This window comes from Melospiza melodia, chromosome Z (assembly GCF_035770615.1).
Source record: "Melospiza melodia melodia isolate bMelMel2 chromosome Z, bMelMel2.pri, whole genome shotgun sequence".
Lineage (NCBI taxonomy): Eukaryota > Metazoa > Chordata > Aves > Passeriformes > Passerellidae > Melospiza > Melospiza melodia.
In genome coordinates, this window is record NC_086226.1 from 1,772,172 (window position 1) to 1,916,350 (window position 144,179).

A 144,179-nucleotide genomic window follows, 5' to 3' on the forward strand; every position below is an offset into this window, starting at 1 on the left:
TCTGTTTATTTGATAAATTTTCACCTGAAAATGCCTGAAAACAGATTTTCTCCAGTCAGTTATGAATTTTTCAGAGTGTCCACTCCCACTGCACATAATTGACCCCCCAAACATGATACTGTAACTGGAGTCTGACTGGGTGCCTGCAAGACTAAAATTACATCAAGTAGTGAATGGCAAATAACAAACAGTGATTGCATTGATCTTTTTCTTTTTTTTCCTAATGCATGATTATTTGTCGCTGGAATTTATGATTCTTCTGAGATTTTGAGACTCATCAATCAACTGAGTGAAACGGGGAGAGAGACTTCCCCAATACCTTAGTATATGAGCTGTAAATGATTGTGAAGTGACTTCCCTGAACACTCCTGAAAATGCAGATAAATTGCTTTTGAATTATTCAGTTGCCAGAAATCAAGACCAGATAGCCACTTTTGGTGGGTCAACAGTGTCCCAGGGATGTGAAGATGAGTAAAGAAAGAGGGCCCCTACTCCTTCAGCAGCAGCAATCCCATGGAAATTCACATTTCCCACAGAAAGGGAAGAGTCATTGACAAACTCAACTGGCATTCCCACCCTTTAAAATCAAGGAATAGATACTTCCAAAAAGGGATTTCTGATGTTTTTTATAGCCTGACCTGGGCATTGCTTCAGTATAATTTAGTTCACATAGATTGGTCTCGCATTTATTTCTAATGCTCTCTGTCTAAAATTATCCCACGGCATTAATGTCCGTGGATGAGCACATGCAATGAGTAGCTGGGTTTTCACAGACTCTGGAAAAGCAGATGTCAAAGACCAGATGTATGGCTCGCTCCTCCTCAGGCAGATAAGTGAATTTATTAGGATGACTTGCAAAGTACTGCGATCCTTAATGTAAGCAATCGTGATGAGGTCACATTTACATTGAAAATGATCTCATAGCCCCTAGGGCTTGCCAGCCAGCACTGGGAAATAATCCTTGCCTCTTGCTGTGAGAAATGGGATTTTTGAGGCTGGAAAAGCCCCCTAAGATCATGGGCTCCAACTGTCCCCCAGCACTGCCAAGGCCAGCAGTGACCCATGTCCCCAAGTGCCACAGCTGGGGAAGCCACACCTGGGGAAGTCGCAATGGGTGCTGCCTTGGGAAGCTTCATGAGCAGCTGGAGTGGTGATTCTGCTCTGAAACAGAACCTCCACAGAGGTTTCAAGGGAAACCTCTTTCATCGGGCTTTCACTCTGGTGCAGACAAAAATTTGCCGAGGCCCAAGGCTGGCTGCAATTCCCTGTGGGAAACACCACCTCTGAGAAGTGCAATCAAGTGGAGGTTTGCCTACTGCAGACACAAATAGGAGCATGTGGGAATGCTTTCAGGATGCAATTAAGAGCATTTCCTTGGACTAGAGAGATCCCTTCACTCTGTTTCTTTGTGTCCTGTGTCATGTGCTGGCCCTCCTGTGCCAAGAGTTAAAACAAGGACAGCATTCTCAGTTACTTCAGTAAAACTATGGTCTAGCTCCTAAAACGATATATTTCAAATATAAAAAATGGAAGAAAAATAAAGATATGAGATCAGCAGTGGCTTCTCAAAACGTGGTCAGAGTGGGGAATTACAGCTTTCTTGCCTTGTGGAAGGAGATGAGACTTGAGGCTGAGGGTTGCAATAATGAAAATAAATATCATGCATTTGTTATAAATGCTATAAATGCAATTTTTGGCCAGACCCTCACAAGCAGCTACTTTGGTGCAGACTTGAAAGACTTTTTCATTGTTATCACTGCATCAAAAAATGTGCAATTGTTCATAGTTTGAGTTTCTCCAGTTCCAAGGATTTACCAACTGGCTGTGTTAGGGCTGGTTAGTGACAAATGTTATTTGCACCTGGACACCTCCAACCTCTGCATCTGTTCACAGCAATTCAGGTGATATGGTGGGTGTTTCAGGTGCACAAAACCAAGACACTTCATGCCACTTAAGTGATGGAAAGAATATGGAAAAATCTGATTTTTCCCTTGCCATTCCATTGGTTGAATCTACATGTCCCAGCACTCACAGCCACAGACAGTCAGCCTCATGAGGACTCCTGTAAAAGGAGTCCAAAACTTTATCGAATTCAGTGAGGACACAGACCAGGATTGATGAAGCTGATTTGACAGGCTGCACTATTGCCAGTCTACAAATGTTTAGCCACATCCATGGTGATTCAGTGGAATAAACCCCTTTCATAGGCAGAATTACAGAGTCTGGTTTTCACCTTTCCTGCCATGTGGCTCAGAAGATGCTCATCCCTCTGTGTGCATCTCCTTTTGGAGCTCCTTTCAGGGGGAATACCCTCAAAGCAACGTGGTACGGAAGGGAATGTCAGTCTGCTCTCTCAAGAACAAGAGGAAACAGTCTCAAGTTATGTGAGGAAAGGTTTAGATTGGATATCAGGAAAGATTTCTTCACTGAGAGGGTGGTTGGGTGATGGAACAGGCTGCCCAGGAAGTCCCCATCCCTGGAAGACTTAAAAGCCATGTGGATGTGGCACCTGGGGACATGGGTCAGTGGTAGCCTTTGCAGGGCTGGGGGAATGGCTGGACTTGATCTCAGAAGGCTTTTCCAGCCTAAATGATTCTGTGATTCTATGAAAAACTCTTTGGTTTGTGGGCTGATGGAGGAAACAAAATACTGTCTCATTGTCCTCATCTTTGCCCTTGTTTTACCTCCTCTCAGTCTGGCTCCCTGAACTCTAAAGGCATTTTTTTCCATGTGATGCTCATGAACAATCTGGGACATGTTTTCACCCAGCACTGACCCCTTGCCAGGACTGGCCAGACCACAGTGAGTCCAAATGAGATGCAGATCTGCAGATTGCATCTCTTGCTGGAGACCCTCATGCACATGGATCAGGCTGTCTCCTCAGGTGGGGATGAGCCCTGCTCACACAGAGTATTTAAGGAGTCAATGCCTAATGAAAACTTTGAAAGACAGTCTACCTTTAGAAACAGTTCTTCTTGTACCTCCAATGTATAACATTGCTCTTCATTTCTTCTCTATCACAGAGGACATTTGCATAAAAATAGGATTGTTGTTTTAAAACATTCATCTGTTCTTACTGATTGTTGATTGTTTGGAAACTTAATGCTAATGGAGTCCCAGGCCAGTTGTTATATGGGAAATAAATGGGTCAGGGGTGGGAAGAGGAGGCCTGGAGGAATGTAGTGGTTGAGTTTTTATTTTGTTGCCAGATTGTTCATGTAGCTTGTACTGAGGGAACATGTCAGAAGGAGACAAGGAAAGAGTCCAGCAAGTTTGGATCTTTTCCCTTCATTGGGTGCCTACACACAGGCATGATAACACCTTCATTGGGTGCCTACACACAAAATCTCTGCTGGTCCCAAAACCTTTCTCCAGTGGTGGCCGGAACCAAACCAATAAGGGAGGATATAAGAGAAAGATAGGCATGTTGAGCTACTTATCCTGCATTTTTTTGCAATACCTTTGTGGACTGAGGGAAACAGTCTGTATCAAGGAATTTCCCAGAGGAGTTTTGTGGGATGTTGGGAACCACAGTGCAGGGTTGGGCAGAGAAGACAGCTTTTTTCTTTAACCAGTCTTCTTCTCCAAGAAGGCTCTTTATTAAAGGTCAGACTTACCAAATACTGAAAGCAGACAAAAAGCCCAAAGACAATTCAAGTATCCAATGTTAAAAGAAGATTGAAGTTACTCTGGCCTTGGAAAGATTTGGCTTTGGTCTAAAAATCTAGCTCAAAATAAATTGAAACAGCAAAATCAAGTCACCCCTTGTGTCAGTTTTGTGTTTAAGCTTAGTGAAGGTTTTGAGCAAAAAAACTCATTGTGGATCTTACAGGACAGGTTTGCCTCAAGACATATAAAATCCTCACATTCTGACCCAAAGAGGAACAGTGAGCAGCAGCCAAGAGACCCTTGTGGTCAAGGAATATATGCAGAATTCCTTGGCAGTAAAGATGCAAGGGACACCAGCATTTAATTACAGAGTATAAGCTCTCATTCTAGTATAGGGAAAGCCAATTATGTGGAGGTCATTTAGAATTTCCCTGTGAAACATCAAATTTTTGGCTTGCAAACTGTGACATGACATGAGATGGCTTGGAGCTTTATTTATGACTCGCTGTTCACCTCAGTGCCTGCGTACACTTCAGGAAAGTATCTGCTGCAAAATGTTGAGTTCCTCCTCAGAAAGAGGACATTAGGCTTCAGAGTGAGCACTCATTTGAGATAACTGGTATGGGGGGTTGGAGAGGTGCAGTTTCCTCACTGCTTCATACATGTAGCTTCAGTTTTTTTAGGATTTTTTTCATGACCATGCACTCATCAGATGACTCATCCAGGAGTGAAGGAATCAGGATGAAAGTGTCCTGTCCACTCTCCCAGCTAGCTGTGATCCAAACTGGAGCCAGAGCTCATACAGGCACCAGGTCCAAATGTAATAATAATCAGAAGAACATTGCTTCAGTACAATATTATGTGTTATATTGCAGTTATGGGTAAGCCGAGGACAAACCAGTTTTGCATTTTTGATAGTCCATAAGGAAGGGGATGAGTAGGAACAGTGTGGATGATTAGGAAGTGTGTCCAGTTACACACCCAAAATTCTTCATCCTATCCAGGGCACTATCTAATGGTGCACCTGAATGGGTATAAACACTAATTAACTGATGAAATGCACTTACAACTTCCTTCAGTGAGTGTCTATGGCAAGCTTACTTTCCAGTCAGCTTTGTCAGGAAGAGAAATGAAAGACATTTGGTTTCATCACTGATTGCCTCAGCTGTCTCACCTGTAGTGCAGTGGTGACAAGCGTCCTTCCCACTGCCTGGCTGCATGTTGCACAGCTCACTTTTTTAAAGCTGTTTACCACAGAAAAATGTTTAAGTAGGATTCAGATATCCTTCGGCAAAGAGAAAGAGGAAAGGAAAAGATGAAGGAAAAAAAAAGGCCTTTCAAAATATAAAACAGGAGTTGCTGCAGGCAAAGATGCCTTTGAGCGGTCTCAAGCTAAGACTTTCCATTTCCATGTAAAAATGTTTGTCGAAAGGGCAAGCTACATTTACAATGAGCAAAGTTTTATAGCTTACACAGGCGTGAGCACCTGCTAGGAAGATGGGGAAAAGATTCAATTTACCTTTGGGTTGCAATGCTCAGATTCCCATTTAAAAGTCTAAGACCCCTGATTATTTATTGATGTCTTTCTCTTCATAGCTGTCTGCATCTTTACCAGCTTGCAAGATGCAACAGTGTGGCCTAAAGGATTTTTTTGAATTAAGTTCTTTCAAGTCATTTTTCCCCTTCAGGCATTTAGCCAATGATGTTGAAGTTTGAAAGGTCTCCTCTGTATTTGGAGGGGTGATATATTAATATATTTATTAGCCAACAGTCAAATTAACTGTGCCTGAGCTGTCCTTAAACACTAGGTTATGACCGGGTTACTGCATTTTCTGCTTTATTTCATTTACAGGACGAAGGGAAGGCAGCATCAGTGGGAGTGATGTTCTAAAGCAACCCACATTTTACAGTGAATATGCTCCAAGCTCCCATAAGGCACAGGAAGACAAAATTTAACAGCAAAATCTCTATCCACATTCCCTTCCCCTCTCAGAGAGCATAAAAGTGGCAGCTTGTACATTTTCTTTAACTTACAGGAGGCAAGGAGACTTTTACTGAAGACATCTAGAAAGACATTACAAGGCACCTCTGGCAATGAAATGAGTATTTTCTTATTTCAGCAAGAAGAATAGAAACTCTGGTTCTTCTTTTTTCATGATAATAAGAGTCATAGTAAAAGAAAAAAAAAAAAACAAACACGTATTGCAATTAATTTTGATGCTTGTAGCACCCTGGAAAATCAAACCACTTGTGCTGAGTAAAAACAGAGAAGCAAACACTGACTCAAGGGGGAGTTTATTTGCTTATTTTAGTTTTCTGAGGAAAAAGAAAGAGCAGTAGTAAAGGAAATCTTACACTGGTCAAAGAGCAAGCATGTCTGCTCCACCCTCCAGCATCTACTGTCAGTTAACAAAGGTGATATTAACAACCCTAAATTACTAGAAACAGGGGTGGACCAGAAAATTATACAGGTAAGCAAGACCCAACTCAGCAAGTTAACCCAGGGGGAGAATCATTAAGGGATTGCATTCACCAAACTAGGGATTTTATTAAGCAAGGGGCTAGAGGAGACAGTGGCATGGCCATGTCCAGCCATAAAACACGATCATCCTCCAAGGGCAGAGGAAGAGGCCCTGGTGGCTGCCAGGAGCTGCTGAGGGCCCGCACTCAGCTGGAGATGGATCCTCATCCCTTCACTCATCCCTTCACCACTGCCCTTTCCTGGCGTGCTGGGGACACACTGGGACCCTCCAGAGATCAGGGCCTTCAGTGACCTTCAGGAAAGGGAGGAAATCCTCAGCCACAAAGCCCCAAAGCTGAGTGGTGCTCGGGATCTGCACTTGCTGGGGCCTGGACGTGTCTGGCCCTCAGCAGCCAGCGCAGGACCAGGCCCGTCTCAAAATGAGGAATGGGCTGGCACTGTCAGCATTAATCACTGGGCTCAAAGGGCTTTTTATCCTGGAACTCACCTCACCTAAATTTCTCTGCCCTGGGCTGCCTTAAATGCCCTTTTAGTCAGTGGAAAGGGGACCTCAGGGCATGACTCTGACCTGTCCTGGACACCCTGAAGGAGTGAATCACTGCCGTGCCATGCCTGTCCTTCCCTGGACTAAAGATAATTTGTGGATAACAGCTCGGGCGTCTCCTGCTCCTGAAGTCACGGCAGGACAGCAGTGAGCCTCACCAGAGGTGAAAATGGGAATTTCTGGGAGGGGATTGGTTTTACAGAGTCATGGGACTCTGGGGATGGCACAAATGTAGGGCAGGAAATTTACCGTGGTGATCTTCTGGTCTGGAGAGGGCTGTGAGCCAGTGCCTTGCAGGTTCACCTTCCCCCTCGCTAAGGCAAAACCTCTTCAGCTCTGCTCCACGTAATCATTTTTTGGTAACAGCAAGCAGACCACAGGCGTTTTGATCAACATTTAATGGAGATGTGCCTGGGTTTTCCATATGCGAAGACATCTCTGGAGTTACAAGGCTTCAGATGAGTTCTCTAGGGGGGGAACCTTGCTCAGCTGTATAATCCAGCATGTCTGGGGCTTCCTGAATCACAGAATCCCAGGATGGCATGAGTTGGCAGGGACCTGAAGTTCATCTCATGCAACCCCTGCCACAGGCAGGGACACTTTCCACTAAACCAAGCTGCTCAGAGCACCATCCAGCCTGGCCTTGGACATGGACACTCCTGACAGTGATTGAATATCGCTGCCAAAGCTGACAAATAACACTCTGGGACAGGATATTTGCGATACAGATTGTGAAATTAAGTAACTGTCCAATCCATTTATCAGCACACTCACAATTACAAAATAAGAGAAGAAATAATAGTTATTGCAGTGAAATTGATTTTCACCATGCACACCATTGTGGTAAGTGACAAACCAGGAAAGGTGGCAGATTATTGTTGCAATTTGTTTATTGGTGAAACAAACTGGGAATTTCTGGGAGGAGATTGGTGTCTTACAGAGGGCTCATGGGGCTCTGGAGGTGGCACAAATGTAGGACAGGAAATTTACCCTGGTGATCTTCTGGTCTGCTCTCTGGACCATAGAGATCCAGACATGGAATTCTGGGCACATCCAAGGACTTTGGAGCAGCTGTCCCAGAGGCACTGGCAGAGGCAGATGTGCCACATGCTTGAATCTGTGTTGGCAGGAGTGATTTTCAAGGGAGGTTTCTACACACATGATGGACCCCAGACCTCTCCAATGCCATTGGCTCCTTTCTTCCCTGGATGGGAGTTAATAGGTATCTGCATTAATGTAATGACCTTTTTACTGGGTTTCATTTCACTTCTCTTTAACCACCACAAGAGCAAAACCCAGAAGAACTGTTCAGAGAAGAGTGACTACATTTAGAAAAGTGAAACAAATACCATTACATGGGGTGCACTAAACCCAGTTAATTAGTAAAATGATGTCATGGACACTAATATTAATAGCGCATACACAACTTAGGTTGTTCTCCTACAGATCATTTCAAAGAGGCGTTCACAATTTCACCTGAGCCCAAACGTCCTTCTAAGACATTTATATTGCAGATATGTCCGTATCTAAACACACATTTCACTTGAAAATAGGTCCCAGAGCCGACTGTAAAGACCTCATCTTTATGTATACATAAAAACCACATTAATGCATCTCAGTTATGAGAAGTTCATATCATAAAAGTGGGCTCTGAAAAAAAAATGAAGCCCCCATCTGATTTGAAGAATGCATATATGTCAGGGGCTTATGGAAGACATCCCCAGTGCATTTCTGAAGCACAGACTTAACTATTGACTGCATGAAATACTTTGTGGTTGGGGATATTTTTGGCAGGTATTTTTCCTGGATGAGTTCTTACTCCTTTTTAAAATCCACCTGTGCCAAGCAGGAGAAATGTGGAAAATCTGGTGTTAGAGAGTGTGTGATTCAGCTGGATTTTGGCTGCTTTGTTTTCTCTGAATGAAAGCACCAGGTTTATTCACCAGATTAAAACCCCTTAAACGGTTCCATTTTCCTGCCCTCGTGATCATTGCTATTGATTACTGTGTGTTCTTGAATCTATTTTGTACAGCCCTTGTTTAATATTTAAGAGACATAAGGAGCAGCATGTTGTAATATTTAAGAGGTTAACTTATTGCAGAGAGATAAAGAATAGGCATGGCTCCAAATGAGGTGGAAATTCGGTCCATTTTATTGATGTGCTGCAATATACATTTAGGGATATACACTGCACTGTAATATAGATCTTAAAAAAAAAAGGTAAAATATTGGTGATATCTGAGGCCTTTCATCTTTAGCAGAGGCAGTGCCAAGGTGCTCAGCACCTGCCTGAGAGTGTAGTGGCAATCACACCATATATGTCAGTCTGCGAGTGTTACAGACACATCTTGCTGCATTAAAGTACCACATTTTCCATGGTTACGTGTCTGACTCAGGGTCTGGGGTGAAAGATTAGCAGAAAGCTGTTTTCACAGCAAATAATGTGTCCTGCTTTGGTACTGGCTGTGCAACAGTTTGTTTTGCACCATCCTAACCTGCATCTGCAGGTAAGAAAACCACAACTGCTAGCAGGCACTTTTATTTCACATGGCTAAAAAAGCTTTGCATACCTTTAGGAGAGGTGCCAGAGCTGAAAGAATGATTTTGATGCTCAAAACAGCAGCATTTTTTCCATGTTGATTCAGGGTCCATAAATGTGATTCTTAGCAAGGCTTGGGCATAGAAACATAGAATCACAGAATGGTTTGAGTTGGAAGGGATCTTGTTCCTCCCCCCTGCCATGGAAAGCATTCCTATTACTCTAACACCATGAGTTTTGTTTTATTTAGAGATTGCTAAAGCAGAAGGCCTGAAACCTGCCCAAATGCTCTGCAGAGGAAGAGTGAGGTCCAGGTTTTTTAGGCCTTGGAACTTCTGACTTAAGGACAAGCAATTATGATTTCCAAGAGGAAATTTTAAAAATCCTACCCAGGGAAAAAAAGGAAGAAATAATACAGAATAATAACACAGAATAATCTACAAAGTCTATAGATTCTCCCACGTCCATAAGTTGTCACTGAATGATTTTTTGTTTGAAGGCCAGAATAATTTAAACTCATAAAATCACAGAATGGTTTGGGTTGGAAACGACACCTCCCACTGTCCCAGGCTGCTCCAAGCCCCATCCAGCCTGGCCTGGGGCACTGCCAGGGATCCAGGGGCAGCCACAGCTGCTCTGGGCACCCTGGGCCAGGGCCTGCCCACCCTCCCAGCCAGCAATTCCTAATTCCCAATGTGCCAGAATCTGTGCCTGCCCTCTGGCAGTGGGAGCCATTGCCTGGGTGCTGTCCCTGCCTGCCTTGTCCCCAGGGGCTGTGCAGCTCTCCTGGAGCCCCTGCAGGCCCTGGCAGGGGCTCTGAGGTGTCCCTGGAGCTTCTCTGGTGCAGCTGAACAGCCCCAGCTGGGCCAGGCTGGCTCCAGAGCAGAGGGGCTCCAGCCCTGGCAGCAGCTCCGTGGCCTCCTCTGCACTGGCTGCAGCAGCTCCAGCTCCTTGTGCTGCTGGAGCCGGGGCTGGGGCAGCTCTGCAGGTGGGCTCTCACCTGAGCCCAGGAGCACAGGGGCAGGATCCCCCTGCCCTGCTGCCCACGCTGGGGATCAGCCCAGGGCAGGGGGTTCAGGGAGCCAGAGACATGCTGAGCTTCTTTTCCAGATTCCTCAAGGCATGGTAGAAGCAAATTTGATGAATCAAAAGCATCTGTTTGTGTACAGAAATGTTCAGTACATTGGCAAATGGTACTTGACATTTTCAGCCTATTTTAGATGCAGTGGGGTTTAGCTGTCCCTCTGGTTCTTGCTGTTCTTGCCCTCCATCACTGGAGTGGGGGAGCTGGCTGATACATTTATTCACATTACTCCTTGGGACTTTAGGGAAAGTGATGACTGTTTTTGACAGAAAAGGAGCCAAGTAGCTTGAGGACAGATTTTAAATGGTATTTAAGAGACTTGCTTAGTTTTCCATTGAACTCAGAGGTAATTAGGCACCTCAGATTTAAGAAATCTGGTCCTTGGTGGCTTGAGTGAGGTCTGCTTTAATACTGGGAACTATACTTCTATTTCCCAAGGATAAAGCAGGTGCTTCAACCATGGGATGGGCTGTTCCATTCCTTGACTGCGTTGTGCAGGTATATATGACCGATTTTAATGAGATTTTGTCCCTTTTTGGGACTGGAGTATGTTAAACATCAGTAGAAATAAGCAGGTGTCCTGCTCCAGTGCCTGGTACTGGGCACCAGCTTTCACAACAGATTGATTAACTCTTTTTACCTCATATATTTCCTGGCAAAACATTGTAAGACTCACAGGTTGCTGTGGAGTGATGTCAGGTAATTAGTATGTGATTAAGGGTAATAAATGCCTAAATGTAGCCAAGTTTATAACATGACATTTTCTTGCTTAGGTTGAGAATTGTAAAATTATCAGGAATAGAAATAAAAAAGATGTGTAAATTTCTGGAGGCTGCAGTGAACCCAATATCTTCACAACAGCTATTGTACAGAAGGTCCTGTGGGTTGGTGTAAGGTTGTACACCATGGGGTGCATCAAATTCTGGGGAAAATGGCAGAGAAGAATAAATCTGTGTAGAGATTTTTCACCTAGGGGTCTGATCTGTGGGTGAGATTTGCAGCTGTGGTGGCAGCCAGCAGTGCCTGGTGCCTGCAGTGGGTGCTGGATGGAGCTGTTGGGTGCAGCTGAAGCAGGAGGCAGCCCTGGAGAGACCTCACCACGCCCCAGGTCACCATCCATCCTCACACACAGCTCCCAGGGATGTTGCACAATCCCAGGAAAGGAGTGGAAGGCGGGAAATCACTCTAACTTTTCTTTTCAAGCCCCCAGACCACCATCTCCTCTGTCAAATCACCACAGTCTGCTGGGTGAGCGGTGCGGTGGGTGCAGCCAGACTCCGTGTCATCCAGGGACAGCCGGTGTCCCACAGGAGCAGAAGAGAGTTGCAGTTCAGCTCGAGCAGTGCCTGGTGAGTTATAACCACTCCTTGTGGCTGCAGGATGACTGGTAAGACCAAAAGTCCATCTGATGAAATGCTGTAGTGCCACACCTTCCTTCCTTGGGTAACACCAGCCAGGACCACAACATCACCTTGTGGGGATGTGCTGATGTTTCCATGGTGTGTGTGGGTGGTTCTACAAATGCTCTCCTTGCTGGACTCAACCCACACAACCCAGGCCAGCACAGATTTCCAGACATTTCTCTCCAGCCAAGCCCCAGTATGGATTGTGCCATTCCCACTCCTAAGCAAGGGTAGGGGTAGGTTTGGTGACTCGAGTTGCTTCCTCCCTCTTCCACAGATGAAAAACAAAAACCTCTCGAGCACTTTAATGAAACAGTTTGTCCTTATTAAGTTGAAAATAGAAATGCACCTTTCCCCCATTGGAGACGTAACCGGAATGGCACAAGGCTGTGGAGTTTTATTATCTTGGTCTCAGCTTAAAATACTAAGAGGCGCTTCTTTAAGAAAGTTTAAGAGAAGTTCTATAAACCATGTCTATATATAATCCCTTTTGTAAGCATCTAGGAAACTGCAGGACGGAAAGGTTGCCTGCCAGACCTCAGAAAGCAAATACTAATTCAGCAGTCTAGTCACTCTGTCAAACATTTAGTGTATCAGGGTTGATTGTTCCCTGGTAGGTATAGCTCTGGTATATCCGCCAGGCCTTTTGTCATGTTAACTGCAACCGATCAATGGATTGAGGTCAGGACTTCTGATGTAGGTGCAAGCTTAGAGGGAAAAAAGTCTCAAAGATTCATTTTTTCTCGTCTGGTAGCACTCCGGTCACTTATTTTTTCTCAGTTAGCCTCTGCTGCTCTAAAGTGGATATTGATCAGTGCTTTAATGCAAACCTGTCAAATTAATTTTGCAGAGCTGGGATATGACTGGCCTAAAATTGCTTCTGCATCTGTTCTCTGCAGCAAGCCTATGAATTTTAATCATGACCAGAATGGGCTGTTGGCTTTTTTTGTTAGAAACTTGAATAGGAAAGGTTTAAACTGTAAATGCCATGAAATGATGCTGTTTTGTTCTTTTCAGAAACTCATGTGGCTGAGGTCAAAGAAATTATTATGTCTGTGCATTCTTGTCAGATGCTCGGGGAGCTGTGCAGGGTTTTCTTCTTTTGCAAAGCAAAGCAAAGGTATGTAGTGAGCTTGTTAAACATTCTCAGGCCAATGAGGGAACAGCAGGCTTGGTGTCTCCTGCAATGCCAGATACATTAGTATTAATGTACAATTTCCTCCCCAGCCCCCACTCTATGATCTGATTATTCCTGATAACTTTATCTCGCAGGATGGAGAGGGAGGCAAACTGGGAGAACAGCATCTATTTCTTTAGTACAAATTAAAAAAAAAATAAATTCAGAGCATCCCACACACTAGCACAAGGTGAGTGTGGCTGTCCCTGGAGTAGCAATTCTATGGACTGGGGGAAATGCAGATGGTTACAGAAGTTTTTCTTCATCATGCAGAACAGGAGATTCTTCTTCTCTTCATCAATCGAGACAGAGTGTACAGGGCTCTGTTGTGATGTCAACGCCATGCAAAGTAAATAATGAATTTTAAGCTTTGCTCTGCACAGGCGAGACTTGTTCATAGGGAAAAAAAAAAAGGCATGTCAAGTTTAATCTGCTCTAGAAAACCTGCAATCAGGCAGGACTCATCCTTCACAGTCCAAACAGTGACATTGACCATAACAGCTTGATTTTGTGCTGGCGCTTTCTCCAGGTTATTTGAAAGCATTCAGAGTATTAATTATTAAGTGCTGCTTGATCCCTGAGAGGTGGTGGAGAATTTGAAACTGATTTTGGCACTGGAAAAGCTGACACTAGAGGCGGGAGTTGGAGCAAGCCCTCTTCCTGTGGTGCTGGAGCAGCCTGGGAGCGCTCCCAAGGGCAGGCCCTGGGTCCGAGCTGGAGGAATAGCATCAGCTGGCTCGTGTCTGAGACCTTACACCTCTCCAGCTATTTCAGAAGACAATTTATAACTACTGCCAGCAGTGTCAGCCAACAGAAAGATCTATGCTTTTCCCTGGTGAAATAACTGGCAAAACCTGTATTAGCTACAGCGGTGCAGAACTGGAGGGAAAGGGCTGGTCTGTGAAACTCCTGGCTTCATCTCCTGCTCCATCCAGCTGCTCCCTGGCGTCCACCTGTACCTGAAACCTTGCAGCCTGCAAGGGTTTGATGGTGGCCAGGTCCTCCACTGATGCAGTTCTCAGGAAGGATGGCTGTATGAAAGCTTTCAGCTGTTGGGGCCAATGCTTCGGTTAATCCTGTGTCTTTATATTTTGTGTGAGAAAATCACCTTATACATCTAAGGTGTTTTATCTGCAGCTTGGCAACACTCCAGAGCTGCAGCCAGGCTCAAACAGGGATCTCTGAAGAACAAGGATGATGGTAGGAAAAGGGAAATACCTTTGGCATGTCCATCTGAAGGTATTTATGAACGGTCTGCAGGAGTGTGTCCTGGCATATGAGCACAGTGGGAAATGAACCAGCCACCAAAGCCACACCATTTTTGGTGTCCAGGAGATATTTCCTCATATCACCTGGCATGTCTCTGCAAATCTTTGCAGGTGGCCATGGGACATTCCTGGGTCCAAAGGTGGATGTTGTGACTAGCTGAGTCACAACTAGGTCTTGCGTCTAGAGATCTTCCTCCTCTCCTTCCTCTGTGTCACAGACAGGAAACCAAGACCTTTGCTGCTGTCCAACATGCTTGGAACCAAAATTGTAGGTGAGTTGGATGAGCAGGCTGTACCCCATGAGGTGGTCAGGAAGAACAAGTATAATTGTCCCCTTTGGCGTCATTAAAGGAATTAATAGTACCATTAATTCTGCAGAAGAGGATAGTCCATTTCAGACTAAATGCAATTAGGTTTGAGTGGTGCCTATTTTAACATTAACTCCACAAGAACAAAATAAGGAGTTTACATGCACTGATTTATAAAACAATTTTTTTCTTGCTATTTTTCATTGAGAGGATGTTGAGGCTCTGACACAGGTTCCCCAGAGCAGCTGTGGCTGTCCCTGGATCCCTGGGAGTATCCAAGGCCAGGTTGGATCAACCTGGGGCTTGGAGCAACCTGGGATAGTGGAAGATGTCCCTGCCATGGCAGGGGGATAAATGGGAAGGGCTTTAAGGTCCTTTCCAACACAAACCATCCTGTGGTTCTGTGATTCTCTGCTGGAACTTTAGCTGTGACAACCCCAGTGCTGCTTCTCAGCTATGTGACTCACATGGAACACCTAAATGTTGCCTAAGCTTTGACTTAAAGTCTAGTTTGGAGGTCTCCAGAGGTGAGCCCTCACTGAGCCACAGAGAGGAAAAGGTGACTGGGACATGCTGAGGGTCTCCTGCAACTCAGTCTCACTGGGTAGCCTGCAGGGAAAACCAACTGCTTTGAATGGTGCAAACAGCTTTTTGTACATCAAAGGCTGTGATGGTGTTCTGGCTCCTGCAATGTCGGTGGTAAATTTCCCACCAGCTTCCCAGGTGGTGAGATTTCGACCCCAGCCTGCAACCTGTTAAAACTAGAGACCGTGACTCACTCTCCATCTCACATCTTCCCTGTCTGTTTCACAAAATTTGAACAAATAATGGGCTTAGGGTTGTTGGCTGGTGCAAATGTCAGAGAAACTTCTGTTCAGGTCAAACCCAAGGAAATTTTTTCCTAAGTATTTTGGTTAAGTGTAAGACAATAAAAGTTTTAGGTCAAGACAAGAATATTTGAGTCAACTCAAAATGAGTTGTTTATTTCAGAAGATATTTAATGTCTATGAAGTCTTCAGGGTTTTCTTAAGAGACTAAAAATGTGGTTTTAGAATGAAAAATGAAAAATGAAATAGCTTTTCCAAATAGATTGTTTGGGCTATTTTTTATTTTGTCTCTACGTGTGGTGCAGTTTTTTCCTGACATCATGAATAATTTTGGACCTTTCAGTAAAATTATTTTTTGTCAGCTATGTCTACTCCAGTTATAGATTTGAGTTATTTCCAAGCAACAAAGGTTCATTTTTTCAGTCCTGGAAGATGAAACTTCGTTCTTCTGGCAGCTTCAGCAAGAGAAGACTTTAAAAAGGCAGTTGGTGGGAATTGCTTAACTTTTTTTGTTTGTTTGCTTGATCTCAAAGGAGTCTGTTGGGATTTACTCTAACAAAGGGTTCGACAGGCTATATTTCTTTTGGGAAACAAATTTGCAATTCTATAATACATGTTTTTTAAAGTTCTCTGCCCTTGACTTGTATCTTGATCTTCCACATTTGCACACCTCCATGAGCTTCTACTGCTGGGTTACACACTGAATCTTGGAAATTCCCTGTTTCTTGAGTCAAACATTACACATGCAGAGCCTGAGCACTTTGGTATTATCAGTGCTGCTATCAGAAGTCACAGAAACAAAGAGCTTTTCCCCAAGCTGACAGAGGCCAGAAGTGATTTAACCACCCAGAGGTGCCAGACTACTCCAGAGGAGAGAAGGGTTGTGTTGCAGAGAGAAATGGAGTGGATAGAAGATGTCACTGTGGGCCTTAAAAACTGATCTTAAACTACCAAAGAGTAGTCAAGGGAGTCACCAAAGACAACCTTATTTTTATGCTTAAAAGTAATTTTGCTGTAGGATGGGAAAGATGTTAGAGAAGCAGATGCTGCTTCCCAGTCAGATATAACTTTTGTGTAGCTGGAGGAGACTTTAAGAGAAACTGCAAATTATTTCTTCAGTAAGAGCCCTGCTCTGTTCTGTGGACAAAAAGAAAGATGTGTGAAGTTCTCTGCAAGCAAGCACAAAGTTACCCATTGCCCTTCAAACCCCAGTGATTCCACCGAGTCACAGCCCTCCAAAACGCAGCGGAGCCCAGGCGCAGTTCGCGCTGCTCCCTCGCTGGCGTGCCGCATCCACGGTGGCACTGATGGATTTGGCTTCTTTAGGGGGCCAGATCCAGCTATTAATTGGCATTGGGGTGGCATTGTAGGCTGTCAGCAGCCCCAGCCACCAGCTGGAAGCATATAATTGTATTGTAAACGCCAGGCGTGAGGGTGATGGATACGCGCGTCTCCGCGGTCTGACTGCTGCGATGTGCGGGGCAAGGCATCCTCTAATTCGCCACCAAGAGGGTCTCTTGCACTGAACAGCCTCTCTTAAATCAAAGTGTTCAATCCTGCTGAAGGTGGGTGCAGGGAGGGGAGAGCTGGAAGTAACAAAGTAAGGTGATAAAAAAAAAAATCAATAGCGCTTCCCTATAAAAGAGACCGAGCTTTGCAGAATTTGCTTCCACCTGATGGCAGAGGTGCCAATTTGGCAAATTCGTTTAAGGCCAGATTGAAAACTCAGCTGATAGTTGGGGTTTGGGGGCTGCAGCAGTGTCCATTTGTGGAGATTTGGTGACTATTGCATGCAGAGCACTTTGAAGCACGCGCACTGTGAGTGACACAAACGGTGGCTCGAGCTCCCACCTTGTGTCACAGTGCCTGGCACCCTCCTGCCATGTCCCCTCTGGTGCAGGGCACTGCTGGCCATGCCACGTACACAGCCATGCTCCTGCTGACCTTGATTTCTCCACACCCAAAGGCCTGTGCTGGCCCATGCTCTGCGACTCATCCCTTTGGAAAGAGGTGGGTGGTGCCACGCTGCCTCTCATGCCCAGGAGAAGCTCCTTGGGATGGTCTCTGTGCCCTTGGAGCTCCTGTAAGCCCTGCCCTGGTGGTGTTTTACCAAAAGAGGTCAGAGAGAGAGCTGTGGCCAGGTCATTGTGGGTTTTCAGTCATTAGCCCCCAATAACAGCCTTGTCTGCTGGGGAAGAGATGGATGTCTGGGGACACAGGGACCCGTCAATCCCACAGCACATTCAGGCTCTCTGCATTTTGTGTCCTCTAAAGCAAAGCTACTGAAGGTCTAAGGCCATGTGAGGTCAGATCTGTGGGCATGAACTTCCATTGCCCTGCACAGGGCAAAGGGTGTGTGAAAAGTTACCAAATCACTATGGTTTTTATTTCACTTGGGGAAACTGTTTGCAATGTACTGTTTTGCTACCAACAATTTTAACAAAAACATTTTTAAAAAATCCATTTTTTGTGTAAGTTTTACAGTGTTACTTGAACCAAAATTTTCATTCATGTGTATTTAAAGTTAGGGCTCTAGAAACCCTTTTCTGAATGAAAATGACCTGGTTAGCTCTTTTTGATCCTTGTGTGTCCCTTCTAACTCAACATATTCTGTGATTCTGACCCTTTCCTTTCAAGTAAAAAATTCCAGTCTTTTTCAGTATTCCCTCTAGTGCACAAGGCATCCTCTTTATTCAGCCATGAATTTGCAGCTTCAGGCTTTCCTACAAGACCTGATCTCCTCCAGTGGCACACCAGAGATGTGTGTCACCACCCCACACTGAGCTGTTAGTCCCTCTGTTTTCACAGCATTTGTATGAAAGATTATTCAGGTAGTTCATTAAATAATCAGAATCTTCCCGTTCTTTCTCTCTTCATACATGAAAAAAATTTAAAAAAAATACTAAAAATACTAATTACTAAGTCGAATAGGAAAAAGAGATTTCTTTGCTCTTTGAGTGTATCAGTCAGATGCCACAAGAAGAGGAGTTTCAGGATCATGCAGAGCCAGCAGCACAAGTCAGAGTTCAAAGCCACTGTGTGGATCCTGGTAGCAGCAGGTGCTTATTGTGGTCTGGTATCAGGTGCACTCACAGTCGTGGTATTAATGTGGTGCTGGTCTATGACCCATCATTATACAGCTAATGACCCTGCTGCAGAATGGGATTTGTTCTTTGTGACCTGGGGAAAATGAAGGAAAGTAGTGAGGAATTCCTAAGTATTTTTTTCTTCTAGGAAAATACAGCATTTTTAATAAAGCTTCTCCTTGCGGCCCTGCTGGGAAGAAGCTGAAGAGTTTTTAATCTCCGCAGAAGAAGAAGACAGAAGAATTTGCAGTATTCTCAGCTGTACTTTCCCACAGGATTATCAAATGCTGATCAAGAAACCCCAGAAATCTGATTATTGCTGCCAAAATAAGATTCAAATTTAAAAAAGGCGAGGATTTGGCTTTCATAGAACTTAGAACTTCATACAATTATTTTGGTTGAAAAAGACTTTTTAGACAGAGTCCAGCCACTCCCCCAGCACTGCCAAGGCCACCACGAGCCCCTGTCCCCAAGTGCCACATCCACATGGCTTCTAAAGTCCTCCAGGACTGCCCTGGGCAGCTGGGATCATGTTCAGATCACAAAAGTACTTTCCTGTCTAAGGAGAGAAATTCTTTGAAGGGTTTCACCTCTCAGGTTGTGTGTGTATAAAAAAAGAAACCAAGCCTCGAGCACAGATTGTTTATTTACAGTTCTCAAATGCAGTGGAAGTCCTTAAAAGTAGGAAACCCTTCCCTGACCAATGGGCTGTCTGCCCTAACCTGTATAGAGCACAGAAAAACACCAAAAGTGGTGTGGAGAGGAGTCTGCAAACCCCAGATCTCCAGCACAGTGTTAGAGGGAAGTTCTGTCTGGGACTTGATGGGGTTGGTATTTGTTAAGGTCTGGGACTATGACTGATGTTTGCCAACACAGTTTGGTATCTCCTCAAAATCCTCTTCCCTTTGCACAAGGGCTTTTAACTGCGGGGATGGAAGACTCAGCAGGAAGGCAAGAGACAGCTTAAATCGGCTCCTTGAAATCCTGAAATCACACAGAAAATCTCTTTTAGTCTTGAACACAAAGCCACCTTCCTCAGGATATTCACTGCAGAGACGGTATTTAACCAACTGCAGGTGGATAAAGCTTTGGATGTAAATATCCCTGAGACTGCAAAGGGGAGGCTGAGGGGTAAATTACCACCTTGGTAACAGGTAAAATCTCTGCCAGGCCTGGAAAGAGTTCACTTTGGCTCATGTGGCTTAGTTGCCTTGATGTTGAGACTGAATCTCAATTTGACCTCCTGAAATTGAATATTCACTTCAGCCTAGATTTGCAAAGCTGTTTGTTAATGCGCACATACAGGGCTGTTTTCTCCAGGGTTTTAAAGAAAAAACTCATTTCAATGTAAAATTCACAGGATCAAATTGAAATTTATTTTGGGAAGGTTAACATTACTGATTTTCAGGCTCAGACAATCACTTCCATGTCAGATTGTAATTACACTGTTTTGTGCATCAGCTGCATGCATGGTGTGGGGAAAAAAAAGTAAGATAATGCAGTTTCTTTCAGCTACAGAAAGGACCTTTGTACTGTCCTTCCCTTGAAATCCCCCACACTGAAAGGAAAAAAGTGATTTATTTCAATCAGTCTGACAGTATGAGCTAACACATTAATTGCATAAAGAGATTTCTCTTGCCCAAAGTTTAGTTTGATTTTTACTTGCAATTGTCTGCTAGGTGTCTGCATAGCATTTTCTTTTCCCTGCAGCAGTTTTCACTGCCATAAAAATCTTGCTTCTGTTAAATAGCAACATTAAAATATTGTAGTGCTGACCTTAATGGTTTACAACATTCAGCTAAGGAGCTTGAGTCTCTAAAATAAGAGTAAAGCACACAGTAAAAATTTATCTAAGGAGAATTAAAGCCTCAGAAGATTGAGAACCGTGGTGTAATTTCAACCCTTTTTTGTACCTCCATGGGTTCCACCACGGGTATGGGTGGGAGAATTGCAGGAGCCCAGCAATTCTGGAAGTGTGAGCTAATTTCAGGTGGAGCATCCCTGCCCTTGTATGCAGAGGTGGGCTCAAAACATCCCCAAATCAGGAAGGGGCAATTCTTCCTGCTTGCCTTGTCCCGGCCTACAAGGATATGTAAGATGAAAATGGAAAACTAAATATCATAGCTTTAATGTTATTTAATATTTTATTAGGTTAAATGGACACACATTGTGTACTTTGTAAAGTACTCAGCAGGACACTAGCTATTTTTGTATAGCATTTAAAAGATAGTACAGCAGGGCTTGTATCAAAATTTTGCTGCAAGACATTCCCAAAAATCAACACATTTGTTTCTTTTGAGGGTTTTTGTTTGTTTGTTTGTTTGTTCTTGTTTGGTTTTGGGTGGGGTTTTTTTGTTGTTTTTTTCAAGGAGCACCAGATATAGGAAGAGAAAACAGTTTGTCATTGAACTGTACTGTCATTTTTGTTTTAGAGAGCCCCAAAAGGATGCTCACCTTCCTGTTACACTAAAATCTGGCAGGAGAATCTGTTCAGCCACATGGAGCAATTTATGAAGCCTTGGAATGATCATCTAATCCAATCCCCCTGCCATGGGCAGGGACACCTTCCACCATCCCAGGTTGCTCCAAGCCCTTCCCACCCGGCCTTCCACCCTTCCAGGTATGGGACAGACACAGTTTTCAGAAGCGTTTGGGCAAATCATGGTAATATTTTCTGTAAATTCAAAAGGAGGGGATCCATAGTGCTGTGAATTATTCAATTTGGCCCAATTGTCATTGGGAATGCTTGCAGGAACCTGGAGGATCTTGGAAAAAGAAAAGCAGCAGTTAAAATATGATCCCTCTTCACAAGGCCTCGTTTTAATATTAGCACAGCAGGCTCAGGAGTCAACAAGAGCTAACTCTTCCCTCCAACAAAATAACCTTAAGAGCTGTAATTTTTATCAAGCAGCAGGGAATCATCATTGTCACACAGACAGATTCTGGTCCTTCAGGTTCTGCAGCAGCTGAGTATCAAAAAAGCCCAGCTAATCTTGATCCCAGGACAGATCAGCTAACAGGACTCTTTCTAGTGCACCCACAGTGCTTGAGCAAGGACATGCAATTATTACCTCAACCCAGCTCCCACTGAATATTACGGAAAAAAATGTTCTTTTCTCCTCCATGAAGTGTTTCACAGTATGGCAATGGTGACCAGTGCTGCTTCCCTTCTCTATAGCACCTTTAAAGAGCAGCCTGTAATTCATGATGAGAAAAAAACAATCATATTGCTTCACATAGAAAGATAAAAACCTTCCTTTGCAGCAATGAAACTCAGATGTCTTGAGCAATGTGTGTAGCTTAAGGGGTTTTTTTTGACAGTGCAATATTGTATATAATAACAATTACCAATGACCTCTATTAGGTTGTCCAGTCTCATTAAGGCCAATGTATTTGGTACCTGCCACTGCCAATTTGCCTCAACAGAGGTTTTATTCAGTGGATATGATAGAGCTGTAAAGCAATCTTTTTTCATTTAAATAGTTTAATTGAGGAATGCTATCAGATGTTTCAAAATTTAATGCATACAACAATTTGCTTCTCCTATCTCTTTTCAGAGTTTAGTTTGGAGAAAATGACATCTGATTCTTATAGAAAGAAGGCAATTACATTTTGGAGCCTGCCTGCCCGCATTGCATATGTTTTTAAACATAAAAAGAAATTCTTAATATGTAATTGTCAGGTAATAAAAAGGAAAATATTTTACTTTGCATTTATGAAGTAATTTTTCAAAAGCATAAGGGAATTGCATGTTAACGTTTTTCGTTTATTACCACACTCCTAATGCTGCACTGTTTTTACAAGTTTAGATTAAGATAAAAAAAGGCAGATCTGATACTTGTGTACTAGTATGGTAATACCCTATAAAGTAATTAGGACAGAGGAAACTGCAAAGGTTTGTCAGTTCCAATAAGCCTACGCCACTCTAGGGCATCACAGAAACCCACTGGGAGTTTCTCCACCAAATTTTATGGGCCCCAACTCTTAACTTAATCGTCTGAGGAACTTCAGTCCTGGCTTATCCATTTAGTAAACTGTTTTCTCCACAATTTCTCCTTCTTCACCTGGATCATAAACCTTGAAGACACACACGAGTGCCATGAAACTTTTTTCCCTTTTGCGGGGGAATGATGGAGTCACAAATTCATTGAATAGTTTGGATTGGGAGGGACTTCCAAGGGTCATCTTGTTCCAACCTTTCTGCAAAGAGCAAGGACATCTTCAATTCAACCAGGTTGCTCAGAGCTTCATCCAGCCTAACCTTGAATTTTTCCAGGTTGCACACAACATTTCTGGGCAACCTGTGCCAGTGTTTCATCCCCTCCCATTATAAAATACTTCTTCCTTATACCTTATGGAAATCAACCCTCTTCTTAGTATGAAACCATCCCTCCCCTCATCCCACCACAACAGGACAGGGCAGAGCTGTGCCTCAGCCACTGCATGGAGGTGGGCACTGCAGTGATACCCCAAAAGAGTTCACTCTCCTCTGCTGTGGACCTTTTCCACCTCTGGCCTCAAACTGGACAGCTTGATATCCAACATGCTGCAGCAGATACTCTAGGCGGTTCAGTGAAAAAAAGGTGATTTTTTGTTTCAGAAATTAGCCTCAAAGATCCTACACTGCAGCACCAGGAACCCTGAGCTGTAAGTAAAACTCTGCAGAGCCTTCCTCTCATTTGTTTGTTGTACTTTCATTTTATAGAGCTGACCTTGCTTCTCTTGTTCTCCACAATGCCAGTAAATACCACTCAGCTGTCTTAAAGAAAATCACATGTGTATGGAGGGCTGGATTGCAGTTCCATTAAATACTCACCTATATTTATATTAAGTTATTCTTGCCTCATAAAACAAATGCTTGAAGATAATCCCTGTTAGTAAAGAGGGACTGAACTTCATCAGGGCGTAGTAAATCTCTCTTCCTCCTCTGGCTTCTCAGTTGGAGCAAATCCATCTTTAAATCTCTGTCAAATTTGGTGCACACCTCAGCTAGAAAAATACAAACCCAAGTATTAAAATTACCAAAGGAGTCCATTCATCTTTGATGTACCTGTTTGCCATGTTTGCAATGGGAAGTGAAAGGACAGGGGAAGGGGAGAGGAGAGGGGAAGGGGATGGAGAAGGGTGCTCCCATCCCTGCCCTCAGCCAGCCCATGTGGGCTCAGGGATCCCCTGGAATATGGGGCATCTCCAGCTTCTCTCAGGTCTTGCCCCATGCAAGGTCATTTCAGCTGTGCCTGGACATCTCACATGCTCCTGTAATCAAAGATACAACATGAGGAAACCCAAGGCCTTTTTTTTTAATGCCTTTGAGAGAAGAGCACTCCATGAGAGGTTACATGAGCTGGCAGTGCTAAAAAGAAAATAACCTGTTTTCCACAGGGGGGGTGAATTATGGGCAGCACCTGCTAAGATAACCCACGTGGTAAGACAACCCACCTGCTAAGATAACCCACCCTGTCCCTGCTCTTCCCTGTAGGTCAGCATTTCACCATCAGTGGTGTCACAATACCATGGAAAACCCTCCCGAAAACCCTGTGAGCCTTACTCAGACCCACACATGCAAACCTGGACGGGCTGATGAGGTGCCTGTGCCACCCCCCAACTCTGAGAAAAATTAAGGGTCTCACTGAAAAGACCGTCAAAGCCCTGGAGCAGCTTTCCTAGGGAAATAATTCACCTTCAACACTGGTAAAAGATACTCACAACTGTGGCTTAGGTCTAGCTCTTCTCACCCAAGGTCAAGGTCATACCTGAACGGCTTTCTAGGGTTCCTTCCAGCCTTTTTTGCTGTACTTGCATGACTTCAAGCAGAAAAGACAGGACAGCAGCTGAGCAGACAGAGCAGTGTGTGATGGGCACGAGGCTGTTTTACAGACTGGCTGGTACCTCCTGACTTAGTGCCACTTAGTGCGAGATTAATGCCATGTGAATGCAGCTCGTGTCCCCATCTGGGATTTCCTACAACTTACTGCTCATGCTTTGCTGGCAGCAAGAGCAACAAGCTTTCAGTTTACTGTTGGAGGTCAAGGTAAAGTGATTTCAATTAGAAGAGGATCACGTAGGTCTCAATCCAATGCAGGCAGGTTGTGTAACACTGGCAGCGTGAAGAGGAGAGTCATTTATTCATTTCTTAGCTGCATGGTTTGGGATTTCATTTTCCCCTCTCTGTTTTTACAGTCTGCCTTCTCCCTTTTACCATTTAAAGGGTAATGCAAAAAGGCATTTAGGGTTCATAGTTCCTTTCCTTTCATCAGGAGGGGGTTTGCCCTGCCCCAATCACCCCAGTAATTACCAGTAATGAACCAGAGGAAGAGAGAGGAAACCAAGATGGAAAATGAATATTCAGCTGACCAATTCCTTCCCCTGGTGACATTTGCTTCTGTGTCATGCAGCTGCATTTCAAAACCCCACAGATATTTACATGCCTCTAAGAGGAAGGGCATGTGTTTGTTGCCCTGTTAGAAACCAGGCACGTATTTACATGCTGTGCTGAATTGGGGCCATATACCCTTCTTTTTCCTTGACACTGAGGGCAACCCTTTGTTTCTGCTGGTCAAACAAAACAGAACACACACACACACAAAAAAAAAAAAAGAGGAGACCAGGGAAAGAAAATGTATTTATTAAATGGTTCTATAAATAAAAGAGCTGGGAAGATATAGGAGGCTCTGATCTCTGAGGGGTGATGGCAAAGTGCTACTGATAAAGTGGCTACGATTCAGATCAATAGCAAACAAGACAGGCAGGTGAATTTCCCCTTTGATCTTCATTCCCCGTGCAGCCTGAGTTGGTCTGGCTCTGCCACACAAATTACTGCTTTATGCAGGAAAAAAAAAGCAGTTTGCTTGGCTTTTTGGTATTGCACAGGTGGATTGGGTGGCAAATGATAAGTGTCGTTTGTTATCATTTCAAAAAGCCACTGGAAAATGGTGGATCCACCACTTTGACTTGATGTGTTGACATTTTGTGTGTCAGCAGAGTATTATACATAGATCCGTGCTAAATAGTCTTAATAAGAAAAAGATTAAATCTGGAAGAAGGAAATAAAGCTCAGAGCGGGTTCACCTGTAAAGCTGTAAAATAGAGTAGGAAAATATGAGATGGCAAAATGTTGGTGGGAGACAATGCTTTGTAAGCCAAAACTGTGGTTTTGGCCTCAAAAGCTGTGCTGTAGCCTCCTCTGCCCTACTATTAACTTGGGAAAAAAATCACATCAGCCTGTGCCTTACTTTCTCCAACAATCAAGCAGCCATGGCTGAGAAGAGCTTTGAAAACTCAGCAAAGGAGGTGACTTGTGACATTCCTGTCACAAATCTGGAATTCAGCAGCCAGGATGAAAACAGTTGGCTAAATCAAAGTGAGCTCAGTCTCAATTTCCTGCTGGAAACCACTTTTCCCAAATTCTAAGGAGCTGCAAAAAGGGATTTGAACTTTTCAAGAAGAATAGGTGATGTTGTTCCTATCGCTAAGAGCTGGCGAGTGTTTTCTGCCTTCATGTTTTCACCTCAGTGACAAGGGCAGGAGGGACACTTTGCAGGTCTAGCCTTACTTCATAAAACAAAGGATGTATCAGATCAAATCACAGAATCTTTGAGGTTGGAAAAGTGCTCTAAGATTATTGACTCCAACCATTCCCCCAGCTCTGCCAAGGACACACACCACTGACCCATGTCCCACACATCCACATCCTTACAGAAATGGAGACTCTACCACTTCTTTGGACAGCCTGTGCCAGGGCTAGACAACCCTTTCCATGAAGGAATTTTCCCCAATATCACAATTTAAACCTCCCCTGGCCCAGCCTGAGGCCATTCCCTCTGGTCCTGTCCCTGTTCCCCCCGGCTGTCCCCTCCTGTCAGGAGCTGTGCAGAGCCACAAGGCCCCCCTGAGCCTCCTTTGCTCCAGGCTCAGCCCCTGCCCAGCTCCCTCTCCCCATCAGACTTGTGAGAACAGAAGAGAACAGATTGCACACAGCATTTGCAAGGCTGTGAGGTTGGATGCCCACCTGAGCCCTTGGGTTTGGACAGGGAGCTGCGCCAAGGTGATGCCAGCTCAGGGCAGTGTGGGCTGGAGGTTGCTGTGCAAAACCCATCCTTTCTGCAGTGCAAAACCCATCTCAGACAATGAAGGCATTAGGGATGGGGAGAGGGCTACAAGCCACATGGACCACCTTCCATCCAGTAATTCCATCCCTGTGGTCTGCAGAGCAAGGCAAGCCTCGCTGGATGGGGCCTCATCCACACAGGAAAGCTGTTAAACCATGAAATACTGGCTTCCCGTGTGTTCTCATTTTTATCAGCCAGTCTGCTGCAGGAAGAACTTCCCTCTGACAGGACTGATAGTTCCTTAAAAGATAAACAATGATCTTGCAGCTTCTATGCCCTCTACTGCTGTTCAACTTCCCATCCAGCTGTTTTAATTGTTTTGAAATTGAGAGTACACCATGGAGATCTGTGGGTAGTTTAAACTTGGAATTTGCTGTTTACTGGGGCTAATGAGTCAGTGATACCCACTTAAACGTCTGTCACCCTACAGGTTTCTGAGCAATCATGGGACAATCTCCCACTTGGTTTCACATAATTTTTGAGCTGGTTGTTCCTTGTTTCCTTTTTGAGTTCCAGAGATCCTTGCAGGTCTGTGCGCAGCTTTTTAGTTGAAGAACAGACACGATTAATGGAAAACAAATCACATTTTCCAGGTACTGTGTCCTGAACGTGAACACCACTGCCATTCATTCCTCATCCAATATTTAATTCCAATTCTTTTGTGTTGTACTCCCTGCACTCACATCTGGTAGCAGCTGGAATTTTTCACCTGATGGAGTTTCTACTCACTGTATATTTTAAGCAAGAGACCAAGAAGGTCATTAGAAGAGATGTCCTGCAAAGAGTGATAAGGACAGCAGAAAACCACACAGGATAAAAACCTGGCCAGAGAACCTGTGAAAGCACAGACTTTTCTTTTCCTCCCTGGGGTGCACAGCCCCATCTTCCAGGGTGAAATCCAGATGTAACTCAAGTAGCCTCAAACCCTGGCAAAGAGTGATGCAGCTCCTACCTCCCCATGTACCCTGTGGACCATCCTAAAGACATCATTTTCTTGTTCCCTACAGTCCCTTCCAGGGATTTCTAAGCCACTTTGCTGAGTTGATGGGATTCACTAGGAGCACAATTTCTTCTTGATCTTCCCCGTTCCTGTTCTCTACATTAAGTTCTAATTTTCTGTGTTACTTGCTGGTGGTAATGTAAAGGACAATGGAGCTGGAGTTACTTGGCATCACCATAAAAAGGGGAGTTGAGGCTTGAACTTCAGAATCATGTCAGAGGAAAACTGATTTTCAATCTACATTTCTGAATATGCACATTACAGGCCGAGTATCACATAAATAATGCCTCCAATTAAATGGTGTGCAGTGCTCGTCTATGTGAGTAAAAATGGAAAGAGTTTTTATTCAGTCCAATTTTAATCAAATTCTACTGAACAGCATTTCTATGGCCTATTTAAAATTTAAACAAAGACAGAATAGCTCCCTCTATATCTATACCCTCTTACTATTGTCACAAGGAAAGAACAAGTAAAAGCTAAAAGAAACCCTTACAATCCCATTGACACTGGCCAGATGCAAGCTGTACAGATATTTTAACCTCACTAAATAACATTTTGAAATGCCTTTTCCTTCTATTTGGGGTTCTAAAGAGCCTGATGAAACGATACCTGGAGAAAGTGGCCAGTCCTATTGTTTGTGAGATACCTCTGTGGATTCTTAATAGCAATTTTGAACACTAAGCAGTTGCCCTGGTGCCTGTTGTGAGATTCTCAAAAGTCTGCTCCAAAGTGAAAGAGACAAAAGAGAATGAATGAAATCAAATTGAGTTATAGCAGGAGACAGATGGGACCCACTCACTAATGCAACCTGGCCTATTCATGGTATTCTCTTCCATGCAGAACAAGGTTCTAGTACTTGGAACTAAGATTAAAATAATATACAGTTCTGAAGACCGGCTTTACACTGATGTTTGTGCTCCACAAGGAATGTGTTTAAATGGAAAACTTGAGTGGTTTCTTCTTTTTACTTTTTTTTTTTTAATTATTTCTCTTTTCTGGTAAAAGCTGTAATTCAAACTGAAAAGCTGTAAGAGGGTTTGGACTGATCTTTTAATGGCAGAGTTTTTTTGGATGTACTCAGAAGTGAAGTTCAAATAATCTCTAACTAGCAGGGCACTAAGGCACTGCCAGCTGGACCTCACCAAACTCTATCTACCTTTTGTATAATGTCAAAGAAACAAGATAGATGTGAAATATGAGGGAAAAATCTGATGGCCGATACCCCAGACATGAAAGAAAACTTCAGTGTTCAATATTTAATTTGGTGTGTGGAAAATCATTGCCCTCTTCCAAGGCATCTGCTGTTGGTTATCTCATTATTGCTGCCAGGGAGGTTGGCTTTTATTAGCAGTGCCACAATTTGACATGCAAAATTAAAGTTTTTCCTTCTCAGCTAACATCTTTGAGACAGCAATTTGTGGAGAGTAGTGAAACAGATTCCTTCAGCTAAATTCTGTTTTCTCCCATATTATCCCTCTGCAGGGCATGGGGACATGGTTGTGATTTTCCCCCCAAAACGTCCCTATGATACCAAGATACAAAACAAGGAGCTCTATCAAGAATTAGTTGCAACAGGTCTTGCTACTCCTCATCCTCAGAAAATAATTAGTTGGAATGTTGGAGGGCTGGGATGTGTCTGTTATGGATTCAGGCTGGAAGAGTTGAGGTTGTTCAGGTTGGAGAAAAGAAGGCTTCAGGGAGACCTCAGAGCCTCTGTCCAGGGGAGCTGGAGAATGACTTTGGGCAGGAGAAAATGGCTCCAAATTGACAGAGGGCAGGTTTAGATTAGATACAAAGAAGGAATTCTTTCCTGTGACAATGATGAGGGGCTGACACAGGTTTCCTGGAGACAGGGTAGAAATCCCACCCCTGGAAGTGTCCAAGGCCAGGTTGGATGGGGTTTTAAGCAACCTTGTCTAGAGAAAACTTTCCCTACCAGTGGGAGGGAGGTTGGAGTAGATGACCTTTAGAAGACCTTCACTTCCAACCCAAACCAGCCTGGGGTTCTACAGCTGCTGTTCCTGACACTTATAAAAAAGCCAGAAACCTTAGTAAACCCTCATAAAGTACTAGGGCAGCCGCAGGCTTCATCAGGATGGCCACTCAGCAGCCAGCTGGAGCTAAAACAGGGTCTAGGCAATGAATGGAGGAGGGTTTGCAGAACCTGATTTGTAGAACATCTCCTTGTCAGCCGTGCCTCATTTGCAATGTTCTGTCACTGTTGGGTGTCATACTTAGCAGAAAAATCAAGCTGCTGGCCGCTGTTGGATGGCTGTGTAAGAGAGATTTTCAGTTGCTAAACTGCCTGATTTTTCCACTTCCCAATGACCCTCCCAGTGTAAAAAACCCCCACCAAAACCCACTCACAACACATTGCATTTAATCAAACTTGTGCAGGAGAGAGTGAGTTGGTTTGTTTGTTTGTTTCATTTTGTACTTCCATATTCCACCCATGGAGAAATCTTGCTGGTAGGGAGGATAAACAAACAACCAACCAAACAACCCAAACACTGGGCCTCTAGGAGCTGTTGTTATTTATTTGCACAATTAGCAGTCGAGTTCTGGTGCTGTGCCCAGAGAACTCCTCTCATTTTTCAGTGTGTCACTCTGTGCACAATATGCTTTTAGGAATTGAGGATTAAGGCGGCTGATTGTGGGTGGTTTATGAAACTTTTTATGGGAAGCCATATAGCCAAACCTTCAGAGAATCAGACCATCATTTTAATGGGCTTATGTTGTGTACAAGACTGTTCAGTAAGATATTCGCACAGTACAGAGCATCTTGATAAAGAACTTGGATTAATCAGGGATGCTGTTGCCAGTGGATGCTGTGGGTTGTTTTCTGAATTAGCTGTGAGTAGTGCTGAAAACAGCCTGGGGGTGGCTGCCCGTCCCCCTCAATGATACTGAAACAGATCCTAGCGGGAAAACATCAACACATCTATCTGTGAAATAAACTTAATAGACACTGTCTCTGTAAAGTGGCAGTGAACTCACCAGAGATGTTCTCTCTCAAGCCCAGTGTGACCACTTTACTCATCAGGAAGAGGTCAGCAAAATCTGTTTGCAATTATTTGCTGATTTGAAAAACACACATTTCTACTTACTAGCAGGAAAGCAGAGACTTCAGAGAATGCAATCACCTCATAAGAACTGCAGGTGCTCAGCACCTTCCAGGATTCAGTCAAATGCTTCAGCTGTGACACAGGGATGAGTATTTAAGGCAAGGATCTATAGCATAACATTCAGATTTACCAGAGATGTCATTCTCTCCCAGGGCTGTTAAAGGTATTGATTAATTGCCTATTGTTAAAGTTATTGATTGATGAAGCTGCAATATAAATACTGGCACTGTCATTTACTCCATACAGATTTTAAGCTGAGCACTCAAATGTTTTATCTCTTTTTGTATTTGTAAATCAAGGGAGTTTCATGCCAAATTCCCACTCTGACGTCTCTTAAATCCCTTTATGCATGATTTTGCAATAAGAAACTTGCAATGGAACCTCATCTCTGACTGTGCTGCAGGTTCTGGGACCATCCTGATGTCCAGCTCCCTTTCAGGTAGGAGCTCTTTGAAGATCAGCTTGTGATATGTAACAGGCAAATCATCATCCACCTTTCACTATGTGCAAAGAGCAAAGGAGGTGAACCAAAGCAGGAATCATCCTCCCAGGATGAACAAAGAAGCCAATTTTCTGGATGGAGTTGAACCTTCAAATACACCTGGGAACTGAAGACCTGATGAACCCTGTTATAAATCCTATAAAGACAAAAAAAAAATCATTTTTATTGAGTGTCACCTACTTTCAACAATGTTATTGACACATTTGAAAGGACTTCTGGAAAACATTTCCAGGAGCCTTCAAGGTCAATCCACCATTATCATTAGCAAATTGTTGGAAGACACTCCATGCTGATTAACTGCCATCATATTTAATTAGTGCTTGAGTGGCACTTCATCCTGCTTATTGTCAGAAATCCCTTTATCTTCCTATTTGCATTGCAGAGTTTTTAATTAGGATATGTGTAGGGAATCTCTTAATGATCTCCTGTCTGCATATCCATCCAGGCTGTGCAGAAGGTTGCTCAGTTGTCTCTGCATCTCCAGAGGGTGCTTTGCCACCACAGGAGAACAGGAACTTTTATCTCCTCAGCTGAGGCTTTGGGAATGTGAAGTTGCTTTAACAGCAGCTCAACCTGACAGAGATGTGTCCAAATGGGATATATTCAGCAGGTTGGGAATTACTGCCTGGCTTCAGCACTGTCCCACAGAAATATTTGTGTCCTATTGCCAACACAAAACCTCTCCAGGTGCAACTTCTTTCTGCCATACTCCATTGCCAACAACTCTTTGTAGCAACCTTTCAAGCAGCCTTGATGTTCTGTTTGGTTTCTCCTTTAAACTCATCTTTTACTGGATCAAAAAAGAGCTTTTTCTCAAGATCTCATTGTTCCTCAGACTGACTGCCCTAGAGACTTTCCAGTGAACAAATTACTCAAAATTTGTCTTGGCACTAACCACAGACAAAAAATCTTAGAAGGAATAAGGGGCAGTTGCAGAGATAAAGAATAAAAAATAATTGTAGGAAGGTGGTCCTGCATTACCAACAAAAAAGAGAGTTTTCATCTTTGAGCTACCTGGTCTAGTAGAAGCTGTCCCTGCCCTTGGCAGGGGAGCTGGAATGACATGATCTTTTCCAACCAAAAACACTTTGTGATTCTGTAAAAAGTTCTCAATCACCTCTATGTCAGAGCACGTGGTTATTTAGGTTTTTACTCCAGCCAGTGAAGAAAAGAAACCTCCATGGAAATCTTCACCTTTGACATCCTCTTCCATGGGGTGAATCACCCTCTAAATCAATCTGCTTGCAGTGGAAGCTGAGGCTGCTGGAGCCAAAGAAAACCTGAACCACGAGTGGGTTTTGGGAGCTAACACACTGCAAAGAGTGACTGGAAACTAAAATAAAATTTCTGGGGAGAACAGAGAGGTACAAAGGCATCAGCAGAAGTAAGGAGGCAATGCCACATTCCTGAAAGAGCCCTAATGATAATCCTGAAGAGCAGCAAACCTGACACTGGTCTGGCAATAACTTCACAACTATGGTAGTCACAGAGTCATAGAATGACTTGGGTAGGAAGTGACTCCTAAAGGTTTTCTCTTTCCAACCCCCCTGCCATGGCAGGAACACTTCACTAGACCAGGTTGCTGGCTGTGCCAGAAAGTTGTGTCAGAGCACCATTAAGAGGAGAAAAATCCTCTTTGTTGGCATTAATGACCTCTTCCTTTTTCATCTTCTTCTTGGATTCCTGTGCTGACCACTCAGGCGTCCCAAGGCTTGTGGAGATGAGAGAGGTTTGCTGCAAGGCTCCACCAAATTACAGCTGGGCACTTCAGTGGCAGGGGAGGAAGAGAGGCAGGGTGTAGGTAATGCACACTGGAAGGAAAACAGCTTAAACTACTTGTACATGCTGATGGGTTCTGAATTAGTCGTAACTCACTGGGACAAGATTTAGGCATTGCTACTGACAGCTCAATGTGCAGCAGAGGTCAAAAAAGTAAATAAGGCATTAGGCTCTCTTAGAAGGGGAGAAAGAATAAAGAGCAAATACAAGGCTCTGGCTGTGCTGCATGCACAAGGGATTGAGCTTGTGCTGTAAATGCAGCTTTTGGTTCTTTGCTAGCCTGCCCAAAATTGGGACTGCCCGGACCAGGGAAGCAAAGAGACACTGTCAGCAGCACTGATATTTCAGGAAAGGGGGGATCTCAAAGGATATGCCAGTGCCAGCCAAAGGGTGAGTTTAGCACACATCAGAGTGAACAGCTCATGGCTCTGGTCCAGAGGGTGCCCCACGTACACCCCACACCTTCTGGGTCCGGAAGTTTCTGCCTCAAGGTAACAGGGGGAAACCTTGACGTCATCTGGATTCTGACATCAGGGACTCCCATTTCTTCTAGAATGCTCCTTCCACATCCTCAGGCAAGTGGCCCAGGTACTCCATCTGCCCAAAAACTGAAAAGGGTACAGGGGAGGTTTATATCAGAATCATAGAATGGTTTGGGTTGGAGGGCGCTTTAAAGACCACCAACACCACTCCCTTCCACTATCCCAGGTTGCTCCAAGCCCTTTCCAATCTGGCCTTGAACATTTCCAGGAGTGGGGCAGCCACAACTTCTCTGGGCAACCTCCCCTATGTGTCAACACCTCCTCAAATCTCCAGAAAAATAACTTTTTTTAAATCTGGCCATTGAATTCCTTTAGATATTGTCAGAAAGAAGGAAAAAACCTGTAACTGTAAAGTATCCTAAAAAAATTATCAGTATTATAAATATAATGTATTGATTTATATTAATATTTTTATCAATAATGTATCTCTGCGCTTTGAATTTCATTGGTATTGAAAAAGATCCGGGAGTCTGAAGGACTGGAGAGTGAACCAGGAAAAAAATCACTGAGAAGGAAAATTGAAATATCTAATTTTTCTGTCTTAATTTTGTTTATCTCATAAGTGAAAACAAAGGGGGGGGAAAAGTGATGCGCCTGTACAAATCAACTATGGAACTTTCACTGATGAGCTTTCGTTATTTGCATTTTACTTACAAACCTATATGTGCTTGGAGCTGTACAGGAAGCACAACACTTTTCAAAGCAAAGCTTCCGCCCAGGGATTTTTTTCTTCATGAAAAAAACCTTCCTGCAAAACCAACTGTGGGGATGGGGCAGTCCAGAAGGGACAGTATATAATAAGTGTTATCAGGTTACACCTGGGGCTGTTCAGCTGCACCAGAGAAGCTCCAGGGACACCTCAGAGCCCCTGCCAGGGCCTCCAGGGGCTCCAGGAGAGCTGCACAGCCCCTGGGGACAAGGCAGGCAGGGACAGCACCCAGGCAATGGCTCCCACTGCCAGAGGGCAGGCACAGATTCTGGCACATTGGGAATTAGGAATTGCTGGCTGGGAGGGTGGGCAGGCCCTGGCCCAGGGTGCCCAGAGCAGCTGTGGCTGCCCCTGGATCCCTGGCAGTGTCCCAGGCCAGGCTGGATGGGGCTGGGAGCACCCTGGGACAGTGGAAGTTGTCCCTGCCCATGGCAAGAGTGGAATAGATGAGCTTTAATGTCCTTTCCAACCCAAACCTTTCTGTGATTTTATGAGGTTAAGTTATTTCAGCACTTGAAACTTAAAAATTGTTTGGTGACGGTTATGAAGCTGGGAACATCTATGGGCTTTGTGGATTATTATGAATTTTTTCTTTCTTCTTTTCCCTGGGTAGAGTCTGCTTTTTTTCCCCTTTTGCAAATCACCGTTACTTTTCCTAAAGTCAAAAGTTAGAGCCCTAAAAAAACATGCAGCTCGCTCCTTTTCTGCAGAGCATCTCAGTTTTCAGTCCCCCTGCTTTAGCTGTGCCTAAATAAAATAAAACTCTTCGGTTTAGAATACTGGGAATGGCATCAAAAATGCCATTGCCCCTCAGTTCCCTGGGATCTGGTGGAGTTTTGCGGCCTGCATGGTGCAGGCACCCACCCACCTCACTCCATCCATCCCTCTCAGCCTCCTCCTCCCTGCACACAGCCCCCTGCCCTCCTTTGTGCTCAGGCTGCCCAGTGTTCCTGCAGGCTGTAAATTCCCGGGACACGGTTTAGCATCTCTCTGGAGAAAGGGAGGGACAAAGCCACCAGCAGCACCTCCCCGAGCTGCAGACAGATGCACCTGGGTCAACAGTGCCGTGCTGCAGCAGCCCTGGATGGGGCTCACTCCCCGTTTCTTGATTCCCTCGATCCCCATCAAGCTGCTCTCGTGGAGAATCGAAATACATCGTCAAGAAGTGAAGTGGATCCCAAGTAATTAAATGTATAAATTAATTCTCCCCTTAAGATATGTTCCTCTCCCGTTATTAGGTTTGTCTCAGAGAAAATCCTTGGAGGATCTGCATAAAACTACCACTACTTCAAATATTGTCTTTCTAAAGATTTCCTTTCTTTTGCCTATTTTTTTTCTTTTTCTTTCTTAGACCCGATGCCTGCAGCCTGCAATTAGAATAAATGACATGAAGATGTCTTTAAAATAGAGATCTATGAAAAAAACTGAAAGGATTGTCTGTCAAAGGGAGAAAAATGAAAAATAGCAGTCTCAGATCTATGAATGGATGAATGGGGAAAATTCCTGTCCGTCCTAGTACCCAAAGGGATAAAACCCAATGATAGCTTCTCAACTGCTTAGCAGATAATGCATGTGCTGTTTTGATGCTAGTAATGTGTTTTTTACTTCTTTCTATCTGGGAGGAACGAATCAAATATGAGAAGTGCTGGGACATGATTTTCAACCCATTGCCTTTGATTAAGTGCTTTAACATGTGAGTCCAGAGACTTGCAATAATACTAATGGGGCATAAAGCACTATAAACAGGACAGGCCTACTTTTGTCCAAATGCCATTATCCTGGAATAAAAAAGAGTAGCAAATGTAATATGTCCACTGCTAACCTTTTTTTGACAGGAAATTTTCTCTCCTATATGCGCACCATGAATTATGCTGCATTTTGCCAAAACCATGAGCGATCGTTTAATTTCATGCGAAGAAGTGTTTGCTAAGCTTGAACCACTTAGCTCAGTGTAATATTTAGTTGTAAAAATGTGACAGTGTGAAGCAAAACATGAATGCAAGCAGCAGCCTGTCTGGGCTGAAATCAAATTTCTTTTTATGCCAGATCTGGGAAAAGGAGGCAAGACCTGTCGATAAATACTGGGGCAAGTTGTTCAGTGACTTTAAATACAGTTAAAAACCTCCTGGATATGCAAACTACACATTTATCCAAGAAAAATATGTGAGATTAGAAACTTGGTCTAAGTTTTAAAAGACACAGAGGAGTCTGCCTCTGTAACATCCCCTGGTGAGGACAAAGCCAGCCCTGCTGCCACAATAGTCTGTCTGGATGCTTCAGCACAGCTCTCTGGGCCTGGCTCCTTGTCACTTCTAACTTTGCGCTACATTTTATTGCTCTCAGCAAGTTGCAGATTGTCCAACTGTTCTGTCATTTATTGTAAACGGTTGTAAAAGAAAAAAAAAAAAAAAAAAAAAAAGAAAAAAAAAAAGAAAAAGGAAGGGCAAAAAAAAAAATTCCACAACTCTATAACATAGTCCTTGGTGTAAATCAAACATTCCCTGTCATGTTGATAGCTTGTGTTAGTCTAATGTATTTTATATTACTCAAAAGCATTGAAACCCTGCAGCTTTCTTCATATAGGCCATTATGCGGTTATCATTAAATTGTCTTGCAAAGAACATTATCGGTAATTATAGCAGACACTAAAATCAAATGATCAGACTGGGACCTTTAACACCAAGAGGAACTATTAGAAGTTAATCAAATAAAAGGATGAGAATAATTATGTTAGGATTAAGCAGTAATATGCCAGAAGTTATATACTTTGCTGACTATATATCTTTACTCCCAGCTTCTTGCCTCTCCTTCCATTTGATGCTTTTTATATAATACTTTGGCACAGAATGTAAATGACAGTATTTTTGTGTGCCACAAATGGGGCTTTAGGGTTCAAATGAGGTTCATGTCTAAATGGCACAAAAAGCAGCACTATGTAATGATGAAGATAAAAATAATAGTCCTGTGTGTATGGATAATATATATAAAAGTACAAAGCTGGGAAAAAAAATCCATTGGTCAATGGAGCATAAAGTGGTGATAAAAATAGTTGCAACAGGAGGTGAAACCACATGGCTATTGGTTTGCTACTTGAGGTTGCTTTTCTGTTTGTAAGTGACAGTCTTCCTGCCTTTCATCTTTTCAACAAGCCACAAGAAATATCCCCTGCATACACAGAAATTGCTCCTGTCATTCCTAGCATTATTCTCTAGGGAAAAACCTTCCTATCAAATTTGCTCTTGGTTTTTGCATGAGCCTCAAAGCAGTAACAGTGTCCAAGCTGCCAACTAAACACAGAAAGGTGGCTAAGGAGGTGGTCCCAGGAAAAGCAGGCTGGTTTTGTTTATGGCAGGTGAAGCCAGACCTAAGATCCTTGTAATATTTTCACCAGGGAATTCTGATGAACTGGGTGCTGGGAGAATAAGAGCACAAACCTGTCACTTCTGGTAGGAGCCCAGGAGGTATTTCCTTTATTCCTTCCTTCTTCAGCAGGACAATGTGGTTATGGGATCCTTGAGTTGTTACCCATCCCTGCAGAGACCAGGACAAAGTCATTTCCACTTGTACTGTCCCTTGTTGGCTGGGAGAAGAGACCAACACTCAGACTGACCTCAGGTCTACAGAGTCTTGTAAAGACCAAATGATTTTCTATCAACCAGATCTGGGAGAGAAGAAATTTGCTCTTTCTTCTGACCCACACAGACTAGCGCTAGCCAGAAGGATACTAGCTTTTCTGAAAAAAAACGGAATTTTTTTTTTCTTTTCCTCCCCTCCCTAAGACCTAGGGATGAAATAATATTTTGAGAATGGAAACCCAAAGAGGAAGAAGGGGACTGCCCAGAGTTAGCTGTAAATTATTTCTTGGGGTTTTTTTTTTTTTGGTGGAATGAAAAGCTAATCTAAAAATTATTCGGGGGCTAGTCAAAATGGTCATGCTATAACAAACAATAGCATGAAACAATTTCTACCCTATTTTTAAACTTTTCTCAAACACCAGCTATTAGGAAAATTTCAGAATTTATTTTTTTTAACTGTTTTCTTTTAGATTTTCCAGCTTTTTTTTTCTGTTTTAACCTATTCCACAAATTAAACACCAAGCAACCATGCTTTCCTAAAAAAAAACTTTGTTGGCTACAAAATATGAAAAATTTACCAGCAGCCATTGCATCAGATAAAAATCAGAGCTATAGAATAAGAGAATTATATAATAGTTTGAATTGGAATAGACCTTAATGATCATCTAGTTCATGTCCACCCTGCCATGAAGAGGGAAACTTTCCACTAGGTAAATCCAAGAACATTTCCCATTTAAAAACCCAGCAGATCCCTAAAAATAAGTTTTCAACCCCAAAATGGATGTCTTAGGTGGCTTCCCTTCATAAGGTGTTGAGATGAAACATCTCAAAAAAGTCTTTAATGTCCTTAGAATATCCAGTCTCCCAAAGGTCATGGCAGAGAGGAATTGGTGGAGAAAAAGTCAGTGAGAAAAAAAAAATCTGAGTTTTGGGTGTGTTCTAATTTCGGCTTTTCAGATGGACTGCTAAAAAATTTTAGATGATCTAACACCCTCTTTACTAAAAAACCAAGTGGTTGGGACACCAGAAAATGTTTTACAGAAACTTTGTATTTCCTCTAGATTCCTTTTTTATTTTTAAAAATTTATTGCTCATAGACACCATAGCAGAATTACCTCTGTTTATGAGACTGCAATGATCACTTCCTCCAAACACAGATTTCCTTCTTTCTGTTAATCACCTATTTTAGAAAGTTCCCATGATCTGCCACTGTACCTCATGAGGCTGCAGGCTCATGGCCATATTTTTGGGCAGAGGTATCTCAGAATCATGGAATGGTTTGCGCTGGAAGGGACCATAAAACTCAAATCCATCCCCTGGAATGGGCAAGGATACTTCCCACCATGCCAGGGTGCTCCAAGCTCTGTCCGCCCTGGCCTTGGACACTGCCAGGGATGGAGCAGCCGCAGCCAGGATGGTGCAGGGGTCACAGAATCACAGAGTCATTTAGGCTGAAAAAGATCTCCGAAATCAGCAAGTCCAACCTTGACCGACCACATTTACACATAAACCACAGAACTGAGTGCCACATCCAGCTGTTTCTTGTACACCTCCAGGGATGGATTCAGGGGTGCAGGGATGTGGGGATTGGGGATGCAGGGACACAGGCCCATCTACCCGTCAGGAAGGAAGGACAGCCCTTCTGCTACAGGAGAGTCACTTCATTGCATCTTCACTCATTAAAAGATGTTAAGGAAACAACTGATGTTTCAAGAGGCAACACTGAAAGTCTTTGATAAATCAAAATTTTAAAATGCAAGAAGTTTTTTATCTCATGTGGACACGAACATCCGTGATGTGTTTTCTGCTTGTTCTACTGCCTTAAAGTTGCCTTAAATCAGAAGAAAATTATAACAATCAAGGTTATATGGACACGTGCTGCTGCACCAGCTGTGCCAGGGCATTGCACCGACCGCACTGAAAAGCTGAAAAGCTGAAAAAGCAGAAAAGCTTTTTTCCCCCATTAAAATTGCTGAGACATGACTGCAACAACCAGTCCCTTCTAATACCTCATAATTTGATTTCACAACCTGTTGTGCTGATTCAGAGATTTCAACTGAGTGCTGCGCTGATTGGGTTTTAATTGTGATATTAATTCAATAGTTTCCTCTTCCAGATCTGCGTGTTGATAAAACTGGAGCACATCAGCCCTGCAAAGCCCAGGCTGAAGTGTGGAAGTGATTCAGGGACTTGCCAGGCCTGGATAAAACCCATCCACCTGACACCATCCAAGGAGGCCTCCCAGACCAGACAATTAATATGGCAATTAAAATTAAAATGGTCCATACCAGCAGCTCTGAGCTGTGGCAGCAGCGGGATTCCTTCAGCTGCAAGCTGCAAGGGTGCTGTGAGCTGGCAGAGAGGAAGAACCTCTTCACATTTACATCTTGTGATGTGTCACCAGGGGGACTGGGTGGGGCACAGGACTGGCCAAAGGCTTTCCACACCTTCATCCATCCTCATCCTCGCCTTGGGGAGGCTGCAGGAAAGAGAAAACTGCACAAAGTTTGTAATGAGCTGGAACTGGCCTTCTCATTAGACCCTTTAAAATAACTTTACCAAGGGATAAAACCAAAGGGTCTTTAGAAAGTCTCAAAAAGTCACCCTACTGGAGGAAACAAACTGATTTTACTGTTTTCCACAAAAACACAGCTGGTTTCACTGTTTGCCAATGTAAGCTGTTATTACTTTTTCATTAAATCTTTTGCTTTACTATGGGAAACAAACTGCTATTACAGTGGAAACCATATGCAAAGAGACCTTCTTCCAGTCTGTACATGGAGTGAATATTCCTCCTTTCCAAAACTTTCCATGTTAGAAATAATTTGAAGGATTCCCAGCACTCAACTACTCATGCCCAGCTCACTCTTCTGTTTCCACTGGATTTTATTGAACCACCTGGGATTATTTTAGGAAAGATGGTTGAAGTTTTTAGGAATTAATTGGTATAACATGGAAAGTAATGGAAAAATATGGTCATGTGAATTCATTCTGAATTTTAAACCATGTTGTTTCTACTTAGATCATGTTTATGGCCTTTTCTTCTGGTTATTCTAGTGAATTTTAAATTAGTGGCAGGGTTGTTTGGTGGAATAAGGAGTTTACTGGCAGGAGGGTTGGAGAGAATTGGAGAGAGGACAATTTAGTGTGTTACCCACAGACATTTGGCAATGAAAACAAGTTAAAATATTTCATCCCCCAAACTGGAAAACTCCCAGGGTGAATTATCTGTCCCATCCCACAGTTCAGCTTTCATGTGTAGTGCACAACTGTGAACTGCTTGTGAACCAGACGCAAAGCCAGACTTACTTGCAGAAGTTATCTGGCAAGTAATTTAAAGTAATTAATCAATTTGAGCAAACTACAATCTATTCTTGGATGAATCAAAAGCAGAGAAGGTCTGATTTTGGCAGGGAAATAAATCATTATAAATTATTGGTCCAGCTGTACTATTAACATTAATAAAGTTCCCAAAATAATTAACCAGAAAACTGTTGTTATTAACAAATTATCAAGCCCTCAGTCACTGTCCTTCCAAGGTATTAGGTCTTTGCTCACAGGGGCTGCTTTTGGAAGTTTTATTAATCTGATGTGAAAATAAGAGACTGCAGCCTTCTCTGGACATGATGTTAGAGCGGGAGATCAGCCTTTCCACCCTGAGAAATATTTCCTTGCTACCTCAGGGCCAAAGATACTTGGTAAAAAATGAAGAAACATTCCCTACAATCATAAGTGCTTTAACTCTGACCAATCAAACACTTGCACTGTGTCTTTAACACTTAGCTAAATTGAGGAAGATTTTAAAGATGTTGAAAGGGTTTGAAAGTGTTCCAGGCCAGGCTGGATGGAGCTCTGACCAACCTGGTCTAGTGGAAGGTGTTCCTGACCATGGCCGGGGATGGAATTAGATGGGTTTTAATATCCCTTCCAACCCTAACCATTCTGTGATTCTTGGATTCTTGGATTTCCTGAGAGCTTTCCTGTACAAAGCCACAGATTATTAAAGTTGATCACTAGGATGATCCTGGTGACAATGAAATACCTGCTGGAAAATTAAGTAGGAGATAGATTAAGGAAGGGAAAAAAGGAAGGCAAGGCAAGGCAAAAAACATCAGTGTTCAGCTCACAGACAGTCAGAATCTCTCTCCTGTGTCTTCCTGAGCCATTTTCCTAGGGGTTGCTGAAACCCAGTGACCATTTTGCCACTTTTGGACAATCTTTGGTACTACAAAATGTTACTGAAGTTATACCTAGCAAGGAGTGAGTCTTGATAATGCTAAATAAGAACTTAAGCATATTCCTGTAGCAGAAGAGCCCAGAGACATACTTTTAGCACCAAATTTGAAAAGACTAATTTTTCTTTGGTCTTCCCTGAAACTGGGTCTACGTTTTTTCCAGGTGCCCTGACAGTTACAGCCAAATAAAGGCAATTTATGATATGCTGAGAGACTCTGAAAAATCCTTTATTTCTTCAATACTCATGAAAATTGTCTCGCCAGCCTTGCAGATGCATTTTGGCATCTTGGGCTAGTGAGACAAAGATGCTCTGGTTCTGATATTGTCTTGGGGAGAGGGTCAAGACATGCAAGTGCTGAAATCCAGCAGAGAGAGATGTCACTGCAGGGACACTTTCCCTGAAGCCTGATCCTCCCTCACTGTGCAGGGCAAGAGGAAATAAATCCCACCCCCAGTGACAGAGTGAGCAGAGGGCAGAGAGTCCTTATGAACCTTGAGAGAATCCTGACAAAAAAACAGATACCAGCAAATTAAGACACAAAGGTCTTAATGCAAGGAGCATTTCATAAAGTTCCAAATTACACTGTTTCTGTCTTTAAAAAAACACTCTTTGCAACGAGCAGTAGAGATCTGGTTGTAGTCCACAAATCCAGCTTTTGAAAATAGAAATATCTACTTTTCTTGTGACCTGACAGAAAGAATAGCCATTAAATGCTCTAAGGAAAGGAATGCTAAAACGAAATTTGTCTCAGGAAGGTAGGAGAGTTTCGTAATCATGTTTAAGATTTTTTTTTCCTCGTCTAGATGGATATCTTCTATCAAACCATGGTGTCCAGAGAAATGAAAGGTACCTTTCACTATTAAATAACTATAGAAGTTTTACCTTGCTAGATTATTTGTAAATTGTAACTAAAATAAAAAAAATACCCTGTCAGAAAAAGGCTTTAAAAAGTGTAATATTTTTTTTATTTAGCCACTTCTTGGGAAAATTTAACACCGAGACAGAAAGGTTGCAGACCAAGTAGCACTTCATAAATTGCTTGAGCCCTAATCAATACATATTGTCATCTAGTCAAGTCCTCCAAGCAGATTTTTCTTTGCCTTGCCTCAAAAGCGTATTTTATGAGGTTGTTACTAGCTTGTGCTGCAAGGCCTGGCCTAATGAATCTGTCACTGGCACTATTGATTGACATGCCAGTGTAAGTGAGACATGTGATTCCGATTGACTTCCTAATTACTGCTGCTGTGATGTCTCACCAACTGGTAAGGCCAGAGGTTAATAGTTTTGATGTTCAGCCATTGCTGGCTTTGGAAGCTGGAGTTAAACCAGCTCGTTGGAAGTCAATATCTGAATCAAGTTCTCAAGGCTACTTTCGAAGCTGATCAATTAAGCCCTCCTTGTTCCCCCTCTCGTTGCCTGACAAGACTTTGATGAGTGGGGCCCTCTAAAGCTGGAGGTTTAAGGCAGAGCAGGGAGGTTGGTGGGATTTAAACGCGGCAGCAGGAGCGGCCTGTAGGCCGGGGCTGCATTTCTGACAGCACAGAGATGGAATCCTGCTCCTCCTCCTCATTGGAGGGAACAGGCCTCAGGTTTCCTAAAGCTCCTGGGTGTCCCGAGTGTCTTCATGACATGGACATTGTTCAGGATATTCATACAGGATGGGGGACAATAGTCACACCCTCCTGTCCATCTGTTCCACCCCGTAATGGTCATTCACCTCTGTGCTTGGACAGTCCTCAGCTCCTGGCTCAGAATTAGGCATGAGAACCCACCCTTCATTTAAAAAATGTGTTCCTCAGCCTGATTTCTGAGCAGATGATCCTGAAATGAGGCAGTGTAACTGTGATGGATGGCCGAGAGTGCAGACAGCCTGGAAAGGGCATGAGCTGCTCCAGGTGTCTGTCCAGAGCAAAGGGCCTCTGAAATGCCTTTAATGCCTTTTGAGGTGCTGTAGAATTTAAGGATTTTTCTGTAGCAAAAATTACAACAGCTGCCTCAACCCAAAAGGCTCCATGGCTGAATGCTCTGTGTCTGATCATTGCTCCTTGCTCAAGCCTGGAGACAAATATAAGAATATGGCAAGCACAAACCACTTTGCAGCAAATATATTCTCTAAATGTCCAGCATAAGGACTTTCTGAAGTAAAAGTGATAGGCCTGTATCAAAGGCCTTCATGGATTTCTCTTCCATTAATTAGTTCTGCTGAGTCCTGAAATCACATCAACTCTCAGATTCCTCCTCATTGGCTTTTTGTGAAGCCCACCATGTACAGTAGGGCTTTGGGTTTGTACCTCCTTTGGGTTTATACACCTCTGTCTCCACACTCACCTTTTTTTGTGGACTTGTCTGGACCTTATATGAAGCCATTCTTCTCTTGGATCATCCTGTCAATCTTGTTCCTATTATTTCCTTCAGGGGACAGAAGGTCCTGAAAAGGATGATGCAGATGCAACATTAATTGATGCAGCTGCATAACACCCCTGGCTTGTTCTTCACTCTTTCTTAGTAATCATCAGCAGCCAGTTTGCTTTTCTACCTGTAATCTAGCAGTGAGATAACAATTTCTCAGAATTGCCTGTTGTGACACCAAATTCTCTTTTCTGAAGGTAATAGACAAGTCAGAGTACATGTGTGTGCATTACTTTGCATTTAGTAATGTTGAACTTCAATTTTATTTTCTTGTCACTTGGGGTTGCAGATCTCAGCGAGTCTCATCAGTCAGCTCTGGGCTTTTACCACCCTGAATAATTCAGTAATATCACTGAGCTTTGTCATCTCTCTATCCACGCTCCTTCCTGGGTTATTTATGAATATGCTGAACTGAATGGCTGTCACTATACACACACACACACTCGATTCCATTGGAAACATGTGCAAGTTATTCCTGTGCTCTATTTCCTAGGGATTTTACCCCATCTAGTTATTAATTGATTAAAGGTCCTACCCTTCTAGCAGCTTCTTGAGCTTTCAGGATGGAATGTCATAGAAAACTTACCTATGTAACATCAGATCACCTTTTCCATGTGCTTAACAAGACCTTCAGAGAGCTCTAACAAATTTAAAAGCTTGTCTTCCCCTTATGAAGGATGGATTGAACTTTCTTTGTGATATTGTATTTACCATGAATGCCCTGATGGTCTTTACATCTAACAGTTTGCTTAGTGCAGACTTGAGACTTATGGTCACTGTCACTCTGCAGACACCCTGGAGGGGAGAGTATGTGTTCAGGAGTCACAGTGACATCAGGCAAGGACACAGCACAGAAAAATGTCACCAAGGTCACGCTCAAGATCCTCTACGGCTCAGAGAAGAACAGCATCCCGCCTAATAACTACTGTGTTCTCTGTACTTTAGATTTCCCCTACTGAAACTTCAATTTCTGGATTATCTTCTGCTGAACCCCAGGAAACAGGTGTTATAAAGTTAGCACAATCTGGGCTTCTTTGTGCTGAATATAGATGTGAAAATCTCACTTGGTTTCTCTGCTGAGGCCCAATCTTCCCTAAATTTCACTATTATGTCATAAACACCTGAATCCCCTAGTGAGGTCTACTGGAAGCTACTGAGCCTCAAATCCCTGAAGGCTGAGGAAGGGTCCTGAGAAGCTAAATGTTGTGCTGTGCCTTTCTAAACATCTGTATCATCTGCTGTTGGAGATACGGTACTATGGTAGAGGAAACTTCAACCTGACATTGCAGTTTTTCTTGTGTTGGAATTGCCCTACAAACCTTCAGGCTCCTGCCTCTGATTTATTACCAGTGTTTGCCGCTTCAACAATTTTTTCCTCAAAATTTTCTCTTTTCTCTTTGTTTCTTTTTTGTTTGTTTTTGTTTTTGTTTTTTCTTTTGTTCGTTTGCTTGGTTTTGGTTTTGTTTTGGTTGGTTGGTTTTTGTTGGTTGGTTTTGGTTTGCTTTTTTTTTTTTTTTTTTTTTTTGTTGGTTGGCTGTTTTTGTCCTGTTATAACTTTAGATTGAAGATGCCAGATATTTTTTTTTTTCCTCTTTTCTTTTGGTGGGCATGCATTCAGCTTGGACCTCCCAAATCCTTCTAATTTCCTTTGAGCTGTTGCTGATTTGAGCGCGAGTTTTTCTAGGTGATCTGAGGTGGAGACTTATTGTAAATCTCTGAAATAACACCTCTAAGTAACTCCCCTGCCTCTTACCACCCTATAGTCTCCTTCTTCACTCTTCTCTTCATACCAGCAAGACTTCCCCATTTTTATGCAGTCCCCCTTACTAAAATAGAACACTGATGGCTGGATGGTTGTTTTGCTTTGTGCCCCATCCTACATTTGACCCAGTAGCCTGTTTTAAAAAGCAATGTTTAAAACAGATTTTATTTGATTTGATGCTTGAGTTTTGGCAGGTTCTGGCCTACTCTTTATTTCAACATAAAGAGATGCTATAATCTTTACTACCAGAGTATGCATCATCCTGAAGTTTGTGATTCTCTTTTCCTGTCAGCTTTCCTTGAGTTTTAATTTCTAAAACCATTCTAAGAACATTTCAGTTGTGAGGCTCAGTCCTACTCGGGCCAAATGTCTTCTGCTTCTCCTCAAGAGTTTCTCAATTCTTGATGAAAACCCCTCCTTGTGCATCATTTTCTCAATTCTTAACTGCAAGATTTCCCAAGTCTCTGCATTAAGTTGGTTCTGCAGTAGTAAATACTAATGCAGAATTTAAAGCCTGAGTGCAAATCTTGTTTTTTTTTAGTGGCTCTGGTCTGTATGGCAAGTTTTTAGTAGAAATTAGTCATGTAATCTTCATTACCTTGGACAAGATCTCTGCCATTTCACTGTGTCTGAAGTTGCTGAAAAAAAACTTGGCAGGATTTGTGATTAATTACACTCCATGTTGTATTAGACAATATAGATCAACCTGCCAATATGAATTTCTCAGATGTCAAAACATCGGATAGGGAAGAAAAGATCATATGAGAAGGGGAAAAAAAATCATGAGACAGTCAGGGACAGCAATAATTCACCCATACCTATGCACTGTGTACAAATAATGCCCAGGGGAATTAGCCACACTTATCCCTTTGTCAGCTGTCTGTTGAGAGCAGACAGTGCTGGGTTCTCCATGTGTCTTGTTTCTTGCAGCTTTTCTGAAAACGATGACATAATGAGAGATTTTGAACTCTTCATCTTAAATGGTTAATTAGGGACAATATATGAGTTCTGACACCAAATTTACTTCAGAAATCTGTGCTTTAAGAGCCCTGAATAATGCATCCCAAGGATTGGAGACTCTCTTGAAATTCCTAATCACAGTTTGAAAGACTTGGCTCGTTTAGGGAAAGGCAAAAAAAAATACAAAATACAAATACAAAAACAAATAATCTCTTGAAGAGTTGTGTGTCACTGCTTCCTGTCCTCTGCCAGGGCACCTGTGTCCCTGACTGCCACAGGGATCTCTGCCAGCTCCACAGGATCAGGGAGATGCTGTGGCTCAGCCCCAGGGGAACAGGGACCAGCCCCAGGGCCTGGGCAGCCCAGAGGCACCCAGAATCCAGCCCTGCTGCCTGTCAGGGGCAAAAACCTCATCTCTTGTGCCCCAGCCTCACTCACTAGGTGTTAGAGGAGCCAGAGGCTGGCAGGATTTGGTCTTTCAAATGGGAAAAATGGCACTCCTGGGTTTTTAAACCTGGTGCAGGAGGGCCATGGCTTGGTGGTTGTAACCTGCAAACTCAATAGGAATAGCAAGAACCCCAGCTCTGTCCTTCCAGCAGGGACCTGAAGCTGTATTGATCCTGGGAACATCCATCAGCTCATGGCCATGGTGAAACTCAAGGTCCTCCACAACATCACAGCATATATATAAAAAAAAAAAAAAAAAAAAAAAAAAAAAAAAAGATCAGAAAGAAAAGAGCAATTCATTGTGAAATAAGAAACTTAATTACTTCCAAAACAATTAATTAATTAATTAATTAATCCTCATGTCTCCCCTGCAAGGTAGGAAGTGATTATTCTACCCATTTTACACAGAGGGAAACCTCTCTGTTAAGTGACTTGCCAGAGGCAAAGGCATTGAAGGTGAAATCAGCATCCCACGGCCAGCACCCCCAGGTCTTGTTCCAGACCAGCCCAATTTGCTTGGACACTGCCTGCCCTCAGCATCTCAGTGTACCCCAGTGTACCAAGAGAACTTAAATTCCCACTCTTATCCCCCAAGGAAAACCCTGAAGTCGTTTTGCCAATGCCCAGATCACACATGGTCAAGCTGACCTCAGCTGAGCCCGATGCTGCTGCATTTATCACCCTCTGAGGGATCCCCCTGCTGTGCCCCAGGGTGAGCCAACCCCAGGCAGAGAAGGAGCCCCAACAGGGGAAGATTTTTTTTGGACAAAGTTTTGGTAGAATGCTGTTTTCAAGGGCTAAGTGAGCTGTTGTTTGACCACTTCAGGGTCAAGGTAAGGAGCACTCATGAGGCCCATCCTGTCTGCACTGCCTCAGGCCGCAGCGTGGGACTGACAGCCCAGAGTAAATCCTGCTCTAGTGTATTGCACAAGTAGCTGTACACCTTAATTTCAGACTCTGAAAATAAGCTTTGTGTCTTGTAAGACCGATTCATATATTAGGGGAAAAGTTGTTGAGTTTTCAGGTGTGCAAACCTTCCACCCCCTGATGCAGGAGGACCAAACTCCAGCCAACCACAGGAGAAGGGGTAAAATGACAGAATTATAGAATCATTTAGGTGGAAATAGTTCTCAAACACCATTGAGTTCACCTGTTCCCACGGCACTGCCAAGCCCACCACAGAATGATGTCCTTTAGGACAGCAAGCCACGCTGTGGGGCTGATGACAATCACAGCACTCAGACCAGGATGGGCTCATCCCAGCAGCCCAGTCTGGCTGGTCCCTGCCCATTTTGAGGGAGATCATGGCAGGGATCATACCCTTGGATGGTAAAGGGGGCACAGAGGAAGGAGAATGATGTGTGACAGCTGTGCACCTCCTTCGTGATTTCCCAGATCAGCAAACTCCAGCCCATGCTCGCATGCTTATTTTTCTTAAGAAAACAAGTTTTTCCATTATCCCAAGGCTCCAGGAAATAAGGAGTTAACAACAGAAACCAAATACCAGGAATAAATCTTGGTGCTCGTGATTTGGGCAGAAAGGTGGAGCCTAAGCAAGGAAAAAATGAAGTTGTGGATCAGAAATTTGCTCAGGTTGTGACTGAAGCCTATTTTTATGCCTCTGAGTCCTCCCAGGAGATCCTGCAGATGTGCTCCAGGACAATGGCAAGCATGAGAGCTGCAACTTAGCCCTGTGGGCATGCAGGCACATGGCACAGGGCAGGATGGAGATGCAGAGTGGCCCAGGGATGGCCACAGTGTCATCCTGACCCCAGAGCTTTGTTAGAGAAACCCAAGCCAGCATCTCTGGAGGGATCAACCATGAGACCGGCCTGGCAGCATGAGGGTACAGGTAACCATGGAGGGATCAGACATGGGGCCAGGGCTGGATCTGTCCTTTGGAGGCCACTCCAAAGAGCAGCATCACTGCTTGTTTGTCCAGGTGAACATTCCCACCTCCACTTTTTCATTTTGACAGCACTTGTGCTATAGCTGAGGTCCCAAATTCTCTCTTAGGCCAAGAAGCCAAGAAGCCAGCTCGTAAAGGCTATACCTGCACTGCCAAAATCAGCCCATCTGGCCATCCTTTGGCACAAAACTCTCATTTAAACTGCTATCTGGGGTGGCCAAACCCAAACAGGCATTCAGGGGTGGTGCTGGCTCAGGCAGCTCCCCAGAGCAACCTTAGGAATTACCTGGGAGTGGAACAGCTACCCCTGGCCTAGAGCCCCTTCAGACTGGATTAAAAATTTGGCTTGCAGTCACATTCCAGTGCCCAGCAGTGACCCTGACAACTATTTAATTTCCTAGCCACAAAGTCCCCGAAGTCATAAAACCCAGATTTCATTTGCCTGAAACAAAGTGGAGAGACCAGGATCCCTCACCCTTCAAATCCAAACCGCGGTCACTCCCGGGAACCTGTTACAATTCTGCTTTAATTGTTGTGAGAGCTTTCCAGCGGCAGTGCTGGCACTGATTTGGATTTATACCCTCTCTCCTGATCTCAGGGTACTGCAGGAGTGGCATCTGTGAGACCAACATTTATAGCATCCCTTGGAGGGGTGAAATGTACCTACTGCAAAGTACTTTCAGTTAATTCTGGTGCATCGTTTGCAGGAGGGCCACGTGGGGATCAGCGTGGGACAGACAGATTTAGATCATTTTGCTTGAGTCAGGTGGTGCCTTGCTCCCAATTCCTCGCAAGTTAATTCTTACCTGGGATAATTATGTCTCTCTTCAATCCAGCCCGGCTTAACCCTTCTCATCCCACACTCCACACCTGTGGCCATGGGGATGGTGATTTGTGGGTGTTTGCGGCCATGGCTGACCTCTTCTGCAGATTTCCTCGATGACCTTGGGCAATTCAATTAATTAATTTAGCTTGCTTGCTCTCTGACACATGAAAGCTGCCTGGTGACTGAACTACATACTCCTGAGAAATGATTTATCTGTTTAAGACAGACCTGGCCCTCTAGATGTGGTGTCTGACCAGACTGACCCTGTCACCACCGCTCAAGGTATCCAGAACTGGATCTTCTGAAACAGGGTGCAACTTGATGTTGATGCATCTCCATCTTGTGCTGTGCAAGAAATAAAAATAAATAAAAGAGGGACAGCATCTGACCTCATCTTGGAGCCCCTCTCCTGTGTGGGAGCAAGGGAGCACTCCCAGAGCCATTCCCATCCCTTTTGAGCCCTGCTGCCCTAGCAGGTGGTGTGAAATATTCTCTGGGTTGGAATAAAATGACACCAAGCAGTATGTGCAGGAATAGGCGTAATTAAGAAAAACTGCTCTGAAAAGGTTGTCCAGCCCTGGCACAGCTGCCCAGGGCAGTGGTGGAGTCCCCATCCCTGGAGGGGTTTATAAGCTGTGTGGATGTGGCTCTTGGAGACATGGCTCCATGGTGGCCTTGGCAGTGGTGAGGAATAATTGATCTCTTAGATGCCTTTCCACCCTAAAAGATTCTAGGGTTAGGACTTGTACATTCAGAGCCCCACTATTTTTCAAGCCATCCCTTCTTGAACCTAAAAAATTTGGCAGGTCACTGCTGTTCTGCCCAGAGGCCAAGGAGAGCATCTTCCTGCTTCCCAGCCTCTCACACAACTGCCTTGCTCCAGGGTCTTTTTCTGTAGCTGGGACAAAAGAAATAATATCTTGGATTCTGATAACCAATAAATTATTCTTGAAATGCCATAATTGCTCAGCTGCAGCTGCAAGAGCAACTAAATACAGAACTTTAATAAAATATTATCGTTCAAATCAATTTGCTGAGAGTCTGCTTTGCTTTCTGCATGGAGTGCTAAGCAGCAAATAGTAAATACTGATCACTGATTAGAGAGTCAAAGAGCAAGAAAAGCCTGGAACCTGACTTTTTGCCATCTGTACTTTTATTTTCCCCCTGTTTGAGCAAGGACAGGGGCCAGATTCTGCTCCATGTCTGGAGAATTGCACTTGTTCCAAAGGCGTGGGAATTGCAGCTACTGCATGTATAGGTTTACAAAGTAGCTTAGACACTTAAGAAGATAATCATCTAGAGAGATTTACAGTAGTGACTTTTACAGGGGGAGGGACAAGGGGAAGCGCCCAACTCCCACCAGGGTGAAAAATAAACACAAATAAATCCAGAGCAACGATGCAATTGGCAGCTCAGGTAACAAGTTCAGAAAATGACCACATCTGGGCTGTTCTGGATCAAAAACTATTGAAGTCAATGAAATTCGCTCTGGATTTACAGTGGCATTAACTGAGATCAGAATCCGACCCTATAAATTTACTATTACTTCTAATCCTGGCGCCTCTGATCTTGCTGAGATATTTGCTAACTGCTGAGCAGCTCGCTTTATTGACACTGAAATAACACACCCATGCCCTACTATTGTTAAACTCAGCTGGTTTTAAAAACCCATCATACTGTTTGTCATGACTGACCTTAACAAACTGGCCTGCTGTCCTTGGATCTATGGGCAAGAAAGTTGTCAAATGCCCCCTTTTTCTGCAGCCTTCCACCACCAACAAAACAAAACAAAAAAAAAAAAAAAAAAAAGGAAAAAAAGGAGGAGAAAAAAATCAATTTCAATCAACATGGAGTGTAATATTATCAAATGTCAGATGCTGAGGCCGTGTGCTTTGAAAATTATCCTTGACAGCTTCTTGTCGACTTAATTAAGTGCTCAAAAAAAAAAAAAGAAGAAAAAAAAAAGCAAAATATCTCAATTGTCGGCCCCCTCTCTTTGTGCTTCAGAGGTTCTATTGACAGCTCTGAAAAAAAAGATTGCCTTTGGGGGTTTTATTGATAGATCCTTGCCTGATATTGGAATGATTCCTGGGCAGATAAATCACATTTAGATTTGTTAGTAATTGAGGAGAATTGATTGAATAGTTAGGATGGTCCCAAAGGGAGGTACCTATTCCTCTTCCGTTCTGCAGAGGTTGTCATCAGATAAAGGACCTCTTTGGGCAGGATGGATAAAGGTCTAATTGTTTACATGATCAGATATTGCTTCCTTTCAGCCCTCCCTCCCCAGACTTCCCCAACTTTCATGTGGCCAGTGTCAAGATGACAAAGGGGAAGGCTGTAAATAAAACCAAAAGTGGGCGAAGGTGATCAGCCCCTCTTCATGACCTGGAAAGGCACTAATTATATTCAAATCATTAGTGGAATTTGGGTGCTAACAGCAATGTGTTCTTACTAAAAAACCTCTGCAGTGTTTATTTGTGCTGTGTTTGTTTGAACAGCTATGAATTTCACATAGGAGCAGGTCAGGGGTGGCTCGTGGTGGCTCTGCAGGGTGGCCCCTTTTTGGCTGATGAGATCCATGTGCAGGGCTGGGTTCTGGCACTTCAAGCCCTCACTGGTGAGCTCCACCAGTGTCCCATCACCCTGGGCGGCCTGCTGCACCTTGCATGGTCCCAGAGGGAAGCAGCATCTCAGAGAGTGGGCTAGCAAAGCAGGAGGGGATGCTGGAGCAGTGTGGGGAGATGCTTTGGACAAGGGCGTGCAGTGGCAGAACAATGGGGAGTGACTTTAAACTGAAAGAGATTAAGTTTAGATTGGATGTTAGGAAAAAATCTTGACTGTGAGGGTGGTGAAGCCCTGGCACAGGTTTCCCAGAGAATTTGTGGCTGCTCTGGATCCCTGGCAGTGTCCAAGGCCAGGTTTGACGTGGCTTGTAGCAACCTGGGATAGTGGAAGGCGTCCCTGGCTGTGTCAGGGCGTGGGATGGGATCAGCTTTAGGACCCTCCCAACCCAAACCATTCAGTGATTTTGTGATTTTCTAGGCTGGAGAATTGTGGGGAGGGTGGTAAAAGCAAAGGGAGTCCAGAGTGACATTGTGTGACTGTGGAGCAACGTGAGGGGGCAGATGCTGCTCCAACCAGAATGTGCAGCAGACACTTGGGTGACCTGCTCTAGGTTCCCCCACCCTGCACTCCTCCTTCCACACCTATCAGAAGGAGTGAAAAGGATGACTATTTCCAGAGAGGGCTTTTCCATGAACTAGAAAAAGCCCTGAGTAAGAAAGAGTAATATTTAAATTTCCACCTCCCATCCATTTTTAAAGTTTCTATTTCCTTAAGAGAGGACAGATACACTGCAGTCTGCTTGGCACTTCAAGAGGCAATTTATTTCTGTCCATACCAGGTATAGACCCTGCATGGACCCTCTGTCTCTCTTTCCACAAGTACTCAGGCAAGATGATATTTCCCTACCATCTATAGAGGACGGGGTGCTCAGGTTGATTTTCAAGGTGTACTGTGCCACAACTTTCTTCCAGGGACGTGTTTGGGGAAAAAGGGAAAACATTTGAGAATCAGTTTTTAAAATCTAGGCTTAATACATGTTTCTAATAACTGGCTGAAATTCAAACTGGCTGGTCAGCATTTCTCATCCTCTTCTCTCAGCAAAGTAAAGAGTGTTGAAAGTTACAATTAAAAAAAAAAAAAAAAACATCAGTCAAGGAAAAATAAACTAAGGTATTTTATTTTCCTGACTTCCGGCTTCATCAAAAATGAAAGTCATTGAGAGAAAGAAAGGAACAATTTCTTAGCTCAAATTAAATACCATTTTGGCACCACCAAACATTTAATTTATAATAAGAAGTCATGAGCATCTCTGAATTCCCCACCTGCAGGCTTGATATGCTTAATATTTCAGCCCCACTGGTAGACTTCAAATGACCATTGCTCAATGCAGTCATCAGGGACTTTGACAGAGGCTGCAGGAACCAGGTTCCTCTCTGGGTCAAACCTATCACCTCCATATAGAGCCCTGCAACCTCCTCCTTCCTCTGGGAGTGGGCTATTGAAGTGCAAATGGATCTAAACTAGCCATGAATAAATTTAGGCTGGAAATTACAAGAAGATTTCTAATTATCAGAGCTGTGAATGTCTGAAAGGAGCTCCTGAACAAAGCAAGATGGTTCTGGTCATTGTGGGCATTTTGGGAGGCACCAGCACCATAATTCACAGGGCAAATTTTCTGATTTGTCAGTAGTGAAAATGATGTGTGCTTTCTTACACATTCCTGTGCTTTCAGATAGACTCTGCAGCAGTAATGAGTCACAGACTCATTTAGGCTGGAAGAGTGCTTTAAAATCATCGAATCCAACCATTCCCCCAGCACTGCCAAGGTCACTGCTATCCTGTGTTCCCAGGGGCCACATCCACATGGCTTTGAAATCCCTACAGGGATGGGGACTCTACCACTGCCCTGGAAAGCTGTGCCAGGGCTGGACCACCCTTTAAGTAAATAAATTTTCTCAATTAAAAAAATTTAAATTTTAAATTTAAACTTGTTCTGGTGCAACTCGAGGCCGTTCCCTCTGCTCCTGTCCCTGTTCCCTGGAGCACAGCCCGACCCCCCGGCTGTCCCCTCCTGTCAGGAGCTGTGCAGAGCCACAAGGGCCCCCCTGAGCCTCCTTTGCTCCAGGCTCAGCCCCTTCCCAGCTCCCTCAGCCTCTCCTGGGGCTCCAGCCCCTTCCCAGCTCCGTTCCCTGCCCTGGACACGCTCCAGCCCCTCGGTGTCTCTCTTGTCATGAGTGGTCCAAACCCATAATCAACATGTTGGCCCATCACAAAGTTATTTTTTCAGGGTCAAACCTTAAGGTTTTACAAGTAACTTAGTGAGAGTTTTAACCCTGAAAACCCAGACTCACCCATGTCTGCATAAGTCAACTGCTTTTCAAGCCAAACCAGGTATATCAACAAAAAATCCTCATTCACTTTTGATAGGTCACTATAAGGTCACTGCTGTGCTCCTTTAACCATGGCTTTAAGTGATGACCTAGAAGAATTTAAATAGATCACAGATCCTCTTCTACCTAGGTACCATAGTTCTAAGGGGAAAAAATTCACAGGTGTACATGTGTACACATTTACAGGTGTGCAAACTTCACACGTGCACATATCACACGTGCGCAGACAAGAACAGGGATCTCATGTCTTGGGGAAGAATCTGGCTGAGGTCAAGCAAGCAGGCTTGGGCCTGAGATCTGGCATTGACTGAGTTTCCCAGCACCAAAGCCAATGGAAGTATTCATAGACACATCTGAGTCCACGTCGAAACTTAAAATTTTTCAAGCAGCCCATTTTATTGTTCTACAGCAAAGTGAGTATTTCTTCTAAGCAGAACCCTTTCTTCCCTTCGAGTCCTCCCCCCCTGTAAAAGCTGTTGAATTGCCTCTTTTTTCCTTCCCATTGCTCATTCCTATAGCAGGAGTGGAATTGATTTTTGATACTATCCATTTTGTTTGTCACAGATCGTCCTCCACTTCCCCCTGCGCATTGCTGAAATATCACCCACAAATGATTATTCCTATCACTGCAGCCAACACTTCGCCTGGGGCAGGGAATTTTCCCGCAGCTAAAAGTGGCCTCGTAATTGAAGGCAGAAAACACCAGTATACCTGTAGCCTGAAAATGTTAATAAACTACCAGAGGTCCCAGGAAAGTTAAATATTGGGAGGGATGTCAGAGCTGCGGTGTGATTAGTGGAACTGAACGACAAAGAGCACCTGCCCAAGGCGCCGGCACAGGGGGGATCAGTCTCCCTCTGACATCTGAACACGGCTCCTGCCTCCCAGGATGGGGCTCTGCTTGCAGGGAGGCAATCAGAGCAGGAGGAGCGTGCTCGTGCTGACACTGAGCTTCATTTTCTGGCCGTGGATCTGGGGGCTTGGGGCTGCTGCGTTGGTGCTATAAAGGATCTCGAGCTTTCGGGATTTACCTTGCACTTGATGTCGGGATTTCAGTGGCTGGGTTGTGCATGTGTCTCATTTCCGTACCTGCTATGTAACAAATGCACGTATTTTTTGGCTTGATTCAGATTTTACCTTGTGCTGAAGGCTCATGGCGTACTTCAGAGATGCGCAAACATGCCCATGCGCTCTAGATTCAGGCAAAATAAAATAAGGTTTCATACATGTGCAAATATATGCTCTATATTCAGACAAAATAAAATTAGATTATGTATGAAAAAATGTTCTTATGAATGAGAGATGATTCTTATGTATGAAAGATGGTGTATGTAAGCATTCTCATGTGTTTATGCTGATTTGCTCCTTAGAAGTAGAACATACAGAACACATGTGAGGGCATGTGTGTGTTTTACAAGCATATGTGCTGAACAAAACAAAGGGGAATGGCTTCCCACTGCCAGGGGACAGGGCTGGATGGGATATTGGGAAGGAATTGCTGGCTGTGAGGGTGAGCAGGCCCTGGCACAGGTTGCCCAGAGCAGCTGTGGTTGCCCCATCCCTGGAAGTGTCCAAGGCCGGGCTGGATGGAGCTTGGAGCAACCTGCCCAACTGAAGGTGTCCCTGGGGGTGGAACTAGATGATCTTTAAAGGTGCCTTCCAACTCAAACAATTCCAGGATTCCTTGATTGAAATATGTAGAGATGCATCCCTGTCATGGCTTGTATGCCATAGGGATATTTTGGGGGATTACATACGCAAGCTGCACTATACTAAGTTATGTTCATCATGTTATATATTGTATATATTATATATGTTATATCAGAGGTTGGTTGGCCCCTGTGAATTATGGTGGCTCTGCTTGAGTGAAGAGTGCTGTTTTCCCATGCAAACACACTGCAGGGTAAGTCACAGCTGATTATGGCACCAAGACCCAGCCCTGCCTCACAGAATCTGGGCTGTGCCTCAGCTTTGTGAGACCTGGAAGCTGATCTCACTCCAGAACAACTGCTGGTAAGCAGAATGGGGATTTTTCCTCCTGATAAATTGGTGTTCCATTGGACTCTCTGAATTTGGAGAGCTGTTTGCCCAGAATGGGGCTTGAAGACCCAGGCCCTGACTTTGGCAATGCTGGCTGCAGAGGTGCTGTAATGCAAGGGATCTGCATGAGAGGGATAGGGCAAGGGTGCAAGGTTATTAATTGAGATTTCTACACATGCCTCCCTTGCATGTAACTCAGCTTTTCCCTTGGGAGAAAGGTCCTTTTTCTGTTATTTTACCAGCCTTTCTTTCCTTGCTTGCTTGATTCCATCCCTTCCTTTAGCAGAGTATCTCTAATCATTGCCTTGCGTCATTATCATTATCTCTTTTTATGATCTTTAGTTACGATGTCAAAGAGAAGAAAAATGAGCTCAGTTTTCTGGCATCCTAACACATATTGATTTCAACAGCAGCTGCCATGAGGCCTTCACTTATGATGGATTGCCACTAGACTGATGCAAAAAATACCCGCATAAATAAAAGTATTTACCAAAGAGAATAATCAGTGATTGCATAACTGCATCATCATATTGACCAACAGTCTAGGCAAGCTCAGGGAGTGATATTAGCACAGAATAGTGTTCTTCAGGAAAAGCTGTAAGAGTTTGTACTGAGGAACCCATTTCAAGCAGTAATTTTAATAACATCCCTTGGATTCTTGGGGGCTTCCTCAAGCCTGGAGAAGGAAATAACGCAGTATAAGCGTAGGGCACTTTGCCGGTGTCAGCCTTTGCTCTTTGGATCACACAGAAAAGAGCTATACCATCCTAGAGGAAGATATTCCTTGGGGGGAAGAGGATCATACAGGACTTCCCTGTGGCCATGTGCTTTTGCTCCATTCTGGAAGCACCAGACAGAGGAAATCCACCCCAGGTGAATGAGGAACAGGGAAGCACCCAGCCAGTGCTGTGGCCAGCAGGACAATTGCAGGGATGTTTTCCAGCCCTAACAGTCCTTTTATTCTGTTTCTAAGGTCCTTGAGAGGATCTTGGGCACTGCAGGTTGCATTTCGGGATTGCATTTCTGGGTTCTTGTGGTTGATCTGCTCAGGAGTGTCTCCAAATGAGCTCTTTGAAAAGCCCAGGAGCTGGAGGCAGTTGAGTTTTCTGTCAGTACAGCTTTGGGGGAATATCTCTTGGCTGTCTCTCATCAGCACTACGGGCCTGGAGGCTCCAGGGCCAGATTAGGAGGGTGAGAACAATGTGAGCTGTTTGATTGAATTTAATTTAGGGTTGGTCTCTTCTCCCCAGTAAAAGGGACAGGACAAGAGGAAACGGCCTCAAGTAGCTCCCGGGGAGGTTCAGGTTGGACATAAGGGAAAATGCCTTCAGCAAAATTGTTGCCCAGTCTGGCACAATGTCCAGGGTGTTGATGGTGTCCCAATTCCTGGAGGGATTTAAAAACCATGTGGATGCAGCCCCTGGGGACAGTGGGGCAGTGGTGGCCGTGGCAGTGCTGGAGAGTGTTTGGAATTGATGATCTGAGAGGTCTTTTCCCATCCGAACAATTCTGGTTTTTTGTTCCCAAGCCACTAGCGTCAAATCTCTGGATTCAACCCTTGTTTCCAAAGAAAAAAGACAATATCGTCGAATATTTTATTGCAGTTTTTCTTTCCCATTCTCTTCTATTCTATCCTGAAGGCAACCTCAGCCAATCCTCTCTGAATTGTATCTTTCCTTTTTTTAAAGGAATGTCCTGTTTCTTATAGGGTGGGGGCTGGAAATATTCCTGCTTTCTTTTCCTGTTTTCATCCATCTGCACCAGCCTGGCAACCAGCAAAAATACACATATAAAGATGTCTTAATCTTAAATATAATTAGATATAATACCTCACGCAGTGTTGTATGATTAGTAAAATATATGATCATTAGTTATTAGATTAATGTGTCTACTTGTGTAACTGAAAGCCATTTGCAGCCAGAAATTAAATAGCTCAATTTGCTGTAATTGACTTATCTCCCATTGAGATTACTGCACTTGCTGCTGGAGAAGGTTTCCTCAAATGCTAAAAGCAGCTGCGTGGAGAAGCTGGGTCCTGTTTTCTTTGGAAAGCCCTGACCCCAGTGGAGGCAGAGACATCTGAGGCCAGGTCTGGAGGATCAGCAGAGCCGCTGAAATGGGAGCCGCTGCATCTGGGGACAGGCAGCCCACGATGATGATTCCCATTCTTGGGAATCTGTGGGGCCGGAATCAGATCTGCCCTTGGGTGACCACAAGAATATGTGACCACCTTTTACTCCCTGTGGGCTCTCATGCTGGTGTAAATCCAGGAATTCCTGGATTTCCCTTCTGCAAGAAGGCCAGGCGCGGGATCCGGCGCATCCCAGCAAAGGCTCCGTGAGAGCAGCGAGGCAGGCACGGAGCAGCAGAGAGCCCCGTGGGGCTGGGCAGGGCCTCTGCAATGCGGGTCTCTCCTCCCAGGGGTGCCAGCAGCAGCTCCGAGGGCGGACACGTGCGGAATAGGGAATTGGGAGCACGTCTCCTCTGGCGATGTGGGATTGTGCCCTTAAATTATCCGCTGACACCTCTGACATTGGGAGGTGCTGAGGGGCCCTACAAATCTCCAACTTTTGCTGCTGCCTCTTCTTCTCCTTTTTTTTTTTTTTAAATAGGTTTTCTTATGGTTTTCTTAATTTATTTTTTTTTAGCCACAGCAACTAAGTGAACCGTTCAAATTGAAACACTGAAATGAACCAAGCTGAACAATAAACTAAAACATGCCTAGAGCAAGTTGAGCAATAAACAGGTTTTTAATTTTTTTTCCCCCCTTCCATCTCGGTGGTGTCTGTCTCTGATAGATGATGTGACAAAGGAAGAATCCTCAATAAATTCTAAATTCTGAATACTAAATCAGTGAGCAAGAGCAAACGTGTGAGATGCCATCCCAGCTCAGAGTGGCTTTACTGCTGTGATACCACAATGGTGCTGCCCCGTGGGGCTGGGATGGAGGTGCAGATGGACAGAGGGACATGCATCAAATCCATCCATCTGCATGTGATGGTTTTATCCAAACTACACCCAGCCCAAGTCCATAACCCAGGTGTGACTGGGGCTCTTCCCACTGTACCCTGACTGGAGTCTCCCAGGGAAAATATTATTCATAGATTTTAAGGCCAGGAGGGGATATTTTGCTCTGCTCTGACCTCCATTAAAACACAGGCCAGGGAATTTCAGAGTGATTCCTGCAGGAGGAACAAAGGAGAGGGATCATCTACTGTGTAATTTCATCTCATGAGAGATGTAAATATGCTGTGATTTCTACTAAGGGATGCCACAGAAAAGGAGGACCTGTGAGGGAGATACTAAAGGAAAAAAGCCCTGAACTTAAATTGTACCAAGACGACCTATGTGAACTTACTGCTGTATGTTCTTTCTCACCTTTCAGGGGGCTGAGTGCTGTAAAATGCTTGCCCTTGCAAAAATTGTGTGGTTTCGGAAAAAAATAAAAATATTTTTTGTGCTGAAGCATTGTCACAATCTTTTCCTCAGGAAGACCTAAATGTGAAATAATCCCCCAAGGGCTGTGACACAGCGTGAAGGGAGATGCTGGCAGTCACACAGTGCGCCCTGTGTGACAGGCTTCTGCTCCAGATCTCAGTTTGCAACCTGCTTTGAGGAAAGCTGAGGTACATCTTCCTTCTGCAGCACCTTTCATGCTCTGGTTGTCCTGCCTGAGTTGGGAGGCAGCAGCTTTTCCTTCTTGGATGTCAGGCAGCCTCTTTGGGAGGAGCTACAGATTCCTGCAGAAGGCACTCTGTAATCTTCAGTGCAGAGTTTCCGCAAAGACTTTTTTCTCACTGCAGCTCAGCCTACCTGCACCTATTTATTTCTCATGTGGCTTCCCATGGAAAATGTTGGTACCTAGAGGTTTTTATCTGCAATGAGGGAAGCCCTTTAGTTTGACTGGAGAAAACCCAGCAGCCTAGCTGGAGTCTCACTCTGAATTATTTTCCTTCCACTGAATTTGCAGCTCAGCTTGAAGCTGACACAGTACAAATGTACATGAACACAGCCCGTATTTGCGACTTAATCCTTCAAGCTCTGCATGGCACTGCTGAACAGCCCACAACAGGGATGAGATCAAACTCAATAATTCAGGCATTCAGCTTCCAACCCTTCATGGTCCTGAGCAGGCCTGGGGTCTGGTCTAGCTCGTGAAAAGTGAAGTTCTTTCAAACTCAGTTCTTTTACCCCAGTATGTGTTTGAATTCAGTCTGTAGATGCAAATTAATCTTTTCAATCTGTCCGCACAGGTAAATCAGAATGACTTCCTGAAGCATCACCTGGGAGCTCAGACCAGAGGTGCAGAGACCTCAGGTTGGCTTGACACAGTTTGTTGGAGGAAAATCAGTTTAGCCCAGACTGCAAGCTAATGGATGATTCACAAAACTCAGAGTGACAGGGAAGAATTTGGGCCTCTGTCCTTCAGGAATATTCCCATGGCTTGCACATAACGCCTTGGTGTGGTTAAAATGCATGAGCAGACAGCGACAAACTCAAGCAGGCACTATTATAAAATGTGACAAATAAGCCATGATGCCAAGTGCAGATTACCTTTAGGTACTTCTGAACTATTGCTGCCATGAGTTCTGCTGCCAGGCTGTGTTCTGAGAACACCCCACGTATTATCAGATTTATCACTTTTTCCTCCTCACTCAATTTCTCACAGCAAAACATATCAGCAATTCACCAGAGACCACTGTCTGGGTTTTTTTTACCTTTTCATATCTCTTCTGAATAATTTTGCTGTGTTATTTTTATTGTATTTGGATAACAAATACTACTACAGCACCTTTCTCCCTTTATTTCACCCTCACCATGAATCATGAAGGAAACTATCACCTGGCCTGTGGAACACTACTTGGAAGGACAAAGCAAATCCAGGTGGTGTTGGGAAAGCTGAGGTAGAGCAAAGTGCCCCAAAGGTCCTGCCTCATCTCACCTTCCTCTTTAGGTGTGATATACTCCAAAAAACCCTTGAAAATGACTCTGAAAATTATATGCACAGGCTGTGAAATGAAAGGCAGGAAGAAATGCCCTTAAACAAAATACGCCAGTGGTGTCCAGGAGCAGTGAGTGAAAACAAGGCTGTGCTGGGTCCTCACTGGGAAAAAGTCAATCAAATTAAAGAAGACAAACCTAATTTGAAAAGAACAGTGTTTCTGGCCACTTCTGAAAAAGTGGCATTGCTGTAAAAGCAGTTCTGTGGCAGTACCAGGTGCTGAATCATAGAATTGGGTTAGAAAGGACATTAAAGCTCTTCTCATTCCACCCCCTGCCATGTGCAGGGACAGCTCCCACTGTCCCAGGCTGCTCCCAGCCCCATCCAGCCTGGCCTGGGGCACTGCCAGGGATCCAGGGGCAGCCACAGCTGCTCTGGGCACCCTGGGCCAGGGCCTGCCCACCCTCCCAGCCAGCAATTCCTAATTCCCAATGTGCCAGAATCTGTGCCTGCCCTCTGGCAGTGGGAGCCATTGCCTGGGTGCTGTCCCTGCCTGCCTTGTCCCCAGGGGCTGTGCAGCTCTCCTGGAGCCCCTGGAGGCCCTGGCAGGGGCTCTGAGCTCTCCCCAGAACCTTCTCTTCTCCAGTCTAAACCCAGGTATTCCCCTTCCTGCTCTCCCCAGCCTAGGGCTACTCAAAAAGCAAAAACTGCTCTTCATTTTCCTTTGGACAAGTGGGTGGTTCAGCAGAGCTGAGAGACTGGAAAGGAAAGGTAATGGAGATTTTACAGCCACGGAGCTGATATAGCTGGAGATAAAGGCACTGTGAGCTCTGGTGTCACAAACTTTATTGCCAGGTTGGTGTACATAAAAGGAGAAACACAACATGGTTTTCAGACATATAAAACAGAGCTTAAAAGTCTGGCAGTTAGAGAAGAAATAGGTGATTTTTAATTCACCGGTGGTGAAAAGGAAGACATTAATAAGAAAAAAAGGCAAAAGAAAAAGGTGCAATAACAGATGAATTGCATGAAATGGGCCCATTTGGCAAAGGAAGGTGGTGGGGTGCTGCTGGTTAGTTTTAATTCTGTTATAATAACGGTGCATCACTGTGCATCAGGACATTCCAAAGGGCTGGAAACAACATGCCAGGCACAGGCTGTTCTCCACTTGCCCAAGGCTGGTGGAGAGATGTGAGACACCACCCCTAATTCATTGCTGCCTCTTCCTGGTGAAGGCACAAGTTCTTCTGAGAAGATAAATAGTCAATAGCTATTTCCTGATCCTATTCCTCATGCCTTTCAGAAATGCACATACCTCTGTAATACTCCCCATCAACTGCCTCTTTCAAGACATCCCAGACACCTGTGATAAGGAAAACTCATCACAACCCCAAACCTGTCCATTCTTGCCTTCTCCATGTCCTTATCAGAGACAAAGCAATCAGATTGCCACCAAGCACAACCCATTCTCATTGACTCCTCTGGCAAAATCTCACAGGCTTGAGATTTCTTTCGGGCTTTATGCAGGATTGTTGCACAGGATCCATTTATTTCTATACCACGAGGATAAACAAAGATATAATTCTTTCTTCTCCGTTAAATTTATACGCTCATATTTATTGCTTTTTTGACAAGATTAGTCTCACACTTCACAAAATTTAAAGGATATCTGTTAAGTATAGAAATTCTAACTATCAATACAGGAATTAAGCTGCTTAATAAAATATCCATCCCCCTCCTCCAGCTGGCCATTCCCCAGTGCTGGTGGTCTTTATGAGCTCCTTTATCCAGAATTAGTAGAGGTGCCAAACCTTTTTCTCCTTGTTAGGGAGAACTGGAAGATGATCTGTGCCAAGGCACAAAGGAAAAAAAATATTAGAAAAAAAATAATATTCAGACAAGGCAATTCACCATGGTTAGCTAAAACAAAGACAACATTCATTTTAGAGAGGGACAAAAACACTTTTCTTTTTTTCAGTAGTGAAAAAGAAGAGTGGGAGCCCAAGATAAGTAATTAAAGGCCAGAATTCATCTCGGACAAAATGAAGTTCTTACCAAAGGGACCTGAATAAGGAGTTAATTATCCCCAGTTCTTCCATTGGAGTTGGCACTTCTCAGGCTAAGTAAAATCCCCTGTCAAAGGTGGATCTCTTTATTCCTCACTCTGGCAACCGTGTGTTCAAAGTTATATAGATACTCAAAGATATTAACAGAGATGTGGGAACAGGTCCATGTCAGTTGGAAATTCCTGCAGTCAAGAAACAAAGCAGAAGAAAAGAGCAGAAGCTGAGAAGAAATGTTGACCTGAAAAACTTTTGAATTTGTTAATCAAGGGCTTCAAGTCACTCTAACTAAATTTTTCCTTTCCTTGTAATATCAAGTATTTGCTGCTAATGGCATGAGAAGCCTTACATTGTTATTAATAGTGACCCCATTAATAACAATAATAAAAAATACTGAAGGCACAGAACTTTCTTCAGATGCACATTCTTTGTCTGGTGCACTAATAACCTTCTCCCTTTCCTACACCCAAACCATCACCTTACCTCCCTTCCAAAGATGGTGAATCACACAAACATCACCCAGTGCTAGCTCTGGAGTGAAACCCAGTGAGCAGTTAACTGGAAACAGAAATGCATCTCCTTGTTTCAGCCAGAACCAGGAAAGTTGTGATCGATAATGAGATCCATCAGAACTGGGATCTGTCTCCAGTCAAGGACAAGGTGCAGCTGAAATGTAAATGAAACAGGAGAACTATCAAGGTGGGTGAAATATGATTACCTAGGCAAAGATCCTGGATGCAATGCTGCAATGCTCCTTCATCACGCTGACTTTTCTGAAATCTGAAAGGTCTTTTGGATATCTAGTATAAAAAAATATCCTGACTTCCCATGTCAGCCATTCAAACGTGTCTGGTTTCAAATAATATGCTTGACTCAAATGGTTTTTTTAAGGAAGAAAGACAAACGTTTTTTTTTTTAAAGTCATCAGGAAGGCAGAAATCTTCTTTTCCCCCCGATGATTATTATCCATGGTTAATTATCCTCACTGAGAAAAACGTGTGTTTTGTTTCCAATTTGACATCTTACAGCTTTAGACTCCAGAGCTCAGCTCTTGTTACGTCTTTTCCCACCTGACTAAGGAGTCCTCTGGTACCCACTGAAGGATCCAGGAAGGAAATACACTCTCTCATCAGTTGTCCTCTATATCTTTCTGATAAGCTGAATAGATCATGTACCTCCAGCTGCTCGCTATGGGACAGCTTTTACCCTTCCATTACTCTAAGCTCACATTCTTTAATAACAGTGCCCTGAGGTCTTTAACCACTGTAAACAAGGTCACACAGCGTAAGGACAGAGCTACGAGGGGGCAAAGCAGCTTATTAAAGGTGAAAAACCACCACAGCAACAGTTTGCCCTCTGGAGCCTCAGCTCTAGCATGGTAGAGAAATATGCTGGGAGTTGCTAAATATGGGAAACAATGAAGCTTGGGCAGTGAATAGAGGGTGGAAGGCACCAGTCAAAGGATACTCACTTCATCCTCAGCCTCTTCCCCAGGTCCCATGGGGTAGCATTGCTGAAAAAATAATAAATTGAACCTTTTGTTGGAAGGCAGACCTCCAGTGCTGGGGACAGCTCTGGGCCCTCAGCACAAGAGAGACACCGAGGGGCTGGCGCATGTCCAGGGCAGGGAACGGAGCTGGGAAGGGGCTGGAGCCCCAGGAGAGGCTGAGGGAGCTGGGAAGGGGCTAAGCCTGGAGCAAAGGAGGCTCAGGGGGGCCCTTGTGGCTCTGCACAGCTCCTGACAGGAGGGGACAGCCGGGGAGGTCGGGCTGTGCTCCAGGGAACAGGGACAGGAGCAGAGGGAACGGCCTCAGGCTGGGAATGGGGAGGTTTAAATTGTGACAGCAGTGAAAATTCCTTCATGGAAAGGGTTGTGCAGCCCTGGCACAACTTCCCAAGGCAGTGTTTAAGTCTTCATCCCTGTAGGAGTTTAAAAGCCATGTGGTTGTTGCACCCTTGGGGACATGGGACAGCGTTGGCCTTGGCAGTGCTGGGCAAATGGTTGCACTCCCTGACCTTAGAGTGCTTTTCCAGACTAAACAATATTGTGATTCATTTGACCCAGTGTGGTTGTTCTTAGAGTTTTCACTTCATGCCAGAGCACTTGTCACATTTAGGGTTGCTCCTTTGCTGAGCTGCCATTCCCGTGCCATAATCCCAATAACGCACCCATCTGCACGCTGCCACCAGCACGAGCCACCCACGCTCATTTAAGAGGTTGAGAGCTCATTCTTGCACAGTCGGGTTCTTTAGTTATTCTCACTCCATTGGAAAACATCACTAAACACAGACCAAACCCAGCTGGTGCATGGAGGGTGCAGCACAAGGTGTTAGTGCTGTTAATAATTGAGTGCCAATAACTGATATACAAGGAGCTGATACTGAAAAACTTTGGTCCCATCCCCAAGTTAATGCTAGCAGTGTTGCATAATGCAGAGCAAAGAAACAAGGCTGTAGTTTATGTTAAATCAGCTCAAACTGGCATCTGAAGACTTGAATTAGTACACAGAGAGCGTATGAAACATATTCATTTTGTTAATAGAAATGTCTAGTTATATTAGCCCCGTTTTTGCTTATTATTCATAATATTTTTCTGTAATACAGAAAATCAGTTTTTATTTTTAAAATGCAATCAAATTATATTTCCTATTAAAACTTTAATATCAAAACAAATTAACCAATGCTGCAGATTACACATTACTAATGTAGCTCTGACAATAATTCATGCTCCTCTCGATTCTGTTATGAACTATCACACTGCTAAAGTGCAGCAGTTCAGAACATACTCTTAAGGGGAAGTGACTTTTTTTTTTTAAGGCAAAAATAGTGAATTAGATAAGATACCTCAGTAATAACAGAAAGTAGCTTGGCCAAACAATCAGACAAAAGTATTTTCAGAGGCAAATATGGCCAAACCTTTCCCTCCTCTACTAACCTGCTTTTCCCAGAGGCAAAGACCATCATTTCAGAGTGCACATCACAAGACAAAAGGGATCACTGCAAGTCCCTGTTGCACAGCAATGTCAGTTCCTCCAGAGACAGTACCTGAACAGGTCAGGAGAGGAAAATCCTATTAAATGGGATTCCTGGCAAGAAAGAAGCACTTGAGCGTGCTTTTTAGGTGGCCTGGTGAAATGATGCTTTTCCAGATATGAGAATAGTGCCCAAACATAGAATGGCATCCTAAAACCTTTCAAGGTCACTGAGCAGTGTCTGTCCATCGTGTCTGCATCTTCTTCATCCCTTTTGGAGGCAGTTTCTAGCTCACAGCTGGACAGAATTCCTGAAATAATCCACCCCAGAATCAGGAGAAGCAGGTCAGCTCTGTTCTGGAGATGTGAAGGAAGGTTCACCTCAATTCTGGGCGAGTGCATGTCATAGAATCATAGAATCCTAGACAAGTTGGGGTTGAAAAGGACCTTAAACCTCATCTTATTCCACCCCCCTGCCATGGGCAGGACACCTTCCACTATCCCAGGTTGCTCCAAGCCCTGTCCAACCTGGCCTTGAAGAGGTCACTGTGTTCATCCTCTGGAACCTGACATGGTTCTCACACCACCAACTGAGGCTCAGATGGAGGTAGAAGCATCACTTAAAATAAAATTAAATTAAAATAAAACAAAAGCAGCAAGAGGCACAATAATTCTCAGAATAAATTGTTCCAAGCCGAGCTTCAGTGAAGGGAGGGCACACCAGAGGCAAACTGAGCAAGCTGCTTTCTGTGGTGAGAACAAGGACAGGGAAGATTCTTTATGATGCATCCAAGAGGAGACTGAATTCACGAATAGGATGTTACACACAAGAAAGAAAAAAAATAAATAAAGTGTTTTAGAAGGGTAAAAGCTGGGACCAAGGATAGGAAGTCACAAGGGATGGAAGCTCCAGTGTCTGGAATTCGTTCCTTTCCTCAAGTGCATTCTCTCTGGCCAAGACCTGGGGCTTTACAGCTCTGCTTTGCCAGCAGGATCTGTTGACCCATAGAGAAAATACAAAACCCTCAGTCCCTCCTCTAATCCAAAGGGGTGGCCTCCATCTCCCAACCTGAACCATACATGCTGTTAGTTACCAGTTGATGATTGTGATGCTAATTAAAACATACTAAGAGGCACACTATAAACATGCACAGCACATGAAGGAAATTAGCCAAGTGAGCTTGTCTCTCTTATTGTGCTTTTATTATGATGCTCCTTGGATGATGTTTTTAAATGAATTTTGAATAGTTTTCTTAATTTGTTTTATTTTGCTTCATGGTAACAAAATTGCTGGAGTCCCACAGGAATGATTCAGAGAAGTGCAGTATTATTGAAACATGTCTCCTGCTTTTCTTACTGCTTACTTATAATTAAGCTTTATTGAGGTGTAAAATGAATAACAATTAAAAAAAAATGTTTATTGGTCCAGGTGCAAATTCACAGATACTCCTGAAAACTTCCTTTTCCATGACCTCAAGGAAACATTGCTGGTTTCTACCAGCTCCCAACAGTTTCTGCTAAGACACCAAGTCCCCCTCCTGCTCTGCCATGTGCCCCAGCAGAACATCTCTTCAGAGCCACTTGCCATTGCTCAGCGCACACAGATGAGTGGAGAGAATTTTGCTGGGATTCTGCTTGGAAGTGAGCACAAATCTCAGCTGCAGTGTCTCCCAGGAGCACAAAGGTCCTGCTAATCCAACCTCACCTTTCCCTGCCCTTGGGAATCAAGAATCAAGACCCTGCTGTGAAAAGCAACTACCATAGGCATAATTGTAATTTGACAGTGAGGCCTAATGAGTATGGAAAAAAATGGGGGAAGAGAAGAAAAAGCTGCTTAAAGAGATAAAGTTCTCATAGACCCCCCTCCAGCCTGGTTTTAGATGTTAATGGAACCAGCTGGGGCCATGTTATGGTCACAAGTTGTGGTCATACCTCTAACACCTTGTGTATCTCACCACTGGCCCAGGCTCTGATTTCACAATCTTGGCTTTTGGTGGTCTTCTGACTGGAAAATATTTGGCTGTACCATTCACAGAGATAGCTGGTTTTGTTATTATTGTTTGGGTTCTTTTGGGGTTTTTTTGTGTTTTTGTTTTAAGGAAGCTTCTCTTGGCAGGCAAAGAAAGCATGTCTGCACATTCAAATGGGTTTTTCCAACCTGTAGCATAGTTCAAAGCCAAATCCCACAGTGGTCAGCAGTCCTTCTGCTCAATCTGGGGATTTTAGCACTTACAGCATCCATTTTAGCACCGTGCTGCTCCCCCAGAATGCAGCACTAATGGATTACTGTGCATTACGTTCCTCATTACTGCTTAAATATTTATCAGAACATTATGTATTTAGTGGCTGGGGGGAAAGAGACAATCCTGCCTTTTGCCATGCAAAAGGGTTAATTACAAACTGGATAAATCTCCATGACTTAAAAATTGATAAAACAGATACAGAGATTAACAGGAGAATGTGTTATTTACAGCTAAATAAACATTCAGCTGCATAATCCCGATCTGGGATTTCCCCATAGGAAAAACAACCAAAGTCAGTATTCTATACCAATGGTCTACATTTATACAGCAGTGAAAAAAAGAGAGGAGGCTGGTTTACACTGTCTGAAAACAGAAAAGTTGCTCATCCAAGGCAGCTTCCTATCCTGGGGCTGGTTCTTGGAAATATTTGGAGGAGTATGTTAGGAGCAGGTTTGTTCTGGCCTTGACCTGAGACGGTTCAAGGCAGTTGTGTCTCCGCCTTGCCCTGCTATCTGTGCGCCTCCCTCCATCTTTCTCCACCATGAATCCTGAATTTTAATTTTTTTTTCAGTCTACACCTCTCAAAAAACCAAGCTCATAAGGTGTTTCCATGGGTCTCTGTCTTACCTATCATATCAAGCACCGCTGGAGATAGACATGGGTGCAAGCTCCAGAAGGAAAAATCAGAAAACAGTATTTAACACAAAGCATCCTCTGCTTTGCACTTCCGCAGGAATTAATTCCCTGGTTCTAAACCAGAGCCTTCCACCACCCCTTCCATCCCCGCAGAGGTCCACACGTTACACCCGTGTAACACGCACGTCACCGTAACGATGGCTTTATTTACAATTAAAAACCTTACTTAAGTTTGGGCTCTTCAGCAGACAAAAGACACCAGAAAACCCAGTTGTTTGTGGAATTCAGCCAATGTTTGTCTCATAAAATAAGTTCTTAAGGTAACTTATACTGGCACTGTGAAATATTGTTCATTATAACGGAGCAGCTGAGATAATGTTGTTTTCTAATTTCCCTTTCTCAGTCAGAAATTAAATAAAAAGTCATGTCTAAATTACAATACTGGATTGAACGCAGACAAGGACCCCATGCGGGGAGCTTATGATATATCCTTCCCACGTTTTATAGCCATTAAAAAAGATTATAGGATTTTTTTTCCTTTTCTTTTAGGCCATTTACATTTGTTCTGAACTCTCACTGTGTTTTATTTGAAGCTCTTAAAAGTGCCAATGTACATAATAAGTCAATCAAGAAGTTAAATTAAGAAAAAAAACAAAAACATATTGACTTGTATATACCAAACATGCACTTGGAAATCTGAACTCTGCCACCTAATGACTTTCTGACTTTGCAATAAATATCACTGAGCACGGGTGTCTGGATTGTTCTGTGCAAGGAAATACATTTCTAATCTGATTAACTGGTCTTCTAACATATCTTAGCACAACCCAAATTATGGGGTGCTCTTCCCCACCAAAGCAGCCATTAACATCTGCAGAAATGCTGGGGGGAGGCTGGATTCCTCCTAACCAAGGTTTACAGCCTCAAAAAAGCTCCCCTTGTTGCAGTTTATCTCAGTAATCCCTGTTTTGCCCATGCCCATGGTTAAACGTCCCCAAACCCTCTGCTGCCGTCCATCTGCTTCCCCCAGTTCCCCAGTTCCTCCTGCACAGTTTGGTCTGCACTGTTTTCCAGCTGCTTTCCAGCTGCTTTCTCAGCCATCCCACAGCCAATCCCCCATCCTGTTCTTCCTACCCAGGTTTCCCCAGGTTTTCCCTACCCTCCTTATTCCTTCTCTTATCTCCTTCTGGGAGTACACACCACTCCTTTCCCCACAGACCCCTTGAGCCACTCAAGGTCATAATCGTCTGCTGTTGTTTATTCTGAGTCCATAAAAGATTTTTGACAATGCAGAAATTTGTTTCCCCCTTTTTAAGCCTGTGGATTTTCTCTCTTTCCAGAGATTTCCAAAGCCAAGCCTCTCCTCTCACTCAAAGTTTCAAGAGTATTTAATAAATACTCTGATACTCGGTTCTGCCTCACTTTGGCAGAACTGGCAGCATCAAAGAAGCTTGAGGCAGGCTTCCCACAAGACTTCATTAGCTGAAGGTGGGATTAATCCCATTTTCACACCTGAATGACACCTCAGACCAGTCAGTTGGGCTCTCTGCCAGTCAGCAAAGAGAAAGAGGAAATTTCAGGAGCAGATTTACCCAACCAAATTGAGTCATTCTTCAGAAAGCAACTGTCTTTCCATTGACTGGGAAGACATCCCAGTCTGCCAGACTGGCCCTGACTATTTAGCTTCAGAAATGTGGGCACCTGGGCTAAGTTCTCCAGTGTAACCTGAAGATGCTCTGCTGCTGGAAGTGCGATGTGTTGGACTGACCACAGGGCACTGCAGCTGCACAAAGCCCTCACAACAGCAAGGTCAAGGCACTGGGGAAATTCTGGCCACGTTTGTGGCGTTGGTCCTTTACTGACAGCTCACATCCAAAACCTGATGCTTTCACTGGTGTTCCACGCCTTTTGCTTCACTCCTTTCCTGTCCTCATGAAGTGATTCCTGCACTTTGCTCCAAAGGAGGAACTGCATTCCACTGGAAGGTGAAGAGCTCCTGCACGTGGATTCCTGGAGCTTGTTCAATAAACATAAAACTTTAATATTGCATCTGGATTGCTGCAAATGGAAGGTGCTGCGTTACCCTAATGCATTTTCTGGGAACATAAGCCCACTCTATACCTCGGGACTCAATTAATTAAAGAACATTAAATACAGTACAAGGTCTTCCTCCCAGAAGCAAAAACACCTGCACTTCATTCCACAACTTGTGCCTCTCTTAATAGCTACAGAGATAGATAAGGCCTCATCCAAAAACTATTAAAGTCCATGGAAAGGTTCCCATTTATGTCAGCAGGGCTTGGATCAGACACCAAGGCGACATTGTGAGGATAATCAACTTGGAAAGTAAAGCACAACTAATATGCAACTGGGAAAGCTTGGAATGAGACAGTTGAGCTCCAAGCCCTAGACTTTCAGTGTCTCAGTGTTGTGTGAACAAAGGATAGTAAAGGACTTTATGATTAAATAGATGTAAGGTTGCACTCCAGAGATGTTTTCTTCTCTCACTGAAGAGTGATGGTTCCTAGCTCCCGCACTGCTCAGCCTTTCCACTAAGCAGAAGATGCTTCAGTCCTCAGAGTAGGTTTTTAATGCTAATCCTTTGTAAACACACAGATTTTCAGTTCCCTAATTCCCCTGTCAACAGGTTTCAGTGCACAGTGACAGTGGGAAAGATTAACTAACCTCATTTTAAAGGACCATCAGACCAGCCAATGAGTTGTCTGGTCACCACAACAAATAATTACTGTCTGTGCCTGATTAGGAGGTCAAGGAACAGCGAGGATGGTACCAGAAGTGAGATTGATTCCTTTTCTCTAGACTAGCCTCTGGCAGCAGTAACCTGTGGGGATGCAACGTCTGGTGGCATATAGGCAAATAGTTTATCCAAATGTATTCCTTGAGTCTTGTTCTTTAGATCTTGTTTGCCCCTTAATGAAAGCTATGAAACCACCAAAAAACAGAAGGAAACCCTGTACATCAAAGAATTTAAGCTCCAAGCATAGGCTTGGCTCTGATTATTTAGTGGATATGGCATTTGGCTTTGCGAAGAGAGGTTTTGCACCTCTGTGTTTATGTAGCAGCCTTCCACTACAGAAAAAGACTTAGCCAAGAGACTCCTCTCCTGTAGAAACGTGAAGAAATTTTGATCCTTGGAAACTATATTTACATACGGTAATGATACATTCCTGCCCATGACAGGGAAGTTGAAAATAGATGGTATTTAATGCCTCTTCCAACCCAAACCATTCTGTAACTCTATTTTTGTTTAATTCCATCTTCTCCCCAAGAATTATGTCTGTAACTGGCTACAGTTCAGCTACAGAAATTCATGCATTTCTACCCTGGTATTCACAAGACACTTAAATCACTGGAATCAGAGGGTAAAAGCACCTGATAATCTCTAGCATCTCAAAGGAGAAATGTTGAATAGGGACTTTTTCTACCTTACAGAATGTCTTAATAAAAGAAAAGAATGGACACAAGGATTTTATTTCAGTTGTGCTGTCTCTGTAGTCTGGGCTGGAATGCACTCTAGGTTTTGAGGCAAATTGTATTATTTCTCCAAGACAGCAGCTACAAAATACAGATTCCTATTGATCCCTAGTGGCACAAACTTAAGAAGTCAAAATCGGAGGAAAAACAGGAAACTAACATCCTAGACACACAGTGAAATGGAGCAATGCAGGGTAGGAGGCTGTGGAAAACATTTATCTCTGTGACCTTCCATCTCATTTATTTCAGTCCTACAAAATTAACTCTGCTCCTACTGAACTGAATCAGAGCTTAAAAGGAGGGAACAATTCTCATACATCTGTTTCAGTCACTATCATTTCCAGCCTTTGGGCTGATAACAAAGCTGGGAAAGACCAAGTCACAGGAGGGGCTGTGCTTTACCATGGTCACCTGAGGAGCAGGTCACATCCTCAGGGAACACAACCACTTGCCATACCAAAGGAGCGAGTGCTTCCTTAGTGCTTTACTGGTTGCGAAACACTACTTTTATTGCTATGTTGGTAAAATAAATCCTTCATCCCACAGCACAGAGACTGCTCTAATAGACCAGTGCATCTGAGTGTGAAGTAAAGGATCACACACAGTCCTCAGCAAACCCTGGAAAAATAGGGGCCCAATTGGGGACACTTCTGTGGAGCTGGTTCATTACACCTCCCTGTAGGAGGTTAGCCTGGAAAGGGGAGAAAGCAACCTCTCTGTCCCCACTCCCCTCTCCCCTCTGCCCTTCCTCCTCTCTACTCTTCCTGCCTTCCTTAATTATTTTTTCACTTCTTTGTCTATGTGTAGTTTTAATAAATGCCATAAAAATACATGCGCTGGCAACCTTGCAGTAAATGTGTGAAAAAGCAGAGCATCCTGGAACCAGCTGGGTATGATAGCTGTGCATGTGATACCCCTGTTGTCGCCGTGGGTGACAAGGCTGTACCTAAACCAGGTACAGCCTTCCACCACAAACATCTTCACCACATAAATATTCACGCCAACCCCAGGAGCTACCAGGACCCAGACAACCAAACCAGAGACATTTCTATCTTTCTTTACAGTATGTTCCAATATATCTTTTAATTTCAGTGTCTTAAATTTCCCCGTGTGTCAAACTCAGCTTTGCTTTTTCATGTTGATTATTGTTTGCTCAGATTGCTCAGCCTCTTCTATATGGGAGCCATCTGCTGTTTATAAAGCTCTCTTACAGTCACGTTTCCTGTAAAATACAACATCTTTGTTCGTATTTCTTCTCTTTTTCAGAAGCCGCTCCTGATTTTGATCCTTTAGTTTTTAAGTTTATTTCTCATTAAAAAAAAAAAAAAAAAAAATGAAGAAGAAAAATAAAAAAGAAAAAAAAAAATACAAAGTCATCCAATTTTCCTTGGACAGTTGGAATCACTTTTGCTGGAGGGAATGTTAAAAATTTCCATAACCACAATTATTTTCATCAGTCTGTAAAACAGGAATGTCCTGGTGGCTATTTTAAATAGACACAGAGATTTAGTCATTTTGAATATCACAGTTAGTTAGAAGAATGTTATATTTCTCTGTGGGTAGGCACCCACTGAAAAAAAAAAGAAAATAAAAATCTAAACTTGATAAATTAAAATAATTTCTTTAATTGTATCCTATAAGCCTATGATTCCATGAAAATATTTCCTTTCATAACTGAGGAAAAAATGTAATGTGAGGTAAAAATTTTGTCTTAGGTTTTATGAATGTTATAGTGTGTCTGAAGAAAAATTTTGGCACCCATTCCTTTACTCAAATAAAACATTTTCCTATGAAAACTTCTGCTGAATCCAGTCCTAGTGGTACCAACATAAGGGAATATCTCTCAGGCAGCTCCTAAGAGAGGAAGAAATAAAGATCTTTTCCTTTTTAATACAAGGTACTTGTTCTTTCTCCATAAAACATCAAATAATTTAATAATGACTGTTTTTTAAGCGTTTCCAAAAGTACAGGCACCTGGAGGCAAAGTTGGATCTTCAAGGAAATTCTATAAACCTATATATCAATACATAAAAATAACTATAACAGAGCTAACTGCAGTAATATTTAACTAGTTTGCATGGACTTTTCAGCTATAAACATGACCTTTGCCTTATCATGTTTAAATCTGTCATGGATGTCAGATATTGCCTTCTTAAGTGGACTCAACTGTATTACAGGCTTCTGTGGTAATGCTGGGCTGAAGTGTATCTCCATTTTATGTTCTTAAATATTCATAAGAAGCTTTGCAACATTAATATCTTAGAAGGCTTACAAGAACACTTAAATAATGTGTCTTGCCTCCCTTCGCCCCTCCCAAAAATGTCCCAGTCTTTTCCAATTTGTGTAATGCATTGAGCCATTTTAATAATTGTTTGGGGATTTATTCCGTGGTTCTGGAGTCCGCTCATAGCCAGTGTAATTATTATCTCCGCTGGTCTTAGCGTGTGCTAATCCTGCTTGTTTTACCAGCAGAGGAGAAAAGATTTGAGAGCATAAGCACGAGGCAAGGGTTTTGCCCTGGAATTATACCCTATGAGTCCCCCACTGCCTCATCTCTACATAAGAAATAAAAATAAGAATAAAGGTAAAACTGCATTTATATTGAACCTGGCTGTATCAGAAGTACTTCTGATGAGAGGCAGGTGAAGGAAAGTAGATATTTTGTGATTGTTACTGAGGTTATCAATAGTGAAAGTTTAGCCAAATTCAGATATAATCATCATTTATTTAGGCCTTATTTAATCTAGTTGCTTGAAATTATTTTTATCAGGTCATTGCGGGGAATGTGTGTTGTGTACTTGTGTGTGCATAGACCATTTGATTCATGTTGAAGGCATAACAAATCCTGCACTGGACAAGGTCTTCATAAATTAAAGTTTGCTTTGAGATTTGTCATTAACACAAATTTTCCCAAATATGTAACTGAATTCCTAGACATGGAATTAGAACAACCCCCAGAAGTCTTCTGTGCACACTTCTAGGAAAATACAATAGATTTTGTGGGAGTAATATTTAAGCTACTCTTTTTTAATGGATTCTTACCTTGTTTTCTTGACAATTTTGGATGTCCTTTGCACAACAAAAGCCTGTTCCTACAAATTCTGCATTTCACAGATGTATGTATTCTTTACTACTCCAGCCAAACCTCTCTCTGAACTTTCAAAATTAAGCACATGAGGGCTGTTCTCCAAACACATCACGGCCTGAGCTTGCCATGATGAGCTTACAGGATGTTAAGACCCACTTTCTACTCCTGCTGGCTGATGTTACCAATCTGCTTCCCGCCAAGGGGCAATATTTCAATGAAAAGCAATACAGAAAGTATTTTCATCACAATTTTATCATCGTGGTGCTGTTCCAGGGAGCCCTCGCTCTCATTCACCAGCAAGGAGCAGCAAATAACCCCAGCTATGAGCTGATGTGCAGGAATGTGCCTCGTTCCCTTATCTCTGCTTTTCCGTGGTGTTTACATAAATGTAACTCAAGGCTACCATTTGCAATTCAGTTTCTCACTGTGCTTTATCCAGGCCAGCATGAAAATGCACACAGAACCCCGTGCCTGCAATGGGATGGCGTCAAAACGTGGGGATCCAGAAGATGGATTGAGGAGGTGGCCTGGGAGTAGTGAAAGCTGGGCTAGAAAAGGCTTGGAGATGAGTTATGGGGCACAGCTGGCCACTCAGGTGTGGGGAGGACATCAAGGGAGGGGATTCTGGTGAGAGCCCACCTGCAGAGCTGCCCCAGGCCCGGCTCCAGCAGCACAAGGAGCTGGAGCTGCTGCAGCCAGTGCAGAGGAGGCCACGGAGCTGCTGCCAGGGCTGGAGCCCCTCTGCTCTGCTCTGGAGCCAGCCTGGCACAGCTGGGGCTGTTCAGCTGCACCAGAGAAGCTCCAGGGACACCTTAGTGTGATGTTTTAGTACTTAAAGGCGCTTACAAGAAAGAAGAGAACAAACATTTTAGCAGACCATGTTGTAACAGGACCGGGTGTGATGGTTTTAAACTAAAGGAGGGTTGATTTAAATGAAAAACAAGGAAGAGGGCTTACACAACAAGGGAGGTCAGACGCTGGCACAGCTTTCCCAGAGAAGCTGTGGCCTTGGAAGTGTCCAAGGCATGTACCAAGCATAACCCTAAACCTAACCCTAACCCTAACCCTAAACGTAACCCAAACCCTAACCGTAACACTAACCATAACCACAACCCAAACCATAACACTAACTCTAACCCTAACCCTAACCCAAACCGTAACACTAACCATAACCCTAACCCTAACCCTAACCCTAAACGTAACCCTAACCCTAACCTAACCCTACCCTACCCTAACCATAACCCTAACCCTAACCCTAACCTAACCCTAACCCTAACCCTAACCCTAACCTAACCTAACCCTAACCCTAACCTAACCCTAACCCTAACCCTAACCTAACCCTAACCCTAACCATAACCCTAACCCTTGCAAACCAAACTGTTCCATGACTCCCTGCTTTTGGTGCTTTCTGTGGATTGGGGTGCACACAGTGGCCAGTTCTACTCAATGTGGTTCAGGCTGAGATTGCAAATATTCTCTGGACATGAGGTAGAAACAGAGGGTGTTGCTGAGCCCAAAATGCAGTCCACAGCAGGGCAAGCTCAGTGTCAAGCTGGATCACACACCCAGCATCCCAGGGCATGCCTTGGAAATTATGTGGTTGCCCTGTAGGATGAGCAGAACTCATCTGCCTTCAGGTCCCCGTGGTCACTAAATGCACTTAAAGCAGGATATTCTCAGGAGGTGTCAATCAGAAGGTACCACTGCAGAGATAATTTACCCTGGTAAAGCAGAAGCCCTCTAGAATACGTGAAGATAAACCCCGGCGTCATCCACCCTGCATTTCTTGTTGTCAGCAGAGAAGGATTCAAGTATGCCAGACTCTGTTATTGGAGTGAGCAGCATTGTCCATGTCCTTGGGTGGACAGAGGTGTGACCCCATTCCTAGGGTGGATTGTGACATGCTGCATGCTTCACTTTCATATATTCCCATAAATAAAAGGAAGACTGGGAAACAGCACAATGCCAGAGGCAGAAACAAGGGCACAAATCCCTATTTCTCCAGCACAGCTGGAGCGGCTGATTGAAAAACTCACACAACCCACCTCCACCATTCAAACTTTGGGGTGTTAAATCCAAATCTAAATAATCCTGCATGTTTCTTCCTTGACTAAGCACCTGAGCACTAATTACATGCCTGGTTAATTCGGTAATGTACATGCATTTCTGGGCTCCCTCTGCTTGTATTGCTCTCTCTCCACTTCGGGAGATTAATGAGGTGAGGAAACAGAAGATTGTTACAAACCTGCAGCACGCTATACCTCCTAAGAAGATGATGGGAAATGTACCAAACATCATGTTATTTTGCTAACACTGCTGTGTACAGTACATAATTATAATTTAGGGGTTGTATTTCTTGCCTATTAGAATAGATAAGCAATGATCCAGGACTGCCTTGAACAGCACAGCTTCATGGGACTGGTTTCTTGGCGTTGTGCTGCAATAAGCTGAAGCACATTTTTGCCTGGGATTTTTGGCAGGGTCATTCATAGGTAGATTGGTTCTGAAAACACATATTCTTGTAGGTTCACCCCCTTCCGTTTCTTTGTTTTCTCTTTGCCTTTGGGATTATTGTTTTCTCTGTATTTTTTGCTTCTGTCAGGAAAGAGGTTTGGGCTGATTCTCCATTTATCCATTTCTTGAGGATCTGTAGGAATTCTGGATGTACAAGATAATTTCTCATAGGACAATTTTTGTTAGAAGGGACCAGAAAAGCCATCTTGTCTAACCCTCATGCTGAATTGAGTACATATGTGAGTTCATCCATGCTTAGTTATTCAACATAAGCTTATGGCATGTGCTGACCTGGAGCAGCCCTCTGCAGTTAGAGCCTGTGTGTCCTTACCACTAAGAGAGGTAAAAACTGGGTTGAAATCATAGAATCGCAAAATGGTTTTAATTGGAAGGGGCCTTTAAAAGTCATTTAGTCCAAAAACCACTAGACCAGGTTCCTCCAAGCCTCATCCAGTCTGATTTTGAACATTTACGGAGATGAGGACCCACCACCTCTCCAGGCAACCTGCATCAGTGTCTCACCACCTTCAGCATAAATGCTTTGGGCTGTTACCTGAGGGCTCTGTATCCCAGCCAAGCTGACCCATTCTGATATGCAAGAAGAGCATATGGCAATGCTGAGGGTTCATTCTAGATACTTTTATTTCTCTGTTCCACCTGCATTCCTTCTGTCTTTCTCCCTCTTCCTTTATTTTTTTTTAAGAAGGCTCCTGCAAGCACAGCACTGATGCTGTGCAATTATCCAATTTTCTCATTTATCAAAGTTTTATGCCTCTTAGTTTAGTGCTCACACACTCATTATATTAAAGAAGAAAATAAGTCTAATGAGCCCAATTCATAATCCAAGTAAGGCCATTAACACCGCAACAGCCGAGCAGACACAGCAGTGTGGAAGTGAATGCTGTTTAAAGAAGCTCAAGGCAGCAATGTGGGCTGATCACAAAGACAAAAAAGTCACATGCCCAGCTGATAGAATCTGCACAGACACTTGCAGTGGGACCCAGCTGTTGAAATGCAGGCACTGACTCCCATCCAAAATGCTCAAGGGTGTTCAAGGCACCTTCACCATTAAAAAGGTAGAAAACCTTTCACGTGTCCACTTGATCAAACTGGAGTTTCCTCCTTTGCTTCTATCTAATAGACACTCAGAGGAGTCTTGCCTCATCATTCTTCAAGATTACCTCACATTTCAGGCACCCTCTCAGAACCTGCCAAATTTGTTATGCGTCCAAACCAGAGGTGGAAATGGGATATTGAGATTACATAAGTATCATGCCTGGATTTAAAATCAGCCCATCCCAGCCCCAAATCCAGATGGATTCTGTACTCTTTTCAAATTTTGAGGCAAAGCAAAAAGTAAGGATGCAAAAATTCTGGTCATGTGGTTCAGAAGACATGGACTAAAGATTGACAGAATCACAGAATCACTGAGGTTGGAAAAGCCCCCCAAGACCATGGAGTCCAACCTGTGCCCAATGCCCACCTTGTCACCAGCCCAGAGCACTGAGTGCCATGTCCAGGCCTTCCTTGGACACCTCCAGGGATGGGCACTCCAACACCTCCCTGGTCATCTCCTTCCAATGACTGACCAGCCTTTCCATGGGGGAATTCTGCCTGATGTCCAACCTAAACTTCCCGTGGTGCAGCTTCAGGCTGTGTCCTCTTGTCCTGTCACTGGTTACCTGGGAGTGGGAGGCAAACACCTCCTTCCAGGGGGTTGCAGAGAGTGAAAAGCCACTGCTGAGTCTTCTCTAGGCTAAATTAATGTGAAAGTTTAAGACCCAGGCCAAAAGCTGATGGTTCTTCAGAAAACCAGGAATTTTCTCAAAATAACAGCTAAATATCCTCAAATGGCCATGAATTAAAGCACAAGCAGTTTCACCTCAGGGTGAGGAAGATCTTTTTTATTTTGGGGGTGGCAAAACCCTTGAGCAGCTGCCCAGGGAGGGCATGGATTCTCCCTTTCTGGAGACATTCCAAACCCACCTGGATGCATTCCTGCGTGGCCTGCTCTGGGGCTTGGACTGGATGATCCCTAAGGGTCCCTTCCAAACCCAACAACTCTGATTTTGTGAAGGTATATACCAGGCATTTCAAAAGTCACTCACCCTTTCTCCTCTTATTAAAAGCTCAAGTGGCCTCTTTCTCCCACATCCCAATGAAAATACGCTTGCCCTTACACATACACATAAGATATCTGTATATTTACATGGAAATGGACACAAATTCACCTCCCTCTCTACGCGCACATTCCTTTTGCAGTCTCCCCTCGCTGGGATTTGGAGGAGCTGCTCCTCTGCAGTACTGCAGAGCCCCAGAAGCAGCCCTGAGGCATTTCCCTGGTGTAACCCAGCCCCTTGGTGGGAGCAGGGAGGGCTATCAGCTCCCTTTGATTAACAGGGTGGGTACGCCTGGCGTTCACTTACCAGAACAGGGAAGATAACTTTGCAGACCACATTAATGGGGATCTACCTCCCTTGCTCATTGATGTCATTGAGCCTAACCATGTGGGGTTTTAGGAGCAGAGTAATTTCATCCTCTGCCTTTGATTACATCATAAATTGACACCTTGCCAAGTTATAAAAACATGGTTTTTGTCTGTGGAGGCCAGGGCACTTCAGATGATGCCCTCTCTCATTTGCTGGTTCTTGTGCCACAGCAGAGCTATAGATCACATCTGTAATCCTGTGGAGTTCATTATCTCCTAATGCTATTTGGTTTTTTAGATCATTAGAATGAAACTTGACCTGACCTGTGAACTATGAAATTGATTGTTGCCTTTAAATGGTCAACAGCCCATTTTCTAATCGATACACCAAATAATTTTATACATATTTAAATTATATATAACTTTAATGCTCGTTAAATTTATCTGCCACTTTCCTTCTGTAGTTTATTTTGCATGCATCTGAAACATGGATGGCACTTTTACTACTTGATGGTATGATTTAGAAAAAAACGGAGGAAGGAGGAGGAGGGCACAAATAAACCCTGGCCTGAAACAAAAGGCTGAGGCACTGAACATGAGTGCAATTCTGCTCTGAAGGTTTTTAAAACATATCCTGGTTTGGGCTGTGGTTTTAGATTAATCCATTCCAAGATGACCAGAAAAAAAAAAAAAAGAGAGAATCCAAAACAGAGCAGAGTTTTGTTGTAATCGTTCAGGTTTGAATAGAGTTTGTGGCTTCTGTTCCCTGCCTGCTGCTTTGCAAAATGAAAAACAGTAAGGGTTGAAGTGAAATGTTGAATTCGCTCAGGACAGCAGTGGATTCAGTGAGAAGGGAAGTTTTGAGATTAGTGAGGTTATTTCTGGTCCTGGGGAAACTCTTTAATGGTTTGGGCCTACTGGGGCTCTGCGCAGGTTTATAAAGGGATGGCCTTAAATATCACGCCTGGTCACCTTACAGAGCACTTAATTTTTAAGTAGATATAATAACCTTGCTTATGCTCTGATGGTTTTAGGAAGATCTCTGGGCATCCTTTTGCATCCTGCCCTTTCTGTATCTTCCAAAGTAACTTGGTGCCTTCATGCACAAACTCCTGTGCAGCCCCATTAGCAGCCTTGTTGCTCTACCTTTTCAACCACTCAATGAAACAGAGTTTGCTTATACAAAAATCTGGAAAAGATGGGGTGAAAAAGGGTCTCCCACCTAAAAATGCTTCACATTTTGACCCAGCCTGTCCAGTTCTCTCAGCATCTCTGCATGTCAAGAAAAGAAAGCCCACTGCCCCAAAGACTCCAGTTTGGGAAAGAAGCAAACGCTCACAGCTTCGACTTCCTTCTCTTATGCATGTGGGAGAGAGAAATGAAGGAGGAAAATCCATAAAGTATTTTTATTCTGTGAACGATAAGAACCAAAGCAGCAACAAGAGCATTGAGAGGGAAATAGAGTCACAGAATCAGGATGGGTGTTGTGACCAGGGCAATTGCTTAAGGCTTTAAAACTCTTGGTTTCACAGTTGTGGACTGGTCTTGTCCGCTTTTTCCAGTCAAGAAAAGGACATAGTGTATTTATCCCTCTTAAAGGCCTCTAAGGATGAAATAGTTAACATTTGTAACTCGTTTGAAGAGGAAAAGCAGTACATTCTACTGCAAAAGACAATTAATGATGAACAAAATGATTCTTCAGTGGAAAGGCCATTCCCTAACCCCCAACCAGCCAATCCCTCTTGTAACGCGTGAGGCTTTCTGTACTCCTCAAACAGGCTTTTAAAAATACTCAGGGAAAAAGGGAAACTACCTCAGGTATTCCCCAAATCACAGTCTAACTCAGGAAACCACAATGTGTTTTCACCCAAATGAGCGGTTGAAGGAAAAAGTGGGGAGAATTCCTCACCTCACTCTACTCTCTGGCCTGCACCCTCTGGGCTTGCAGAAGGAGCAGGTTTCTGACTTTCCCATTGAGGATGCACTGCCCACAACAACATCTCTCTGTTCCCAGTCACCCCCAGGACTTCTCCTGGCCTTCCCCTGCCCTCTTGAGAGGCCTGTCTGAGAAAAGAATAAAAAACTAACAAATAAAACCAGAAATCAGCAAAGAGCCATCAAAGAAAAGAAACCTCCACACCATTTGGAATGGCTTCCCTGGATTACTGCTGGTCAGGCAGAACTTAATCTTCTACATGTTCTTGTTTTTGGGAGCAGAGCATTCAGCGCTTATCTAAAATTAAAATGGAGAGCAGTGAAGGCCCTTGCAGGTACAGGGGCCTTATCTGCATAGGTCTCTGCTTTGTTTGTGCTGTCAGGCCCTGCTTGGCAGCGAGCAGGGGCTGCCTGGGGAGGGCAGAGGGGGGAAGCAGGAGCTTCTGTGTGATCCTGAGCCTGCCACTGCTGCATCCAGCAAATGGCGCCTTTTAATACGTGGTCATTTTTATTTATATTCCAGTTTTATCAAAGCAATGGGGCGTGCGATAGGCTGGTAAATAATTAATTTATTTCCCCCAAGTCGCCCAGTGGAAGAGCTGACAAGCCCTGCCATTTATACTTTTATGGAACGCCAGATGAAGTGAAGACATCAGCGAGGGGGGCAAGTCTCTGGGAGCAGAGTGAATTAGAGAATATCTTTCCTTCAGTAAGACAAATTTGTGTGGGGTAACCATGCTTTGCTGGGGAAGCCAATTGGAAAAGAGTGATAGAGGCCCAGCTACTGAAGTTCATCAAAGTCATCTGTTTCAGGTAAGCTCATTTTTCACCAGCCAAGGGGATATTTACCTGGAGTACACCTGTAAGGTACAGCCGACAGATTGAATGGTACAGTGCTTTATTATATTTCACACCCTGATGATTCAATATGATAGGAAAAGAGGGAGAGAAAAGCAGAGAGCTACAAAAAAAATAAAAAAGAGGAAAAAAAGAAAGCAAGCAAGCCATGTCTTCTCTTTGGACTGTGTTGCACTGTTTGGCTGCAGCGCTTAGGCAAACCAAAGGGAAGTGAGCAGTCTTGCAGTGCATTATGCTTCTGTGAGAGCATTTAGCACAAAATAACCTTTTTTTTTTCCTTCTTCTTTCCTTTTTGCAAGTGCCATCCTAGATTTCTGCAGTGAGGCAACACAACATGATATGTGCCTCGTTAAGTGTGTCCACCCAGCCAGCCAGCCACAGCTGACTCCTCCTGTTGGCTCCCCTGGAAGTTCCATACTGGGAATTTCTGGGAAGTTCTGCTGCTGGGAGAGCACAGAGGCCTTCAGCTGGGCAAGGAGCTGAAATTCCTCTGAATTTGCCTTAATTAGCCTTACACTTCTTATCAAAGTATGCACCCTGCTTTCAGGTCATCCCTCAAGGTCATTACATTGGAGATTCATCATTTTGCTGTGCTAAAGACAACCAGATCCATTGAGGCTCTAGTGAGAGACTGAACTCAACTTGTACTAGACCAAGAAACAGCATAATTTCACCTGATTTTGCAAATCTGGCTGTTGCAGCCCCCAGGAGACCAGGCATAGCTGTGCATTGGAAAATAAGGCTATCAGTGTGTGGTTTCAGGTTCTTGGTGATGGCCATGGGGTTTTGGGGATGGGAAGTTTGCTGCTTGTGCCCACTGCTTCCACTCAAATAGAAAATGGACATTTCTGTCAGCTCCTGAAAGAGTGTGGCCACAGTCCTGCTTGCCCAGAGAGCAGCATCCAGGTTTGATGTACAATCTCTTGTATATCTCTGCTTCCCAACAGTCAAATATATTTGCTTCCTGGCAAAGGAGATTATCTCTGTCACAGAGGGAAAAGTCTGACAGATAATGCCACGACCATTTTGCTGTGAGTTGTCAAAGCTTAGCTGAATGAAGTCTTCTGAAGAAATTGGTAGTCCTCACAGAAATTATTTTTGTCAGAGACAACTTTTTGGTGTGTGATAATACCTTCCATCAGTAACCTGGAAATTTAAGGTGTCTGAGCACCTGAATGTTATCTGGGGGCAATGGTGTGTCAGGATTGATGTTTAGAGGAGATCCTTGAGAAAAAGAGGTTTGAGGTTTATTTTACATATATATATATGTATGAATGTATGTATGTATGTATGTATGTATGTATGTATGTATGCTTATTATATATATATACTATATATATTTTAAAATTTAAAAATTATATATATAATATATAATATATAATATATAATATATAATATATAATATATAATATATATGATATATGATATATGATATATCATATATCATATATCATATATCATATATAATATATAATATATAATATATAATATATAATATATAATATATAATATATATTATATGATATATGATATATGATATATGATATATGATATATGATATATGATATATGATATATGATATATGATATATTATATATTATATATTATATATTATATATTATATATTATATATTCTATATTATATATTATATATTATATATTATATATTATTTATTTTTTATATATAAATAAATAAATTCTATATATAAATATAAATATAAATATATATTATATATTCTATATATTTATATAAAGATATAATATATAATATATAATGTCATATATGACATATCATATATCATATATATATTATATATAAATATATATTTATTTTAAAATATTTTATTTATTTATTTATTTATTTATTCTTCTGGCACAGCTGTAACCCCTGGCATTTGCCCCATCAGGATCAGATTCCAGCCTTGGGGTCACAGCCAAAGGTGTGCATCAGCCAACCCTTCAGCTTGCAGGCTCATGCCAGCAAGGATAACAGCTGGGCATGCCAGTCCACCTCCTGCAAGGTGCCAGGGGGCCATGGATCAGCATGGGTTGGCAAGAGGTGCAAGCTACCTGGCTGAATCCCAGTGATGCCTCATTTTATCCAGACTGACACCAAAAGCCTCTTGCCCTGAACGTGGGGCTCTGCTGCCTGGGATAGGAGCTCTGGTGGGCAGCAGACACCAACAAGGCAGCAGGACAATGATGGAGAGGGGACATCAGCTCTGCTCTTGCTGGCAGCACTGGAAACCCCATAAATCTGTGCTGCTGTGCCAGGATTTGCCCTCCAAATGGAGAAATAAATAAAAATGCACGTTTAAACATAAAAATTTCCAGATCTGAAGGACTCTTTCTCTAGAGACTAAACATCTCCAGATTCCAGATGTAGCAAAGATAATTCAGGATTGTCTAGGGAATCTCTTTCTGCGCTGGATTTCTCCTGATATCGTTTGTCCTTAATAAAGGAGGTGGCTTCTCCTAAACTCTCAGGTACGCTTATTTCTGTTCCTTTTAAGAAAAAGAATCCTTCAATAAATTAGCATGCCTTTAAAATGATAATACGGCCTATAAAAATTATTGTGATTCATATCAGAACACATAATGATTTAACTAATCAGTCATTAATTAAACAGGTTTTTACCTGCGGGGGCTGCAAGAGTTTAATAATTTAAGCTGACTAAATGTTAGTACTACCCAGGCATAATTAGAGCTGTGGGGAAAGTTTCACAAATACAGCAAAGCTGGCTACATTTCATGCTATTTACTGAGAGCAGGCAGCAATCTGCCAGCAGAATGTTCAATTCTAAATGAGCATGCTGCCACGACAGAATGACCGGGAGGGAGCCGGACTAAGGATGTCGGTCAACATAAATAATAAAAGAATCCACAGATTCTTAAATAGAATCACAGAATCACAGAATGGTTTGGGTTGGAAAGGACTTTAAAAGCCACGTAGCCTAATGCCTTGCCATAGGTAGGGACACAAGACCAGGCTGTTCCAAGCCCCATCCAGCCTGGCCTTGGGCACTGCCAGGGATCCAGGGGCAGCCACAGCTGCTCTGGGCACCCTGGGCCAGGGCCTGCTCACCCTCACAGACAGAAATTCCTAATTCCCAATAGCCCTTCTAACCCTGGCATCTGGCAACTTAAAGCTGTTCCCCTTTGTCCTGTCTCCTATTTGGGGTATATATGATCAGCCTCATTGCAGAGGCTGTTGCAGGATTGACCCTTTTGTTATGAGCTTACATCTCGAGCACATCCTTGTAGAAGTGTCAGCACATCAGGGCTCAGGGAAAGAGCTTCTGTTGACAGAACTGTGTTGCTTTATCTTACAAGGATGGAGATAAGCTTCAGGAGTCTGGACTCTTCTGTCTGGGACCTTCATGGACACGTTTTTTCCCACCTCCAGGTCCCAATTTACATGGCAATAAACATTAGCCTTTTCCCGTTTGGGAGTGCCTGAGTGCTGCAAAAACGCTTTGTTAGTACCAACTATTATCTTATTAATCACAGCCTTCAACTTTTCCCTGATCACCAGGAGTCTGCAATGGTCCGGTGAAGAAGACAACACCTGGAGGAGGTCACAGGTTCACACATACAGGCCCAAAATTTCTGAATCCAGATCCTGTGTGGTTGGGAAGAGTAAGGAGGTGATGCCCACGTGTTTAATATGCAGCACCTAGAAGAGAAATTCTTTGGTCAAAGCAACATTGTGGAGGAGGAATTCTTTGTTCTATGAAAGGTTAATGTACCTGGGTAGCAGCCGAGAGCATTTGCATGCAGAGAGATCATTAATCCATGCAGTAATAATTTGTGAAATAAAAATCAATCTTGGAAAGAAGGCAAAGCCTCTAGTTCCAAAGTAATGGAGTGCCTTTTGCGCTGCATCTCGTTAAGCAAGACCCAAATACATAATGGGTTCAATTTCCATGCAAGGCTTCTCTGCAACCCCAGAAAAACTAATAGCAACTCTAAACAAACCCTGATGCCTTTCAGGGCCTGCAATTGCAGCTCAATTAGCACGGCAGTCCCAGCCATGGCAGGAGAGATTGAAATGGCCAAAGCTGCAATGTTTATGCCAGGGAAGAGGAGAGCTCCTGGGCTGATGGACCAGACCTGCAGACAAGGCTGGCAGCACCAGCCCTGGGTGGGATCACACAGTGAACAGGGTTAGACCCTCTCTGAAGGGGCTTTAGAGGGGCCCAGCAGCCCCTGAGCTCCTTTCCACTTGGAGGGAGAGAGGGAAGGCACAGAGGGCTCCAAGGTGCCCCATGGACACGGTCCCACAGCCCCAGACAACCTCAGCCGTTCTCAACCTCAGCCTTCTCCTCAGCCATTGACAACCTCAACCTTCTTCTGGTCCTGCTCACTCAGGAAGGAAACAAGACAAACCAAGACTGGGTCAAACACAACACCCAAAGAGCACTTGGTCCCTCAGGCAAGGCTTGCTTGCTCCAACAGCTGCCAAAATCCATTAACGTGCATCCCTACAGGTGAATAAAACAAGGAGTGAGAAGACCGGAAGGGAAAGTGGGCTCACCTGTGGAGCAGAGAAATCTTTCAAATAATATGTTCCCTTGAAGAGCAGCCCACGAGCTGCTCTGCAGAGGAGTAATGGGGTCAGATTCACTCCTCAGCTCAACACGAAATGAAATACCTTTTTGCTTTCCACCTGCTCGCATGAGTTAAGGTGATATCCAAGCTTCTGTGCTGTAGGCATCTGATTTCTGTCAGGATCCCAAAAAGAAAAGCCACGCTTTATCACTTGCTCCTTAGGTGGAAATCTGTCCCCTTGACCCTTTCCCTGCCTCCCAGGTGCTCTAATTTGAATTTTCTGCTTGGGCTGGACAGATTTCCCAGGGCCTGTCAGCAGCAGGGCGGGTGGCACGTCCCGGTGATGTCAGTGAGAGGGAAGCCAGGCAGGCTCAGGGCCAGAGTGTGGAGGTGTCACTCTGTAATACTGACAAAGTACAAAATCCAGTCCCAATAATCCTCTTAAGTCGGACAAGAAAATAACTGGTGTGATTGATAACCCAAAGACAATCAAAGTGTTAAGGATTTAGGGAAGGTACCATACATACAAATGTTTCCAGGAAGAGCTACACAGCTTAAAGGACTGTTTCATTTATATTTTTTTCCCTTTTGATATACTAAAAGAGGGGAAAAATAACAATAATAACTTTAAAATGCACTGGAATCAGAGACAGGTTTGCCATTGGCTTGAATTGATTTTCAATCAGCTTTTAAGGAGCACAGCAGAAGTATCAATTAACAATAAAATAATCATTACAAGTAAACAAAGACGATAAAGAATAAATTAGAGAAACACTGGAAATCAATATCATTCAAAGAGAGAAAATCAGTTCGAGGAACAAGAAATTCAGCAGAATTAGTGGAGAGAACTGTTTGCTTGGGATTTTTTCCACTATGCTTCAGGTGGTGGAAACTCCAAACTGTGGATCCCTGTCTCCAACAGGCTCACATGCCACCAGTCTGTCAGCTCCCCATTTTGTGCCCTGCAAAGTGTGATTCCCTCATGGTTTCGTTTGCACAGCAACCTGAGAGACTGGATATCCGATTCCCCCTTTAATTAATGGGAAATGAACATCCCAGGCTCCTCTCTCAGGTGTAGAGGTGATGTTTTCAGATGTGCAAGCCGCTTCATAGCAAAGAATGGCACAGAGGCAGATATTCATCTACAGCTACTGCTGTAAAAATCTATTTCCACAAATTATCTGGAATGCTGCTGGAAACACCATGTTATCTCCACATCCTGACAGATCTGTTGCAGCAGAGCGACACGAGGCTTTCAGCTTTACCAAGAAGAACTTTTTCTTCACAGAGTAGAATAAAACTAGGTTAACAAGCTTTTGATAACCCAAACGTTCCCCAGAAAATTTGAAAATAAATTATCCTTTCATTTTCACTTCTTCAGGTTTGCAAATATCCCAGGCAGTTCCTTCCACAGCCAAGGATACAAATTGTTCAGGGAAAAAAACAAACAAACAAAAGAAAACAAGCAAAAACGGTGAAAGTGGCAAAGAAAAACCAGTCGTAAAAAACAGTAAAACCACCTCAAGATACCTTTTGAAGAAGAGGTGGCTTGCATCACACCGCTTCCTTCAACCAAGGCTGTCCAGTTTCAGTGTTCTGCTGTGCTCCTCTGTAATTCAGCCAAAGTGAGGGGAGCAAAACATCCAGCCAGAAATGTCAGGTTTACAGAATGGACTGCCTCATCTTACAGCATAAGATTGTTCCCATTTCCCAGCTGACTTTCCAAGTCATTCTTGAAAGACAAGGAAGTCTGGTAAGTGAATAGCCTCATTCTTTGCTCAGGTGGCCGCTCAAGGGCACCCCAAACCTCTGCTAGGATAGAAAGAGAGATTTTTCCCATTTTCCTATCTAGCAGTATAACCTTTGTGGCAGGGAAAAGGGGACAGCTGGCCCTCTGATGGTGCACACTTGGTTCCACACCTCAGCACCAGGTCACTTGCTAGATCTGGGAATATTTTTCCCCAAAAAAGGATGGACCAAGAGTGTTTTTCTCACCTTGGTTACATTTCTTTGGTGGGACAGAGCCCACTTTTCTTGGCAGAAATTTCCTACCTGAAGAGCCTCCTGGCTTTGGAGAGGCTGCACAGGGATATCCCTGCCTGAGGGAGCATGAGAACTTCAGGATGGCAACCAGGGACAAAACTCTCTATTTTACATACATATATGTGTGTGTGTGTGTGTGTGTGTGTGTATGTATATACGAATGGGGTTATTTTAAACATAACTGCTGCACTCATAATTCCTCGCACTAATCCCATGCCTGGCACAAATCTTGTGTCTCAACCTTACTATTTTTACCCTGTCCACATTCTGACATTCATTAAATTCTCAGTGTGCCCAAAGCTTACCAAGACGGCACGCTGCTTTATCCGGTGGCATCAGCCCATCAATAAAGCTCAGCTGTTGGGTTTGTCTGCTCTCCTGCATTTCCAGATCACTGTAAATTATGTGGATGCTGGAGCCACGTGTCAGCACCAGGGCCTGAGGTCTGTGTTGGATTCCCTGTGCTCCTGCAGCAGCATCAGGGGTAAGGCAGCAGTGAGGCTTCCCCATCATTTCCAGGAAGGCACAAAGCCACCACTGGCAAAAAAAAAAAAATAAAAAAATTAAAAAGTAGTCTCTGCTAAAACTCAGCCTGGCTGGGAGGGGATGAGAACATGAGCGGTGTCTTTCTCCTTGGCTGTGACTTTCCACTCATCTTCCTTCTTTTCTCACTCCAGAATGAATGCACAATTAAAACACAATCAATCTCTGTGACATTTCCAAAGTGTGCAGTCAGTGTACCAGCTTCTTTCGTAGCCTTGGCGAGAGCCCAGATTTCTTGGAAAAAAAAAATAAGCTCTTGACTTTCCCCTCAGAGAAACTCAAGATTAAAGGTTGTCAAGTGGGGACAAATCAAGCATCAAATTTGTTGTCAGCAAATTAATGTGCTGAAGAGACTTCTCTGAGTGACTCTTTTCAGGTTTTGTAGTAAGTGGGGATGGTTAATTCTAATGGTAGCCAGTGATTTGCATTCAATAGCTCTGTGCAATGTGGATTTTTTTTAGTATATGTGACTTGTTATACCTTCCTTTATCAAAAAATAAGGGGAGTGAAAGGTGAGAAAGCTATTAGATGAAAAGCCTCTTGTTTGTGCTAAGAGAAAAAAAAAAAAGGTGTTCCCTGTTTATAGTTTATTTTATTTGTCATCTCAACAGAGACAGGAAGAAAAATATCAATATTTAAGACTACCTCTAGCAATTGTGTGTTTTGTTTTTCTATTTATACACCCTCGAGGTGCATAGAGGGTTATAGCAATGCCTCAGGTCACACTCATAATAACGGGAACCTCACTTTTAGTTTTTTTTCCCCATCTCTCTTTAAAACAACTCTATTAGTACTGCGCAAGCTACCTTAAGCAGCATCTGACATATACAAACTGTTGCCTGTAGGTTGCCTGTTTGTTTGATTTTCTGCAGTGTGAAGGTTGAGTTGAGTCATTTTGCACCCAATTACTTTGCAGTAAATTTGTCGGATGATTCTTGTCGTGCCGTATTGATCCAACGTGTCACCTTGAACTTGTTTATTGACACATCAAATTCCAAAGGCAGCCCTGTTCAATTTACCACTTCCCAATTATGGCATTTATATGATGTCACTGAAGCTTCTTGTCACGTTCAGATGGGGCCATTTTCCCCCCTCCACCACCAATCACCTGAGCAGCGGTTGCCATTTTTCTCTGACCTTTCCCGAGACAGATGGTGGTTCATAAAATACATCATTAGCACACATGTCATTTTATCTTGCCTGGATTTTTTAAGTGAAAGGTGCTTTGTTCAACAAAAGGCTTTTCAATTTTTGTCCTCGGTGATGGTGCCGCTAAACAGGATTTTTATCCTGACGCTGGAGAAGGGGGTTCACCCCCGATGGGTTCGCCAGGGGATTTGCAATGTGGCCCCAGGAGAGCTCCATCCTTGGCCCAACAGAGACCTGCATTCCTGGATGGTCCCTTGATGGGACCTGCATGCATCCCAGCATCCCAGGACCCAGCCTGCTGCTCTGACACACAAAAAACAGGTGCTGGAAATGGGATGTTGATGTGATGCTCCCCATGATGCTTCACTGATGGTCAGAGAAGAGCTCACAGAGGCAACAACTCTTTCCTTTGCAAAGTCTTTCAAGATTTATGAGTTTATGATGCCAAATATACTGAAAATAGCCTCCTTTATCGCCCTGAGGTGTTCTGTTTCCTTCAGAATTGTCCATTCAGCTTCTCGATAACTCAGGAGCTGGGCAGGAAGATCATTTGAAAGTACTGCTTTCTCTTAACTCATGGTAATATTTTATGCCAATAGCTGGAAATATTATCTGGATGTCTTTGTCCCTTGGATTGACTCAGCACACACTTGAGTCTTAATGTTTATTGGGGCTTTGGTCCCACTACTTCATTTTAAGATGTCTGTGTGGTTACGATGAGGTCTGTGCTCTCACAGTGAGGAAACTGATGTAACCCAGAACACAATCTGGGCCAGGACAGGTTTTTGTTGTTTGAGGCTCCCTAGGGCTGAGGTCAATATTAAAGACAAGTTAGAGACATACACTCCTCCAGCACGAGTTACCACTTGCCAAAATGTGCCTGAGAAAAAAGCCAGGAAAGTGGGGAGAAAACCTACCACAGCAGAAGAAAATATTATTTTCTTGGCAGTTCCTCAGTTAGGATGCCAGTGGTGCTTTAAAGTAGCTGGAACAAAAACATTTAGAAATCCAATTTCATTAAATATAATTTCTTCTTCTTACTTGATGCTCACTGTTTTACTTCCCCATTTCCCTGACAGAGGATGTGATCAATTCTGCATCACCAGAAGTTAGAAAAGAGCAAACAAGAGTGTCACTAAGTTCCTGAACACCCCAGGTCCTCCCTCTAGGCTCTCACATTACAAGTTCAAATGGCTGGTGTGGTTTCATCCCAAAGCAGAGGTGCTGCCTACAGGGGGGAAGAAAATAAAGCCACCAAATGCTCTCAGGTGGGGACCTTGAATGGCAGATGTCAGTCAGGAGCCAAATCCTGATTTGTAAACCCCAAAGGAGGGGTGATGGGTGGACGGTGGGCACCTCCTTGCTCTTGTTCACTGAGCATTGGTGGTGTCAGATGTTGCCAGGTGGTGGGACAGCAAGGTGGTTTCTTTCCTCTGTCTCCTTGGCACCTCTTGCGTTTTGTTCCCCCCTCAGAGCTCTGCCCAAGCCTGAGTTACTGTTTGTGTAACAAGCACACATTGTCAAGCTCCTTTAAAGACTGTGACTCTTCCTGCTGCAAAGGTTTTGCCTGTGTTCCTCCTTCAGCTTTGTCCATCCTGCGTACAGCTCCCAGCACTTCTCCTGCTTTTCTGCTGTCAGGTAAGCCACAGATAGCTTATGACCAGTAGTTTCCTTTTCCAAATCTTTGTATCATAAGATACCAAAAAAATACCCACTTCCTAGCTCTGAAAAGAGTCAAACTCTCTAGGTCCACAGGGCACACCTGAATTGTTGAAAATTCGCTGTACACACCCTCAGATGTTATGGCAGCAGGGGCTGTGGCACAGCCAGATGTTCGCTCATGGTTTGCATTCTGACTTGGAACCATCTCTGCCTTCTCCACCAGGGGTTTTGCAGATATTCCCCTGCATGCAGGAGGCAAAAGCCAAAGGGGGTAATATCCCCATTTCTGAAACAAGGACTGAAGAAAAAAGAGATGCCATTCTTGGGATATCAGGTCAGGGAAGGTTCTCTGAATCTAAAGCAAAACCTCCCAACAGACAGCCAGGAATGTGAAGCCATGGTCATTTTTAAGCTCAGCACCAGGTGCTGGCCAGCCCTGCTGGTAATTTCTGGTGAAGCCTTTGAGACCTGTGCATACACATTCTATGTCCTGCCAGCCAGAGTGGTTTTGGCAATCTTGAGGTCCTCCTGTAAAATTTCAGATGAAGAAGGCCCCTGGCAAATGACAACATCACAGAATATCCTGGGTTAGAAGAGCCCCACAAGGGTCATCCAGTTCAGCTCCTCCCCGCGCACAGACACCCCAACAATCCCACACTGTGCTTGAGAGTAGTGTCCAAGCACTCCTGGAGCTCTGGCAGCCTTGGGGCTGTGGCCATTCCCTGGGGAGGCTGTTCAGTGCTCAGCACCCTCTGAGAGAAAAACCTTTTCCTGATGTCCTGCCTAAACATCACCATGATCTTCCCTCAGGCCCTGTCTCTGATCACCAGAGAGAACAGATCAGTCCCTGTCCCTGTGCTGCCCCTGGTGAGAAAAAACAAAGTTTGGGACTTACTTGGTTTTGGCTGGAGTGAAGCATCTTTGTTTGCACCACTGCAATTCTCTGCACACGCTCACAAATAAAATGGGATGGAGAACAAACGCTCTGGTAGATACTGGATTTATGACATGCCAAGTTTAAATAGCACCCATAAGGCTTAAACCAGCAGCAATGGGGAATCCATTTTTCAACTGCAGCGAGCACACAAGATCTCTCTCCTCTCACTGGGTGAGCCGATGCTGGGTACCAATTTCCCGAACTCCTCATGCCAGGAAATCGTGTCTCCACCTCCTCACGTGTGACTTAGGGTTCTTTTGTGGGTTCTTTCTGGAGTCCAAAAAGGTACTAAAATAGCAACCACGCTACTTAAGGGTATCAGGTGACCAGAGACAGCCCTTAGATACCAATTAACCTCTGTGCCAGTTTCAGTCTGGTGTGCACACTCTCATCATGACGGCAACTGTTGAATAATTAATCCCTTAGACTAAACAAAATATTGCTGGGCTGCACTCAGCTTCCTCTTCTGCTCCTTTATGCACTCATGCCTAATTTTTTTCTAATTGATAGTCACCCTCTGCAGAAGGGAGGGTTTGTGGTTTTCTTTTCCTTTATGTGGATATGATTATATTCTTTTCCTTGATTATTTGAACAGCGGATCAGGGGGTTGAAAGTGTATTGGAAAGAAGTAATAAGAGTAAGAGAAAAAGGAAGAAAAGGAAAATTGAATAAGAAAGGGAAAGAGCAACAAAGGAAGAAAGGGCAAAAGGGCAAATTAAATGGAGAAGAGGGAGAGAAAAGAGGAAGGAAGTGGCAAAAGGAAGGGAAGAAGGGAAGGAAGAGAAGGAAGGGAAGGAAAGGAGGGAAGGGAAGGAAGGGAGAAAGGAATCGCTTCTCTCCAGTAGAACAAAAATCTTGCTCTGACAACTAGTTGAAGAATGTATTTTGGTTGCAATGATGGTTTGGTTTTCTGTAGTATTTTATGCAAAACTCTAAAAATTAAAAATTACCTCCAGGGACTAATTTTTTATTTTATTTTTGCAAATATTAGATAGCCCATTTCCATCTTATTGAACATATTGTCACTCTAAACTGGCAGCTCATTTGTTTTTCTCAGAGCATTCTAAAGATACAGAAATAATACTACGGAGAATACAAATGGCTACACGTTCCATGAACACTTTCCAGAATATAAATTTGTAGTCAGGGAAGAATTTACTGATGCATCATTGTTTTGTTTTCAAGTCAAAGAAATTTATTCTTACATTTCATGGGTAAAATTGTATGCAGTGCTTTACTGCAAACACATCAATTAATAATGGAGGGCCAGATTTTGTGGTTCTCTGAGCTTTTTCAGGTTAAATTCTCATAGGCAATCAAGAACTGCTTAAAAACGCTGAAATACATTTATCTTTATGAGTTGTTTTCATTTTGTTGGTTAAGCACCACCTATGAGTTCAGAGTGACTCATGGAACATTCTAAGCAGAAATGATGGGAGATCTGAATCATAAAGCATCAAAGCCTAGTCCTGGTGTGGCAAGGACATTCCTTAATCGTTAATTTTGAGACTACCTCCTATAAGTGGTGCCAGTAGCCTGTCAAAGCCCAGAGAAGCACCAAAGATGCTGTCTCAGCCCAGTGCTGCTCAAACATTACTCTCATGCTTTGGAAATGCCACATGAGCACCTCGTGTCTCTGAGCGACATGACACCTTTGGACAAAGAGATAGTCAGGAATTTAAAAAGCAAATTGGGAATTGTTACCCTTAGGGAGAGAGCTCCAATGTCTGCCAAAGCCTGGCTGTGGTAGGAGGTTTGCCCCAACCAGGAGTCCGGGGATTGAGTCCCATGTACTTACTTTTCATTATTCTTAAAATCAATAAGTAGATACTGACTACTCTTAAAGTGAATATCAAGATTAATTGACCCAAGTGGTAAGTATTGATCCAGGAATGGCCAATCGATTGTCAGGGGATGATAAATCTTGAATTTTATAGGAACACGAAGCCACAGGCAGGAGCAACCCCAGGTTCACAGTGGTGGGTGAGGACACAGGGAGATCCTGGGCCGGGATACACGGCCAGCACCAAGCTTTGCAAACTGAAAGTGCACAAATCCTCCCTTTCTTTCCCCAGAGGAAACCTGAGAAAAGTTTTTCACATGTGCCCCGCAAAAATCAGAATCTTCATTGCAGAGTGCAGCAGAAGAGGTGTCCAAGTTGAGTCTTCCTCTAGTGTGGAAAAAATTTAAAAACTTATTGGGGGATGTGTTGGGATAGGAACATCCAGAAATGCACCTGATTTCTTTGGTCACTGGAGCATTTTTTAACCAGAACTTTAAAGAAATCTAAGTGAAAAAACTTCAGTTTACCTGGGATTGAACACCACCTTGTGTGGGACAGAAGTCAGAAAATATGGATGAATTTTTGATAAAGTAATACATGTAACATTGACAGGTAATGTGATATATCAATAACATTTTATACAATGGTATTACTGATTTCTGGGAGTTGCAAAAACCAAGTATTTACTGGTGCTTTGTCCTTTCATTTCTGGCCAAGCATCACTCAGAAAATCTGGAGTTGGGGGTTTTTTTTTGTTATGAAATTCAGAATTAATTTTTTTTTAACCTAGCTAGTAGTAAATTATTGTAATTATGCTACACCAGAAGAGGTTTTTGAATCAAAAGGGACTTACTCAGTGCTGCAAAATCACAGTCCAGGACAGTGAATGTCTATCCAGACTCTCTTCTCCAGCAAGGTTACAGCACAAAGGGCAGAAAGACACAGTGACAGGCTGTGACCTTCGAGTTAATCTCTCCCCTGCCTGCCCTGATCAACACAAAACCTAAAAGTCCTCAACACCTGGGGCTTCAGGCACTGCCTTCAGGAGATCTCCTAACCATCTAGAGCATATGCCCTAAAAAGGTTTCCTCCCCTTTTTCCCCCAGCAGCATTTCCATGCCACGTTCCCATTCCCATCCCGGCGGTGCTTCCCCTCGCGCGCATCCGCATCCGAAACGCTTCTTCAAGGATGGAACCACCTGGGAGCTGCCAAACAGCATCCAGACCTCTGGGACGTGAAATATTTGTGTTTTAATTGCATTCTTTGTTCTTATTCCTAATAAAGGATGATATTATGAGGCCTGAGGGCCATATTTCTCTTTCAAGGGATTGTTACTGAGCGATGATAAGGAAAATGCTACGTGATGTGGAATATGCATGCAACAAAAATGTCCTTCAGTGTGAGGAAATATTCTGTCTGCTTTCGTAACCTCAGATGGAGGGGAATACAGCTGAGAGCTCTTCCCTTAAGCACCGCTTCTTACCCTGCATTTACTCTTCAGTCTTATTTTCTATAGATTGCCATGAATGACACTTGGAGGCAAGAAAGAGAAGGGAATTTTCCAAAAAAGTGTGCAGGAGGCATGGGTACAAAACCAATTATTTATTAATGGGTTTTGTCCACGCACCTCCTGTGCATCATTTGGAACATTTACCCTGTAGGCAGTAAGGAGCAATCAGGTGAGAAATTTGGGTTTGCATCTTGCCAGACGGGCTTAACAACTTCGTGCTGAACTTTAGCTCCCCATCTCCAACCTTGAAACACAGGAGAGTGTTTAATCTAAACAAAAGCACCCAGCAAAAGATTTTGTTTTTCTCAAAATGTTGATTTTATACTCTTAATAATGCATATAAATAGATTTACATTACCAATTTATTAATATTTATGTGGAGAAATACATGTACGCAATGTATGAAGTGTCCTTGTGTTTGCACTGGAAAAGAACATTTTGTCAGTAAGAATTTGAGAGCAATAAGAATTCCTTTAAAAAAAAAAAAAAGCATAAGGTTAATTGAAAAACAGGATGCCACTGATGAAGAAGATTCCTAGCACTGCTTGCATTAAAAAGCATGAATCAGCTGTGCCTCTTTTTGTGCAAGAAATTGTTGCATTTCATGCACTTTTAGGTATTTGTCAGGAACCAGACAACGAGTCAGGACTCAGGGAAATGTTAGCTCCTTGTGCTCCAGTATTCAGTGCTATTCTGATCTCTTTGCTATGCTGTCCTGAGTCAGAAAACACCTGAGGGTGCTGAAAAACTCACTCAATAAAATACAGAAAGAACCTCGCCAGGAAATGCTCCAATGGTGTTTAAGGTTGAACTCAAGCACTGCTCAGTGTGGCTTTGATTCCTGTGGGCTGCTGGAGTGAAGTTGTTTGACAGCTCCAGTGGGAACTGCCATAAATAAACAGAGTGAGAACTCAGGAACAAACTTATGTGTGCACTGCTGAGAATATCATAGATCAGAGGTTACCAGGAAAATCAGATTTTTAATCACCCGACAAGGAAAACAGCAAATGAAACAAAGCTGGGTGCTAGTGGACCAATTCCCATTCCTTCTATACGGTTTCACAATTTAGTGATGAGTTAATCACAATGTTTGAGCTTCAGCCAGTAACATGCGTTCCTCAAAATAAAAGGAGGCTTTGTTTTCTGTTTGTCCATTGGATTGCAACCAATCTTTCAAGCAAAGAAGCCACAGGCAGGCACAAAATTTTCTGACAGCAGCAGGATGATGAAGATGATGAACTGTCTGATTGCGCCAAAGTTGTGATTTCTCATCATTTAAAAGAGGAAAACAAGCTAGGACTCTGACACCAGTGCTGACCTCTCATCCCTTCCCAAACCTGCACCAGTAATCAGCACACATTAAGGGCTCTCCACATGTAACATTGGTTATGTGTCAGAGATCTATTCAAAACAGGCAAATGAAGAATCACAGACTCACAGAAAGCCCTGAGTTGAAAGGGACTCACATGGACCATCAAAGCCCTGCACAGGACAAAAATTATGCCTGAGAGGTAATTTAATTATTCAGAAGATTGGAAAATTAACTAGAAGAGTTAATTTAACAGCACCAGCTACCTGACTTACCTGGCTTACCTGGCCTGACTTCACTCCCTTGCCCTCAGGCAAAAGGAGGCGTTGGGCATTAAAGCTGGCAGCAGGCTCTGTGAGGAAGACAATTAGCAGCAGCGAGGAAGCATTGCAGCCTGCCAGACTTTTACTGAGGCAGGTCATAAAATGCTTTTGTTCACATTTTCCAAGATTCATTGGCAGACTTGTAATTGATGACAGAGTTAAGAGAAAAAGCGTCTCTCTCGAGCCCTGCGCAAGGCTCCCCGTGCCATTGATAATGACCTACTTGCATTTACAAGAAATAAGTTCCAGCATCCTTTTATTGATGCAAAACTGCCCACCATTGAGGAAGCACAAACAGCTCTGCAGAAGCTAAAGATAAATAAAGCTATTAAAACCTATTCCATTTCTCCTGAGCTGCTAAAGTCTGCGGCCTCTTAATTGCTACAAAGCTATAGACGCTGTCCAAACTCATTTGAAAGAATAATCATATACTCAATAACCAGCACATTGGAATAGCAATAATAAAATACCACAGAAAAGGAAAGATGACTAAGCAAAAAGGCATTGCTTAGTGTAATTCTATTTTTAATACTTGGTAACTTTTGCCTGGGTCATGCTCTGGAGATTCGCTATCAGAGTGATTCCCATGATAAAGCTGCCTCAAAGACAGTCAATAATTTTGAAAGTGGATCCACAGCTGGATGCTTTTTTAGGGTGAAATCCTAGGGAGTTTGTTTAGTCCCTGTGATTCCAGCATATTTGTCTGAAGACAGGCTTGGCAAATTTTGTATTTTTTATACTTTATGTTGAAGGTTGGACTTGATGGTCCAATGGTTGGAGTTGATGATCTTGTAAGTCTCTCCCAACTTAAATGGTTCTATGATTCCATGAGTTTTATTCTCATTTGCTCTTCTTTAGCTCTTTCATCCTCTTTCAAAACAGTGGGACAACTTTTCTACAAGGATGTGCTTCTGAAGGAAGGCCACAGATGTCCTCTGTGTGGACACCACAGCCACAAGGACAAATATCTGATCCAGGGCCACACTTCCTGTGCACTGGGCACCTTCCAGTTTTGGGGCCCCTGAAACCAGTACCAGGTTGCCCCAGCCACTTTAGATCTCCTGCTAATTGACTTGCTAATTTGGTCTTGCTCCTGCAGCCTGACCACTTTTCTTTTTAGGGTTCCTTGGAAATGAGAACCTTCCAAATTAACCAATCCACCAAAATTCACGCCAGTCTTTCAAAATCCACTGTACCTACAGGCCAGTTGGTGCTGGAAATGACTGACTCCTGCAGATTTGCTTCAGCTGAAGTGTTGGCTGATAAGCACTGCAGCAGCACTGGCATTCTGCAGCGATGGTGGAGAAGAGATCATTTAAAGTTGTTGCAGTCTGTTGCATCTCTCAACCTGCTCCGCAGAAAACAGACTTGAATTTGCAGATCTCCCCGTAAGTCACCGTAAAAGCATGTCATTTTTCCTCTGATCTTTAATTCCTTCAGTATCTACTTCCTTAATTGTAGTTTACGGATAATTCCAGGTAGAGTAGGTGTCATTAAAAGCTCATTTGTCACCCGGTAGTGACGGCAGTAACGCTGTGTCTCCTACTGTAACTAGGAGAAGGCTCCACAATAATTGCACATCCCCAGGCAGTGAGCACCGAGAGCTTAATGGTGCCAACTGTAACTGCAGCAGAAGGAGAAAAGCCCGATGTGCGCAGCACAGAGCCAGCTAACACAGCTAAACATCCTCTGGCAGACAGCACTGAAGGGCAACAGCCCCATTCCCAGCGTCTGGGCTGCAATTTCAGCCAGGATTCAAACCCAGAGAGTCTCTGGTAGGAAAAGCAGAGTCTGGTGGGACAAGCACCTTCTGTCAGTAGGGCTGGTTAGAGCCACAGGGCTCAGCTCAGCTGGGGCAGGGTCTGGGCTGTCTCCCCAAAGGAGAATGGGGGCTGCCAAGGGAGCTGCAGCCACCCTCACACCATTAAAAGGTTATCATTTGCAATCAAGAGTGTGCCGCTTAAATTGTAACTGCCAGGATGGTAAGTGCCTTAAATCACATTAACTCCACTGGAGTGAGGGGAGTGTTAGGAGGAGAGCAGATAGTCTGTGTGGTTTATATCATCTGCGAGAGAAAGCAGTGGAGCAGGGAAAACTTCCACACTGCCATTTATTAAAATTACACTCAGCGCTTTGCTCCCTTTCGTTAGAAACATTAACAGATCATTGGTCCTGCTCTCATCTCACCAGTGGGGAGACAGCAGCACGGAGATTAAGTGACAATTTTAGGGTGAAGTAAATAGCTACAGCAAGCCCATGGGAGCTGGAGACAGACCTGGCTGAAAGAAGAAATTAAGTCACTTTGCATGTTCACAACAGCCCCTGGTGGCTCTACAGGCTGAGGCAGAGTGGCTGGGAGCTGCCCTGCAGTTTAGATTTAATATTGGTAAAATTCCTCCATGAAAAGGGCTGTCCAGCCCTGGCACAGCTGCCAAGGGCAGTGGTGGTGTCCCCATCCCCAGAGAGATTTAAAAGCCATATTGATGTGGCACTTGGGGACATGGGGCAGTGGTGGCCTTGGCAGTGCTGGAGGAATGGTTGGACTTGGTAATCCTGGAAGTCTTCTCCAACCAAAATGATTCCATTATTCTGTGATATTGAGCTAATGGAGAGATGGAGGGGTTACACAGCACTGTAGTTGGGCTCTGCTGTTTGGGGAAGTGTGCACCGCAGCTCATAACACCATGGACTTCACCTTCTCACCTGAAATAAACCCAAACGTGTATCTTGACTTGCCGTGCACAAGTTTATATATTTATTACACAAGAGTGTAATAAATACAACCAAAGTCATTCACTAGAGAGCTTGGGAAGACTAGTTGTGTCAGGTTGCAGCAGCAAAGCAAGTTTGTCACTCAACAGAATATAAAATTTTCCCTTACTTTTCCTTTTCATAGAAAAATAATTCAGGGGTGTGAGAAAGCAAATTTTCACATGCTTGCATGGGCCCTGGACATGTGGAGGTAAGTTGACATTGATGTGAATAGAGGGAGTACTTTTCTTGACTTCTTCACATGCTGTCATGCTTGTTATCCTCACATGGGTTTATATTGGGAAGCCAAGAAGGAGAAAAACAAAAGTGGCAGAGTTCTAACCAATAGCTAAGCACATAGGAGGAAGAATTAGTACCATTAACATGCAACCACTGTGTAAATTTGGAATACCTGTGTCCAGGTCTCTGGCTGTCATCTTTTTTCCACCCGAATTCTGCCTTTTGGCATCTTGCTGTACCAGTCCATCCTGGCCTGGTACTGGGATTTACCCAGGGCAGCACAAATTAGCAAAACGCTTCCTCTGCTCCTCTATGCTGCTCCCTCTGTCAGGAGCAGCCTCAGGGCGGCGGGACAGATGGATGTCAGCGCCGGCCCCTCTCCGGGGATGGCAGCAGGACCATCCGTGCAGGATGAGCTGTTCCTGCAGGGCACCCGGCGCTGTGTGTGCCCCCCGGCATGGCAGAGCTGCCCCGGCCACGCAGCATCTGCGGCTCTCTGCTCCCGGACGGAGGGAAGGAGCAGCCACTCCATTCCCACCAGGAATAACACTGGCAATTCACGTTTAGAGGGAAAAAGAAAAGGAAGAGGAAGGGGGGAAATGGAAAGGGGAAATGGAAAGGGGAAAGGGAAAGGAAGAAAGAGAGGAAGAAAGGGGAGGGGAGGGGAGGGGAGGGGAGGGGAGGGGAGGGGAGGGGAGGGGAGGGGAGGGGAGGGGAGGGGAGGGGAGGGGAGGGGAGGGGAGGGGAGGGGAGGGAGGAGGGAGGGAAGGGAAGGGAAGGGAAGGGAAGGGAAGGGAAGGGAAGGGAAGGGAAGGGAAGGGAAGGGAAGGGAAGGGAAGGGAAGGGAAGGGAAGGGAAGGGAAGGGAAGGGAAGGGAAGGGAAGGGAAGGGAAGGGAAGGGAAGGGAAGGGAAGGGAAGGGAAGGGAAGGGAAGGGAAGGGAAGGGAAGGGAAGGGAAGGGAAGGGAAGGAAAGGAAAGGAAAGGAAAGGAAAGGAAAGGAAAGGAAAGGAAAGGAAAGGAAAGGAAAGGAAAGGAAAGGAAAGGAAAGGAAAGGAAAGGAAAGGAAAGGAAAGGAAAGGAAAGGAAAGGAAAAGAAAAAAAAGAAAGGAAAAGAAAGGAAAAAAAAGAAAGGAAAAGAAAGGAAAAAAAAGAAAGGAAAAGAAAGGAAAGAAAGTGGTTTTGGGTCAGTGCCACCTCCAGCGGAAAGTGCGGTGGAAACAGCAATGAAATTTACAAGTGGAAAAAAGTGTTTAAGGTTTATTCGCCAAAAAAATTGTTGTTTTGATATGCATTCATGCATGGCGCTTTGTGCAGCAGTCTCTAAATGGCACTTTTAGATGCAACTACAGTATGCATAATAAATTAAAAATAACAAAAGACTCCTGGAAAGCAAGGAAGTTGTGCCACTGCCAGGAATGGCATTGCTAAAATGCGGGTTTTAATCCCTTTCCATTTTTTATGGGTTTGAAAAAGTACCTCATTGCATCACAGGAGACTACTAAACCTCATTAACTTATTCAAAAATCCTCTCTGTGCCACATAAGGGAGGAAAAAAGCAAGATAAAAAGTAGCTGGTATGAACTCCCTGATGACACAGAGGCACACACCTGCCTCGCATTTCCCCATTGCCAACATCCATGTTTGCTCTGGAAGCACAATGCAGACAAATGCAACGCTTCAGGTATTGATTAAACAGACATTAAGAACATGCCTAAAATGAAGTGCGAACAGGCAACAGTTTTAGTGTGGCAACTGTAAATATAAAACCACTGGAAAAGCTTTTTGTCCCTTTGGAAAGAGCCAGAGGCATCATCCCAACAGACCTCCCAGAGAAAGAGACCCCAGCCACTTGGTTGTTTTTTGCCTGGAAGTTCAGGCAGCTGTATCCTGCATACCTCAGGCTGTGTTAACTGCAGGAAGGTGGTTTCTGTCTGGATCACACCTCTGGAAAGGCATCAGTCTTGGGCCGGTGATGCTGGTGCTGGCTTCAAGCACAAACACAAAAGCTCTGGCTGTCCAGAGCAGAAGACTGAGAAGGGTGGCACAATCACAGAACACAGCGGGACAGACTCAGTGGGCAGATTCAATGGGCAGAATCAAGTTAATTTTCAAAAAATTTAAAATTAACTTGACCAGGCAATACTCTGACTGTACATCTGGAGATGCAGAGGGTTCCTTGCCCACTAGCAGCCACAGCCCCTCTGGCTGGGCAGGAGAAATGGGTCCTATTTGAGACCAATTTTTTCAACCTGCTTTTGGAATCTGTGCAAGGATGAAACAGATTTCTTGTTTGACTCCATACCCCAGCAATGGTTTAGCTCTGAGGCATCCAGAATTTCTGAGGCATCCAGAAATAGTCAAGTGTCCTCCATGAAAAAGTTATCCCGGGAAAAGCAGATGTTTAATAAATGACATCTAAAGGCTACCTTCCAACTTAAACCATTCTACTGGTCTATGAACACTTGGTAATTCAAAGGTTCCTCCTGCCTATGTAAAAGTTCCCATAATTTGCTAATACTTACCCTCAGTAAGGTGCCTGACAAGGATTTCCAGTCTCACTCATTTCAGTATGATTCCAGCGTAGCCCAAACCTTGGGCAGGATACATGAGGATGGGATGGCTGCATTTTATACCTCTGTCATGCCAAGGAGTTTATTGGAAAAGCACTGAAATCTCTTTCTCTCTTTCCCATACTAATAAAATAAACTTGGACCCAAGACTAGGTTAAAAAAAAATTTATAGCAGAAATTTTTAGGGTCTGATTTTGAAAAGAGCAGCTAATAGGAACCTCAGGTTCTGAGGTCTGCTACCATAAGATCTCTTTGTGGAGCTGTCTAGCCAGACTCACCCAAAATTTGGTCACTTAACTGGGTTCTAGAGGGGAAACTATTAAAGGAGTTTTAAAAAATGCAGCTCTATAGATAATTATTCTTGGAGGTGTGTGCTTGGTGATACCATTTCAACAGACCTCAACAGTAAATTGCAAGGTAACAGGAAAAATTATGGGCCTTTAATTTTTGATCTAATCACACAGCTGTTATTTACATGATCTACTAGTTAATGCCACCATATTAAAGCTGACAGACTGTCCAAGTTGCTTTAGTCTCTAATTACTGAAATGAAGAAAGCACCTCTGTTGGATGATTTTTTTCTGTCACCATAAAACAGACCCCCCTCCCTGTGATTTAATCAGACCCATGTCCTTTCTGTAAATAATGTTTAATCATCTTAGCCAACCTCATTTTTATAATGGCCCCTTTCACTGGAGCTCAGAAAGATATTAATCCACAATCACACGTGCACACACATACTAAAGGATTTTTTCTCAAGATCTGAAGACATTCATGGTCTTCTGTTTACCAGGAATTATTTTCAAGATCAGATTAAATGACTCGGAATATTTGGGGGATTTGTTCCAAAGCCCGTCCTAATGGTGGGTGTGATGGTCTGGTACCCTGTGATGGCAGACCAATGAGTTTGTAACAATGAACCAGGAATTAGTGGGGAGCTACTAATCCTGCAGCCAGGTGAGTTGGAAGCAGTTTCTCACAGGGACATAAAAATGACCAGAGAGATGGAGCACTCCTGTTTGTGAGGAAAGGCTGAGAGAATTGGGATTTCCCAGCCTGAAGAAAGGAAGGTCCAAGATGACCTAACTGTGACCTGAAAGAGCTGACAAGAAAAATAGAGGGGACATTGACAAGAGCCTGGAATTACAGGATAAAGGAAAATGGCTTCCCACTGCCAGAAGGCAGGGTTGGGTGAAATATTGGGAAGGAATTGTTCCATGTGAGGGTGGGGAGGCCCTGCACAGGGTGCCCAGCGCAGCTGTGGTTGAACCATTCCTAGGAATGTCCAGGGCCAGGCTGGATGTGGCTTAGACCAGCCTGGGATAGTGCAAGGTGTTCCTGCCCATGGCAGGGCGCTGGAATGAGATGGGATTTTAAGATCCCTTCCAACCTAAACCGTTCTATGATTCTTAGGGAGTTATCAAGGAGGGGGAAATAATTCAGAAATTTGGAAGTCTTAAAAACTCTTGAGTTACTCCATAAAAACTTCAATCACCTGCTTCCTCCAAAGTAGCTGTGTTTTGGTACTGCATAAGTTCACCCAAATGGAAATCAAGATTCTCTACATTTAATGCCATGCCCCTCTGCTAGGGTAATGTTTGCCTCTCTATCCCCAAAGGGACAGCGCTATTTTGGCCTAACAGAAATCACCCATCAGATTCTTTTTCTTAAGTCAAACCACAAAAGCACCCATACCTTTATTTTTTTTTAAAAGGTATTACATTGGTTGAGTGTTGGACAGATCTCTTTTTATTACTGTTTACAAGTTTACAGTAGTGTGGAGAGGTACAAATATAATCGACTTTTTAAGAGCTTTATCAATTCATATAAACCCTTAGTATTATGAAACATATAAAATAAAAACCAGTTAATGTTCTTTTATAGCTCTAAAATGGATCACTGGTGAAACTGCATTTAAATAATAAGAATTTCCTCTCAAAATACTACAAATAGGTTTTGGCCATACAGCCAGAGTGAGATTGTTATAACATGAGCCATATGAAAAACAGGATCTGGTTTCATCCACAGGGAGAAAAAATAATCTTTGCTGTGACATAGCTATTCCAATAAAATGCCTTTTTCTTTATGTGCTAACATGAAATGGAAAGCTATAATGAAAAAAAAAGACAGTGAAAAAACCCACAACATGAAAAGCCATGGAGATCAAACTGGGCATGGAAGGTATGTAAAGCTGATTTAAAAGATTAGGAGGGACAAAGAGCAGAAATGTTTCATAAATTCATGGAAACATTAACAACAAAATCTGGGGATGAGAGAGTATCTCTATGGCTCAGTGTTTGGGATGCAATCCAAAGGTTGGGGACCTCCATAAGAGATTTTACCTTGAAAGAGGGGTTTCCTACATTTCCCTTTTACCACAACACCCAAATATGTTTTTTCCAGAACAAAGACAAATTAGAAGATGACTCCAATGAAAAAAGTGCATTAGGTAAATGTGAAATGCTCAGTAAGAAAAAAAAAAGTCACACTCTGGAGGTTTCCTCTCAGCCCAGAAGCCCTCAGAGGATTATGCAAGAGGACCAGGCTCTGGTGGCAAAAAATGGTGTCTGAACCTTTTAGGGAATCATTTGCATCCCTCCCTACCACTGACCCACCAAATATCCCTTTCTGGAAAATCAGGTCAGCAATCCAGAATAACAGCTAAAAAGGGAAATGGGAAGAGGTAAGTTATTAACTTCATATATATTCAGAGCTTGAAATAATTTCCCCTTGACATTTTTAAAGCACATATCCCAACTCGTGTTTTGGCTGCATTTCTCAGATCAACATGGCTAAGGGAACAAATTTCAGGCCCTCTTGTCATCAGCAGGGGTTTTGCCACACAATCCAAGAGCTGCAAAGCCAACCCTCACTCTGGAGTTTCCAAAACACCAATGCTGCTGATGTGTCTCACCAACTAGATAGGCTACTGAACCCCCAAAAAATTACTGGGGAAGATCCAAGTACTCAAAAACATGTATTTTACTGTCATTTTTTACAGCAAGTGATGCGCAGTGTGAGACTCCGTAAATTCTGCTATATATTACATTGCTGGTATTTTGGTATCTCAGAATGTTTCTTTAGAATTATTATTTCTATTCTTGGCTCATGGGTATGTATATAGAGTCAGACCTGCTCAAAAGGAGCTAAAAAGAGGCAAAGAGACATTCATAAGAAGATCAGGAACTGATGGATGATTCAAGGATGCAATGCAGAGACTCCATAGCTCCCAGGTCTTTTCTGAAATTATAATATATATAAATATTAAATTATGGTTGATATAAAATCCAAGGGAGTGTCCTCACTTAGCTGGATCAAGTACCAGGGAATTGAACCACAGTCAACATTTTGAATTTCCTTGTTCCACTGAGATTTTGTACCACTAAAGGGGGCAGCACAAATTGTATGGAGGCAGCACAAATTAGGTAGCTTCTTGCTTTCTACAGGTGCAACACACAGGGATTTCATTCCCAGATCAATATTTGGAATCTGAAGACACTGTGGTATTATCTTTGACTAACAACTAGAGAAGTGACTGAATCGAGATGAGCAAGCAAGAGGCACTTGTATCTTCGTCTGATGTGCTCTCCTGGGAGGACACCTCCATCAAAAATGCTCAATTTGCGAGTGGAAACAAAGATTTTTCTTCCCAGTTCCACCTTTGCAAGTGCCTGCACCTGGTACCTGTGGCCTGGTACCTGTGAATAGTTCTGGGGGCTTTGTTCCCTGCCTCATGGGTACTTAAAACAGCACACGGAAAAGGAGGAAGCATGAGCAAGAAAGTACCTTCTCCAGTGAGAAGAGTGAGAGAACAAGTTTGATTTATGCAATCAGAGGAAGTTTAAGGCTGAAAAAGACCTCCAAGGCTGAATTCAACCTATGATCCCCACCTTGTCACCCAGGCCAAAGCAGTGAGTGCCACATCCAGGCATTCCTTGGACACCTCCAAAGATGGGGACTCCAAGACTTCCATGGGCAGCCCATTCCAATGTTTAACCACACTTTCCATGAAGGAATTCCTCCTGATGTCCAACCTGAGCCTCCTCTGGCACAGCCTGAGGCCGTTCCCTCCCCTCCTGTTCCCTGGGAGCAGAGCCCGACCCCCTGGCTGGGAGTTGTGCAGAGCCAGAAAGTTCTCTCAGCCACTCTTTGATGATTTATTCTCCAGACCCTTCCCCAGTCCTATTCCCTTCCCTGAACACAGACCAGCCCCTCAATACCTTTCTTATTTTGAGAGGTCTAAAACTGAGACCAGGGCTCCAGGTGCAGCCTCAGCCAGCAGAGAGGGACAATCACTTCCCTGGTCCTGCTGGCCTCACTGTGGCAGATACAGGCCAGGATGCCACCAGTGGCCACCTCAGCACCCTTCTGCAGTCATTCCATTCTGAATCTGCTCTTTTGTCCTAACAGGATTATGGCCATGCAAGGGTTTCTGCCCTGGTGGGTGTATTGGGGTTTATAACTCTCATATGTTTGTCATCCCAAACAGAGAGGGCACAGTGACCCATACCTACCTGCACACACCCTACACAGCTCCTGCAAACGCTTTCCTCCCCACAAACCACCCCAGAGTTGCTTTTCTGGCCCTGCTTCTCACTGAGAGATCCACAGAGCTCCCACAGGTTGCGCTGACATAGCAATAATCTGGAAATATCCCTCTGGAGGCGCCTATTGATTGTCGCTGTGGGTGGATTATACGAGGGATCTATCTTAATTACCAGAAACCATCTCCTTGGAATGGCCAGCAATGTAGCAAAAATGATGCACGAGGAGATCCATTACTCTCAGGGAAAGGTCAATCCAATAGGATGTATGTTTGCATTCAGGTCAAGTGATGGCTAGTCCATCACCACCCTCCATTCTCACTGCCCTGTCAGCTCTGTAATGGCTTCACCTCTCCTCTGTACCTCTCACCTCCCTCTCCCTGGTGCCAGACTGATAACACGAATTAGGGCAGCTGGAGGTAGCAGGGCACAGCTGTATTATCACAGATGATAAACAGTGTCAAAGGCAATTATGGGAGCTGCAGGGAGAAGAGGGAAGTTTCAAACCCATCCTTTGCTTTCTGGGCTATGGGAGGAAGGTTCCTGGCAAAAAAAGGGGAGGTGGAAGGAGGAAGACAGCTTTGCTGCCTCTTCCTTCATGAAGAACTTTCTCCCCTTTGGGAGCATCTCTGATCTGCTGGAAACATGGATCTGTATAAGGGCCATGGAGTAGGGCAAGGAAATGTGGGTGGGAGGAACCTTGCAGGTGGTTTAAGAAGGAGGTGGATGTTAATGGAGGAAAAAACATACACACAATGGTCATAGTTAACTGTGGCACCACATGGAAAGAAGACATGGCAGGTACCAGCGTCTGGCAGAGGTGATTGGCAGAGGTTTGCTGCTCCAGAAGGCAGCCTAGGACAGCAACATGGATAGGGAACTATGAAGAGAGTTCTTTGGATTCCCAGAATCATGGAATCATTTAGGCTGGAAAAGACCTTGAAGGCCAACCATTCCCCAGGACAGCCAAGGCCACCACTGACGTGTGTCCCCAGGTGTCACATTCACACAGCTTTTAAACCCCTCCAGGGCTGGGGATGTGTCTCCAGCACTGCCATGAGCAGCTGTGCCAGGGCTGGACAAGCCTTTTTGAAGATATTTTCCCTGATATCAGCTCAAACCTCCCCTGGGTCTCTTCCATCAGCACCTGCATGAGTAGAACACCCTCCTGCCTGCTCTGGTCTCAGACACCAAGAACAGATTTGAGTTTTGTGCAACCACTGCACAATGTCCAGTGGTGCTGTGACTGATCCAGCAGCTGCCCACCATCCTACTGGCTGTGTGCAAGCCCATAAAATTTCAAATTCGTTATCGTACAGTAAATAATCTTGTAAATTGCCTGTATTTAGGTGCTTTACTCCCCGCACAAAAGGCCTTGTCTGTCCTCAGATCACCCACCCATGGATGCTGTTAAGTCTTCTCTAGCTAGAAAGAAAATAGATTTGCAAAATGGAAGGCAATGACCATATTTACCGTGGGACTTTGTGTCTATTGGCTATCAAAAAATACAGATTCACTCATATGGAAAAAGAAATACGGTTGACTATTTCTTATGTTTCTAAGATGACATTTTAGTCAGAAGTGGAAAAGCCAATGAAGTGAGAAAGCCACCTCTGTGCTCCTCACTTGTGATGGACACAAACCCAACTATACATTCAGAGTCCCTCTCTCTTTTTCTACCTTCCCCTTCTTAATATCTGATATTAGTACTTCATCAATACCTGCTATTAGTATTTAATAAAAAAAACCAAACCACAAAACCGAACTAAACAAAAAAAAAAAACAACAAACAAACAAAACAAAACAAAACAAAAAACAAAAAACCTCAAACAAACCAAGACTAACAAAAAACCAGAAAACCCCCACAAAACAAAACCCATGTCAGTGTGGAGTTCTGAGGCAGAAAGACATTGCAAAATTGTGTCCTTCATTGAATCTTGGAATCACAGAATGGTTTTGGTTTGAAAGCACCTAGAATATAATTTTGTTCCAAGTCACCTTCCACTACCTCATATTGCTCCAAGCCCTGTCCAACCTGTCCTGGAACACTTCTGGGGATGGGGCAGCCACAGCTTCTCTGGGCAGCCTGTTCCTTCCCACCTCTGCCTCTTAACTCTCATTAACTTTTTGGTAACCAGCACAGAAACTCTTTCTAGGTAGCTAGCAAGGGTGTTCTGCAACACTCTTAATGATGGCCTCATCTGGAATTGCTTTATTAATATTTATTAAGTGATCGCTAGCTGCAGGTACATTCTTTAATAACTTATTTATAAAGCATGCTATAAAACACATTAAAAATACATTCTTTAACAGATAACGCAATAACAAGATGCTGTAAAGCAAACTATAAAATGTAAATGACGGCTGTACCTGAACTGGAAACACTCTGAGGAGAAAAGGAAGAGAGGAAAGGAAGCTGTACCCAGTGGGTCTGGAAACAAGCAGCAGCCTTTGGAGGATGGCAGGATTAATTCAGGTGATATTCAAAAGATAAATTCAGAGCTGCACTGTTTTCACCCATGGCTGTGGGCAAGCAGAGGGAGACATGCAGTTGTTTCAAAAATATTTCCAGGCAGGGTGAGAAAGGAGATGCTCTGCTGCTCCTTGTGGGTGGGGATGGAACCCTCTGGATCCCTGCAGCCCCCCAGCCCCAGCCCATCTCTCTCAGCACCTCTGCACTCTTTGCTTTTTGGCTTCCTCTTGCCTTCCCTGCTTACTCCCCTTCCCCTTTGTGGTTTCTCCCTCTTTCTCCTCCTTTCCCATTTCTCTCACCTCCTCCATCTTCTTCCACCATCTTTATTCCAGGCTGTCAGTGATATCATCAGCATTTCATTGCAGTGCACAGGAATTAAAAGCTTTTAAGCATGGGATCCGTGGGATCCTGGAGAAGGGAGATGGATGGTGGAGTTATCACTGCCCTTTCCAAACCCATTGGCAAGGCAGGTTTGGTCCTCAGTGCTCCCACACACCCCTGGTCCCATCCTTGCTCCACACAGGCCAAGGAAAACATTGTGCCAGCTTTCCTTCAACCAATCCCTAATCAATTTCCTCATTCCAGAGCAAAAAAATGGCCATTTTTAACCCCTTGGAAAATCCATCAATTTATAGGACTGGAATTTCAATCTGAGCTGACCAGTGCTGTTCCTATAAGAACAAAAAAGGAGTGAATAAAAAGCAAAATCAGCAGGATATGCCAGGGTCAGTTCACAGAAGCTGGAAGCAGGTAAATCCTACTCACCAGAATCAGTCCTGGCTACAACCCTCTGCTCTCCACTTTCATACCCTTCCAGGGATATCTTCTGCTCAAGACTTTTCTTAATATGTTCTGTTCTGTTTATGCTGCTGAATGTCCAACTGAAAGAGAGAAAAGTTGCAAAATAGGCATTATCAACCATGTTCAATTGTTAATTAATTATTTTGGATTAAGTGGAGAAGTTGAGGAGAGCAGAAACCATATTTTTTTTCACTTGGTTTTGCAGAATAATTTTGGACAAGATTATTTTTTGTGTGTATATTCATAAATCTGCTGTTATTTGGATGTGCGGGTAAAAAGAAGTCAGAGATGCTAGACAACCTGCCCATTCCTCAGCCCACATTTCCAGCTCTGAGGGGTTCTCAGGAGATCTAGAAACTTAAAAATGGGGGCAGAAAATATTTGCTGAGAAATTAAAAAAAAAAAAAAGCACCATTCATAGAAAACCATAATTCATTGCCAGACTGAACCTGTAGCTTCCCTGAACAAGGATTTTTGTTTTTAATTTTTTCTCCTATTTTCACCTGGGGTCCCAAGGACTTACCATTTCTTGTGAAATCAGCCTTGGTTCTGGACCACTCAGTCTCTTCATTTCCTCCTTGCAGGAGCACTGAAACCTCTCCCAGCCTTTTCCCCTTCCCTCTCTCCCCTCCTCCTGCGGCAAGCTAAAATGGCAAGACTAATTTCATTTCTTTTCCTTTAGTTTGTCTATCCGTGACAACCCTTTTTATGCATTTAATTCATTCTCAATTTCTCATAATCAGGAGAAAGGTGTCCCCTAAGGTTAGGAGTGAGCTTGTCAAAAAGGCAGCGTAAATTTGCAGAGGTAATCACCAGTCTATCTCCTTTCCCCACTGTCCATGGAACTATTAAGTAATATCACTGTCTAATCTTTTTTGTACTTATTTATTTTGCAGCGAGAAACTAGTGTTATAAACACCCCTACTGTCAAAACTTGTCATCCTCATTACCTCAAGGCGGGTTCCATCTCAGTTATTCTAATTTCATAGTTTCTCGAATTTACAGCCGCTGGAAATTGAGTACAAAATCCATTATCATTTGTATATTTTAATTATGCAAATGAGGCAGCTCAGCTGCTCTGGCCGGGACCTGCAGGGATGCCTAACTTCAGTCTGGGTGATTACAATTTATCCAGTCGAGTCACTTTAATTGTAACAAGCTAATTACATTGTTCCATTTGGTTTTAACAAAAGAAAAGGAGACGGAAGGCGCTTAATGGCAAAGGCCGCGCGCTCGCGCCGCGGCTGGCAGCGAGGTGAGCGCCGTCCCCGCGCACCTGCAGGGCACACGGGCAGGCTGTGGGCACGGGCCCAAGCCCCAGGAGGGAGGCCAGGGCAAGGTGAACCCCAGCCCAGGGGAAATTCGTGAGGACAAGCTCGTCCCCAAGCCCCGGAGGATGCCCAAGGGGAGAGCAGCGTGGCGCCGCTGCCTCCATCACCCCAACCATCCCTCCAACAGGGTGTTGGACAAAGCCTCAGTAAAAGTCTCAAGGACTGTTGGTCTCTGTTGGTATAAACTCTTTACCTCCATTGTAAAAAAATGTAATCTGCATTTATAGGCATTTCATTCGGGTTCAAAAAAAAAATTTAAAAAGAATCTTTAATCTCCCTCTGCCCAGATCAGCAATTACTTTCTCAGATTCACAATAAATGCTCAGCACCTAAATTAAATACCCTGGAGAGATGTAATATGGCTGCCCACACCTTCACAGAGGCTGTTAATAAATAATTACTTCTCTCGCACTGGCCATCTGAGGATCTGAAAACCTTTTGTAACTATTAATGAATGAAGCCTCGGTGTGAGAGAGCAGATTCATATTCTCATCAGCTCTTTATAAATGGGGAGCGAAGGTGCAGAGAGGCAAAGCAGCTGACAGGGTTTCAAGGAGAGAGATGGATTTAGTCCATCCAACTCAAAGGCACTTTTTTGGCTGGACATATCCCACCCCTTGGTGTGAGCCACCGCTGGAAGGGCATCCTGTAGATCAGATCACATCCCCAGCCTGCACAGCTCTTCCAACCAAGTCCCACAGTCCTTTATGGCCATAGGTTTCCTCTGAGCCTCCCTCCCAACGAGTGGGAGGATCACTCATCATCTCCTGCGTGTGGCAGGAATGTTTCAGCTCAAGGGTCCTGAAGGAAGTTGGAATCCTGCAAAGCAAGGAGAGGAGAAGCATGTGTGGCTGCCAATCCTACCCAGATTCTGGAAAAACCTCTTATGCTGGGATGTTTTGTCACATCCCAGCATAAGCTGGGTTGCTCTGTGGGAGAAAGCAAACTTGAGAGCAGCAGCTCAACCAACAGGCAAAAAATCTGCATGCATGTGGCATCTGAAGTCATCTTATAAAGAATGATCTTGCTGGCCTCAAAAACACCCCAAAGCAGAGAACCAGCACAAGATCTCAGTCCAGCACATGCCAGCAGAGCCACTCCAACCTTGCATCTGAGCTACCTGGCTGAGTGAGAGCTGTCCCTGCCCATGGCAGGTGATTGGACTGGATGACCTTTAAAGGTCCCTTCCAACCCAAATCATTTTGGGATTCTGCAGCTCTGTCTGTTGTGCTGCCCATGTGTGATGATTGAGTTCCAGGTCCTCCATCCTGGTCCTCATGACCACTGTGGATCAGGGCTGCTGAATCTGGTAATCAGCACCACATTGGGACCTCCAGCATCCCCTCTGAAATGTGCAAAAGGACCATGCCTCTTCTTCTGACCTTAGCACCTACCTGCCCTTGGTAAAACACCTCCCCTCTCCAAAATATCTGCCTGATGGCTCTGGGATTAACTGGGGAAGGGAATAATCACTCCTTGGCAGATGAGAGACGAAAGCACCACATAGATCTTCTCCCCCTCTAGTTGCTAGGGATGTGTGTGATTATTGTTATTGTTATTTCCTTCGATACACAGCATTCAATTAATTTCCTTCGGCACACGTTTATGGCGCTGCAAGGGGCATTCCGGGAGCTCTGCTTTCCCAGCACATCCAGTTTGCCAGCATCCTTTGTGTCAGTTGGGCTACTCTGAACGGGGGTGAGGGGGAGGGAGGAGAAAAGAGGGGGTGATGCCTCTCACAGAAGCACTTGCCCTTGGCCACGTGCACAGATGCTGAGGAGAGGGAAGCCTGTTATGCCCAAGTGAGTGTTCACGGAGTCCCGTTCAATAAAGCAGCAGTAACCACCATCTTGCTGCATTCCCTTGTCAGCCACCAAACCATGGCAGGGAAAAGGAAATTGAACCCATTAAACATGCACACAGATGCCTCTGTGCCATCGCCCCCCTCAGGAGGACATGTAGGAGCCTCTATTAATTTTTTTTTTTTTCCTATTGTGTCTTCACCAAATGCAGCCATTTAATCGTTAAAAAGAGGAGGGAGGGGTGCAGGGGCAGGACAGTATGATGAAGGGTGGCATCAGTTACTGCAATATCAATGGAGGGAGTCTCCAGGAATGAAACATCACTCTTGTACAGTGTGGGGTGCTGCTAACATCCATGCTCACCACAACACGTTTGTGTCTCCTTTCCAAGGAGCTTCCCGACCTCCCTGCACCCAGGGGCTCCCTCCCTCCTCCAGTGCCCCACATTGGAAAGGCCCTGCCAGGTCTCTGGACACTCTGCTCAGGGTTCAGCAGCTCTTCCTATTGGAACACCTCACTCTGGAGGCAGGCTGAGAGAGAAAGTCTTGTTCACCTGCACAAGAGAAGGCTCCAGGGAGCGCTCAGAGCCCCTGCCAGGGCCTCAAGGGGCTCCAGGAGAACAGAGAGGGACCTTTGACAAGGGCATGTAGTGATAGGACAACAAGGGATGGTTTTAAATGAAAAAAGATTCAGACAAGGCATTAGAAAGAAAATTTTACACTGAGGATGGAGAGGAACAGCCAGAGGTTTCCCAGGGAGGTGTTGGTTGCCCCTCCTCTGGAGACATTCAGGACCAGGCTGGAGAGAGCTCAGAGCTAGTGACATATTAATATTGATACAATATATCAATATTAATATCAATATATTAATACTGATATAATATTTATATAGCTAGTGATATAATAATAGTGATATTGATTGAGCACCTGATCTAGTGGAAGGTGTTCCTGCTCCTTGCAAGGTGCTTGGACTTGACCGCCTTTAAATGTCCCTTCCAACCCAAATCATGGCTTGACTTTGTGATTTTATGATCTCCACGCCTCAGCTCTTCAGGAGCCCAGGCCAGCAGAGTCTGGTTTGGCAGCCTGGGGACCCCAGTGCTGTGGCATTGGTGATCCATGCAACTGCTGCATGGCTCTGGCTCCACAGCCACAGCAACCGCAGCACTGGGCATCCCAAGGCACAGTGGGAGCTGCTGAGTGATGTGTATGATTATTGTTATTTGCAGCAGTGGGATAAGGAAGAGCTGCCACACAGAGTGAGATGATGGCACTTTAGGTGCTGGATGCACCCATGCACAGAGTTGTGGGTCATCTTCAAAACCTAGCTATGTCCCATGTTATGCAGAGAATCACAGAACAGTTTAGACTGAAAAGGTTTTCCAGGATTACCAATTCAAACCAGTCCTCTGGCACTGCCAAGGCCACCACTGACCCATGTCCCCAAGTGCCACATCCATACGGCTTTGAAATCCTTCCAGGGATGGGGACTTCTCTACTGGACAACCCTTTCCATGAAGGAATTTTCCCTGCTGTCCACCCTGAGCCTGCCCTGGCCCGGCCTGAGGCCGTTCCCTCTGCTCCTGTCCCTGTTCCCCCCGGCTGTCCCCTCCTGTCAGGAGCTGTGCAGAGCCACAAGGGCCCCCCTGAGCCTCCTTTGCTCCAGGCTCAGCCCCTTCCCAGCTCCCTCAGCCTCTCCTGGGGCTCCAGCCCCTTCCCAGCTCCATTCCCTGCCCTGGACACGCTCCAGCCCCTCAGTGTCTCTCCTGTCCTGGAGGTGTCCCAGCAGTGCCAGCACAGGACAAGATAAAAGCCTGTACAGCTGTGTGCCTGTTCAAAGCTCTCTGGCATCCAGGTGAAATACAGCCCAAGCATTTTACTGAAACCTCCATCAGATATGAAAGAATAACCTCTCCTATGGGTTTTTAATGTTTGCTATTTCACAGAGCGCTATCGTTGACATAGAAGGCACATTTAGATGTGTATCTCTAATGGTACATGGATAAAATGCCTGGAGAAATAAATAATAATAAGCTCTTTTATAGCTTCTTATACTTGCAGATCTCAGATTAATTGAAATTATATGCCTTATGCCTGCTCATCCTCTGGACAGAGATTAAAATGGGAAATGAGCATTTGTAGGCACATGCATGAGAATACAAGGTGGGATTTTTTTCTGATGGTCCTTGGGCATCTCTTTGTTTAGAATTTCAAGGCCTGAACCAAGGCCCTGAAGGTAAATGAGGCTGCTGGGATTTACACCTTATTCCTTTTCCATAAAACAATCCCATCCATCCCTTCCAAAAGGGCAAATTGTTCAAGTTTTGCAATGTTCAGTGGATGTTCTCCTAAATTCTTTTAAGGTAAAATGATCTGAGGGCCTAAGCCCTGTTATAGGTTAATAGGAATTGTGTTTCCAAATCCACTAAAGTGGGTATAGGGATGTCCCAAAGTGGAGACAACTTTTGGCCTTGCCAGATGTGCCACCATAAGTATGGTTGATGAAAGGCCATCAGCCTTTGGGAGGTTTGACCTGGAGGGACACAAGGAAGGACACAAGAGAGACAGGTGGGAAGACAAGTATTAAATGGAAGTGAGATGGGAGAGATGTTTGTCCTGGGTGGAGCAGACAGAATTTCTTTTAAGATCTAATAGCAAAAGAGCCCCACTGGAAAGCAACCAAGACTATTGTGACATTCATGATGCATTTGAGGTGTTTCAGACATGAGAAGTGACAGCCCAAAATTTCAGGATTAAAGCTGGAGCTTTCATTTTTCAAGTGTCGTTAGCAGACTTTGAACTATTTTCTTTCAATTTTCATTTAAACTGATTCCCTTTCATTTTAGAAGAGTGTGTAAAGATCCAAAGCCAAACCAGAAAATTATTTTTGTTCAAATAATGTCAAAAAAACACAAATGCGCTCATTTGGGTAGACTTAGGATAGCACTTTATTCAGCTCTTCAGAAAAGATGTCCACTCAGATAGAGTTATTTCACAAGCACCATCTGAAGATTAAAGAGAACAGAGAAATTGAATGTATCTTCTAGCTCAAGCTTTTTTCTTACTTTAGCTAGTAGAAGACATGAATCCTAATAAGGACCCCTTATATGGAGCTGATTAAAAACATCCATGACATTTCTATCACAAACTCCAGGTTTCTCCCTTTAAAAATTCTGCCACTTTCCAGGCTTTAATTTTCTTTTTTCTAGAGATAAAGTGATGGGAGAATAGATTCCGGAACAAAATTAATAAAAATCATTATCAGGTTTTTGGGTTATTTCTTAAATTTTGTGGTAAAAGAGGTCTGAGACATAACTTCTTGCTTTTCATTTAGGTTTGGTAACAAGTTTCAGTCCTGCAGAATGAAAAAGGTACTTTGGGACAGCATTATTACAGCAGTAATGACCTTTTATGCATGCTGTAATCATTTTATTATGTAGCTTTACAGTAATCCATACTCATAAAGTCTCAGGATTCTTCTCTCTAATGTCCTCTCTATTAATTGCTATTTTCATCAAAAGTTAAATTGCTATGGTCAGTAATTTAAATTCCATTAGCATTAAGGAAAAAAAAAAAAAAAAGAAAAGAGATGCAAGGAGGTATTGAAAGAACGAAGAGAAACATTTTCACAGAACCACGTGGAATTTACCCCTTTATTCTAAGGAACATCCTGGCTGATTGAGCTCACTCAGATGAACCAGAGAGCTGCAGCAGCAGCTCCTCCTTGTCCCATATTTTGCAGCGTGGTCATGCTAATGTGTTTGGAGCATCAGCTTGATGGCTGATGCAGACACAGCTCCATCCATGAATTCCAGCAGCCGCTGGTAGGAAACAAACAGCACCTCACGTAATTAAACAGCCAAGTAGGCAAACCCAGACAAAAGAGCCATAAGTTGTCAACAGCCAGCTCCTAGGGCTATATATCATGGCTGATGTATAGCACACGCCTGGTGCTGTTGCCATCAGCAAAATAAAAATAAAAAAAAAAAAATAGGGTTGGATTCCTTTCGCTGAAGGTTTGGAGGCGGGGAGAGAGATGCATTTAAACTTTTGTTGTTGTTGATGATGGTGGTAACAAGGATATAACCTGTAATGAAATTGGCAGCCTTTATCCTTCTTCCCAGCCCTGTTTTTGTACCTGACAGTAGGATCTCCTCGTGAGCAGGATGGGCTCACAGGATTTTTGTGCAGCACAGGTTACCATGTCAGGGACCACAGGGCTCCCCAGCCTCGAGTGGCTGCAGCAGCCACCCACTCTCCTCCCTGAATCCTTTCCAGACACAGGGAGCATGGCAGGATTTCACCAGATCATTTTTATTTAAATGAATGCCATTCCTGAGGAAAAGGAAAAACCCTGCAAGGACAGCAGAAACTCCTTGCACAGGCCCAAGCCCACCACGCAGTCGATGGAGGGATGTAAATAATTGAAGAGAATAATTTTGTAATGCTCTAACCCCGAGCATGGCACATCAGTCATGCAGATCCCCTTTTTCTCTGACCCAGCCTGTCCAGTCCTGCACTTCACTGTATGCACCATTAATGACCTTTTATGAGAATTAACTGATAATGACACATCAGCTACAGGCCTACTGCATTTTTAAAAAGCACCAGCACCATTCTGTTTGTTTGGCCACACAGATTAGTGTTGTAATAACAACTATCATGATTTAAACATCTGATTATGGAAATGTCTATTGAGTTGAGTTTCCCACCCTGTTCATGGAAAGCATTAAAGGCTGTCAAAGAAAAAAGGGTGGTATCCTGTTAAACTTGTAAAAACAACCAAATTATGGCGAGTCTGCTGTCAGCTCACAAGCTGAGGGGACCCAATGAGGAGAGGGGAATATAGTTTTGGGGGTTTTGGATCAGTTTGTTGCATGGAAGGGGACAGATCAGCCAAGAGGTGAGAGGATGGGGAGGTGAATTGATGGGTAGATGCCTTCCCTGGATTTTTTTCTTCCAGCAGATTTTTTTTCTTCCAGCAGACTTTGCATGGCCTGCAAGGCAGAAGCACACAACAAAAAGACTCTGTCCCAGAGGGTGCAAAGCCAAGCCTGAACACAAAACCTAAAGACCCAAGTGAAAATAGAACAGCTCCACCCACTCCTCTCCAGCTTAGAAATCCATTTCACCATGAATGGTTGAGACATTTCCAGCATTTGTGTATTTCCTGGTCACCCCAGAGGCTTTTCCCCTTCAAGATTTATTTGCACACAGGAATGTAAGTGACCACCTCAGCAACAGCAGCATGGTAGATGTTTGTGCTGTGTGCTCCATGCCCAGTCCCTTGGCTCTTTATCAGCATTAGCTAAACAGAACTGACTCTGTAATTGGTTTGTACTGATTTTTCTGTTGGGGAAGCCAAGGCAGTGATGAGTCAGTAATTTATTCAAGCTCACATGCTTGTGGGCAGCAGAGTGTTTCTCTTGCAGTGAGAGTCAGGCGTCCACCAGGACAGTTCGTGCAGAGGAGATACAATAGTGTCTGAGAAAGAAAGACAGTGTCATGGCAGGGAAAGGGAAGAAAATAAAAAAAAAATTTTTAAAAATTTAAAAAACCAAAAACAACAAACAAAAAAACAAAATAAACAGCTAAAAAAACAACAAAAAAAAGACAGAAAAAAAAGCAAAACAAAAAAAATAAAAAACAAACAAAAATCCAAGTAAAAACAAAACAAAAAACAAAACAAAAGCCCAAAAAACAAACATGCAAACAAAAACCCCAAAACCAAAATCAAGCAACCAACTGAAAAACAACCAAACAGAAAAAAAAACACAATAAACAAAAAAACTTTTAAAAAACCAAAAAACCCAAAAAACCAAAAAAATCCAACAAAAAACCAAACCAAACCAAAACAAAAATCCCAAAAAACAATCAAACAAAAAAACATAAAAAACCAAAAAACAAAAACCCCCAAAACCAAAACAAACAAACAACCAAACAAAAAAACCAAACAGAATAAAAAAACAAAAAACAAAAACCAAAGATCCAAAAAAAAAAAAACAAAAACCCCAAAACAAACAAACTAAACTCAAAAAACAAACAGCCAACCAATCAAAAAAAAAAAAAAACAGAAAAAAACCCAAAAAACACAAATATTAAAAAAAAAACCACACACAAACAAAAAATCGAAAAAAAACCCCAAAACAAACAAAGAAAACATAAAAAACCCCACCAACCACCAACAGAATTCCTGATTTTGACATCTCCCATGCCTGACAGCACTCACAGACAGACAGACAGACAGACTAGAAGACAACCAGATATATCCACCTAAAAGCCTTACCCTCTGCCTAACTGATTTATGCTACTCACCCTGTCTGAACCAGGGTAGGTGGAGAACAAAATTCAGGTGTAAGAAACAGGTTGCCTTTGTCATGCCTGCCAATGTTAACCAAAATCTCTACATTCTCTCCTTAACGAGAACAAGGAGCTGATGGAGTTATTTGGCTCTCAGGAATGAGGGCTTTGAGATGGTCCCCAATTCTTGTCCTTTGTGGGTGGCCCTGAGTCCCCTCTCAGAGGCAGGCTGTGAAAGGATGGTTATCTGGATAAGATAACCAAGAGCTGATGTCTCACAAATCATCACAGCATCAGCGGAGAAGGGTTCCTTGAATGGGTTAATTAATGCCCATAATGGGGTTACCCACCCTGTGGATCTAATCTGGCAAAACAGGCAAAGAACATTGCTGTCCATGTCCATGGGTTCCTGGAAGATGCAGGGGAGTGGAAACGTTTTTAAGGAAAAGCTTCTTCTCCAACTACTGTCAGTAAAACACCGTGGTTTTGCTTCTCAACATCCAACCATGCACTGGGTTCAGTGTTGAGGGAGGGAGGTGCATCTGGGCAGGGCAGCACCGGCAGGCTGGACACTGAGGACGGAATCACAAAAAGCTGAAAATTACCTCGTCTGAGATGTAAGAAAATGATGGAGAGCGCAATTCAGTTGACACAAATGCACTGGACAATCTCCATCCCAGATATAAAGCAGTAGAAAATAAATTAAACCTTTAATTTTTCAGTTTATTAAGTGCTTTAACCTCAACAAGGTGACAAAACTGCAACAAAATTTGGAGGGGAGAATGGCTATGGATACAGAGCTGTGATCTTAAATATAACTGGGGTTTTCCAAAGACAGAAAGTGTCACTTGTGTTTAGCATATTCCTTTGATAAGAGACCTAACTTTTAGATAAGGGAATGAAAAAGCTGTCACTTATCCTTGCTTCAGAGAGGGATTAGCTGGATTAGTGGAGCTGGAGAAATGAGGGCTTAGAAAGGAGATTGTGAGGTGTTTACCTGTAGGGGAAATAAGAGTCTCTAGTGACAGAAGTAGTGCTGGACTGGGGATAGTTTGTTAGTGGGGCTCCACGAGGATTGTTTTGTCAGTAGTCACATTTAAGATGTCTGTGAGCAACCTTCGTACTGAAGGTTGACATTTTCTAATTACGTTTTCTGAAAACACAAAAAACCCCATCAGTTTGGGGGTGACTGCCGTGCTGTGTGGGAGGAGCCAGGTGACCTTGAGAAATGGATTGTCAGGAACAGAGCAGCGCACGGCAGCACAGCACCTGTGCCGGCAGACAAAACATATGGTTTTTTCTGGGAATCAGTGCTGACAACATTCATGGCTGATATTGTCATGGAAAGACTTGGACATGTTGAAGTGGGTGCAGAGGAGGCCACGGAGATGTTGCCAGGGCTGGAGCCCCTCTGCTCTGGAGCCAGCCTGGCACAGCTGGGGCTGTTCAGCTGTTGGAACCCAGGACATTCCTCTGGCTGCCCTGGAGGGGCAGAGACACCTTGGAACAGAGCCCAAGACCCCTGTGCCTTTGATTTAGCCCTTGGAAAAAACAATTACCAACCTTATATGAAGAATTACAAGCCACGAAAGTTTAAGTAGAATGATAGTGACTTTATCACAGGGTGAAAAATAGATTTTTGGGGTTTTTAGAATGGGGATTCAGAGGACAAGATGGAGGAATCTGAGCCTGTCCAGCCTTTCTCCCTCTTCTTCTTCCTAGCCTCCATCTTCTGCTGTGATGGGGACACTTTTAGATTGGTTTAGAGTAGAAGCTCAAAGTCTAACATAGGTGATAGGTATTGGGAATTAATCGTAAATATTGTACACATATTTTTTAGTATAAAGAGATAACACCACCCTAGGGGCCAGCAGAGTGCCTCTGACTGTCCTGCTTAGCAGACCTGGTAGGCCAGAGAAAGAATCTTATAGATAAGAAACAATAAACAACCTTGAGACAGAGAAATGAAGAGCCCTGACTCCTTCTTTGACCACTGGGCTGGGAAGAGAGACTTTCTAACACATCTTGGGGTCACTCTGAGCCAGTGCAGAGATTCTGAGATTCACCTGCACAAGAGAAGCTCCAGGGACACCTCAGAGCCCCTGCCAGGGCCTCCAGGGGCTCCAGGAGAGCTGCACAGCCCCTGGGGACAAGGCAGGCAGGGACAGCACCCAGGCAATGGCTCCCACTGCCAGAGGGCAGGCACAGATTCTGGCACATTGGGAATTAGGAATTGCTGGCTGGGAGGGTGGGCAGGCCCTGGCCCAGGGTGCCCAGAGCAGCTGTGGCTGCCCCTGGATCCCTGGCAGTGCCCCAGGCCAGGCTGGATGGGGCTGGGAGCAGCCTGGTCTGGTTGAACATTTTTCTGGGAAAGTAGATACTCTTCAGCGCACAGTATTCCTTCTTAAAAACAAATCTGGGCCTAAACCATCTGCCCTCCACACTCAGTCCAATTGTCAAGGCAGTAGTGTGGCCAAACTAAACCCTACAGCAAGAGGGCTTGTCCCCACAGGACATCAGCGCAATTTTTTCCCTCGCTTTCTTGAATTTCATGCTAAATCCTGACTTGTGCAGTCCAGATCAATACTGAAGTAAGTAGAAAGCAACAGGCAGTTCTTGACTGTTGAGATGGAATCCTCAAGACTTTTTATTCATGAGGATTCACCACACAATATTTCTCCTTTCTTTGTTTAGGTTTTTTTTTTTTTTTTTTTTTAATCTAGTGAAAGTGTCCCTTTTTGGGCCATGGGATAATGTAAAACATTTTTGATACCCTGAATGTCAAGTGTCAAAGAAAGAAAAGTTTCCCCTATGTTTCATATGAAATGCTGCATACTAATAATAATTTATCATCATCTTCATATATTCTTATATAAGAAATACAAATCACCACAGCCAATTAATCAATCTGTAATTAGGAACTGACATGAACATTTACTACCATCAGGCATAATTTATATGATTACAGATGATTAAATAAAATGTAATTGAGTGAACAGGCAATTTGTTAAGCACATGTAAATTCAGCCATACCACCCCAGGCTGTGATCTTGTCAGATCTCAGCAGCTAAACAGGGTCAGGGTGGGTCAGTGTTTGGATGAGAAACCCCAGGGGAGACTCCTGGGTGCTGCAGGAAGGGGTGGTGGTGGTTTATAGGCAGCTCCCTCCTTGCTCCTTGTGCTGGAGGTGCAGTGCCTCCAGTGTGCGATGGGAAGAGATGGACATGAGTTATTAAAAGTGCTGCCTGAGCAGTTCTTGAGAGAGGTGGGAATTTGTCTCCTGGACTTGGGTTAATTTAGAGGGGAGCACACAGCTGGCCAGTCACTGTGAGGAGACAGTAAACCACGGCACCCTGGCACTTGCTGCTCCTCAGCAGAGCAGGAAGACGTGTCACTCCTGTGATTTAGCCTGCCCAACTCACACACCTCCATCTTCATTATTTAGGGAAGGGGGAGGCTTCTTAAAATAGCCACATAAATTCCTCCTCTGCCAAGTGGAGGTGCTCTTGAAAGCCAAGCAAGGCAGGAAGTGTCTGCCTGCCTCGGGTGCTCAATCTCCTGCAAAAACACCTCTGTCCCTGCCTTGGCTGGATGGAGGATCTGGTCACACACGTCAGGACAACCACTTCATTGGAACACAGGCATAAATTGGACCTTGGTCTCACGTGTTTGTGCAGACCCTAGAGGTAGAACAAAGGCTGTGAGCCAGCCAAGGGCTGCCAAGCCTGTGAACAGGGAAATGAGAGTTTGTTCTTAATGCTCCATCCAAAAAACAGCTGACATCAGTAGACAGTCCCATGGGAAATGCTAAAAGCAACACTGGGAAAGTGCTTCTCTTTTATTCCTTTGTATTTTTTTAATAACACCAGGATCAAATCCAACTAAGTGAATGATTTCTTGAAAAGTTCAGTGTGTTTCCAAATTGGTTTTGGTCACACAGCCAGAGAAATGCAAGAGGTTTTCTTTAATTATTTCACAAAAATAAACTTGACTTATTAGGATCAATTCCATTTCTGTAGTCTTAAACAAGAATATTTTTGCTTCCTCTGTTTTTAGTTTCTGCATGGCTTCTGCCAAGGCATCTAATTTTAAATAATTAAAACCATTTGTTTTAATACAATGTGGCAGTTTCTGCAGTGCCATGCCTCTTTATTTTCTGTTGGGTTTCCTCAAGTCCTGTGTCACTCCTTGTGGAAACTGGAGCAGATATCCAACAGATCAGAGGCATGGATGAAATCACTCAGGGAAGGCAAGCAGACAGGCCAACTGCAGCTATAACAAAATGATCTTTGATTATTAAATGGATCCTTGGGTGGGTGGATAACCAGATGTGTTTGACAGTGGATGTGGAAAGCATGGGGGGCAGTACCTCAGGATTAGAGCAGAAAGTAACACAAGCTTTCTTCCCTGAAACAATTAATGAAATCACTTTCGGGACAGTAAGAGCCTTGCATGTGCAACGTTATACGTTGGGCTTGCACAACCAATTTGGGTCAGAATGATGTTTAAACTCATAAGTGGTACCACTAATCTCCGTTAATCTGACTCCAAAGATGAGACATAATGCTCAGTACAAGAGACTAAGAGTTGCTAATGCATGTTCCTCAGCTGGAGCACTAATACAGGACTCCTGCAGAAAGAATAGGATCTTCCAGGCTTGGGTGTGAGGGTAAAAAAATAAACATCTCTTTAGGGATGTCTCCAGAAGTGTTCTCTTCTTGGGTTCTTTCTGTCCACTGGTGCTCTTTGCCACTGCGGGTGCAAGGATAGACATGAGATTTTCCTCTCATTTGGATTATTATTTTTTTTTCCTCTCAAAAATTACCTGGGGTTGTAATTTCTTGTGCAGAATTCATGATGAGCTGCTGATCTCATTTAATGAGGAAGAGCCAGGGCAGTGACTCATGGGTTTACCCTGAAGCATGTGGGCTGGAGGAAACAAGGCTGACCAGAAAAGATTTCATTTCAACCCCACCATGACCTGCCAGAAACCACCACAGAGGCCAAAAGAATTATTTTGCTCTGAAGCACCCAGCTGCAGAGAAAATCCCTGAGGAGTGATGGCCAAACCCAGCTGGAACAGGGCTTGGAGCAGCCTGGGACAGTGGAAGGTGTCCCTACCCATGGCAGGGGCCTGAATGAGATGAGCTTTAAGGTCCCTTCTAATTCAAGCCAATCTATGGTTTTATGCTTAAAAAAAACCCCAACTTTGAGAATTCTCTTTCTGTTGCAATATTTTTGAAAATTCTCTTTTGCAATGTGTAGTTTCAGGATGGATCTCAGAAATTACTGAGATCATCTCAGAAATTATCTATCCCAAAACTCTAATAAGGAGTCACCACTCTGGCTGAGTAGGATTACTCCATGTGTTCCTGGTTTTTATTCATATTTTGGGGGAAAGTATCAGTTTTAGTTTAAAATATAACAAATTTGCCTTTATTTAATTCCACAGCTCTTCAAAATAGATTAAGTTTTTGCATTTTTCCTACATTTGTTACTGAAATATTTCCCAAAGCAAGTCATTGAAATTTTTCAAAGTCTGGGACAGAAAATTATTTTATGACAAATTATAATTATCTTCTACAGCCAATGTTATTTAAAAAATATGTTACATATGGTTTACAAAGCAGAATTAACAGCTATGTTTCCAGCCTCAGAATTTTCTGCCTGAATAAATTTGAGTAGCTACACTTGAAGATAAGGTCCTGTATAATTGTGTTGTCAAACCAAAAGCCTTATTCTGTAAATGCCATGAGATCCTTTCAAGAAAGGCATCTTCACCTCAGTGCCAAGCTGTAAAACTGAGGCAAGAGCTAAGTGGGACTTAATCTGTGCCTTGCTAAGACAGAGATGTTTAGAAATCAAGAATAATGTTGGAAAACACCCAATTTGTGTTCTGATGTAAAAAAAATCCTCTGATTCTAACAGAGAAACAAGGGTAATCTTTGACTGGATAAATGTGCCCAGATCATGTGTCCGGCATATAACCAAAACCAGCCTGTGCTCCCAGACTGAGCTTGACCATATTTGTGAGCTTTCCCCATATTTGTGGCAGCTTTGCCTTTGACTTTCTTCAGGATGAAGTCACCTGTCCTCCTGCCTTCTGTTCTCCTCATCTGCACTTCACTCAGAGTGTTAAGTAAGTTTTATAAAATTGCTGAGATTCTCACTTGTCCCCAGGGAGTCCCCCACAGGAGACAGCCATGGTGAAAAATTTCCTAGGATCCATGAACAAACAATCCCGGTATTCCCTGCCTTCCTCAGAGATTTCTGTGCCTGCCGCTGAAATGGCTTGAGTGCTGCAAACTAATTATAAAATTATTTAGTTAATAGAGGCAGGTAGGAAAGTTTCTAATTATCCCTGTGATAAAACTCTCCTGCAGCTGCAGGGTTTGTCTTACCCAGCAGCAAGGTGGGGCCTACCTCCTGTAGCTGAGGCCGTGCAGAATCAGACGTGAGGAGGATTTTGGTGCAAACACACAGGGCTCAGCCCAGCTGCCTCCAAACAGGTCACAGAACCATGGAATCATGGAATGTCCCGCACTGGAAGGCACCCACAAGCTCCTGGGCCTGCATCCCTGTGAACGCACCATGAAATCCAGCCACGTCTGAGGGGACCCTGGTATTTCAGCTGGGCTTAGCTCTTGCCCCAGAAGGATTCTGTCCACTCACAGTCCTCTCATATATGATGCTCCAGATAGCCCTGGATGCCTCACATGGCAATAGATATTTATGTTTTTTCTCACAGATCAGATGCTCCATCCAGCTCAATCTCCAGGCTCTGCTGGGAGCTGGGACAGCAGTGCACCTGCAGACATCTGTGGGCCTCCAGCCCAAGGACACCTAGAAAGAACCACAAAATCACAGAATCACGGAATGGTTTGGGTTGGAAGAGGATTTTTAAAGCTCATCTTGTCCAACACCCTGCCATGGGCAGGGACACCTTCCACTATCCCAGGTTGTTCCAAACCCTGTCCATCCTGGCCTTGGACACTTCCAGGGATCCAGGACAGCCACAGCTGCTCTGAGCACCCTGTGCCAGGGTCTCACCCACCTCACAGGGGAGATTTTTTTACCCAATCTACTAAATCTAAATCTAGATCTAAATCTACTCTCTTTCAGCTTGAAGTCATTCCCTCTTGTCCGATCACTCCAGGCTCTTGTAAACAGTCTTGTCCCATCTTTCCTGTAAGTTCCTTTCAGATGCTGGAAGGTTGCAATTAGATGGCCCCAAAGCTTCTCTTCTCCAGGATGAACAATCCCAGTTCTTTCATCCTTTCCTCATAGAAGATGCTCTCCACCCCTGGCAGCATCTCCTTGGCCTCCTCTGGATTCCCTGCAGCAGCTCCAGCTCCTTGTGCTGCTGGAGCCGGGGCTGGGGCAGCTCTGCAGGTGGGCTCTCACCTGAGCCCAGGGGCACAGGGGCAGGATCCCCCTGCCCTGCTGCCCACGCTGGGGATCAGCCCAGGGCAGGGGGTTCAGGCTGGGGCAGGCCCAGCTCTCACCCACAGCACCCCCAGCTCCTTCTCCCAGGGCTGCTGCCTCTGCTCAGCCCCAGCCTGGGCTGGTCCCAGGGGCTGCCCTGGCCCAGGTGCAGCTCCAGCTCTTGGCCTTGTTAAACCACATGAGATTCCCTGGGCCACTCCTGCAGCCTGTCCAGGTCCCTCTGGATGCCATCCCATCCTCCAGGAGTGTCAGCTGCACCTCTCAGCTTGGTGCCATCTGCAAATCTGCTGAGGGTGCCCTGGATCCCTCTGTCTGTGTCATTAATGAGGATATTCAATAACACTGGTGGCCAGATGGACCCCTGAGGGACCCCCTGGGACCCTGAGCCATTGACCACAACCCTCTGGATGCAATCATCCAACCAGCTCCTAATCCATCTAATAGTTCTCCCATAGAATCCGTCACTCTCCAGTTTTGAGGGAAGGATGTTATGTTAAAGAATTTACAGAACTCCAAATAAATGACATCTGTAGCTCTTCCCTGATCCACTGATGTAGTTACTTCCTCAAAAAAAGCCACTGCATTGAGTCAGACGGGATTTTTCCTTGATGCCCCCCTGCTGTCTCAAATCACCTCTCTGTCCTCCATGTCCCTTAGCACAGCTTCTATTCCATGATCTCCCCAGGCACAGAGGTCAGGTTGACAGGGTGGTAATTCTCAGGGTGCTAATTTCTCCCCTTTTTAAAGATGGGTACTATTTTTCCCTTTTCCCTGTCACCCAGGACTTCCCAAACCCCCCAGGAGGGGAGAAGTATCCCTGTGGGATGGACAATCTGAAATGGGCCAACAAGGTATGTGACAGGCCAGGAATCACACCCTGGTGGGGCTCAAATGGCCCCAGACACTCTCAGCTCCTTGTTGAAGGCAGCTGTCCCAGTTTTAGGTGGTCCCATTAGAGAGGTCCCATCAGAGGCGTCCTGTTGTTTAAATGGGAAAATTTCCACTGGCTCCAGCAGAGCCAAGACTTCACAGCACAAATGGTTTCTGCTGATTATGAAGATGAAGTGAGCACAGGTGTTGCTAATGTGAAATCACACTAAGAGTTTCTTCCACACTTTCCCCAGGGAGTTTTGCTTTACCCTCTCATTTCCTATTGGGAATATATTTTTTTTTATCTGCTTCTGTGGGAGACAGTGGCGACCTCCCCAGCTGAAGTCAGGCTACCTGGGTCTGACATATGTTAAATGACAGTGTGTCAAAGCCCTGAAAAAATATGTTGACTGAAGTTTTACATGGAGTTTTACAAGGTAGTAACATAGACTATAAACTGCTGCATTTAGGCGCCTGGGTGGGGAAATGTATGAAAAATGCATGAGAGGTTTGTGTAAGAAATGCAGCTCACTGGTGTTTCATATTCATTATTCTTTTTTTTTTTTTCTTCAATGAAATTATCCTAAGGAATTTTATTTTTTTTTTTTTTGAGCTGAAGAGAAAGCACGTGCTCAGTAAGTGAGTTCAGCCACAGATTTCAGGGCCCTTAAGTACTCATTGACACGAGAGGCGACGACAGCTCTGCAGGAACCTTTATGGGTCTCTCAGGGTTGTTGGTTTTTTAAGCCTGTGTATTATGGATTTCCACAACAGGTGTTAACAGCTCAAGGCATCTTAATGCCTGCTGGATTAAATAATGCACGTTTTTAAAATTGCATGAAGTCTCTCCCACTGGGGAAATACTATCCTTTCCGCCTTTACTTTTTAAATGAAAATAAAACGTGTATTGCAAAAATTGCCAAAGAAGTGGCTAAAATGCACGCCCAAAGCAACACAGAAGCTGAAATTCTGTGTTTAGCTCACTCTGCCTTTCCCCAAGCCATGAGGCTCCTGGGGTGGTTCAGAGCAGAAAGTGTGAATAGGTGTGACCACATGAATGGCCAGGAAAAGTCAGTAGAGGTTACAGAGAATGGTACACCAGGACAAAATCGCTGCTTAAAGTAGTAAAATAGGGAGTCTTTCATGTCCTTGCACCAATTCAGTCAGCATAAAACAGCTGAAAGCCTGAGCCAGAGCTTTGCTGGAAGGAAAACTTGAGTGAATGAACGCGTTGTTGGGAGAGGGGAGATGCTGGCATCTCCTGGAGGGCCCATCCAGCCCCAGAGAGGGACAGACACGGGGACACAGCACATCCCACCTGAGCACAGCTGCTTTAGGGGGATCCCCTGGGGCTCAGAACCCTCCACTCAGGCAGAAAATCCACTCTGATGCCCCTGTGACCCAATGGGACACGGTCAGTGCTGAAGGTGCAGGTCATGCCATGCTCAGCTTGAGCAAGAGCAGAGCCTAGCTCCCTCTCCTGGGAGCCAACACTCTCCATACACACCAGTTTTGGGGAGCTCTTCTGCAGGAGGTGGGGAATGCTTTCCAAAGAGTTTGGCTGCTATTTGGGCATTAATCGTGGGTCTAAGAGCGTTTATTAATGTCCTGTTGAAGTTAACAGTGAGGCACTGCTGCCCCCCCTCTTTTCTGATATGCAAACAGTGGTGATTAAGCACCAGATTAAACATCTTCATGAATATTTAAAAGGCTGTTTTTGAAAGTTTCCTGTCCTTTTACACTAATAGCCCCATTAAAACCTGTTTACAAGCCAGTCATGAGAGTAACTGTGTGCACTTAAAACACTGGAGAGTTCCTCAAGAGGAGTGCTTTAACCATGTGAGAATGGCAGCTGATCAATAGGGATCTTAAAGTAAGACTGTCTGCCTAAACCAAATGGAAACAGTCCTTGCAAAGCAGAGAGAAAGGGCTGGCAAGTGCCCAACTGGTTAATTAGGGAGGCAAAAATGGTAATAACAATAGCCATAATATTTGCTTTAAGGTCCAGATGTCCAAGGCCTGGGTGTCTGGCTGCCACAGCACTTCTCAGAAGCTGCCCTAAAGATGTTGATGGCCGCCAGGAAAAGGCCAGGGAAAGTTTTAAGTAAACTTAACAGCTTGCTGTTTCCTGGATCTTCTTATCTTTTGCACATCAGACTCTGCACACAGCCAGAGCCTAAAGCAGGTATGCAGATGCATGACAGCTGTTTATCACAGAATATTTTGGGTTGCAAGGGACCTTCATAATCATTCAGTCCCACCCCATGCCATGAGCAGGGACAGCTCCCACTGTCCCAGGCTGCTCCAAGCCCCATCCAGCCTGGCCTGGGGCACTGCCACGGATCCAGGGGCAGCCACAGCTGCTCTGGGCACCCTGGGCCAGGGCCTGCCCACCCTCCCAGCCAGCAATTCCTCATTCCCAATGTGCCAGAATCTGTGCCTGCCCTCTGGCAGTGGGAGCCATTGCCTGGGTGCTGTCCCTGCCTGCCTTGTCCCCAGGGGCTGTGCAGCTCTCCTGGAGCCCCTGGAGGCCCTGGCAGGGGCTCTGAGGTGTCCCTGGAGCTTCTCTGGTGCAGCTGAACAGCCCCAGCTGTGCCAGGCTGTCAATAGTGGATGCAATCTGCTTGTTATATTGAAGTACAACAGAATAAATGTCAACTTTACATGCTCTATACCCATAACAGAAAAGGCGAGCATATTCAACCAGTGCTATAAGGCCAAAATTCAAATCTAGCCCTGCCCTGGACAGCTCTTGATCCACTCTTTGTTACCTTCCATCCACCACACTCTATTATTCACTTTTCCATATCAGCACCACTTCCCTGCCTTGTTCTGAGCCCAGAGGCCGTGAAGCAGAAGGTGTCTGAGTCCAGCACAGGATGTAGGTGCTTAAATGCTGCTAAAAACCTGAGCTTTTGTGTCTGGTTTGTGCTACTGAGTACCCTGGAAAGAAATCTATTGACATCAGTGGGTTTTGGATTAGGCTCCCGCTGTGTTATTAAGTGAATTATTAATTATTAATAATAACATAGCAGAAATCACATGTTGCCTTATTCAACCATTCAATTTTGCCTTATGTGGGGGTTTTTGAAAATGCAGTCGCCAAGTTTAAATACATGTGTGGATTGATTGTTTAGCCTCCCTGCTCATTGCCAAGGAGAGAGTATGCTTACATATGGGTGTCCAGCTCTAAATGAATATTGATTGACTGAAATTCATGCCGTCTGCTTCAGTTTAACTGTTTGGCAAAACTGGAGATGTCAATAAAACTGGATTGAATTTTGAACGGTATTAAAACTTTCTGGAGCCAAGGTAATCATGATGGAAAAAAAGTAATAAAGGGCTGGAGACCTTACAAGCATGAGGTTTTTCCTAATGCTGCGAAGCCCTCTGGGGCTAAAGGTGTTTAGCTCCAGTGCTGAAAGACCAGCAGGGTTGCTAATGGCCTTTCAGTTCCTTTGGCAGCAGCAAATGTAAATAGGCAAAGTAGATGCCCTGACTCCTCCCTTCCTAAAACCCAGCCAGACATTTATAGTGTTGCTTCAGTTAATGAGAATGGGGAAACTGACACCCTCCCAAGCAGGAGGAGGCTGAGGCATGTCCAGGAGATTGTCCCTGTGGGACTGGCATTCACCTGAGGGGGACACGTGTCTGCCTCACCTGCAGCTGGAATGGGACTTGGCAGAGAGCTCGGGAATGGTGGGGTTTGGTGGGCAGGGCTGTCATGCAGTGCCTGGAGTTTATTTCCTGAGACAGGAATTCGTGGGGTAAAAGCACAGTGTGTGGTCTGTGCACCTCTATTCTCACTGCATCCCAGTGCCCCAGTAACTTCCATTGCACTTTCTGCTTGTTTATAATCACTATTAATCGCTTACCCACTTATCAGTGCACTTGGTGTGACTGCAGTGGGGTGAAATTAAGACGCGGCTCTTCCAAAATTGTTATCATGTTTCTAAAGATCCTCTCGAGGATTCGTTCTGTGGATTAATACATATCCCCCAAATTTATTCATGGGCAGGTCTGGTTACCTCGTCCAGGACCAGAGATGCTTCCTTAAGCCCTGCAGTGATGAATGGTGGGCACTTAACATTTGCACTGGGAAGAAGCTGGCTGGACAAGTAGGAATCATTTTAAACTGAAAGGAAGTAGGTTTATATTGGGCATTGGGAATTAGGAATTGCTGGCTGGGAGGGTGGGCAGGCCCTGGCCCAGGGTGCCCAGAGCAGCTGTGGCTGCCCCTGGATCCCTGGCAGTGCCCCAGGCCAGGCTGGATGGGGCTGGGAGCAGCCTGGGACAGTGGGAGCTGTCCCTGCACATGGCATGGGGTGGGACTGAATGATTATGAAGGTCCCTTGCAACCCAAAACATTCTGTGATTCTATGAATTCATGAAGAGAGACAAAACCTCTTGCACAGCTCACACACAGCCACAAGCAGCAGCTGGTAGCCAAGACAGGAATTTAATCGAGCTGTCCTGGAGGTCTGGTGTGCGCCCCAAGCCTGACCAAGGACTTCAACTTTTCATCTTGGGGCTGGAACTGTGAGAGAAATAAACCAGCAAGGTCAGGTTCCAAAGGAGAGCATGGTCTGCACAAAAAGCAGTTGGGCTGCAGAGGGCTCGTAGGCACCTCTTCAAAAACGCCTCTCATGTCTTCTCTGCAAGTTCTTTTTCCTGAAAATTGGACTGTGACTTAATAACATAACACCAAGAAAGCTAGTGCATTAGATCCTCATGTTTCTACTCCTGCAAAACTGATGTCTGTGTTTATTACCTACCAATTAATTAACAATCACGAGCGAAAACAGATAGGAAAGACTTTAATTTCTGGGGCAAACTAATCTGCAATGGTGCTGCTTTGAAATTAGTTTTGTGCTTGCTTGATTTCTAAACATCAGCTCATGAAAGTGTGTTAGCATTGCTGTGAAATAAAAGTCCTTTTTTAAGGTACCTAATATAGGAAGTTACAAGTTTATGCTAGGGTCAAATCCTTGTAATTTTGTTTTTCCTGATGTCAAAATAAGCTGAAGATATTTTTAAACCTCTCCTCAGTATTTTTCTGTTGTGATGAGGAACACTCCTTATGTGGAGGTAGAAAATTTCATTTTCTGAGCAGCATTTCACTATTTGAGGCTGGAGGTGACCCTGCAGACAGAAGAGTTGTCACAAATAACAGGAAGCTGACCCATAATGAGGGAGCTGGAAAAGTAGGCAGGACACAAGGAAAGGGAATGAAGCTGTTTCTGCCACTGGTGAAAACCCACTAGCCTTGAAAATTCTCTTACACCAGTGAAGTCCTGGGCTCTGGAAATGCCTAAATTATAATTATGCGGGTGGCAGCAACAAAAGAATTGGCAAGGTGGGAGTAGAGGTGGTTAAGGCGATCTGATGTCAAGGCAGAAGCCATCAGCTTGCCTGAGTGAGTGGTCCCAACCCCAGCAGGGGCTGGTGGGAGCATCAGCAGGGGAATCACAGAATCATTTACATTGAAAAAGATCTCTAAGTTCATCAAGGCCAACCATTCCCCCAGCACTGCCAAGCTCTCCATCAATCCATGTCCCCAAGGGCCAGCCACTCCAGGGATGGAGACCCCACCACTGCCCTGGGCAGCCTGTGGGGCTGGACAACCCTTTCCAGGAAGGAATTTTCCCTAACGTCCCATCTGAACCTCCCCTGGAACAACTTGAGGCCATTTACTCACCTTTTGTGTTAGATATAGAAAATTAGATATAGAAGAAAATTTTATGTGCCATAAAATTTTCTGCTGCCTGTTTTGAAAATCTCCTGTGTCCATGGTAAAGACTGACTCCACCGGGTTGTTGCAATGTTTTTAAATTTAACAAATTGTTAGGAGCATTTTCCTTTGCATCATGGAACAGTCTGGGTTGAAGGAGACATTAAAGACCACCTTATTTCAACCCCCTGCCAAGGGCAGGGACATCTTCTATTGGACCAGGTTGCTCAGAGCCTCATCCAACCTGGCCCTGAGTTTTTCCAAAATGCATCCAAATTTATGAATGGAATGTGTCAGAAAGTGGATTGATCTTATAGTGTATGAAATTAAAATTTAGATGGCAAGGAGGAAAGAGTAGCAAAAATCTCCTGCCCTGATGAGTCTGGAAATACCTGAATCAAACTGTGAACTTCACAGTTTCTAAATTCTTGGAAATCTTTTGTTTTATGCAGCTTTTCAGAGATGATTTTAGCTATGATGTGGTTATTTATTTATTTTCAGCTGTATTAAGCAAAAGTGAGAAGGAAGGCTAGGGTAGGTCTGAGTTTTTAACTCAACTACATTTCATAAAACCTCTCTGAGATGCTGGTAGATGAATGCTGTTCCCTAAACACATTCACATCCTTTCCAGGTGCATAAATTGAGGCTTGAAGAAGAGGTCGTATTTTTCCAACTTAGGAATGTCAACTGAGAAATCCCAATCCAAAGGAGATTGATTTTCAGAAATGCTCAGTCTGGACGGATGAGCAGCTCACCAGATTACTCACAGGGCACTCTTCTTTGAGAGCTTATCTTTAAAATGTTGGTCTATAAATGGCTCAGTGCAAGGTCACGCTGTAATTCATTGTGCCAAGGAGTGAAATTCCAGGTTTCTGGATGTGCTCTGGTATGATCATACTGCCATACCTTACCCCATTCATATGGTTATTTGAGGAGCTATTTCAGAGATTCTGTTGTTGTGACAATCTGGGAGGTTTGGCACAAGTGTCTGCTGGGAGAAGGCTGCTCTGACCTGGGGAACCTCACCTGAGAGGCAGCAAGATCCACTCGTGATGTCCCTGCACATCCCAGAGGGGTCAGAAATAGATGTTCTTCCAGGTCCTTTCCAAACCAAACCATTCTATGGCTCTATGGTGGTATTATTGGTCATGAAATGCAATTTGGAGATCTCTAACCCTTGAGTCCTACAGAAGGGAAAATAGTTCCCTTGATTTTTAAGGGAATATAAGGTAACTATACCAGGTGCCTGTTTTAAAAAAGCAGGAACCTGGTTATAGTCACCTTATATGCTGAAATAACAAGTCAAATGTTTGAAGTGGCTTTTTGGGAGGAGACAATTGAGACCTTCCCGTGCCTGCCCCAGTTGCTCTCCTCAATTGACCAAGCACCACTGAGAGTGGAGGACCATTACACCTCAGCAATATTGCAGTGTCTTGATAAATATCACAACATCACTGGCGCCTACAACCCTTGTATGACACCTCCTCAGGCAGTAGAAGGGGTTTTGCTCCTTCAAAGACAACCTTGTTTTTGTAAATTTGCCCTAGATTGCTGGGCCCTGAGTGGCTGTGGGTTTTGGGTTTTTGCCATCCTATTTCAGCTGTGAAGGTGCAGTGCTGAGCTCTCTCCCAGCCAGCTGATCCTGCTGTTTCTTCAGCTCCCAGTTTAACTTCAATGGGAGTCCCAGGTGCACAGAGGAGAAGCTTTAATGGATTAAACAAATAGAGCAAAGTCAAACAGAGCACACATCCGTAATGTGCATGTCTGCCGACACATGTACCTGTGTTTATACACACAGAGGTACGTGGAGACAGAAGAGAGAAAAACAACTTAAAAAAAAAAAAAAAAAAAACAAACAAACAAACAACTTTTGGGAAGGGTTTCCTTCATAAAGCTGAGCTCCATGCAGCAGCGCAATTTATATATCTCTCATTTCTGCATCATTTCTGTGCCGTGGTCAAAGAGTATTAGAGGATACATTTCTGTTCTAAATTACATCTGGGTAAATCCAGAGGAATTCCCCTGAGCCACGTTTACCTCTAAGATTTTGCCTACGTGGGGACACTCAGGAAAATAACCCAAATTAGCTGAAGGTGAGAATTTAAAAGTGGATTAATTAAACTGCATGAAACCCCTGTGAAGGTTGTTCTTATTCAGAATTCTGGTGGTCTTCATTCAATTTAATTTAATTCACTTTGGAAATTAATTCAGATTAATTGTCCTAACAGTTTTTATGTACCTATTCTAGATTAGCACTGGGGTAATCAAATGAATTGTAGCCCACTGGCTTCAAGATTATTTTTAGATTTATACCAGGAGGCTCTGGAGGAAGATTGTCCCTTGGGTGTCCCGAAGCCAGTGCTTTGCTAGTCAAGACAAAGGAGTGGAAGAGGTTTCTGGAAATAGATAAGCAATATTCTTTTAGCTTTCAGGGCAATTTTTTCAAAGATCTGATGATAAAAATAAGGTGACAAAGGCAACACAGCAACAAGTTAACTATCTCTGCTTTTGAGCCCCTAGGGTGCCCACAGACTTGCCTTCCACTGGGGCTTGATCCTGCACGTATGATATTCCTTCTTGGTGGGAAAAAAAAAATTCTTTGACATCAAGAGGAACAATATTCAAATCTCTTAATTCCAGACAATCCGATTTTGCAAGCCTGGAGCCAAATGAAAATCAAGACTATGGCAGAGAGGGCCCGCGATGTGAAAAAGGAAAAACTGCTTTAAAGAGATAACTGCTCCCAATCTACTCCCCAAAGGAGACGACTCTTATTAAGGGTTTCTTCTTGAGATGTCTGCCTAAAGGCTTCTTCAGAAGGGATTTAGCCGTTTACAACTCAGATCTGGAGTTTGAAGCTCCCTGAACCTGCCTCCTTCTACTGGGCTGGAGCTGAGCTTGGGCAGGGGGGACAGCAGAGGTGACAGTGTCCGTGTGAGGCTGGGGACACTGCGAGGAGCCCAGCCAAAGAGAGAGGCAAGAAAAAATAAAGACTTCTGAATCTGTCTGGGATCCAATAAATGTCTGTGGTCAAGCAAACAGATAAACAAATGAAACCCCAAACAATAAACAACCCACCCAAACTTCTGAAAGATTTCTTGTAGTATTGTGTCTCTGAAGAACCTGCCAGTAATGAAGGGGGATGAAATTCAGCTGTCTGCTGAATACTTTTGCATATTCAGATTTCGAATGTCAAAGATAGCTAAAAATAAAGGAAGAAAGGAAAAGAAACTTTCAATAGATCTGGAAAAAATAACTGCAACCTCCAGCCCGTTGGAGCTGCGCTAAAATGGTAACCATGCTCATAACGCAAACACTTCAAAAGCAGCGATCCTAGTGGGATGGAATTTGGGGAAGATTTGGGGATGTCCAGCCCGGACCGCCTCAGAGCCGCCCCAAGGACGGCAATTTGAAGGGGAAACGCTTTAATCCTGAATGGGGCAGCAGCTGCAGCGGGAAACCCCAAATCCCTGCCCCGCTACCGCCGTGCCCGGGACATGCGGGACGCTGCGGCTCGCCGCTGCTCGGAAGGAAAGCGAAGGGAAACGCGGGCTCCCGCAGCTTTGCCGCGCGGAGAGGCGCGCAGGGTGCCGCGGAGCGCCCCGCGGGCACGGGGAGCTCCACGCGGGTGTTTTGGGGGGCACCTCCCGCGCCCACCCCCGGCACCGGCAGCGCCCCCCTGCCCAGGATCCCCCCCGGCCCCGCGGGGCGGAGAGGCGAGACCCGGCTCTGCAAACCCCCGGGCTCGCTCATCAAACCAAATTTGCTTCTCGGGCAAATTTGACCTGTTTCTTGGCCCAGATACGTTTCGAACACTTTCTCCGTGTTTGTGGAAGGGTTTGATTTTTTAAAAATTTTATTTTAGTTTAGTTTTGTTTTGTTTTTGTTAAGACGGGGCGCGGGAACCCCGAAGTCCCCAGTGTGTCCCTCCGCCTGCCCTTAAATCCGTCCCGTTTCTCCCGAGGGAAAAGGGACGGGGAGTCCCGGATAACCTCAGTTCTCCTTTCCTCCTCCCCAGCCCGACACCTTCGTGTGTCCCCTTCCCCTACGAGGGTGTCCCACAGCAGCGGGGACAACAGGTGGGGTCCCTGTGGGGTCCAGGAGCCCCCTTTTCTGGGGGAGGACGGACAGACGCCGCTCTCCCATCCTCAGATACTTCGGGATGTGCACGGCGCGTAACCGCACCAGCTTCGGAACTCCTCGCAGCCAGCTAAAGGCTGTTCTCTTAATGAATTACTAATGAGTTAAAATTGGACAGCCGGCTTAATTAAAGCGTAGAGGCAATGTGTTTACCACATTGTAATTGAACTCATTAGGGCTCCGGCTTTGTGTTTTTAAGCAGCCGCCTTGTTCCGCACGTCGAGTGATCTGCGGGAAGCGCTTTGCTGGGGACGGGGCCTCTGCGGGAGTGCGAGGGCTTGGAGGAGGTGGCAGTGCCCCCCCCCACAGCCCCCTAATTTCCCTCAGGGGCTCGTGCGGACACCCTTCCCGCTGTCCCTCAAAGCAATCACAATTTGGGGGGGCGCGGGGCTCGCCAGCATTTCTGTTTTGCAGGGAAGAGGCAAAGGAAATTTTGGGGGAAGAGGGGAAGTTTGGGGTGGGGGGAGCCTGGCGAAGCCGAGTCCGCCCCTGCAACAGGGTCCCTGCGGCCCCCCCTCCAGGCGGGGGGAATGTGGGGGGCGCCCCCCTGCCTCGCTCCGCGGCCGTCGGGGCGGACCTGCCCCGGGCTGGCGGCGGGGCGGGGGCGGCCGCCGCTCTCCCCGGGGCGAGGGGAGGGGGCCGGGGAAGGGGGCGGCTTCCCCGCACGGCTTGCAAGGCGCTTCCTGGCTGCTAGAAGGCGTCCGAGACGCGACCCACCCGCGGCACAGCCGCCGCGGCAGACGCGGGAGCCAAACTTGAGCGCGGCGGAGCAGCCGCGGAGCGGGAGCGGCCCCGCGCCGGCCGCAGCCGCCGAGAGCCCATGGAGCCCGGGTGTCCAGGTGAGCCTGGCGCTGGGGCGCGGTGGGGCCGGCGGGGACCTTTGGATTTGGGTGTAACCGTGCCTTCCCGGAGCAGGTAGCGCTGTCGCTCACTGTCGCGATGGGTCGCGGTGTCGCGCTGGCCGTCGCGGGGAGGGCAGTGGAAGGCGGCTGCTCGCTGCTGCCGGGTAGGATCTGGCTGGGAGAGCGCCGAGGGGAGAGAGGAGCCCCCCGCAAGTTTGGGCGGCCGCGGAGGGAAGGGGCGATGGTTTGGAGCCGCGCCGCTCATCCCTTCCCGTGCGCGGCTCCTCGCTCCCGCGTCTCTCTCGCGTGTGTGTACTCCCACATATACACGGCTTTTAATTTCCCTGACAAATCGTGAACTTTGGGCCGGGCGTGGAGGTCGGAAAGGGCTGGAGCAGGGCTGGCTGGTCCCCAAACGCAAAGCGGGGACCTGCTGGGGAGGGGAGCGCACGGAGCTCTCGGGTCCGGCCGGCACCGGGATGCGGTGCGGGGATGCGGGGTGAGCGCAGCGCTGCGCCCCTGCCCCGGACAGATCGGCTTTTTCCCTCTGGAACGACTCTCGTTGCCTGGGAAAGGGCTGATTTTGGGGAGAGGTGGAATAAGAGGAGACCACCAGCCTCCTCCGCTTAAGCAGCGTCTCAGATGTTTAAAAGCCGGGGAGGGGGGAAATGAGATATTTTAAATTATTATTAATTAGTATTTTTTTACTGGCTGCGACTCCAAAGCTTCGGGGGTCCGAGAGCTGGAGCCGAAGCGGGGAGCCCTCGGGGAAACCTTTTTCCCCGCCCTCCCAGCCCTCCCTGTGCGTTGCCTGCTTGTTGCACGGCTCCTGCCCGAAACGGGAGCTCATCCCGGTCCGTGCAACCCTTTGGAGACACCCATACGGACCTGGCTTTAGGGAAGAGAACCTACAGTAAAATGCTGTGTTATACAAATCACTTTTTTTAAAACTATAATTCTGAAATCGTGGCAAGGGGTGAAGGAACGAGAGGAATGCGGTGGCAAGGGAAGAGGGAAGAAGTTGCTTTTGGGTGTAGAAAGAGGGAAGGTGACAAGCCAGACCCCGAAGTGGGTAATGGGAACTGTCAAAGAGTGCAGAAGCGTAAAAGCCAAACACTCCCAATCCCCATAGGTTGTTTATTCCTCGTAAAATACAACTCTACATAGCAGGAAGTTACTGCAAACATTTATCAATAATGAATGAATCTCCTGTAATAAAATACACTCATAATTAGCTACAGTCAAGTGCGTACATTACGCCAAGGCTTTTGCAACTCTTTGTTGAAAATCCGACTTAGATAAATCGTCTTAAACAGCCTTTTAAGAAGGGGGGGGGAAAAAGACTAAAGAAAATAAAAACCAGGAGCAAACCACCACCCCAGCATCTCTCCTCCTTTTCTGCCGTTTCTGAAACCCAAACCGTAACTACTCCTGAAATATAACGGAAAAGTCTTCGGTGAATTCAGAAGAGTCATTAACATTCAGCTTTAAGTGAATGTTAACAGTAAATAAAGAAATCTCTTGATTGTAATAGTTGCAACAAAGCAATAATAAACCAGTGGGCGGTCATCAGTAATGATAAATGTATCATTATTACTGCGTGCTGGGGAGCAGGGTTTGGAAAGTACTTCAGACTTTTTAGTGGCAGGCTTGGTGGCAATTCGTTTCTTAGCCTGGGAAAAGAGGGGAGGGACGGGGAACGCCATATAATTTTATACACAATTTAGGTGAAAATAAATTTAAATCTGTATATTACATTTTTAATTTCAAGATAGTAATTAAAGCTGGTTCATTATATCTCCTCTGAAAGTCTCTGTGCTCATCTTAATTGCCTGTTTGTACAATCTGCTTTCTAAGACACCCAAGGTTACTGGGTTCCGAAAGACGCAAAATTGAATTATTTACTGACGTGATGCCTCTTCGTCACGTTTCTCTCGGAAGTTTGGGATCGCTGCTCCCCATCACAGCCCGACTGGGGCCCTGCTTCGCCACCGTGGAAATTTGTTGCTCTGTTTAAAATACTTCGGAGCAGGCACGTTTCTCATGCAAATGTTCAGAGCTCTTTAATTTATGCGTTTGGGAAAAAAAAAAAAAATCAATAGCTGAGGTGGCTTTTTTGCGTTTGGGATCTTTCTTTA